The 132,859-nt window shown below is 47.0% G+C and overlaps 3 long non-coding RNA genes and 1 pseudogene across 5 annotated transcripts; 3 read left to right on the forward strand and 1 right to left on the reverse strand.

The window, feature by feature from the left end:
- Nucleotides 1-314: 314 nt before the first annotated feature.
- LOC140710271 (uncharacterized) lies at nucleotides 315-87,644 on the reverse strand. Of its 2 annotated transcripts, none has more exons than XR_012091242.1 (3): nucleotides 87,595-87,644; nucleotides 86,956-87,070; nucleotides 315-419 (listed from the first exon to the last, which is right to left on the reverse strand). It is a non-coding gene; the product is annotated as an uncharacterized lncRNA (long non-coding RNA). The 2 variants fall into 2 exon arrangements; XR_012091243.1 differs by lacking the exon at nucleotides 315-419 and adding an exon at nucleotides 80,032-80,117.
- Nucleotides 13,148-16,751, forward strand: LOC103246334 (uncharacterized). Of its 2 annotated transcripts, none has more exons than XR_012091238.1 (4): nucleotides 13,148-13,377; nucleotides 13,570-13,705; nucleotides 13,944-14,193; nucleotides 16,320-16,751. It is a non-coding gene; the product is annotated as an uncharacterized lncRNA (long non-coding RNA). The 2 variants fall into 2 exon arrangements; XR_005234961.2 differs by having other exon boundaries at nucleotides 13,217-13,377; nucleotides 14,068-14,193.
- LOC140710269 (uncharacterized) lies at nucleotides 58,858-62,645 on the forward strand. Its single transcript, XR_012091239.1, has 3 exons — nucleotides 58,858-59,146; nucleotides 59,775-59,884; nucleotides 62,504-62,645. It is a non-coding gene; the product is annotated as an uncharacterized lncRNA (long non-coding RNA).
- On the forward strand, nucleotides 77,581-78,852 carry LOC119618432 (glutaredoxin-1 pseudogene; annotated as a pseudogene).
- Nucleotides 87,645-132,859: the final 45,215 nt, after the last annotated feature.

The raw sequence follows: 132,859 nt of genomic DNA on the forward strand, positions 1-132,859 counted from the left end.
CAACCTCCACCTCCCGGGTTCAAGTGATTATTCTGCCTCAGCCTCCTGAGTAGCTAGGATTACAGGAGTGCACCACCATGCCCGGCTAATTTTGTATTTTTAGTAGAGATGGGGTTTCACCATGTTGGCCAGGCTGGTCTCGAACTTCTGACCTCAGGTGATCTGCCCGCCTCGGCCTCCCAAAGTGCTGGCATTACAGGCATGAGCCACCGTGCCTGGCCCTGTGGCCTTTTTATCACATGATAGTGGAGAGAGGTCAGGCTTTAGAGCAACTAGACCCAGGTTCAAATCCCAGGTCTTCCACTTACTTCATGGGGAACTTGGATATGTCGTTTCTCCTCTTCAAGCTTTGGTTTCCTCCTCTGCAAAAGTCTACATTCTTTTTAGGGCAGTTTGGAGAATCAAGGTAGACACTGTGTCTGGGATTATTGTCAAGGGAGGGAGGGAAGGAAGAAGAAAGGAAAGAAATGATCAGGTTGTCCCAGAAAAAAGTCAACTCTCCGCAAAAAAAAAAAAAAAAAAAAACAAAGCAAAAGTCACTCCAAGGTGCTGACCAGACAGCCCCCTCACTCTGAAGTTCCCCTCCCCCGGGTTCTCCCAAGAAAGTCATTTTTCATCCCCAAAGTCATTTGGCTTAGAGAAAGGGGAGAGAGGCAGTGGCAGGGTCTATACTGTGCCTGCCCTGCCACCATCCATCACCCAGCCGACAGAAACTCACCTCCCACAAATAAAGTTATGACAAGCGTCCCCAACCCATTCTTTCAGCCGTCGCCTCCCTGTTTCCATCATCTCTGACATTATAAGCCATCAGTCAAGCTGTTTGTCACGCCTCTGACAGGGCCTTGGCAATGCAGGCAGGAGGGCTGTGCTGAGGTATGGCTGGACTCCAGGGTGCATGTCCCACCCCCGCCCGACATTGGTGATCTTGAACTATGTCACAGGTGCTCCCAAAAAGGGTTTCTCCCCTGTGGGGCAGGAGTCCAGAGGTGGAGCAGAACTGGAAGGGAACATTCGTTCATTGATTCATTCAGCAAACATTAGTGAACACCCCTACTGTGCCTGAACCTGTGCGAGGCACAGCTGCAGCCACAAAGAGAGGACGAACACAGACTTTGCCCTTGTGGAGTGCCCAGTCCAGTAGGGAAGTACAGAGCAAGCCATGTCAACAGACAGTGCCAGCATGATTGGCGCAGGTGGTCCAGGAAACTGGGAGCACAGAGAAGGGTAGGAACCCAGGGAAGGCTTCTTGGAGGAGGTGCCATTTGAACTGAGAGTTACAGGACAAGGAGGAGGCAGTAAGAGCAATGCCTTGAAAAGGTCTCCTTTCTTCTCTGCAGATTTGTCCACTTATAAGCCCCAAAGGGCAAGTTGAGAAAACGTTTGGGAAAGAGAAAAGGATCGTGTTCCAGGCAATGGAACAACATACACTAAGCCTCTGGACTCATTTGCCAGGGCTGCCGTCACAAATTACCACAAACTTGGGGACCAAAGACAACAGTCGTGTATTCTCTCACAGTTCTACAGGCCAGAAGTCTAAAATCAAGAGATCAGCAGATACATCTTTCCCATCTCAGCCTCTGCTCTCCGTATTCACATGACCTTTGTCTGCATCTGTGTCCCAATTCTCTTTCTCCTTTCTCTTATAAGAACACCTGTCATTGGATTGCGAGCTTATCCTAAATCCAGAATGATTACAATTCGAGATTCTCCACTTCATTACATCATTAAAGACCCCATTTCCAAATAAGATCACATTCACAAGTACCTGGGATTAGGACTTTGACCATTCTCTCTCTCTCTCTCTCTCTGTCACCCAGGCTGGAGTGCAGTGGTACAGTCTTGGCTTACTACGGCCTCCCCAGGTTCAAGCAATCCTTCCACATCAGAACCCCCCATAGCTGGGACCACAGGCATGTGCCACCACACCTGGCTAATTTTTGTGTTTTTTATATAGACAGGGTTTTGCCATGGTACGCAGGCTAGTCTCAAACTCCTGAGCTCAAGGAATCCACCTGCCTTGGCCTCCCAAAGCACTGGGATTACATACATGAGCTACTGTACCTGGCCTAAAAGTTCTTAAGGGAAATTAAAAGTGCCACTCCAGTGAACACAAGAATGATAAGAAAGTGAAACAGGATTATTGCTAATATAAAAAAAGTTTGAGTGGTCTGGATGGGAAATCAAACCAGCCACAACATTCCCTGAAGCCAAAGCCTAATCTAGAGCAAGGCCTAACTGTCTTCAGTTCTGTGAAGGCTGTGAGGAAGCTGCAGAAGAAAGCTTAGGAACAGGCCGAGGTTGGTTCATGAGGTTTAAGGAAAGAAGCCATGTCTATAACGTGAAAGTGCAAAGCTGAAGCAGCGAGTGTGATGGAGAAGCTGCAGCAAGTGATCCCGATGATCTAGCTAAGATCATTGATGAAGGTGGCGTCACCAAACAACAGATTTTCAGTGTAGATGAAACAAAACAGAGTTTCGACGTACACTAAACGACAGATTTTCCTTATTCTGGAAGAAGATGCCATCTGGGACTCTCATAACTAGAGAGGAGAAGTCAACGTCTGGCTTCTGATCTTTAAAGATCAGGTTGATTCTTTTGTTAGGGACTACTGCAGCTGGTGACTATGTTGAAGCCAGTGCTTATTTACCATTTTGAAAACCCAAGGGCTCTTGTAAATAACTAGAAGATTAGCACAGGATGAATCTACTCTGCCTGTGTTCTATAAATGGAATAACAAAGCCAGGATGATAACACTTATTTTTTCACCATTGTTTAATATTTTAAGCCCACTGTTGAGAACTACTGCTCAAAAAAAAAAAAAAAAAGATTCCTCTCAAAATATTACTGCTCATTGACAATGCACCTGGTCACCCAAGAGTTTTCACGGCAACTTACAAGGAGATAGAGATTAAAGCTGTTTACATGCCTGATAATACAACATCCATTCTGCAGCCCATGGATCAAGGAGTAATTTCAGCTTTCAAGACACATTCATAAGGCTATAGCTGCCATAGATAGTGATTCCTCTTATGGATCTGGGCAAAGTAAATTGAAAATCTTCCAGGAAGGACTTACTATTCTAGATGTCTTTAAAAACATTCATGTTTCATGAGTGGAGGTCAAAATAACATTAACAGGAGTTTAGAAGTTGATTCCAGTCCTCATAGATGACTTTGAGGGGTTCAAGCCTTCAGTGGAGGAAGTAATAGCAGATGTGGTGGAAATAACAAGAAGCTTAGAATCAGAAGTGGAACCTGAAAACGTGACTGAATTGCTGCAATCTCATGATCAAACTTGAACAGATGAAGAGTTACTTCTTACGGAGAAGCAAAGAAAGTGGTTTGTTGAGACAGACTCTACTCTGTTGAAGATGCTGTGGACATGGGTGAACTGACAAAAAAGGAGTTAGAATATTACATGAACTTAGATGATAAAGGAGCAGCAGGGTTTTAGAGAATTGACTCCAATTCTGAAATAAGTTCTACTATGGGTAAAATGCTATGAAACGGCATCGCATGCTACAGAGAAATCTTTGGTGAAAGGAGGAATCAATGGATGGGGCAAACGTCATTGCTGTCTTATCCTAAGAAACTGCGGGCCAGGTGTGGTGGTTTGTGCCTATAATCCCAGCATTTTGGGAGGCCGAGGCAGGCAGATCACCTGAAGTCAGGAATTCAAGACCAGCCTGACCAACATGATGAAACCTCATCTCTACGAAAAATACAAACTTAGCCAGGCGTGGTGGTGCATGACTGTAATTCCAGCTACTCAGGAGGCTGAGGCACGAGAATCACTTGAACCCAGGAGGCAGAGGTTGCCGTGAGCTGAGATTGTGCCATTGCACTCCAGCCTGGGCAACAAAGCAAGACTGTCTCAAAAAAGAAAAGAAAGAAAAGAAAAAAAGAAAAGAAAAGAAATTGCCACAGCCACTCCAATCTTCAGCAACTACCACCCTGATCAGTCAGCAGCCAACAACATGGAGGCAAGACCCTCCATCCACCAGCAAAAAGAGTGCAGCTTGCTGAAGGCTCAAATGATTGCTAGCTTGTTTAAGCAATAAAGTACTTTAAAATTAAGGTATACACACTATGGTCTTAGACATAATGCTACTGCACAATTCATAGACTACAATATAGTGCAAACAGAACTTTTATAAGCACTGGGAAACCATAAAGTTCGTGTGACTTGCCTTATTGTTATATTTGCTCTATTGTGGTGGTCTGGAACTGAACCCTCACTATCTCTGAGGTATGCCAATGTGAAGTACCCCTTCTACACTGAATACTGGGCTTAGTCATGTGACTTACTTTGGTTAATAGGTTATTAGCATATGTGAGGCAGGAGAGACTGCATAAGCACTGGTATATTTGTGCTTGATGTCTTGGAGTGCTCCTTCTTGGAACCCTGCTGCCATACTGTAAAGAACTCTGGGCTGCTGGGGACAGGGGCTCACATGTGTAATCCCAACACTTTAGGAGGCCAAGGCTGGAGGATCACTTGAGTCCAGGAGTTTGAGACTACCCTGGGCAACATAGTGAGACCCCCATCTCTACAAAAAATTTTTAAAACTTAGCAGGGTGTGGTGTCACATGCCTGTAGTCCTGGCTACTTCAGAGGCTGAGGTGGGAGGATTGTTTGAGCCCAGGATGTCAAGGCCGCAGTGAGCCATGATCATGCCACTGTAATCAGCCTGAACGACAGACTGAGACACTGTCTCAAAAGGCTACCTTGCTGAAGAGAGAGATCATGTGGAGGGGCCCAGAAGATGAGATGCCATATGGGAAAAAGGTTACACAGAGGAGAACAAAGATACCCCAGATGACGGTCACCACAAAGGGTCTAGACCTTGGGAGAGGCCTTCGTAATAAAGGAGGGTGGTGGTCTGCCCTAAGAGGGCTGGAGTGTTTTATCACTAACATGGTTGAGAATTTCCAGCACCCAGTAAGGATAAAAAACAGATTGATTTTTAGTCAATGTTATGATTTTTAAGCTCTCTGCAAAATATGTACCTCTTGTTGCCTGCACCTGGGATGGACCAGTCTCACTGCTTTCCACCCACTGCCCCCCCATATGCCCCCTGCCGCCAAACACACACACTCACGCATACACAGGCAGTATTGACTCCTGGCCCTTCCGGTCCTGCCACAGCTGAATGGAGCCACCTGAATGACCTCAGCCCACAACATATGGAGCAGAAGCCCTGCCCTGTTAACTCAAAGAATCATAAGAAATAATGAATTATTGTTGTTTTAAGTCGCTATGTTTTGGGAGTGGTTTGTTATGCTACAATCAATAACTCAAACATATGAGGAGCTCCAATTCTGATTGCTGATGGTTCAAGTACATGTAGAAAGAGCAAGACTTTTCTGGCAGCTCCTGCAAACGTCCTGGAATTCATTCTGATTTGCTCCCCTAGGGTCATGTGCCACCTAAGAGCCAATTACAGGGTCAGGGGAGCATGATACACTGATTGGCTTAGCTTGGGTCACATGCTTTACCCTGAAGCAGGAAGTGGAGTCTCCCTGGGACCACATGGACTGAGGGTACAGGAGGGATATATTTCTAAAGGAAAGCAGGGCAAAAGGGGTGAGATGCAAAGGACATTTTGTGGGGGTGAAGCTCAGGGAAAATTATCCTTGATGTTCTCCATCCAGTGACAATTTACACCTAAAAGAAAGGGACAAAAATGGATCCCAATTCTAAGGAACACTATGGTAAGGAAAGGAAAGAGACCATTATACTTTGGCGTGGGCTCAAGTTGTGGATTGAACTCTAACTTCCTTTTTGGAAGCTGCTTTGGACAAACTACCTAACCTCTGTGTACTCATCCATAAAATGGGTTTGTTAATTCCTATGCGGATGGGTTGTGGTGGGAGTTAAATCAGATTATGGTTGTTGTAGAAAACAAAGATAGAGGCTGCCCAGACACTCCTTTAAGGAAGGGCTTGCTGTCTGATGTGAGGAGGGCAGTCAACCTCAGCCACAGAAAGCCACCTGGCCAGAGGTCACACCCTTCCCAGGGCAGCCTGCACCCAGTGACCAAGCAAATAAGGATGTAAAGGTTTGGCTGTTTCATCCTGATGCAGAACAACTCCTCCAAGCAATGCCCATTCCTGGGCTCCCTGCCCGGTTGGCAGAGACTTTGTAGAGCCTGCATCACCATTGTCTTCTCCCTGTATCCAATCCTGCTTCTCCCCTTCCTATCACTGGCATTGATCCCTAATAAATATCTTACACCCCAAACTCTGCTTATGAGATCCCAATCTGTGATAGATGCCAAATGCTTAACCCAGCACTTGGCATGCAGGATGAAGTGGTGAAAGTTTACTAAGTGAAAATTAGCTCCTTGCGTGAGGAAAGGAAAAAAGAAAAGAGGGGCAGATGAGGGAAGTTGGTGTGAGGATGGCAGGCGCTAAGCAACTGTTGTCATGGAAAGGACCTGCAGGCTGGCACAGCAGCTCCTTTCTCGGAGGGGAGAGGATGGTCTCTCTGGGGGCATCTCTCCACCTCCACACACCTGCAGCCCCCTGCTTCCCAAGCAACTGAATCTGTTCTGCGTGAGGCTTCATCCACCGCAGTAGACCTGAAGACAGGCTGATTTTAGTTTTCCTCCAGGTTGGTTCCCAACCCACGGTGTCTGTGGTCCTGAGGCCAGGTGGCCCCTGGAGAGGCAGCAGAGACAGCTCAAGTCCTGAAGCAGAGGCTCTCTCCCCTGTTTATAGAACCTCAGAGTTCTAGAATCTTGGAAGTGAGAATCAGCATTCCAGGACCAGCCATGAATACAAAGCTGCGAACAACTCAAGAGTCTTGGAACAAGGGAGTCTCTGGTTTAAAGGATCTCAGTGTTTTCAGGCTAGAAAGGGCCAGGCAGGCTCTTCATCTGAGCTTCTGTCTCCCTGAACTCTGACCTGAACTATGTGGCCTGGATGCAATGATCATTTTCCTCTAGACAGGGCAGACAAACCCACTGGCTGCCAGGTCCCAGGCGTGGAGTCACCAGCACACAGGAAGAATCCAAGAGGACTTTGGAGGCGAGGTTTCCTGGGCAGGAGAAATGGCAGGAACACAGGTGTCACAGATGGAAAGAGCAGTGTGTGTGTAGGAATGGGATAAGGAGCAGTAGTTATGGTGGGAGGAACTGTATTAAAGTAAGTAAGGGCTTCAAATGAAATAATACACACATGAAGCACCTGACAGGTGCGTTGCAGATACTCAATAAATGCTACTTCCCTTCCCCTTCTCTTCTGCTCACAAATCTCTATTTCCTGTTTTTCTGCATTATCCACATTTATACTGAGGAGTTCTGAGAAATGAAAAGATCTTCTGGAAGAGAGACACAGGACCAATTTCCCCCACCCAGAAACAATCACCTATCACAATGGGTAGGGGCTGTGTCCTCAATATAGACCAAGACTCTCTGCAGGGAGGATGGCTGACTGATTGCTGAGAGAAGCCCAGGAATGGGATATTTGAACTGGGTTTTGAGAGTAGAAGAGGAGTTTCCCTAGCAGAGAAGGTGGTGTTGAGAAGAAAAGAATTCTATGCACTTTCTGGTACTGTTAAATGAATGAATTGCTAAGATCTCTGGACTTCCTAGTTTATACTTTATAAATAATTCAGGCAACTACCCAACTTTGCAAATGGAAAAACTGATGGACATGGGCATATACATGCAATTTCACACTTTATCTCCCATTACCAAATTCCCCAAGCCAAGAAAACAAAGGGAATAACAGTGTGTCCTGAGCCCTCAAGGTAGACCTTGAGATGGAGAGAAGTTTCCAAGAGTTTGGGTACAAAATGAAGAAAAGAAGAGGGTTTTTAATAAAGCTAAATTTATTTCACTTAAAAGACTGTCTTTATTCTGAGGTCATGTTCTTCCTACTTTGGGAGTGTTTTCAATGTCTTTTCATTTATGAAATCATGGAGATAGTAAATGGCCATTCGTAGTTGAATTGTTTTTTGTTTATATTTGGCAAAATAGTTAGTAACCCTATATTAGTTCTCAAAAAATTTTTTTTATATTGTACAGTCCCTGAAACCTCACATTTTCAGAACCACGGATTCAGAAGCCATTGGTGGCAGAAGAAGTGTATATTCTTTCTCAACAGTTGGGCTGTGCTCAGGGGTCACCTAGCCAGAGTGACCCTCCCTGATGGCCCTGCCTAAAGTAGGTCCCCTCCTTTTCCCTATGTTTTCTTTCTATTCCATCTCCCTTGTATTAGTCCACTGTCATGTTGCTAATAAAGATATATTCGAGGCTGGTTGCGGTGGCTCACGCCTGTATTCCCAGCACTTTGGGAGGCCGAGGCGGGAGGATCATGAGGTCAGGAGTTCGAGACCAGCCTGACCAACATGGTGAACCTCTGTCTCTACTAAAAATACGAAAATTAGCTGGGCATGGTGGCACGTGCCTGTAATGCCAGCTACTCAGAGGCTGAGGCAGGAGAATCGCTGGAACCCGGGAGGCGGAGGTTGCAGTGAGCCGAGATTGCACCATTGCACTCCAGCCTGGGTGACAGAGCGAAACTCGGTCTCAGACAAAAATAAAAGCAAAAGATGTATTCTAGACTGAGTTAATTGATAAAGGAAAGATGTTTGACTCACAGTGTGGCATGGCTGGGGAGGTCTCAGGAAACTTACAATCATGGCGGAAGGGGAAGCAAATATGTCCTTCTTCACATGGTGGCAGGAAGGAGAAAATGAGAGCAAGCAAGGAGAATGCCAGACGTTTATAAAACCATCAGATCTCACGAGATTCACTCATTATGAGAAGGGCATGGGGGCAACCATCCCCATGATTCAGTTACCTCCACCTGGTCCCGTCCTTGACAAGTGGGGATTATTACAATTCAAGGTGAGATTTGGGTGGGGACACAGAGCCAAACCGTATCACCCCTGTTTCTTCCTTTTAGAACACTTATCACTCTCGGAAGGCATCTTACTAATTTGCACGTACACTTATTTATTTCTGGCTTCTAAATTTGAATATAAGCAGCGTATGGTCAGGGGCCATGTTTGTCTTGCTCACACACTCTTCCCAGCACCTAGCACGGTTCTTGGCACAGAGTGGGTGCTCGGGAAGTGTTTGTTGAGTGAATGAAGGAAGGAAGGAATGGCCATGGAGCTTGAGGACTCAGGCTGTGTGCAGCAGGGCTAGTAGAGTGTGGTAGATGCTGCGAGTGTCACTGTGCTGCAGGCTTGTGCCCCTCCTCTGGCCTCAGCTGCAGCTGGGCTGCACAGCTGTCATGCACACTGGCAGATTCTGACCTCAAGTGCCTGCCTAGTCTCTCAGCTTTGCAGCCTCAAGGCTGTCTTGGAAGTAGTGGTCCCTTGTTCTGTGACCCAAAGGCACAGCCCAGAGGTGTGGAAAGTTAATGACCTACCTGGGGTAATGCTTATCCCTTGGGGGAATAGGAGTTAGAGGATAAATGCCCCAGCTTTCTATCCTGTGGGTGAACAATTCCGAGATGCCTTCTGCATAATACTCAGAGGCTATTCGCAGAATCGAATCCCAATTATCCACTGCGGCAACCAGTTCCTTCCCTGTCTTGCTCTCTTGGTTCCCTCGCTTCTACTTCCTATGAGCATCTCCCAAATAAAATATGTACCCAAGCATGTACTCAAGTCTTTGTTTTAGTCCCTGCCTTTTAGGGAACCCAACCTAAGACAGGCTGCGCCAGTTTCTTGCATCTCTAAAATTCCCTTTCACTCATTCTTCTCACAATCCACCCACCCTGCTGTTGCCATTTGACTTCTAGAGAAATGCCCCTCCCACAGCCCTCTGAACTTCTCTGGCAGACAGGCTGGCAGGCCTTCACTGTCTTCCAACCCAGCCTCAGTTCTGGGAAATTTTAATGAAGGGACTTGGCTGGGCACTTGAGGGTCCAGGTGCTTTGGAGGCAGGAAGGGAGGGAAGGGGCCTCTCTAAATGAGTCTGTAATGACTAAATCATCTGCTGTCCCCTGCGCTCCTCTCTGCCTTTTGTTCTTGGGCTGAAACATGGCCCCCAATCCATTATCTTCTCTTTTATCTCTTGGCCTCCCACTCTGCAGCCACCTCAGCAGAAACACTGACACGGGCTGAAACAGAAAAATCCAAAGTGGGTGCTGAATTTTACAGTCTACAAAGAAGCTTACAGGCTTAGCATTATTTAGAAAGCATTTTCTTATTTACAAATCATTTCTTTAGTATTATTATTATTGATGTTGTTTCTTTTCTTTCTTTTTTGAGGGGGAGTCTTGCTGTGTCACCCAGGCTAGAGTGCAATGGCACGATCTTGGCGCCAACCTCCGCCTCCCAGGTTCAAGCTATTCTTTCACCTCAGCCTCCCTGGGACTACAGGTGCGTGCCATCACACCTGGCTAATTTTTGTATTTTTAGTAGAGATGGGGGTGTCACCATATTGGTCAGGCTGGTCTCGAACTCCTGACCTCGTGATCCGCCTGCCTCGGCCTCCCAAAGGGCTGGGATTACAGGCGTGAGCCACCGTGCCTGGCCTGATGTTGTTTTCATACCAACATTTGTTAACCCCAGGGAGCAATTCATTCCCTTATGTCTCTTTTGCTAAACAAGGGTAGAATCTGGCTAGACAAGCCATGTAATCAAAAGACATGTATTCATTCATTCATTCATTTACCTTTGGGTAGCTTCTCTGTGTCCAAACCCTGGGGATACAAGGCAGGGCCCTTCCCATCAGGAAGCTTGTCTCCTGGTAGGGAAGTGTATGGGTCAGTGTCTAACCAGGAAACACTTGAGTATTTACAAAAGAGAAACTTTAATCCAGGGCATGGAAGGTGGCAGAAGGTCTGAGAAGACAACTGGACATGGCAAAGCAGCCCAAAGACGAGTAATAGCAAGAGGCTGCCACCACCCCAGCCCAGGAGGAGGGTCACTTGGTGGAATATGGGACCATGGTGGGGCTCCAGGAGAGCTAGAGACATGGAGGAGACACAGCCACTGCTGGAGATGCTGCCCGAGATGGAGAGGAGAAATACCTGGACTTCTCCCTTCCTTCTGCCCTGTAGCCCCCAACCAGCGCCTCCCATTGGCCAAACCCAGCCCCCTGAAATACAGAGCAGAGGGGCAGAAGGGTGAGAACCAGAGATAAATGGGTAAGCAGATGATACTACATGAGAAGTCTGAGGACTGGGTAGGAGCACAGTGCTGGAGAGCATAAGGAAAGAATTGTGACTTTGCCAAGAGATGTCAGAATATTGGACAATCGGGTCATTTGGAGCTGGGCTTTGAAGGATAAGTAGGAGTTTGCTGAGCATCAAGGTAGAAGGGTGTAGTCCAAGTAGTAGAGATAACATACACAAAGGTGTATCCATGGAGGACGTTTTGGCTGTAACAGAAAATCCCCACTGCCAGGCCTATACCTTTGCTGGTTCCTCTTCGTAGGATGCTCCACCCCCTCACTCTGGCCCAAATTCTTCTTCTTGCCCCAAATGCCACCCCTTCAGTCACCTGTTCCTAAACCTCAGAGCTGGAAGCCACAGTTCCAATGTTCCTTCACAGCCGTGGCATTTGCCGATGTGCCAGTGAGGGCCTTCCTGACTCACTTTTTCTATCAGCTGGGGGCTCCCCGTCCGAGGGAGCTGTGCTTTCTGCACCTCTCTGCTCCCTGTCAGAGCCTAGCACTGGGGCAGGCACCTGGTAGGGGCTAATGAATGCATGCTGAATGCATAACTAAATACATTAGCAAGTGAATCAATAGATAAGTACATTCATGCTATTCCCTCTGCCTGGACTCACATCTGCCATAACAGTAGCCCTTTTCATTAAGTTCATGTATCAGCTTCCATGCTAAATTGCACGAGGGACCTTGTTGAATCTTCCCTAGCAATCCAGTAGGCGGCTGCCAATATTATTTTCATTTTACAGTGGAGGAAACTGAGGCTCAGAAAAGTTAAGCAACTTGCTAAGGTCATCCAACGCTTAAAAGGATAAGCAGGATGGAGGCTTGACCTTACTAGCTGTGTGAACTTGGGAAAGGCATTTCAAGACTCTGAATCTCAGAGTCTCAAGACTGAGAAGAGCTCCCTCCAAGCCCAGCCTCCTCTGGGTCTACCAGGCCTCGCACAGTTAACTTGTCTGTGCTCCGCCACCATCAGAAATAACAGTAATAATAATAGCATCTTATGTGAACCAGGTGTTTATCATGTGTCAGGGACTAAGCTCAACACCTTACACTGACATCCTCTGCATCCTCTTTACACAGAAAACACTGAGTCTCCACAGCAATCCTACAAGATGAATGTTCTTAGCTTCATTTTACAGATAAGGAAACAGAGGCTTGAGAATCAGGAGTCAATAGTAGAATCAGTCAAGAAGTCAACAAATATTGTTGAGCATCTCTGTGCTGGGCATTGCTAGATGCTGGGGACACGTGACCAGGACAGCCATGGGACCTACTCCCACGGAACTGACTATTGAGAGAAACAGACTCTGAACAACTAATTAGAAACCATTGTGTGAACACCCACAGTGGGCAAGGTGCTATGATCAAGTCCATCCTGGTTGTAATAGAAGGTGTGTGTAATAAGAGAAGCTAACCTTGTCTGGGGACCAGGGAAGGCTTCTTGGAGGAGATGACAGTTAAGCGGGGGTTCGAGGATGAGCAGGTGTTATTTAGACCCCATGTCACAAACTCTCGCCTCCACGGGGGCCTGTGATCAAGGGTCTGTTCACACTGCATGTCCAGGTTGGGCCAATACCCCAGCATCTCCTGAACACACTAACTCTGGCTGGCTGTGCTCTTGGCTGGGACGGTGCAACTGGCCCACTGCTGGGCCTTGCGATAACTCCTAGGCTACTGTTGATGAGAGATTCCTGCCAGGGCCAGAGCATCTGGAACACATTCAGCCCCTCATGAGCCAGTTCCTTCAGGAGCTGCCCGGCGGGCACGGAGCCTTGTCCTCCAAGCCCTGCTGGCTGCCTGGAGCGTTGGCAAACAGTCAGGAAGAGGCGGCTGGGAGGGGAGGACGAAGAGAATTCGATTTTCATTTTGCTCTTGGTTCCCTGTTTCCAGTCCAGATGCCTCCAGATCTAATTCCGAATAAATAATTGTACTGAGTAACCCGGGTCCCTTGGTGATTAAGTAAACACGCTGAGGCGGGTGGAAATTGAATTAGTGCGGTGTGCTCAGCCATTATTACCCACCCCTTCTCATGAATATTAATGAGGGGTTATTAAGAAATGTAAATGCTGCCTCAGGAGGTTGGGAGATGGGGAGGGGGTCAGGGTTAGAGGACAGACCGTTCAGAAGACCGTTCAGAAGGCAGCGTGATTGAAGGCATTTTAAAAATTATGTCAGATCTTTCTCTTCTGCACCGTGGCAATGTTTCCGGATGCTTCATTTCTATTAAAACGAGGGTAAGGGAACAAATTTTAATTCGAGGAAAAAATTAGCATTTTCCAGGCAGCCTTGTCGGCGGCAAGGACATATTTTGCCAGAAAATGGACATTTGGGGCGGGGCGGTGCGAGGTTGGGGGAGCCTGGGCTGATGGACGAGTTCCCTTGGTTCATCTCCAGGCAAGGGAGTAAACAAATTAATCTCTGAGCAGGGAGCAGCCTGGAAGATGATGGAAGCCTGTAGGATCCAGAAGTGTCTTTGCTGGGAAGCCAGGGGGTGTCACCAAGACCTAGGATGGCCTTACTGCTGCTCAGAGAGGCTAAGCACTTGTCTGAGGTCACACAGAGGTGGGTGCTCCGGCTGGGTTTTGTGGGCAAGGTGAACTTTGAGAACGAGGCTGCTTCTCCCAGGCGGGCTCTAGGCAGAGATGCAGCCTGTGCTTCCCCATCTCTCTCACTTGACCTTTAGGCTCCCTGGATAGCTCACCTCTCTTGCTCCAGCTTCTGCCCTCACAGCTGCTTCCTAATCTCTGCTGCCAGGTTTACTTCCCCACTTTCACTACACCTTGTTTCTGCTCCACCGCAGGCTTGAGTGACTCGCTATTGCCCCTAGGCTAAAGATCAGACTCCCTCTGACATTCAAGTCCCCCCAGGATCTGACCACATCTTTCCCTGTGTAAACTCCTGCTGTTCTTTGCGGCTGCAACCAGATGTACCAAGGAAGGATGAGAAGAAAGTGAGAACAAGGGGAATAAAAGAAGGTGAGAAGACAGGGGAAAAGGAGGAAGGAAGAAAAGGAGGGAGAAAGGTAGGGAGAAAGGAAGAGGAAACAAATGGTAAGTACCAAAATATCCCAGATTTGCTCAGTCTTTTATAGCGTAATGATGATGGTGATGTGATAATGATGATAATGACAATTGCTGCCATCCACTGAGTGCTCAGCCTGTGTTAGCCACTGGCTCAGCGCTCCTTCATCCTCCCGCACTGTCCCTAGAAAGCAGGTGTTATCTCCACTTTACAGAGGAGTAAAATGATTTGCTCCAGGTCCTACACATTATAAATGACAGAACCAGCCTGTTGGACATCAAAACCTGTTTTTTGTTTTTGTTTTTGTTTTTGTTTTTTGGGGTTGGAGTCTTGCTCTGTCACCCAGGCTGGAGTGCAGTGGTTCAATGTCAGCTCACTGCAACCTCTGCCTCCCAGGTTCAAGCGATTCTCCTGCCTCAGCCTCCCGAGTAGATGGGTCTACAGGTGTGAGCCACCATGCCCAGCTAATTTTTGTATTTTTAGTAGAGACGGGGTTTTGCCATGTTGGCCAGGTTGGCCTCGAACTTCCGACCTCAGGTGATCTGCCTGCCTTGGTCTCCCAAAGTGCTGGGACTACAGACATGAGCCGCTGCTCTGGGCCCAAAACCTGAATTATTCACTACTGCACCTCCCACCTCATGTGGGCAGTTATTATTATCCCTGTTTTACAGATGAAGACAAAGAGGCTGGAAGAAATAAATAAGCACAAGCAAGAGGAATCAAAATTCTCTAAACCAGCCTTATTCCATCTTTATAAGCACCTCTTCCAGATAATGCAGGGAAAATTCACTGAACAACCTCATTCCTGCTTCCTGCAGTGGATGGTGTCAGACAGCCCAAGAGAAACTTACAGGATCTCGGAGACCCAGCCCCAAGTAGTGTCCACCAGATGAAGCCTGCACGTTGCTGCTGCTGGTTCCCATAGGCCTTCTCGCCCCAGGCCATGAGCCCCAGGCCTGCCAAATGAAGCTCAGATATGGGACCCAGGGACTTAGCCCCCTATGCTCTGGACAGGAAAGAGTGAATATGATCAAATTCATGCATTTTAATGACTTCTTCAGCACGCCTCGCTCCACCCGCTCTAGCTCGCAGGAATAAAGGCTGACAGGTGCAGCTGAGTTAATCACGGTGGATAATAGAGGGAAAGACAGGAATCACTGGCCAAATTGCAGCAGAGAAAAATGGGGGCAAAATAGGCCGGGTGCAGTGGCTTATACCTGTAATCCCAGCACTTTGGGAGGCCGAGGTGGGTGGATCATGAGGTCAAGAGATCAAGACCAGCTTGGCCAATATGGTGAAACCCCATCTCTACTAAAAATACAAAAATTAACTGGGTGTGGTGGCAGGCACCTGTAGTCCCAGCTACTCCAGAGGCTGAGGCAAGAGAATCGCTTGAACCCGGGAGGCAGAGGTTGCAGTGAGCCGAGATCATGCCACTGCACTCCAGTCTGGTGACACAGCGAGACTCTGCCTCAAAAAAAAAAAAAAAAAAAGGTTGGGGGACAAAATTATGAGATGCAAGTCAAAAGTGTCCAATTAAAGTGTGGTGGTGTTTAAAGATGGTGCACGCCTGTAATCCCACCTACTTGAGAGGCTAGGGCAGGATAATTGCTTGAACCCAGGAGGCAGAGGTTGCAGTAAGCTGAGATCACACCACTGCACTTCAGCCTGGGTGACAGAGCGAGACTCCGCGTAAAAAAAAAAAAAAAATATATATATATATATATATATATATATATATATATATATAGAGAGAGAGAGAGAGAGAGAGAGAGAGAGAGAGAAAGAGAATCTAACACGTGTGGTTTGATGTATATTATTGCCTAGAATTAGTCTAAATTTTACCCAAAGATGGGATTTAGTTGCTAGTTAATTAAAATAAAAATATATTTTTAATTGTATAGATGAAAGAAGAATATGGCAAAAAAATACGAAATTGGCTCTTATGTGACTGAAGCTTAGGAAACTATATTCTGGTTCCTTGTTACTCAAAGTGGGGTCCATAGACCAGCAGCATTAACATTACCCAAGAGCTTGTGAGAGATGCAGAGTCTAGATCTATGGAATGAGCATCTGCATGTAAGAGTCCCTGGTGATTCATACACATGTTCACATGTGCATTGTTTTAAAAGCACTGATCTCTCTTATTTATCAGCAGGACATTGAAGACCCTTTCAGACTTGATCCCAGGGAAAGAGCCCTGGACTGGGAATACATGCTAGCTATAAAACTCTATAAATTGAGAACAGCTTGTGAGAACAGAAAGAAAAAAGAGACTGTAATTTTGAAGAGTTTACAATCTCGTAATTACAGAAGAGGAGACTGAAGTCCAGAGAATACAAATTCAAAACTGCACCATGCGATTGTGTTACGGGTTCAGGTTCACTCCAGGTCTTCTAACATATCGGCCAGTGCAGGAGGGAACTGCAGATAACAAATAAAATTGCCGTCAACAGCATGATGTGTTCACAGCCAAAGAAATGAAATGAAATAAAATTTCCAAAAATAAAGAAAATTAATTGTAAAAAAAAAGAGTATGATGTAGCTTTATGAAAATGATGATTAAAGACATTGCAAGGAAAGAAAACTACAGACTAATTTCTTTATTGAAATAAAGATGGAATATATATGGAAAACTCCTCAACAAAGTACTAGAAACACAAATCAAGCAACATACAAAAAGGATAAGACACTATAACAAAGTGAGATTTATTCCAGGAATGCAAAGTTGGCTTAAGGTATGAAAATCAATTAATGTAATACATCATATCAATAGGATAAAGGATGAAAAACCATGATCATCCCAATAAATGCAGGAAAAGCATTTGACAAAATTTAATACCGTTCATGATAAAAAAAAATTCAATAAACTAGGAACAGAAGGGAACTTCAGGCCGAGTGCGGTGGCTCACGCCTGTTATCCCAGCACTTTGGGAGGCCAAGGTGGGCATATCACTTGAGGTCTGGAGTTTAATAACAGCCTGGCCAACATGGTGAAATACTTTCTCTACTAAAAAAAAAAAAAAAAAAAAAAAATCAGCCAGGTGTGGTGGTGCGCACCTGTAATCCCAGCTATTCAGGAGGCTGAGGCAGGAAAACCATTTGAATCCATTGGGCAGAGGTGCAGTGAGACGAGATCATGTCACTGCACTCCAACCTGGGTAACAGAGCCAGACTCTGTCTCAAATTTAAAAAAGAAGGGCACTTACTCTATCTCATAAAGGCTATCTCAAAAAAAACAACCCACACCTGACATATCTAATGTGACTAAAGGCATTTTTCTCCTAAGATCAGGAACAAGACAAGTATGTTTCTCTCATCACTTCTATTTAAGACTGTATGGGAGGTCCTAGCCATAGCAATCAAGAAAAAGAAATAAAGGCATCTGGACTGGAAAGGAAGAAGTAAAACTCTCTCTATTTGCAGATGACATGATCTTGTATATAGAAAATCCTAAGAAATCTAAAAACAAACAAAAACAAAAGCCTATTAGAACTAATACGTGGACCAAGGGATGGTGGCTCACACCTGTAATCTCAGCACTTTGGGAGGCCAAGGCAGGAGGATCACTCAAGGCCAGGAGTTTGAGATCAGCATCATAGCAAGACCTCATCCCTACAAAAAATAGAAAATAGAACTAATAAATAAATTCAGCAAGGTTGCAGGATACAAAATCAATATAAAAAATCAATTGTATTTCTGTACTCTAGCTATGAACAGTACAAAATGAAATTTTTTAAAAACCCATTTATGATAGCATCAGAAAGAATAAAATCCTTAGGAATAACTTTAACGAAAGAACTACAAAACTTGTAGTCTTGCTTAACAAAAAGAACAACAAAACTTTTTAAAAATCCATTTATGATAGCATCAGAAAGAATAAAATTCTTAGGAATAACTTTAACGAAAGAACTACAAAACTTGTAGAACTACAAAACTTATATTTCAGCAATATAAAATATTGTCAAAAAAATTAAATAAGACCTGTATAAATGGAAACATCCCATGTTCATGGATCAAAAGACTTAATATTGTTAAGATGGTAATATTCTCTAAATGAATCTACAGATTCAATAAAATTTCTATCAAAATTCCAGCTGGATTTTTTTTCCAGAAAATGACAAGTTGATCCTAAAATTCATATGGAATTGCAAATTGTCCCAAATCACCAAAAGAATTTTGAAAAAGAAGAACAAAATTGGAGAAGTCACACCTGATTTCAAACAAACAAAAAAAAAGATCAACAGAACAGAATCAATAGTCCAAAAATAAACTCTTACTTTTATGATCAATTGATTTTCAACAAAAGCGCCAGTGAAGAAATAATCACCTTTTTCACAAAGGCTGCTGGAACAACTGGATATACACATCCAAAGAATGAAATTGGACCCCTAACTCATACCGTATGCAAAATTAACTCAAAATGAACCATATGGTTTGGCTGTGTCCCCACCCAAATCTCATCTTGAATTCCCATGTGTTGTGGGAGTGACCTGATAGGAGATAATTGAATCATGGGGCAAGTCTTTCCCGTGCTGTTCTCGTGATAGTGAATAACTCTCATGAGATCTGATGGTTTTATAAAGAGGAGTTCCACTGCGTAAGTTCTCTCTCTTTGCCTGCTGCCATCCATGTAAGATGTCACTTGCTCCTCCTTGCCTTCCACCATGATTGTGCGGCCTCCCCAGCCATGTGAAACCATTAAACTTCTTTCTTTAGGAAATTGCCCAGTTTCAGGTATGTCTTTATCAGCAGCATGAAAATGGACTAACACAATGGATCATAGCCATAAGTGTAAAAGCTAAAACTATAAAAACTCTTAGAAAAAAAATCACAGGAGTGAATCTTTATCACCTTGGGTTAAGCAGTGGTCCCATAGATACCTAAAAGCACAAATGACAAAAGAAAAAATGGATACATTCAACTTCATCAAAACTAGAAAACATTTGTGACACAAATTACATTATCAAGAAACTGAAAAAGTCCAGGCATGGTGGCTTATGCCTGTAATCCCAGTACTTTGGGAGGCCGAGGCAAGCGGATCACCTAAGTTCAGGAGTTCAAGACCAGCCTGGCCAACATAGTGAAACCCTGTCTCTACTAAAAAATACAAAAATTAACCGGGCATGGTGGCAGGCACCTGTAATCCCAGCTACTCGAGAGGCTGAGGCAGGGAGAATTGCTTGAACCTGGGAGGTTGAGCTGAGATGCACCACTGCATTCCAGCCTGGGCGACAGAGCACAACTCCGCCCCCCCCCCCAAAAAAAAAGAAAGAAAAGAAAAGAAAGTGAAAAAGTGAAAAGACAACCCACAGAATGGGGGAAAATATTGGCAATTCATACATCTGATAAGGAACTTGTATCTTTCAGAAGCGTGTGAACCAGAGCAACTCCATCTTAAACAGGAGCTGGGTAAAATGAGGCTGAAACCTACTGGGCTGCATTCCCAGATGGTTAAGGCATTCTAAGTCACAGGATGAGATAGGAAGTCAGCACAAAATACAGATCATAAAGACCTTGCTGTTGAAACAGGTTTCAGTAAGGGAGCTGGCCAAAACCCTCCAAAACCAAAATGTCCGTGAGAGTGACCTCTGGTCATCCTCGCTGCTACACCCCCACCAGCACCCTGACAGTTTACGAATGCCATGGCAACATCAGGAAGTTACTTTATATGGTCTGAAAAGGGAGGGATGAATAACCCACCCCTTGTTTAGCATATCCGCAAGAAATAACTATAAAAACGGGCAAGCAGCAGCCCTCGAGTCTGCTCTATGGAGTAGCCATTCTTTTATTCCTTTACTTTCTTAATAAACTTGCTTTCACTTTGCACTGCGGACTCAACCTCGATTCTTTCTTGTGTGAAATCCAAGGACCCTCTCTTGGGATCTGGATCGGGACCCCTTTCCTGTAACATATCCAGAATACATGAAGAATTCTTACAACTCAATAATAAAATAACCAACTCAGTTTTTTAAATGGGTAAGGAATCTGAATAGGCAGTTCTCCAAAGAAAATATACAAATGACTAAGCACATGAAAAGACGCTCAACTTCCTTAATCATGAGGGAAATGCAAATCGACACCACGAGATACTACTTCACACCCGCTAGGATGGTTATAAGTAAAAAAATAAAAAATAAATAAATAAAAACAGATAGCAAGTGTTGACATGGTTTGAAGAAATTGGATCCCTCATACGCTGCTGGTGGAAATGTAAAATTGTGCATCCGCTTTAAAAATAGTGTAGTGGTTCCTCAAAATATTAAACATAACATTACCATATGACCCAGCAATTCCAGTCCTAGGTGTACACCTAAGAGAAATGAAAACAGGAAGGGTGTGGTGGCTCACACCTGTAATCCAAGCACTTTGGGAAGCTGAGGCAGGTGGATCACCTGAGGTCAGGAGTTCGAGACCAGCCTGGCCAACACGGTGAAACCCCATCTCTACTAAAAATGCAAAAATTAGCCAGGTATGGTGGCAGGAGCCTGTAATTCCAGCTACTCGGGAGGCTGAGGCAGGAGAATCACTTGAATCTGGGAGGCAGAGGGTGCAGTGAACCGAGATTGTGCCACTGCCCTCCAGCCTAGGCAACAAGAGCGAAACTTCATCTCAAAAAAAAAAGAAAGGAAAGAAAGAAAAAGAAATGAAAACATACACTCACACAAAAATTTGTACACAAATGTTTATAGGAGTATTATTCACAGTAGTCAAAAAGTGGGAACAACCCATATGTCTATCAATGACGAATGGGTAAATAAAATGTGGTATGTGCATACAGTGGAATATTATTGGCAATAAAAAGGGATACGGTGCTGATACATGATACAACATTATGCTAGGTGAAAGAAGCCAGTCACAAAGAACTGCATATTGTGTGATTCCATTCATATGAAATGCCTGGGATAGGCAAGTCTATGAGGTAGAAAGTAGATTAGCAGCTGCCTAAGGCTGGGGGAGGTGGGAGGAAATGGGAGAACTGCTCATCGCTGCACGTCTCTTTTCCAGGTGATGAAAATGTTCTAAACCTGATTATGGTGGTTGCCGTCAACCCTGTGAATATACTAAAAATCATTGAATTGTACATTTTACATGAACGAATTGTGTGATGTGGTAGACAGAATAATGGCCCCTTAAAGATGTCTATGTCCTAAACTTCCGAGCCTGTGAATATGTTAGGATACATGGCAAAGAATAATTAAGTTTGCAGATGAAATTAATTCAGTTGCTAATTAGCTGACTTTAAGACAGGAAGGTTAGCCTGGATTACCCAGCTAAGCTCAAGGTAATCACAAACGACCTTAAAAGTAGAAGATGGAATATGAAGAGAGAACCAGAGAGGCAGCATCTTGAGAAAAACTCAGCCCAGTGTTGCTGGCCTTGAAGATGGAGGAAGGGAGCGATGAGCCAAGGAGGGCAGGTGGCCTCTAGAAGCTGGAAAGGGCAAAGGAAACCCATTCTCCCCTAGTGCCTTCAGAAAGAAACTCAGCCCTGCCAATGCCTTGATCTTTGTCCAGTGAGATTTGTGTCACACTTCTGATCCATGGAACAGATAGTAAATTTGTGTTACTTTAAGCCGCTAAGTGTGTGGTAATTTGTTGCAGCATCAGTAGAAAACTAATATATATGGTAAGTGAGTTATATGTAAATAAAGCTATTTTTTAAAATGATTGTTTTCTTAGGTGGCATAAATAGAAGTATGACATGTGGAAGGGTGGAGGTGATATCTCTTTGCAATCTGAGTGAGGCAGACTCCATCTGGAGCTCAGCTCTGAATGCCACACTATAAGAGGAATGAGAAAAAAAAACAGGGCAGGTCCCAAGAAAGGTCACCGTGATAGATGGTAAACAGATTGGAAATGATGTTGGGTGAGAACCCATCAGAGAACCTGGGGGTGGTCAGCTTGGAGAAAGGAAGGCCTGTAGGTTGCTATCTGCCTGATCTTAATGGCTATGGTGGGACACTGAAGTGGGGATGAGATTTTTGGGGACACAAGAGGGCAGACCTAGGGGCAATAGGGAGTGTTACCTGCAGAGAGGATACAGCCTGGGATAAAGACGAGCTTTATCCTTTGTTTTGAAAAATATTTTCCCCAAAATGCGTGTTCATAAAAAATTAGGAAATATACAGAAGCAAAAAGAAAAAACAAGTCAAGCGCAGTGGCTCACGCCTGTAATCCGAGCATTTTGAGAGGCCAAGGCGGGTGGATCACTTGAGGTCAGGGGTTTAAGACCAGCCTGACCAACATGGTGAAACCTCGTCCCTACTAAAAATACAAAAATTAGCTGGGCGCGTGGGTGGGCACCTGTAATCCCAGCTACTCAGGAGGCTGAGGCAGAAAAATCTCTTGAACCGGGGAGGCAGAGGTTGTAGTGAGCCAAAATCACATCACTGCACTCCAGCCTGAGCGACAGAGAAAGACTCCGTCTCAAAAAAACAAAACAAGAGGAAAAAACAAATAATGACACACCGCTTTGTTGCAAGTTATTCATGTTTCTAGCTGCCCTGCTCTGGGAAGGTAAAAACCATGTCTCTCTTTTTCATTGTTATATTCTCAGAGTCTGGTTCACGGTGGGTGATCATGGAATGCTTGTTGAATGAATATGCAATGCACACACACACAGTGACATTTTTAATTTACGAAAATGGGATTCTACTGTATGTATTGATTGATAACTCGCTTCCCCCACCCCCATTACTAATATATTATGAGCCTCTTTCCAGTTCCATAAATATACATTTACATCAGGGATGTAACAGACACTGCCAGACTGCAAATAGAATTCCGGGGGTCTGTGAACTTGAACAGGAAAAAATTATACCCTTATTTTCACTAACTTGTAACTGAGATTTCTCATTTCCTTCCATTTGAATATAAGCAACAAGCTGCAGTAGCATTAACAGTATCTGTGACTTCACTACCATAGTGATCGTAGATATTTTCGTACCAAATTATCGTTGTTGCAGCTATTTTGAAATACTGTTTACGCTCATCACTGCTTTGAAATTACAGTGGTTATTACACCTGCCACCGCATCTTGTTAATGAATATCTTAATAAAGAAGCATGTGTATTTCTATATAAGAAATTTTAAAATATTTTGATAACTGTATTTTAAGATAATTGGTCTTCTTGGAAATCTTAAACATGTAATTTTATATGTTTAAAACCATTATTCCAAGAAAAGGTTCATGGGTTTCACCCAAAAGACCATGGCACAGCAAAGGTTAAGAAGTCCTGATCTATACCGTCATCTTTACTTTAAACTTTTTATTTTGAAATAATTTTAAATTTATAGAAAAGCTACAGCCAGGTGCTTTGGCTTACGCCTATAATCCCAGCACTTTGGCAGGCCAGGGTGGGCAGACTACCTGAAGTCAGGAGTTCAAGACTAGCCTGGCCAACATGGTGAATGCTCATCTCTACTCAAAATACAAAAATTAACTGGGCGTTGTGGTGAACGCCTGTAATCCCAGCTCCTCGGGAGGCTGAGGCAGAAAATTCACTTGAACCCGGGAGGCAGAGGTTGCAGAACCCGGAAGGCAGAGGTTGCAGTGAGCTGTGATCACGCCATTGCACAGCAGGCTGGGCGACAAGAATGAAACTTTGTTGGAAAAAAAAAAACCATAAATAAATAAATACAGAGAGCTCCCATGTATTCCTCACTCAGCTTCCCCTAATGTCAACATGTTATATAACCATAGAATAGTCATCAAAGCCAGAAAACTAACATTGGTACAATATCATTAAGCAATCTTCAGGTCTAATTGGAATTTTGCTTGTTTTTCCACAACTGTTCTTTTTCTGTTCCAGGAGCCAGTCCAGGATCCTACGCTGTGTTTCGTTGTCACGTCTCTGTGCTCTCCTCTAATCTGTGATAATTCCTCAGACTTTCCTTGTCTTTCATGACCTTGACACTTTTGATAAGTACTGGTCAGTTAATTTGTAGAGTGTCCATCAATTTGAGTTTGCCTGATTTTCTCACAATTAGATTGAGCTTATGCCTTTTTGGCAAGCATAACCCAAGAGCGACATTGTTTCCATCTCAGGGTGTCATATTAGGGACACATGATGTTAATACATCTTATTCCTGTCCATAATGGCTACAGAATATCCATTGTATATTTAATAGGATGTAACATGTAATTTACTTCATCAGTCCTCTTCCAGTGGACTTTTAGCTTCTTTTCTTTTCTTTTTTAATTTTGAGATGGAGTCTCACTCTGTCACCCAGGCTGGAGTGCAGTGGCATGATCTCAGCTCACTATAACCTCCACCTGCCCGGTTCAAGCGATTCTCCCACCTCAGCTTCCCAAGTAGCTGGGATTACAGGTGTGTGCAATCACACCCGGCTAATTTTTGTATTTTTAGTAGAGATGGGGTTTCACCATGTTGGCCAGGCTGGTCTCGAACTCCTGACCTCAAGTGATCCACCTGTCTTGGCCTCTCGAAATGGTGGGATTATAGGTGTGAGCCACCGTGCCCAGTCTTTTAGCTTATTTTCACCTTAGGACTGTTACAAACAGCACTACATTGAACAGGATATTGTGTGATGGGTAGAGCTGCCTGGAGAAGAAAACAGCAACCAGGAGTGATGGTGCCCCATTTGAGGCATACATCAGCAGGGTGGTACCAGATGCTGCTCCCATTTCCCCACTGAAGAGCATCTGGTGACCCGAAACACGAACACAGTACACATGGGCAGTAGTAAAGGTTGCTCTCCTCCTCTAGCTCTCCACTCAGCCTCTCCATCTGCAAGGCAGGGCTTCAGCCCAGGCGGGGGGAAAAAAACGCTCTCCCAGCTAGGCCAGATCTGGTTAGTATTCTGAGCTCCTTGCTCTACTGAGGGCTAATTGCCCCTAAGAGCTGAGATCATTGGAGGGGAAAATGCAAAGTGACCTAACCTCTGCTGGGCTCAGCAAGCCAGCCAGCCTCTCAGCAGAAAGGGTTGGACTCCTCTCACCGGCCCCCTTCTCCCTGCTATGATTGCTAATGGAGCAGGGTGGCTCAGCGTCCCAACACCTGGTGGAAGTGTGGCCATGGTGACTTCAATCTCGGCAAGGCTGGAGCTGCAGGGAAGTCAGCACTGAACCTTCTGGCTGCTGGTTCCTAGAATGAAGTACAACCATTTAGGAAAACTGTTTGGCAGTGTTTAGGAAAGCTAACCACATGCCCACTGAAAGACCCAACCACTTCAGTCCTGGATATATGCCCAAGAGAAATACGTGCGTATGTCTACCAAAAGAATGTTCACAGAAGCTTTATTGATAATTGCTGAAACCTGGAAACAGCTCCAAAGGCCCATCAACAGAAGGGATATAAACAAATTGTGATATATTCATACACTGGAATACTATGTAGCATTGAAAAAACAAGCTTCTGGTCCATGCAGCAACATCATGACTCTCCAGATTTTGTGTTGAGTGAGAGAAGCCAGACACAAGAGGTCATACCGAACGAGTCCATGAATATGAAGTTCAAAACCAGCTCCATTATGAGGGACCCCTTCTAAGATGCTAGAAAGGTTCTACATCCTAATCTAGGCAGGTGTTCTGGGAGTGTATACCTAAGCAAAAATCCACCAAACTGTGCACTTGAGATTTTATGGTACTTAAGTTCTACCCTAATTTAACAATGACCACCACAGAATGATGCATGAGAGCCACAGGCAGGCTCTGCTGGCATCAAGAGGTGGAAAGGGGGAAGGAAGGGAGTGATAGGTTCCAGCTCAGCCATGATTGGTATGTGACCTGAGCAACCAGATCAACTTCTCCTTCTCCACGTTCCTTTTTTTTTCTCCTGAGATGGAGTTTCACTCTTGTCACTCAGGCTGGAGTTAACTGTCAATGGCATGATCTCCGTTCACTGCAACCTATGCCTCCTGGGTTCAAGCAATTCTCCTGCATCAGCCTTCTGAGTAGCTGGGATTACAGGTATGTCCTACCATGCCCAGTTACTTTTGTATTTTTAGTAGAGACGGGGTTTCACCGTGTTGGCCAGGCTGGTCTTGAACTCCTGACCTCAGGTGATCCGCCCGCCTCAGCCTTCCAAAGTGTTGGGATTATAGGTACGAGCCACCATGCCTGGCCAACTTCTCCAAGTTCTTCTGCTGAGGAGAGAACTGATGACACCTTGCTCCTTTGCTGATATTGTGAGGAGCAAATGAGAAGGTGCACGAGAAGCCACATTCTGAATTGATGGTGATTTTCTTTTTTTTTTTTTTTTTTTTTTTTTGAGACGGAGTCTCACTCTGTCGCCCAGGCTGGAGTGCAGTGGCGCAATCTCAGCTCACTGCAAGCTCCGCCTCCCGTGTTCACGCCATTCTCCTGCCTCAGCCTCCCGAGTAGCTGGGACTATAGGCGCCCGCCACTGCGCCCGGCTAATTTTTTTCTATTTTTTAGTTGAGACGGGGTTTCACCATGGTCTCGATCTCCTGACCTTGTGATCCGCCCGCCTCGGCCTCCCAAAGTGCTGGGATTTCAGGCATGAGCCACCACGCCCGGCCGATGGTGATTTTCATGTATTGATTCAGCCAACACATGTTAAGCACATGCATGTGCCTAGCACTGGACTGGGCACCTAGGTCATACAGACAGGTTAGACCCAGCCTTGTCTAACTCTCAACCTCAGCAGGGAGAAAGACAATTGACCCACAAACAAAGGAGCAATTGTGAACCATGATGAGGGTTACAGAGGAACCAACAGGTGCAGAGATGGAAGTAGAGTGGAAGTCAGGAACCCATTGGGGTGGGGTTTGGGGAAGGCCACTCAGCAGAGACCCAAAGGACAGGGAGAAATCTGGCCCACAGAAGGACATTGCACATAGAAGAATCAGCAAAGGTGAGGACCTCACAGCTGGAAAGAGCTGGGTGCACTCAAAGAACTGGAGGAAGCTCTGTGTGGCTGGAGAGGACTCCAGGGCAGCTGGTCCATGGTGTGGGCAGGACATGCATAGTTTGGCAGGCAGGGAAAGTGCTTGGGATTCTACTTAAAGGTTACTGAGAAGACATTGGAAGGCTCTTAATTAAGACATGACACGATATGATTTGTGTTTTCAGAAGATGACTTCGATACCTCACCAACAGCCAAACACAAACAACTACATTCAGGATGACTCTATTCATAGGAGATCCAAAATCTCACAAAACTAGCCTGTGGTGAGAGATGTCAAAATATTGGTTAACTTTGAGGGTTGTGGCCTTGGAGGGGGAGTGAGGGAGTAAGAGGGCCTGGAAATGTTTCATGCATTGATCTGCATGGGATGTACAAACCTGTAAAAAGTCTTCAAGATGTAGACACAAGATTCGGGCTCTTTATGGTGTAGTGTACTATTTGTACACCATACCTCAATTTAAAAAGTAAAATAAAATTTAAAATTAGGTTGTGCACAGTGGCTTATGTCTGTAATCCCAGCACTTTGGGATGCCAAGGTTGGCAGATTCCTTGAGTCCAGGAGTTCGAGACTAGCCTGATGATGTGACAAAAAAGAAAAAACATTTTCTGAGGAGAAATTCAAGCAGCCTGCAGAAACTTGCATAAATAATGAAGAGCCAAATGTTAATTACCAAGACAATGGGGAAAATGTCTCCAGGACATGTCAGAGATCTTCACAGCAACCCCTCCCATCACAGGCCCAGAGGATTAGGAGCTAAAAATGGTTTCTTGGATGAGGCCCAGGGCCTTGCTGCTTTGTGCAGTCTCAGGACTTGGTGCCCAACATCCCAGCCATGGCTAAAAGGGGGCAATGTACAGCTCAGTCCATTGCTTCAGAGAGTGCAAGCCCCAAGCCTTGGTGGCTTACACATGGTATTGGGACTGTGGATACACAGAAGTCAAGAACTGAGATTCGGAATCTCTGCCTAGATTTCAAAGGATGTATGGAAATACCTGGATGTCCAGGAAGAGGTTTGCTGCAGGGATGGAGCTCTCATGGAGAACCTCTGCTAGGGCACTGTGGAGGGGAAATGTGGAGTCAGAGCCCCCACATAGAGTCCCCACTGGTGCACTACCTAGTGGAGCTGTGAGAAGAGGGCCACTGTCCTCCAGACCCCAGAATGGTAGATCCACTGACAGCTGGCATCGTGCACCTGGAAAAGCCACAGACACTCAATACCAGCCCATGAAAGCAGCTGGGAGCATGGCTGTACCCTGCAAAGCCACAGGATGGAGTTGCCAAAGGCTGCAGGAGCCCATCTTTTGCATCAATATGACCTGGATGTGAGATATGGAATCAAAGGAGATCATTTTGGAGCTTTAACATTTGTCTGCCCCACTGGATTTCAGACTTGCATGGGCCTGTAGCCCCTTTGTTTTGGCCAATTTCTCCCATTTGGAATGGGTGTATTTACCCAATGCCTGTATCCCCATTTTATCTAGGAAGTAACTAACTTGCTTTTGATTTTACTCATAGGCAATAAACTTTGGACTTGGGCTTTTGGGTTAATGCTGGAATAAATTAAGACTTTGGGGGACTGTTGGGAAGGCATGACTGGTTTTGAAATGTGAAAGGAACATGAGTTTGGGAGGAGGCAGGGGCAGAATGACATGGTTAGGCTTTGTGTCCCCCACCCAAATCTCATCTTGAATTGTAATCCCTGTAATCCCCACATGTCAAGGGAAAGACCAGGTAGACGTAATTGAACCAGGGGGGTGGTTTCCCCCATGCTGTTCTTGCTATAATGAGTGAGTTCTCACGTGAGCTGATGGTTTTATAAGGGGCTCTTTCCCCTTCACTTGGCACTTCTCCTTCTGCCACCCTGATGAAGAAGGTGGCTTGCTTCCTCTTCATCTTCTGCAATGATTGTAAGTTTCCTGAGGCCAATCCTGCCATGCTGAACTGTGAGCCAATTAAACCTCTTTCCTTTATAAATTACCCAGTCTTGGGCAGTTCTTTACAGCAGTATGAAAATGGACTAATAACACCTGTCTAAAAAAAATTAAAATTAACTGACAGTTTTACTGGCTAGCATTATGTTTTAAAGTGAGGTTTACTGGGATATAATTTCCATACAATAAGATTCATCCTTTTAAAGTGTGCACTTGGGTGAGTTTTGAAAGACAAGTTCACCAGTATACTCACCACCACAATCAAGATATTGAATATTTGGCTGGGTGCAGAGGCTCACACCTGTAATCCCAGCTACTCGGGAGGCTGAGGCAGGAGAATAGCTTGAACCCAGAAGCGAATGTTGTGGTGAGCTGAGATCGTGCCACTGCACTCCTGCCTGCACTTGAGCCCAGGAGCTCGAGACCAGCCTCGGCAACATGGCGAGACCCCCATCTCTAAAAACAACAACAACAACAACAACAACAACAAGATATTGAACATTTCTGTAGCCCCAGAAAGTTGCCTGTGCCCCTTTGCAGTGGATCCCCTCACCCTTCCCTAGCCCCTGGCAACCACTGATTTCATTTCTGTGCCTACAGTTTGGCTTTTTCCAGGTTGTCATTAAACAGGATCACCTGGTATTTAACCATTAGAGTCTGCTTCTTTCACTTCACAGAATGCTTTTGAAATTAATTCGTGTCATTGTGGACATCAGTCGTAGGTTTCTTTTCCCTGTACCTGGTATTCCAACATATGGATGAACTGCAATTTATTGATCTATTCACCAGTTGATGGACCTTTGGGTTGTTTCTAGTTCAGGGCAATTATGAATAAAGCTGTTATGGCCAGGCGCGGTGGCTCACACCTGTAATCCTAGCACTTTGGGAGGCTGAGGCAGGCAGATCACAATGTCAGGAGTTCAAGACCAGCCTGGCCAACATGGAGAAACCCCGTCTCTACTAAAAATACAAAAATTAGCCTGTTGGGGTTGCATATGCCTATAATCCCAGCTACTCGGGAGGCTGAGGCAGGAGAATCGCTTGAACCCAGAAGGCAGAGGTTGCAGTGAGCCAAGATCATACCACTGCACCCCAGCCTGGGTGACAGAGTGAAACTCTATCCCCCCAAAAAAAAAAGAAGGATAAAGCTGTTGCAAACATTTGCATACAGGTCTTCGGTAGACATGTGTTTTTATTTCTCTTGACTAAATGGTAAGTACACATTTAAGGTTAGAAGAAACTGCTACCATGTTTTTCAAAGTGTTTGCCAGGCACTAAATACATTATCTCATTTTATTCTCAGAATAGAGGAGGTAAGTGAGGCTAAGAGAACCTAAGCAAATTTCCCACGGCCCCCTGGTTAGTAAGAGGATCCCAGAATCCTGCAGGTAAACCCTCACTACCAAGCTCCTCCAGAGACCATGCACATGAGCAGGGCCAGGCTTAGACAAGCCCTAGATGAAAAATTCGGACCATGATGGAGGAGACAGTGGTAGGTAGGCCACATTACCCTTCCAAGTAAGATCAAATGAAAGAAGAAGAAGAAGAGCCAGGTGACATGAAAGTGGAGAAAATTGCCAGTTACAAGCAAAGCATTAATTCACTGGAAGCCAGCCATTCTCCTCTGCTCCCCAAATCCCTCGGTCCCATGGCAAGTTTTCAAATTAAAGTGCCGAAGGCCCCCGTCTCCTCTTCCCCCCAGGTGGCAGGGCTGGATGCTGCGGCCTGAATATTGTCTGAAACCAGCAAACCAGTAGCCCCACCCAACCCCAGCCCCAGACAGCCCTGGACCCTGGCCCACTGGGAGGTGGCACCCCCATCCTGAGACAGGCCTGACCCCTGCAGGGCCACCAGAAAAATGGAGGTTAATGAGATTTTGATGAACCCGCAGTTTCCATTTTGCAAGGGAAAAGGCTCCAAGCCCTGCTCATTAAAGGGAACTGACCTGTAAAATGAGCCTGGGGATGGATGGCGGGACAGCAAGGCCAGCCAAGAGAGGAAGGGGGAGAGGTGGGACCCCAGCAGACTCGTTGAAGCATTCTAGCTGGGTGGAGAGAGCAGGCCCAGAGAATGGAAGAGATTTTTGCCCAAGGACACACAGCAAATCAGATTAGACCTGGGACCTGGAAGGGGTAAGGGAATTGGAGGGGAAAACCTGATAAACAGGGACATGGGTAAAGAGACAGACAGAGACAGAGGGAAATCCACTGATTGTGTGTTACATAATAATGTCGACCATTCACTGAAGGCCTACTCCATGCCAGGTACCGGGCTCAGTATCGCCATCTGTCATCCCATTGTCTCATTTGATCTTCACAATTCCAGGAGCTAGGGATTGTTACCCCCATATGGAGAAACAGGTTCAGAGAAGTTAAGTGACTTGCCCAAGGGCACTAAGCCATCCAGGTCTACCTGATTCCATGCTGTTGATCACCTACCCCAGGCTTGGGGTGACCCTGGGTTCCATTTGACACATGCTATCCTGGAAGAGTGCCACTTTCACTGTCCAAAGTGATTCAGTTCAGCAAAAGTATTGTATGACTGCCCTACCTAGGCTTCGTCTTAGAAATTTCGTCCTGTGTGGCATGTGTGACCCAGTATGCAACACATAGCCTGTGCTCAACAGATAGTCAAACCTAGATAAGATGCCATTTCTGTCACATCTCGGAATTGAGGCAGTAGAGCACAGTGACAAGAGACTTGGGCTCTGGAGGTAGCCAACCTGGGCTCAGCCCCAGCTGTGTGACCTTGGACTAGTCACTTGGCCTCTCTGGGCCTCAGTGTGCTCATCTGTAAAGTGAGGATAAGCAAGGATTCTTCCCAAGGTTACAGGGATGCCATGAAGAGAGGGGTAGAAGGTACCAACGCAGGTTTGCTATCACTACCCGGCAGATACAGGATTTTAGCCTCCATTTTTTCTGGGGCACAGCATGGATTTCCACCGGGTGTACCCAGTCTGTTTGCCCTGAGCTAAAGCCTGTTCCTTTGTTGCCTTCAATGACTCACTTTGCAGTTCCCTGCCCTAGTGCCTTTGCACGTGCTGGGGCTTTTTGTTTGCTTGCTTAGCTAAACAGCCTGTCCAGGCACCATTGTAGCATATTATGTATGTAAACCCACTTAATCCTCACAATAATCCTGTGTTTACAAATGAGAAAATTAAGGCACAGAGAGGTTAGTTAACTTGTTCCAGGATCACTCAGCTGGCTAGTGACAAAACTGGAATTTGAACCCGATCAGTCTTGCTTAAGAGTCTAGCCTCTCCAGCACCTCCCTCTGTCCTGGGAGTGCCATCCCACGCCCACCACTGACCCCACCTCTGCCTTTGCCTGGATAACTCCTACCCACCTTTGTGCCTTTGCTGAAATACCGCTTCCTCCAGGAGACCCTCCCTGAGTGCTCAGCCTAAATCACAATTCCCATCCGTGCCTATAGAATAATTGCTCACCCTACTCTCCCCGTTTCTTGGGAGCTAAATTCAGTGTGTTTTTCTCTATTTATCTGATCATTCGCCTTCCCTGCTAGACAGTGCATTCCAGGAGGGCAGGGGCTATTTGTATATTCTGGAACAGTAGCAGACACATTTCAGATGCTCAATAAATATTGGCTGAAGGAGGGAAGGAATGAATGAAAGAGGAAGAGGAGGCAGGGAGGAACTAGAAACCCCTCGTTCCTAGCCCTGCATCTGATGGTGTTTCATTGTCCTGGGAGCCCGGCCGAGGGTCTGCGAGGTGTATGGTGTGACCATCGTACTTATAACTGACAGCATCAGCAGCCCGGCAGACCCCGCCCCCCAGGCCCTGGGGCTCAGGGAGGCCCAATGGGGCAAGGCCCGGTGGCAGGCCCTGGGCAGGTAGGGACCAAGCCCTCGATAGCCACGACCTTTCCTCTCTGGCTAAATCCTCCATCCCCCAACCCAAGCCCTCCCTTCTCCCTTCTTCTTTTCCTTTCTGAGATGAAGCAGTGAAATGATTTTTCTACTTGAACAGTTTTCAATTAAGATTAAGAAAAATGTGGTCTGCAGTCACTCGGCAAGAGGCCCTGGCAGCCTGTCCCTTCAGGGACTGGGGTTTTCTAAGCCGTTGACAGAGCTGATTCTGGAATGAGGGGAGTTTGGAAGAGACTTATCACACCCTCTGCCTTCCCCCCACCCAACCCTCAGCCTCATGACTTGGCCTCCTCCTGTCTTCCTGGGTAAGGGCCCAGGATCTGGAATCAGACAGATCTGGGTGGGTTCAGGCTCTATCCCGTGCAAACTGGGTAACCTTAGGCAGGTCCTCTACCTCTCTGAGCCTTCTTTATTCACCTATAAAGTAGGTCAATGGCAAACCCTCTCAACTGGTCCTGCTTCCCACCCAGAACAAAGGGTCCCCTCCTGGTCTCCCAGACTGTGGAAGAATAAACAGCAAGGGTGATACAAGGATGTTTAGCTAGGGTAGGACAAGGTGGGCCGAGCCTCCGAAACCCCAGGGCCAGGGCAGAAAAGAGGAGACAGAGGCTGAGAGTGAGGGAGGCTTGACTGGTACAAGAATACAACAATAGATGGAAGTGGGCTGGGCGCCGTGGCTGACACCTGTAATCCCAGCACTCCATCCTGGGAGACAGACAAGACTCCATCTCAAGAAGGAGAAGGAGAAGGAGAAGGAGAAGGAGAAGGAGAAGGAAGAGATGCAAATGTCCAGGGTGACTCTCAAGGGCTTGTCCCAGAGGTCAATCAAGGCCAAAGACAAGGGCAGGGCATCTATGTGTGTCATTGGGCAGAGGAGGAAGGAGACAGAACTCTGAGGTCACTTAATTCCCTTCTAATTCCAAAATCTTTATGCCTGTGGTAGATTATGCTGTTTGAGAATGTTGCTTTTCAAAATGGAAGTGGCATTTTTTTTTTTTTTTATGAAAGGCATGTGCCAGTTGTAGTTAATCCTGAGGTCAGGCATACGCAGGTCTCTTTTCCTGCACCTCCCGTCAGTAGTTTTGTGATCCTGGGCAAGTTACTCAACTTGTCTGAGCCTCTCCAAAATAATGTATAATTTTCATACTTGTGTAAAAAATTATCTTGAAATCGACTTTATTGGAGTGTAATTTACATATGGTAAAACTCATCCATTTAAAGTGTACATTTCAGTGAGTTTTGAAATTTATACAACCATGTAACTGCCACGATGATCAAGAAAATAAACTTTTTGAAAATTTTTTTGAGATGGAGTCTCGCTCTATCACCCAGGCTGGAGTGCAGTGGTGCAATCTCAGCTCACTGCAAACTCTGCCTCCCGGGTTCAAGCAATTCTCCTGCCTCAGCCTCCCCCGTAGCTGGGATTACAGGCGCCTGCCACCATGCCCAGCTAATTTTTGTGTTTTTAGTAGAGATGAGGTTTCGCCTTTTTGGCCAGGCTGGTCTTGAACTCCTGACTTCAAGCGATCCACCCACCTTGGCCTCCCAAAGTGCTGGGATTACGGGCATGAGCCACCGCGCCCAGCCTAAGAAAGTGAACATTTTAATCATCCTAAAACATGCTCTTGTGCCCCTTCCCAGTCCTTCTGTTTCTTTTAATATAAAAACAGTAAGTTCTGCAGCCCCCGTGACAACAAATTTCGGCAACAAATAAGCATCCAGGAAGGTGTGCAGTGTGTACTGTGACTTTGCCTATCTACTGCCTGCCCCCTGCTCACACAGAGACACTGTTATTTAGACCCAGTGACACAACTGTCCCTTGTTAGGAAGCATAGCATGTGATGGTTCCCTCAACACCAACTGCCCATGGTGAGCCACTAGACAGCCTGTCTCTCCCCACAGGGACAACAGCAGCTGGCACCGGGCTCCCTAGATCACTCACTGGGTGTCTTCCCACCCCAACACCTCCATGAGACTGTGAGCCTCTCCAGGGAGGACCTGTGTCTGCCTCGTATCATTCACTATTGTCTCCTCAGTGCCCAACAGGTGCCTAGCACACAGTAGGTGCTCAATAAGGGGATATGGAATGAAAGAATGAGAAGGGGGCTGCCAGCCAAAGGACCCTGATGAAGTGTGAGGAACATCAAATGCCTCATGGGAGGTGTAAGTCCCACTTGCAGCTGGCTTCTGTTGTTTAATATTCTTTAAATTAGCTCAGCTAGTTTTTATTCTCTCTACCTTTGCCTCACCTTAAGAAATCAGATCCGTCTGCAACCCTAGCACTTTGGGAGGCTGAGGCAGACAGATCACCTGAGGCCAGGTGTTCCAGAAAAGACTGGCCAACATGACAAAACCACGTCTGTCTAAAAATACAAAAATTAGCCGGGCATGGTGGCACATGCTTGGAATCTCAGCTACTCTGGAAGTTGAGGCAGGAGAATCAATTGCACCCAGGAGGTGGAGGTTGCAGTGAGTCGAGATCACGCCACTGCCCTCCAGCCTGGGTGACAGAGCAAGATTCCATCTCAAAAAAAAAAAAAAAAAAAAAGAAAAGAAATCAGATCCATGACATCATGGTTAGATACGAAATATATATATGGAACTTAACTTATTTTATTTCTTGGGGATTTTTTTTCTCCATTATCATTACCCACAAGGAACCTTTTATTTTAAAATGATTTCAAACTTTACAAGAAAGTTGCAAAGAACGTCCATATACTCCTTTACCCAGGCCTGCCAATTGTATGCATTCTGCTACATTTGTTTTATCATTCTCTCTCTCTTGCTCTCTCTATATATGTATACTGTATATATGGACAGTCATTTTCTTTTTTTGAGACAGCGTCTCACTCTGTTGCCCAGGCTGGAGCACAGTGGCAAAATCTCAGCTCACTACAACCTCTGCCTCCCATGTTCAAGTGATTCTCCTGCCTCAGCCTCCCAAGTAGCTGGAACTTCAGGTGTCCACCACCACACCCAGCTAACTTTTGTATTTTTAGTAGAGATGGGGTTTCACCATGTTGGCCAGGCTGGTCTCAAACTTCTGGACTCAAATGATTCTCCTGCCTTAGCCTCCCAAAGTTCTGGAATTTCAGGCGTGAGCCACCATGCCCCTTAGTTAGACAGAGTCTCACTCTGTTGCCCAGGCTGGAGTGCAGTGGCTCTACCTCATCTCACTGCAACCTCTGCCTCCCAGGTTCAAGCGATCCTCATGTCTCAACCTCCCAAGTAGCTGGGATTACAGGTGTGCACCACCACACCCAGTTAATTTTTGCATTTTTAGTAGAGACAGGGGTTTCTCCACGTTGACAAGGCTGGTCTCAAATTCCTGACCTCAGGTAATCCACCCGCCTCAGCCTCCCAAAGTTCTGGGATTATAGGCTTGAGTCACCACGTCCGGCCTAGTTTTCTAATATATGTGAAAATCAGTACTGCACTAGATTGTATTATTATTCAACAATACTCATGGCCCCTCCTTACCAGGTCCCTCCCTGCAAAGGTGTATGCTTCCCAACCTCATCACCATCAGATCTGGCCATGTGACTTGCTTTGGCCAATGAAATGTGAGCAGAACTGTTGGATGCCACCTCTGAATGGAAGCTTTAAGAGTCATTGTGGGGTTCTGCTGTTGATCCTTCTGCTGCCATGTTACTAGCATGTTCTAGGCAGGGCCGCCCCTTCAAATTGGTTCCCAGAATGACAACGTGGAGCAGAATCAAGGCAGACCCAAAGCTACCTGATGGCCAAGTAGCATATGCAAAAAATAAATCCTTATTGTTGAAAATCATTGAGATTTGAGGGAAGGTCGTTTGATACCCGGCATAAGTTTATTTAAGTTGATGGATAAAAAACATTTCACTCTTAAAATGAAAATTTTATGTACCACCTGCAAATACACAGCAAATTTGAGAAACATGACATTAGCCATGATGACCCAACACTGTATGGTTGAGTATCCCCATTTAATAGAGGAGTAACCTGAGGCTTATAATGGTTAAGTAGTTTGCCCAAAGCCTCTCTGCTAGACAAGGCAGCAGAGATGATTCAGGGTACCATTCTCTAGGGGTCTCAGTCTAGTGGACAGGCAATGGAATTTTCCTTTGGCAAAATAGCTCTGTCAGAGATGTCTCTCCTGGACAATCTTTTTTTCTCTCATAGCCCCCTTGTGCTCCAAGACCACCAAGAGCCCCCCCTGGCCCCATTCCTGAAAGTTCTCTCAGATGAATGCCAGGTGATTCCCGTTATGGAGTTAGCTGCTAACTAAAGGTGTTAACTGCTAATGAAAGTGCCAGCACTAAGATATTAGCTAATAAGGATTAACACCTTTCAGAGTGTTGGTATATTAATAAGGGACCTGGGAAGACCAAAACGATTTCAAGAGACAGAGGAACAGAGCCCAAAAGGTGGCAGAAGAATTTGGTTCAACAATTCTTTCTGCCCCTACTGCGAACCGGGTCTTGAGCCAAGACATGCAGCCAATGTGTTGCATATACATAGAGCTTTGCAGTGTACAGCACTCAGCAGCTTACAGAGCACTTCCTCATCCATCGCCTCCCCTGCTCTTCACATCAGCCCAGTGAGGTAATCTCTGCCAGCCCCAATTCACTGATGAGAAGGCTGAGGCTTATAGAGAGGGAGTGAGTTACTCAAGGTCACATGGTAGTGGATAAGAGACACTGGACTTGCTCCCCTGGCTGCTTGACTCCCAGCCCAGTGCTCCTTTCATGACCCCTCAAGCCCCCAACACAAGTAGAGAAGAAACCAATGGGGGTCAGACCATCTTCTCCCTTCTTGGACCTAAAATTGACTCTGACCCCAAGGAGTCAGGGCCAAGAACAGTGAACACACTTACCTATAGAGCTCCCTTTCCAGTCTAAACTTCCATTCACCTTTTTAGACTCAACTCAGAGAGCGCCTCTTCCTGGAAGCCCTCCCAGATGGTCATAGGCAGCCTCTTGCAGGGCTGCCACAATATACGGGGCATATCTTGATCCTACACATTGCTTTAGAATCACTGTGTCCCCAGTGCCATGCAGGCAGCACAGAATGACAGAACGTGCCGTGAATGGTTGTTGAGTGGATCAATTAATTAATGACTCCTTATTTTTCAGAACAAACTCATCAAAGTGAATTCCACTTACTACACTCCAAGACAAGATTTATACAAACTGTGGTCATTTTAAAATGAAACAAGAGATGAGCTATTCCCATTTCTTCGAAGTCCTATTAATATTTCATTAGCTATCAGAAGTAGTTGATATTTGTGTCTTTGTGTGTCTCTGTGTATAAGTGTGTGTATAGACCACATCTGCTCATCTAGCATTTCTAAAATATGTTCTTTGGACCAGTGGGTGCTGCAGCATAGGAATAGGATACTATGGGGGGAAAAGAGGCAGATTTCTTGGCCACATATGTTTGGAAAGTCCTGGATTTAAGATGTATCCATTGCAGGACTTCTCAGAGCCTTTAAAGGTAGCATCTATTGGGCATTTACTATATTCCAGGCAGTGTGCTAAGCACTTTATATTCATTACCTCGTTAACTTATATCCCTCTAGAACGTAAGCTTCTTGAGGACTGACACTATGTCTGTCTTGCTCACCAGCGTACTCCTGGAGACTGACACACTGTATCTACTCAATTAAGGAATAAGTTAACACATGAATGAATGGCCCTGTAAAGTACATATTGTTACTATTCCCATTTGATAGAGGAGGGAACTGAGTCTGACTACAGAGCCTAGGCTTTTTAACTACGATTGCAGCTCGTCTTCACTGTAGTAACACGCCTGGCAGACCTGCGGGACAGAGTTCTTGCCTACAGCATTTCCAAGCCTGATTTGCCTAAGAACCTTTTTCTAAAGAAATGTCTTGCAGAATAGGATCGTGAGGAACATACCCTACAAAATGATCCTCTGGGCTCTGCAAGCTGGAAGGGCAGGCTTCCTTGTGTTTGATTTGTCTCCCTAGATAATAGCGTGTAGAGACTGCAGGGCAGGAGGGAGGGAGAAGCAGGGTATTTTTCTGGTCCCTCTACTCAGGGCAAGGTCTCCACTAGCTGCATCTCCTCCCTGGTTTCTAGTCTTTGGAAAGGCAGCCTCTCCCTCTGTGCTTCCAGCTCCTTCTAGGCAGCCCCAACTCCTGGATTCTTTCTTGTAACATTGCTTCCTCTTTTGGCCAGTTATGGAGGCTCACGCTTGTCATCCCAGCACTTTGGGAGGCCAAGGTAGGAGGATTGCTTGAGCCCAGGAGTTCGAGACCAGCCTGGGCATATGGAGAAACCCCATCTCTACGAAAAATTCACAAAACTAGCAGGGCATGGTGGTGCATGGTGCATACCTATAACCCCAGCTGCTCAGGAGGCTGAGGTGAGAGGATCGCTTGAACCTGGAGGTGGAGGCAGCAATGAACTATGATCATGCCACTGCATTCCAGCCTGGGTGACACAGGGAGACCTGTCTTGAAAAAAAAATCACTCCTGTCTTTGTTCCTCCAGTCTTGGGGTTCTTTCCCTCACAGCATCCTGTTTACTTGTGCAGCACTCACTAGTCCAAAGAGGATGCCTTCGACAAATGGTGAATATGGTCCATAGCATTTTTTCTGCTATGGATAATCTCCAGCCACGCACTTTCAACTCTTCCAAACCACCATCACGATTTCCCTGGATTCATGCTCTCCACTGAGCTGCCTGATGCAACCCTGACTAATATAGCCACCTAAAACAGCAATAGCAATAATTTCACACTCACTCACTCAGCATCATGAATGTGTTCGCTCATTTGATCCTTGTAACAATCCCATGAGAGGTATTCTAATTGCCATCCCCACACTATGGATGAGTAAACTGAGTCCTTGGGAGGTGAAGTAACCTGTTCCAGGTCATACAGTTCATGAATGGGAAGCTGGGATGGGAGCCAGATACACTGGGTCCGGAGCACTGTTCCTACCGTCCCCACCCCCAAGATAACAGTAATGGACGGTTCCTGGGGGTCAGGAAGATCAAACAGAGCCCTTTGTGCCTTTCAGTTCCTGGAGCACAGTAGAGTTCTAGAGGTCTTTCTCCTTGTCTGGTAGTGAGCTTTTCAGCCCTGGAGGTGTGCAAGAAGGGATTGCAGCATTTCTTCACATGATATTTAAAGGTAACCTCCTTTCATTTGGTCCCCTTCTCTAAACCAAAATGAAAAATATTTTAAAATTCAAAAAAAAAAAAAACAAACAGAAGTAAACCTCCTCGCAGCGGTCATCCAGGTGGACCAGATGGTGTTTAAGGCTCCCCAGACTTCTCCTCTTCCTGGTCCCCTGAAAGATGAAGACACTTGCAATGTCATCAAGACAGAGTCTTTCGAGATCCTGATGAAATACCACCTCTGCTATGAAGCCGCCCCAGGACCCCCAGCAGAAAGGAGAATTCCCTTTCTGTCACTCAGCGTGGCTTTTTATCTCTGCTGAATAGAGCCAAGCTCGCGTTGTCTGGTTTGCATTTGGGTCTTCTCTGGCCTACTGGACTAGAAGCTCAGGGAAGAGAGAAACTGACGCCAATGCATAGACCTCCTTTTATAGCCCAATCCAGCACCTTGTATTCAATAGATACTCAGTAAGTGAATAAGTGTTGGGTGAATAGATGACAGATAGATGGATGGATGAGAAAATTTTAAAAAGGAAGAAAGAAGGAAGGAGAAAGAGAGAAACGGGTGGATAGATGGATGGAAGGGAGGGAGGAGCAAATATGGATGAATGGACGGACAGATGGATGATGAAAGTATGGATCAGTGGGTGGATGAAAAAATGGATAGATAGGAAAATGTATGTATGTATGGATGGATGGATGGATGCATGGATGCATGGACGGAAGTATGGATGGATGGAAGGATGGGAAATGCATATAGATGGCTAGACAGCAGGTTGATTGATAGATGTGAGAATGCAATGGATGGAATGAGTGGATAGATGGATGGATGGGAGGATGGATAGATGAGGGGATGCATGGATGGATGGATGGATGGATGGATGGATGGATGGATGCATGGATGGATGGATGCATGGATGGATGGATGGATGGATGGATGGATGCATGGATGGATGGATGGATGGATGCATGGATGGATGGATGGATGGATGGATGCATGGATGGATGGATGGATGGATGCATGGATGGATGGATGGATGGATGGATGGATGGATGGATGGATGCATGGATGGATGGATGGATGGATGGATGGATGGATGGATGGACCGGGTGGATAGTTAGATAAATGTATTTACAGAGACTGTGAGGTGCTGTGCAGTAGATTCTCTAGAATTTCTACGTGGGGGCCACAATCTGGCTAGAAGGTGGGCTTGCCACCATATTTGCAGAACATTTTACATAAGATTGAGAAACTAGCTATTGCCCATGTGAAAGAAATGAGAAAGATGTAACAGAGATTATGGAAGGTTAAAGCCCCAGCAGCCACCACTGCAGGTGTGACTATAATCGCCTAAAATAGTAAGATTCTGAAAATCTGTGGTCCTAAGAAGATTCAAAGGTTTTGAAGTTCTGTGTCTCTAAGACTTAGACTTGAAGATTCTGTGTCTTTAAGAACTCTGTATCTACCACTATGAGCAATATGCTCTGTGCCGGGCATTGTTCTAAGCACTTTAGATACAAAGATTAGCTCCTACAATCCCCACAGCCACCCGTGGTCTAGACACTATTACCACCCTCATAATGAGGCACAGAGATGCTGAGGTGTTTGCCTTAGATAACACAGCTAATAAGTGGCAGAACTGGGATCTGAACTCAAGCAGGCTAGGCGGGATCCAGAGTCCCTGCTTTTAACCACCACTCAATGCTGCCTCAAGGAATGGAGGATTGTACACATCTAAGTTTCAAAGATTCAGCGACCAAGACTTGAAAAGTTCTGAGGCTCTAAGCGTCTTCACCGTCTCCACACCCAGGACTCTTCAGACGCTGAGGGAGAGAAAAGGAGGGAGAGTCTGGCTGGCTCCTGCGAACATCAGCCCTGCTGATGTCAGACGCCTGGCCGTCGCTCTTCCTGTTAACCTTGGGGGAAAAACACATTTGTGGCAGATAACAGGCATGAGGGTGTGCCGGCCCTCTGCTCACTCCCAGGCCTGATGGATGGGCTACATGGGCCCCCCGTGACCTGTGTGTGTACTGTTATCTGCTCAGCCAAGGGAAGCTGTTCATCACGCCGACAGCTTGGCGAGGCACACCTGCGGGGACTGCGTCAGCCGGAGCCACCAGCATCCTGGGAGGAAAGAGGGGAGGTGATGGGAAGGGTAGGGCAGGGGAGACACAGAGAGAAGGGCCAAGGTCTCAGTATCAGTACCATCCCCAGGCCCAAGATTGGCCCAGAGGGTGGCACTAAATTCTGGGTACCATGGATGTGCTGTGTGATCACAGACTAGTCACTTAACCTCTCTGAGCTGTAAAATAAGATTAAGCTTTGCCAGAAACCTGGAGGCCGTGCTTTCCTCCTTCTCATGCTCCACATCCAATCCAATCACAAGGTTCTGTCCCTTCTACCTCCCAGTATATCATGATCCTACCCATTTCTTACCAACAACTCTACCGCAACCACCCTGGTCCAGGCCACCAGCATCTCTGCCTGGATGATGCTACAGCCTTCTCCCTGGGCTCCCTCCTTCCTGCCCACTATATTCCATTCTTCACATTTTACAGTTCAGAGAGGTTAAGTGACTAGCTTCTGGTCACACAGCACATTCGTGATACTGCCAGGAACGGAAGTCTGGCACCACGCCCAGAAGTCAACGCCACGGCAGCCAGAGGATCTCTGTTACAAAATGAGATCACTGCACTCTCCTGCTTAAAACCCTCTAATAACTCCCTGTCACACTTATAAATAAGTCCAAACTCCTTGCCAGGGCCCTGCAAAATCTGGCCTCTCCCGCCCTGTCCATCCTCATGTCACACCTGCCAGCCCCCTTGCGTACCAAGTTTCAACCACGCCACCCATCCCTTTTCCACCTCTTGGCCTTTGCACATGCTGTTCCCTCGGATGTGAACACTCTTCCCCAGCCCTGTACGTGGCTAGCCAGCTACCTCTCATCTGCCGCTCTCAGCTCAATTGCCACCCGCTCAGAAAGGTCTTGCCAGCCTGAAGTACTACTCCAGCTCCCAATCTCACTCTGTCACGGCCCCCAGCGTATTCCCTTTCTGGGACTGATTGCAACCTGAAATTGTGTTGTTTCTTTGTGTGTATATTGTCTGTCTCTCCCACTAGAATGGAAGCTCCAAACGTTATGGTTGTTGTCTTACTCACTGCTGTGTCCCTGAGTGCTTCCTCAGTACAAAGCCACACATTCTCTTCCGCCCCAGGGCCTTTGTGTCAGCTGTCTCTCTGCCTGGAACTCTCTTCTCTGCCTGTTTAATCCCTACTCACCCTTCAGATCTACGGAAGGGCATATTTTGCAAAGATAGTCACAACAGCATGTTTTATCCTATATGTTCTTTATAAAATATGACCTTGAGACTCGCCCTGGGGAGACGTGGGGCCCAGGTTCCCTGCCCTTGATTTGGGGCAGGCTACCACTTGTTTGTGGCCAATAGGATGTCATGTAAGTGACACTGGGACACTTCTGGAAGGAAGTCAAGGACATTGGCTCTGGAGCCCTAAGCTACATGTAAGCAGCATGACTGTCCTGACGATGCCATGCTACAAGGAAGCCCAAGCCAGCCTCTGCAGAAAGACCACATGGAGAATCCCTGAGATCCTACAGAGAGGGAAAGGGATGTCCAGCAGCTTCCAGCTGCTCCGGCTCCAGCGATCATCTAACTGAAACCTCATGAGAGACCCTGAGTCAGAGCTGCACAGCAGAACCCTTCTGAACCCCTGATCCACAGAAACCACAAGCATCAACAAAAATTATAGTTTTAAGCTACTAGGTTCATTTGTTATACAGCAAATAAATAACCAGAACAAGATCTCAGCTTATGTGCCACCTCCCCAGGAAGCCCTCCATAACTAACTAGGTCAGGACCCTGTATTTCCATTTCATTTCATTTTATTTTATTTTACTTTATTTAGATACAAGGTCCTACTCTATTTCCCAGGCTGGAGTGCAGTGGCATGATCGCAGCTCGCTGCAGCCTCCATCTCCCCAACTTAAGCAATCCGCCCACCTCAGCCTCCCGCGTAACTGGGACTACAGGTGTGAACCACCATAGCCAGCTAATTTTTTAGTTTTTGTAAAGACGGGGTCTCCGCATGTTGCCCACGCTGGTCTAGCACTCCTGGGCTCACACTCCTGGGTTCAAGCGATTCTCCCACCTTGGCCTCCCAAAGTGCTGGAATTACAGGTGTGAGCCATCATGCCTAGCCTACTTTTTCTTTACATGTTATCATATATATATATGTACAGTTGGTAATTATATAGTTATTTTTGTGATGGCTGATTTTTTTTTTTCTCTCTCTCTCTCACTTAAATATAAGCTCTGGGAAGGGGGAGAAGAATCCTTATCTTGTTCACCATTGTATCTCCAGCAGTGAATAGTCCCTGGCACATAGTAAGTGTTCAGTGAATACCACTGATCAATAATTTCACTAAGTTACTATAACCATCCTGTAATGCTGGCTTTATTATCTCTATTTTTCAGACAAGGAAACTGAGATTCAGAGATGTTCTGTTCTTGCCCAAGGCCACACAGCAGAGCAGGATCCTAGCCTGATTCTCTCTGACTTGAAATCCAGAGCCCGCTTCCTGACAGGTGGAGGGATGGGGTACTAGCCTGAGGTCCTCTAAGTTGTAGCTGAGTAGGGCCACAGATGTCCTTTTATTTAACCTTTTGTCTTAACCCTTGCAGAAAAAGAGGCCCAGAGAGGGGAAGGGACTGACCCAAGGTCACACAGCTCATCAATGTTCAAGTTGGGACAAGACCCGGGCCCCATATTCTCGACCCAGAGCTCCTCTCACTGTACCTGCAAACCTGCCTTCAATACCTGTCATGCACGGAGCCCAGGACTAGACTCCAGGAGGGACAGACACAAGAAAATCAGTGGTCCCTTTGGGGAGAGGAGAACTCAAATGTCTACATAGTAAAGGGGACAAGAAGAACAATTATTTATGAAAATCAGCTGTGTTCCAGACAAGCCTAAAAGACACTTCTCATGACAAGCCTGTAAGATACCCTCACAAGATATCCTTTCACAAGAGGAAACTGAGGCTCAGAGAGATTCAAGGACTAACCCAAGGTCACCAGACTTACAACTGCCAGCTCAGAATTTGAATCCAGAGTTTTCTGTCTCCAGGACGCCCTCCAGTGTGCCAGGCTGTCTCACCAGAGCTAAGGGAGCCTCAAGGCCATGCGGAATGGGCGGGGTATGGTGGCTCATGCCTGTAGTCCCAGCACCTTATGAGGCCAAGGCGGGTGGATTGCTTGAGCTTAGGAGTTGGAGACCAACCTGGGCGACCTGATGAAACTCAGCTCTAGTAAAAATACAAAACTTTGCCAGGCATAGTGTTATGTGCCTGTAGTCCCAGTTACTTGGGAGGCTGAAGTGGAAGGATCACCTGAGCCTAGAAGGTAGAGGCTGCAGTGAGCTGTGATTGCATCACTGCACTCCAGCCTGAGTGATAGAGGCCTCATTTCAAAATAAAATTTAAAAATAAGGATTGGGGGCCAGGCACGGTGGCTCACGCCTATAATCCTGGCACTTTGGAGGCTGAGGTGGGTGGATCACAAGGTCAGGAGATCGAGACCATCCTGTCTAACAGGGTGAAACCCTGTCTCTACTAAAAATACAAAAAAAAAAAAATAGCTGGGCGTGGTGATGTGTGCCTGTAGTCCCAGCTGCTGGGGAGGGTGAAGCAGAAGAATGGCATGAACCCGGGAGGTGGAGCTTGCAGTGAGCTGAGATTGCACCACTGCACTCCAGCCTGGGCGACAGAGTGAGACTCCATCTCAAAATAAAAATAAAAATAAAATAAAATAAAATAAAAATAAGGATTGGAAATTAAGGAAAGCTGCATGGAGAACTCAGCACCAAGGAGCAACCTGAGTTAGTCCTTGAAAGAAGTAGTGTGGTTTCCCAAGACTGAGCTGGGGAGAGCGTGTTCCAGGCAGTAGCAGGGCGTGTAGGCAGAAGTCTAGAGGTGGACAGGGCTGACAGGTCCGGTGGCCCAAGCAGGAGGCATGCGAGTTGAGGCTTGGAGGGGTGGACTGTGCTATTCCTGCCCCTCACTGCCTCTGCAGCCCCCAGTCACCTTCCCTGGCAGCCCCCCCATCCGCCATCCACCAGAGCAAGGACTGGAAAATGAATGAGTCTGTTTATGAAGCCCATAATGTTGCCAGCAAAACAAGGCACTCAGCGGAGCTGCTCGGCGCCTCTAATGGGATATTATTTATGTCATTTTCCTCCCGGCGCTGGAGCCATTACCGCCCAGAATGGTACTCTGTCACCCTCCACTCCCCCAGTGATGTGCCAATGTCATGCTGAAGGATGCGCGCTGCAGTTGTCATGGGCAGCACCCTGCTGCCAGCCTCCAGACCTGGGCTTTGGAGAAGTGGCAGGGCAGGGGGGTGATGGGCAGCCCCCACACCCTGCCAATATGAGATCGTGGGGCCCACGCTTGCCAGTGGGATCTAGCTTCTCCTGGGTTGCCCTTGGTGCCAGCCATGCTGCCAGGTGCTGAGAATCCTCCCATGGCTCCTCATTGCCCTGCAGACAGAGCCCCATACCTCCATCTGTCAATAAGCCCTCTGGACTGTGGTCCCTGCCCACCTGCCCAGCCTTAGCTCTGGCCTCTTGTGTGTAAGTTCTGGAATCAGACAGGCCTGGTCTCGTGTATCTTCCCAGATTGACTTGATCCACCTGTCCCCTCTTGCTCAATGATGAACCCGGCCGCTGTCTTTGGCTCTTCTTCTAGTCCAGCTGCCTCAGTTTTCCCCAGGTGAGGACTAGCCTTCTGCAGACACCGCATCAAGCCAGTCAAGCTGCAGCAGCTGACCCCCTGGGTCCAACTTGATCTGAGGGAGGCTCTTTCCACCACTTTCACATTCAGACAAAGCACCGTGCTTAGGACAAGGGATCAGGCTTCCCCAGTGGCTTCCTGGAGGGGCCAATAACAGCAGTCCTTGCAGCAAATCGGGAACATTGACAGTCATGAGCCAGGAAGGAGCCACAGACAAATGGACCATTCCAAAAATGGGAGGTTCCACATGGCTTGTGTATCTGCCACCCCAAGTGACCCAGCACCCAGGTGCATTGACTCAAAAAGATGTTTCTACGGCCAGCTCAGAAACATAGCACTTTGTGTCTACTTCCTATTCTTCTCTATCTGCCACCCTGTCCCCCTCATTCTTGCTGCCCAAGAATTGCACCTCCCATAAAGTATGTACACTTTGCTCCAGACTTTGTGTTTTAGGAAACCCAGGCTAAGCCACCTGGTTCAATCCCAACTTCATCACTTATTTGCTGAAAGATCTGAGACAAGTTAATGAACCTTTCTGAGCCTCAATGTCCTCAGCTATAAAATGGAGATAATCTTCATCCTCACCTCACAAGCTTGTTGGAAGTACTCACTAAAATCCGGAATGCTTGCATTTCCTCCACTTTGACACAACTTCCCTTGCATCAGACACTGGCATGTACTATTTTCTTGGTCAAGAACGCTCTCACAATAACCTTGTTCATCCTCATATTTACCTTACACACCTCCTTCTTGGGGACAGGACATGGAAGAGGGTCCTGCCTTCAGGTAACTCACAGGACTGGGGAGGTGGCGAGGCTGGAGGGGAAACTCTTTGGGCTTGGATGCAAGAGTCCTGGGTTCAAACCCTACGTGATCTTAGGAGAGTTGCTTAACTTCTCTAAACTTCAGGTTCCTCATCCATACAATGGAACCCAACATTCCTCTAAGACGGAGCTTCCAGTAAGATAACAGAGTTGAAGGTGCTGCACAAACTGTGAAGTCCTGTTCATAAGATGTTGCTCTCATTGGCCAGATATTCCAGAGTATCATTGAAAACAGAGCAGGCTCCCTTGAAGTGCTAAGAGAAAAAGGCGGGAGGATGTCGACTGAACCCCCTCTGGGTATCAGGCTCCTTCTGGAGGTTTCACTTAAAATTATTCTGCCTGTGAGTGGCAGGGTTTGATACAGAATAGGGCCTCAGGGGTTCTCATCTTAGCCTTTTCCATGTTTTACGTAAAGGAGCCTGCCCAGAAAGGTGAAGTGACTTGCCCAAGGTCACACCATTGGGTGGTAGAGGAGCTGGGATTTTCACCCATCAGGATAGGTAGGTGGCTGGGGGATCTGAGGGTCAGAGATATTTCAGGAGGGGCCAGGGACATAGGCCCTGAGTTTTCTTCCCCCTCCTCTTCCCTGGAACGCTCTTGGGGACCAGGCGTGGGCATGAGGGTGAGCAAGGCAGGCGGCCTCTGCCCATCAGCAGGGAGTGTGGGTCTGAGTGCCATGGTCAGCACCCAGTTCCCTCCTTGACATTCTGTATAAGCTTCAGCATCTCCCACCTGGAATATCAGCTCCCTTTTGGCTACCCTTTCTGCCTCCTGTCCCCACATCCAAGCCACCTCGGACAGATGTGTTAAATCCCATTGGGCCATGCCCCACCCCTGCTCAAAATTATTTAGTGACTCGCACACCTCTGGGACAGGGTTCAAATTCCTCCCTCCAACATTTAAGGATCCCCTGATCTCACCCCCTCCATCTCCTCTCCCTCCTCATCTCCCACCCTATACACACACACACACACACAAGGATCCTGCAGCTCCTCCCACACCTCGTGCCTTTGCTTCTGCCATTTCCACCACCAAGAACGCTGGAGCTCCAGGATGCCCAGCTCCTGCGCTGCTGCTTCTGAGACTGTCCTTGGCCTTCCACGTCAGGATCACTTCTTCCTTTCCTGCAGACCCTCAGCACGTGGTTTCTTTCACCATTAGAGCCCTTGCTTTCATTCCGGGCTGCGGATAGTAGCGATCGCAGGTCCATGGCCACCGTCCATGGAGCTCCCCCGGTCACCGGTGCTGTGCTAAAGCACATTTGAATGCAGGCTCTCCTCGCCTCCTTGCAACCCCTTTGACCATCCCCACTTGACAGATTGAGAAACAGAGGCTTAGAGGTATAGAAAGTTCTCCCAGGGTCATACACCAAGTAAAAACCCAGGCATCCTGACTCCAGTCAGTAATCGTAATTCCGCGATTGCACCACTTCACTGCGGATCCCCCTGCTTCAAAGGGGAGGCTGTGTGGTTCATTTAGATTCCACCAGCACTTAACCCCATGCCCAGAACAGGTAGGTTCATTTATTCACATCAATGTGTTTTGAATGAAATATTAGATAATAAGAATGGATGGGTAGATAACCACATTCTGTACTTTATTGAGCACCTACTATGTGCTGGGCACTGTTTCAGGTGCTAGGAATAGAGCAGTAAACAAAACAGGCCCTCAGAGAGTCTAGTGCAGAGAATCAGTCTGCTGGGGAGAAATAGACAACAAAAAAAAAGGACGTAAATCAATTTTCAAGCATGTCAGAAGGTGACAAGGGCTCTGGAGAGAAATAGAGTGGGGACTGAAGTGAGGGCAGGAATGTGAGCCTGGGGCGGAGTCCACAGTAGAGGGCAAAGGTCCTATCCTGGTGTCCTCAGGTGGAGTCCACAGTAGAGGGGGAAGGTCCTATCCTGGGGTCCTCGGGTGGAGTCCACAGTAGAGGGCAAAGGTCCTATCCTGGGGTCCTCAGGCGGAGTCCACAGTAGAGGGCGAAGGTCCTATCCTGGGTTCCTCGGATGCAGTCCACAGTAGAGGGTGAAGGTCCTGTCCTGGGGTCCTCGGGTGCAGTCCACAGTACAGGGCGAAGGTCCTATTCTGGGGTCCTCGGGCAGAGTCCGCAGCAGAGGGCAAAGGTCCCATCCTGGGGTCCTCGGGTGCAGTCCACAGTAGAGGGTGAAGGTCCTATCCTGAGTTCCACTGGGGAAGCTGATCAAAGAGGAGGCGCCCTCCAGCCGGTGGGTGAAAGGGCAGAGTCGCAGAGTGGCGGGGTGGAGGGTGGGTGAGGCCAGGGTGAAGTCCCACTCCCTCTTCCCCTACTCACCCTTGACCTCACTCTCCTTACCTCCCTGCCTGGTGTCTAACAGGCTCAGAAAAAATGGCCCAGGGGAGGAGCCATCCAACCTCCCTTGCCTTGGCACTAAAAGTAGCAGCGTGATGGGAAATGGTGGTGCCGCGGAATTACCGCTTTCTCGTTGGCCTTGTTTGTGGTCCTCACTGCCTTCACTCCTGCCCGCCAGCCCAGGGCCGGAAGGGAGGGAGAGGGGGCTGCTCTCTGCCTGCCTGGCACATGATGACCTTGGGGACAGCATCCCCGAGAAGAGGGGTGGGCTTTGGGACCTGGGTCACTGGTTTTCATCTGGCAGCCCCAGTGCTAAGATCACTTCCTCTAGGAAGTTTCAAATGTCCCAGTTTTACTCAAGTGGAGTGGGGGTAGGAGAGGGGACTAACCTTTATCGAGACCTCTGTGCCAGGCCTTTCATGCATCTCATTTCTTTCAATGCTCACAAACATCCTATTGCTCCACTTTAGAAATAAGGAAACTGAGGCTCAGAGAGGTTAATTAATGGACCCAAGGTCACACAGCAAGTTAAAGAGATCAAGATCTGAACTCAGGTCACTGTGATTCGAAGGTCTTCACTTTTCCCTCTGGACCTCTGAGCTCCCAGGTCACTTTTTCTCTCTCTTACATCTCTTAGCAAAGTCCAGCACAAATCATCAGTAGCTGCAGATGGGGTAGAGTAGTGGTTAGTAGCCTGGGCTATGAGACCAACCATCCTTAAGTTATACTTGTGGTTGTGCCTCATCATAGGTCTCAGACCTCACGCAAGTCTCCTTCCCTTTCTGGGCCTCAGTTTCCCCAGCTGAAAGGTGGACTAATAATAACCTTCTTGTTGTTAAGGGTGGATGAGATTCCAGGCAAGAATGTCTTTGGAGAAGGCCCTGTTTAAAGACAGTGTAGTTGTGGCATGATCAAAATCCAGGAGAGGGTTAAGAAGAAAGAAGCTTTTACTGTTCCAGCAGCAGCAATGTCTTTGCAGCAAACTTCACCTGTTTACAGTCCATTAGAAGCCATTATTGCTGTGTCTGGGGCACATGCACACCCCTGACCTTGACGCGTGTCTGACAGCTCCAGGCAGCAATCTAGGGAGCAGAGTCATTTTGGCAGCGTTTAAAGGGCCACAAGGGGCTGAGGGCCTCTTCCAGAGCCCTTCTCCCTCCCAACTCCTGGGCCACAGCTTCTGCCAGCCAGAAGACTGAGGAAGGTGCCCAGCCTGGATTCCAGGTGCTCAGACATCCGCCAGCTCTCCTGGGGGTCTCCAAATCACCACCTTGAGTTTGCAACCTTAATAGGTTGACTGCGGTGAGGAAAAAACACATAGACAGCTAGGGCTGCAGGGACCTCAGAGGAGCAAATCCAATCCTGCCCCTGCATCCAGAGAAATGAAGGAACACGCCCAAGGTCAGAAGACAGCCAGAATGAGAATGGAGCTCCTAGGACCCCCAGCCTAGGCTTTGAGGTGCTAATGATGGGAATTTCAGGCAATGAACAGTGGCTGTTGGCAGTAGGGTTGGGCAGAGAGAGAGTAGGGCTGGGCACTTAGATCATGTTGCATAGGCAGCTGCTACCTCTGACTTCAAAAAAGGCAGAGGCTGGACGTGGCTGGCTCCAAGCCAAACTTCTTCCCACCAGCTCCAAGGTTTGTGAGAGACAGGGAGAGAGGCCCTGACAGAGGGAGGAGCGACGGCTGCAAGATTCAAAATCAGCAAGTTTGCCTAAAAGCCCTTTTCTCCCCAACTCCTATTTTGGGCCATTTTATGGTTTTCTCCAAAGCGTTCAGTGCCCCTCAGGCTTTTTTCTTCATTCCCCTTCAACAAACTATTTGCAGGGAAAAAAAAAAACCTAAAATGTTATTTATACTCAAGGGTAAATGACCGACAACAGCTCTGAGGCAGTGCTCCCTGCCTTGGAGATGCTCTCTCACATTTTTTAGCAGGACTTCCAAAAGCAAGCAGGAAGAGAGCCACACATCTCCCCTTCCCCTCCTAATTATCACCCCTTCTTTCACCAGTGAACTCTTACCTTCGTACCTTCACTCAAAAGTCTCCTCCTCCGGGAAGCCCTCCTAAACATCCTAGGCTGAACTGAGTCCCTCCGTTATACACCTCACAGAACTGAGTTCCTTCTCTTCAGAAACCTTTGTCTTTGAAGACAGATCATTTGATGAATATCTGTCACCCTTACTAGACTATGAGTTCCCTAAAGATGCCATTTTTTTTTTTTTTTTTTTTTTTTGCTCTTCAGTATCTGCAGGGCCTACTAAAGTCTCTGGAACAGGGTAGATGTTCAATGAAAATCTTTTGAATGAATACATGAATTACTGCCTGAATGAAAATGGAGATATCTATAAAGTCTGGACTCTGCCTCCATTACATACAAAACAACCTCTCAGTCTCCTTAAAGCAGTAACTCTCTCTCATGACTGTAGTGGATTCTGTTGACACCGCATTCAGACCCCCTCCCACTGGCAGGCACACCTGTGCCCCCGTTGCTGTAGGCTTCAATGCCCCCTCAACAGCTGCTCCTTTCTTTGTAGCATCACTCTCAGCTGATGAGGGTCACCTCTTCTGGGAGGTTACACCCTTGTTCACCCACCCTGCATCAGCCCATAGCCAGCGATGGCTGACAAGGGGGTACAGAAGGCAACTCCCTTGTTTCTAGGTAGGGACAACTCTGCAGTGTAACTTATGCTCCAGACCCCCTTTGGACTAGGCCAAGGACAGACTTTACCCTAAAAAACATCCTTATTTGTCCCCTTCCCTCTCCTGCTTCCCTCTCTCCCTTCCTTAAGAGCACTTTCTCAATTAACCCTGTACACAGAATTCCTCCAAGGCTCTGCTTCTAGGACCCTGACCTGAGATAGGGACTTCCCAAGTCTTCCATGGGCTCTAGACGAACAACTTTTCTCTACTGGGAAATTAATATTTATTAAGCTCCTACTGTGTCCCAGGATACACACTGGATGCTTTACATCTATCATTTAGTGATGAGATAGATATTACTATTATCTCCAGGCTACAGAAGAAGAAACTGAGGGCCAGAGAGAGTCCTGTGACTTGCTCAAGGTCATACTGCTGAAAAATAATGGAACAGGGATTTGAACCCAATTCTAGCAAGTGAAGGAATGATGGCAACCTATCACTGTAATACAGGATGACTATCATTGTAACAGCACACAAGAAAGTGAAATTGATGTTGTCGGGAGGGGGAAAGATGGTAATAAAGACTCCTCAAAGGACAAATGATTTGAGTCTTGAATCTTGAAGAATGAATGCCTTTCAGGTAGACAGAGGAGCGGAAGGACCTGCAAGACAGAAGCAACTGCATGTGTCAAGGCAAGGAGGCAAAAATAAGCATATGTTTCAGGTGCTTTTGGTAAAGATCATGAGTAACATTGAGGGATACACTGAAACCAGACCCTGAAATATTTTGATGCTGTGGTAAGAAAAATGGACTTTGTCCTACAGGACATTGAATGCCTACAGGATGTTGGGTTTTAAGCAGAGGAGTGACATGATATATTTCCATTTAGGAAAATTATTCTGATGACAAGGATGAAAGATGAATTGGAGAAAAGAGCTGGATCCCAGGTGGCTATTTAGGGGAAGTGGGTGAGGTTGTATTTTAATGCTATAGGGCTAAAAAAAGTAGGTGAATTTAAGAGAGAGTGGTTTGGGATATAAAGAGAGCAGGTTTGAGATGCTGGACTTGGGAGATGAGGGGGAAGGAGGAGTCTTGGATAATGCCCAGGTGTTGGCCTTGAGTGGTGTCACTTGCCATAGTGAGGAAAAGGGGCTTGCTTGGATATTATAACCTAGATTAGTTTTGGACATGCAGAGTCTGAGGTTTTCTCCAGGGGATGCTGTTCAGAAGATGGTAGATAAATGGTCCATCTCTCCTGGAGCTCAGGAAGAGGTTGGAGTTGAGGCCCTGTATCAAAAACTCTGATTGGCTCTTTGTGACATCATAGAAATGGGGAGTAGGGTGGTAAAAGAAGCCTTTGACCATAAAAATATGGAAGGTAACTTGTCCAAACCAGTTTTTCATGTTGAACTTGCTGTCCCAGGTGAGCTTGCTAGAATTGAATTCTTTCAAACTAAGCTCTTTGGACTTTTAAAAAAATTCTTTAGGATCATGAGCTTCATGTTGCCAGTCCCCATCAACCCTTTATTCGCACCCCCACCACACACACACATTGCCTTTCCAAAAAAAGGAAGAAAGGGGGGAAAAAACGGTGGAATGGATGATTTGGGAGCTGAAAACCTCCAAATGGGGAGGTTATATTCTCGAGACAGCAGCATCAATCACCACATTTTCATTATTAAGTAACATCGCGGTATGCTGGGCTGATTCTGCACCTTATCTGAACCTAGCAGCTGTGCCCTACATTCCAGCCGTGGCGCCTGTCTGCAGGAATTCAGTTGCCTGTGTTTAGAATGAGTGTTAACATCTATCATTTCCCCACACCAAATGGTTTTGTGTCAGTGGTTGGCAGTGCTAATCTGTCACCAGGGTACTCCACTGCCCGGCTCGATACCCTCTTCGTCACTGTTGTGGGGAGAGGGACAGGAGGCCCCCAGGATGGGGGAAATGTCACTGTGAGGACAATTGCAACATTTGGGACTCTTTTACAGAAAAGGCAGGGGGAGAGGAAAAGCCATCTGTGTCTGTTGCAGATTCTGATTTCCTATCCCACTGATTTTGGACACTCAGAGGTCTTGCATCATTCATTCTTTGGGTCAGTGTAGTAGTTGATGGGACTTTTCTGCACAAGTCGTTGGAGCGTGGCTCAGTCCGTGGTGCTGAATGGCTTTGGTGCTGTCTGTGGTCCTTTCGCTCTATAGGGTGCAGAATCACAGCATGTGTGTACTGAAGAGGACCTTAGACCATCTGGTCCGGTTATATCTCAGCCTCTTTGGGAAGTCATAAGCCTTTTAGGATGTAAACATTCTCATGAGCTTTTTACCAAGAAAAATACTTAAAACTCAAAATTTTGCTCATAAATACCAAAATTAGCCTGCTATTTCATGGGGTTCATGGATCCCTGGTTAAGAATCTCAGGTATAATTTAATCTCCTTCTTTTACAGATGGAGAGTCTGAGCCTCAGGGAGGGGGGTTATTTGTCAAAATCTTGAGAGCAATAGGTGGAATTTGGGTAGGGGGGAAGGGGTGAAGATACCAAAGGATGAGGTGTAGTTTAACAAGGAAGGAAATGAGAGTCAGGAAGACATGGGTTTGAATTAGCTCCACAACTAGTACTTAACAGTTGTGTGGCTTGGGGCAAGTTGATACACTCCAAAATTCAGTTTTTGACTGTGATAATAATATCTAGCTTGTAGGATTGCAATAAGGATTAGTGTTAATGTGAGTAGCATGCTATGATGGGAACTGCAATGTACACCTAGATCCGCCTTCATAATAGAAGGGTTTATTCCACCAGCTACTGGGAGTGTCACTGGCAGGAGGCCATCAGCTGTCAGTCCCCTACAGGAGTTGCCTCAGCTGAAGGGAGTTGCTTCATTCAAGGAAACACCTCTTCCTGTGGCAGCCTGTATTCAATAATTGATTGATATGGCAATGTAAAGGCCTGCTCCAACTCTGGAAAACTCTGAGGTATCCCAGCTTCAGAACCATCTATAGGGATGGTTAAGGTCTCTGTTGAGCTTGTATCACACCTCTATTTATCCTTTTGCTCAGTCCCACTTCCTTCCCTCTTATCCACAGGTAATGCCACTAAGAGTATGCCCTAATAAGCACCCTACATTCTAGTCTCCATCTCCAAGACCACCTCACAGGAAATCCAATGTGTGCTATATGACTAGAGTAGTCCCTGCTGGTTAGAAGGCTCTGGGGTCTCTTCCTGGTGTTCTTGTTTTACATTGATTTGAGTTTAGAATCCAGGACTTCTGACTCCCAATCAAGGGTTTTCCCAGGACAAAAAGCTATTCCTTCCAGTCTTTCTGTTGTCCTAGGTCTCTCCCCTCTATCTACTGGCTTAGTCCCTCTCAGAAGGAGATGATACTTGGGCTATCAGAATTTTTTCAGTCCAATACTCTGCCTCTAGGTAGAAGAATACTTCAAACTAACAAGGTAGAAATTCCTAGGCTACTTGACAAAGTGTTATTCAGGTAATCTCCCCCACCCCCCAATTTCTGCTCCACCCTGGAGATGCCCCCTCCCCTTCAATATCCACTCAGTCCTCAAGAGGTGCATGTGCAGTAACAGCAATACTGCACACGCAATACTTGCAGCTAGGAAACTCACATATTCAATATTCATCCAATGATTGGTGAGCAATATTGTATTGCTCATTGGAGAGCAAGGCTCTGTGTTCTGGGGGAAATGATACCTAGTCTTGTCTTAGGGGGTTCCAGGAATAGAAACCCTCACTTATTAAGTCAGTCACTCAACTAATACCTATGGACCCAGACCCTCTATTGTGCCCTGTGGAGATAATGGTAACCGAGAAAGATGTGATCTCTGCCCTAAAAAGATCACAGCCTAGTGCCTCCCATTCTGGTTTTCCCCAGTGTTTTGTTCCCCCTCAGTTTTCCCCAGTGTTTTGTTCCCCCTCAGTTGTCAAGGAGATCTTCCTTCTACTAATCAAATCCCTCTGGCTTTGATTTAAATTCATCATATGGTTGTTTTCCCATTCAAGGTGGCTCTTATCTCACCTTTAAAATGCCTTCTACTTCCCTGGACTTACATGTTTCTCAGCTTCTCCTTTTTTCAAACCAGAATCATTTTCTTAAGACAACTTTAGGTTGAATTAGATGGACAGTAAAGAGGCCAAGATCAGAAGGCCATTCAGTCCATTGGTTCATTGGCATCACTTGGTGACCAGATGGTGCCTGCTCCTAATCTTTTCCATCCTCCAGGCCCAAACCTAGATGGTGGGCGAGACTGCCCAGCTCTGGTTAGAAGCATAATCTTATTTTATGAGGTCCTGCTATGCTTCATACCACTCTGTAAAAAGTAATTGTACTTCCTATGTAAGATAGGAAAACAGAAGCACAATGCTGGGAAATGACTTGACCAAGGTCATACTACTCACCCGCAGTTGCAATTCTGCCACTGAAATAAAAGTGACAGATTGACACATACACACATGCAGACAGGAAGAGCGAGTGGCAGATAAGAGAGGCAAAGACAGGGATAGAAAGAAATATTGGTGGGGACAGAATGAGAGAGAGAGGAAATGAAAGAGAGAGAAAAAAATTCAGCCTAAATGATGACTTCTTTGCTTTCCTGAGGCATTTGTCTTTCATTTGACCTTAGAAGAGTCTATTTATGTAGAGATTTTAAATTGAGAATTTTTTTTCTTTTTAAAAAACATCCCTGTGCAGTTAGCACAGTTTTATATTAATTTCTATTCATGCCAGTGGCTTCAGTATTTATTCTCCTCCAAAATCACTGAGTTGGAAGGGACAGAGTGAAAGTCATTTGGCTTTTTGTGTTTGTTTGGATTCAGAGCCTGAGGCCCAAGGGGAAGGGTGGGGGCTGGGGTCAGCGCATCGGGCTGAAAACTGGGGAGATGAGGGATGGCCAACAGTGTTGTCAAGCATCTGACTTCTGTCCAAACCACACTGCATCTTGGGTTGTCAGCTCTGAAGTCCTTGGGGGGGCGGGTGTTGGACAGGCCAGAGCCATGAATCCCCTGGCTCCCCAGAGCCATGAATTAGCGATTCAGCATCCTGGAGTTGGTGCCCAAACTGGATCTTGAAGTTTATGGTAAATTGAAAGTCACTGTGGCCAAGAGGTCGAGTTTGGGTCTGGGCATCTATCTGATTGCCTGGGTATGTGTCCCAACTTCACCACTTACTGGTTTCATGGTGTTATACCAGTCCCTTTGCCTCTCTGGGCCTCAGTTGTTCTCAACTGCAAAATGGGATCAGTAAGAATCATGGCCTCCTAGGGTTGGTATGGGGATTAAGGAAGTCATTGCTCATGAAGAGCTTGGCATAGTGCCTGGCACTCAAGAAAATCTCTGTTAGTTGAATGAATATAGTTCTTGCACTTGCATGATAATTCTGCAAGAAGCATCATGGAGAGGTGACTCCACAGGACATAGGCTCTGGAAACAGATAGACCTAGGTTCAAATCTGTTGTAGATGCCTGAATTTGTATGCTGGCTTCACAACTTGCTAGCTGTGTAACCTTGGATTAGTCAGTTTACTTTTCTGTTTATTGAAAACAGAGATGATAATAATACCGATCTCATAGAGTTGCCAGGAAGACTAAACTAGAACACAGGGCTTAGCAAGGTGCCTGGCATAGTGTAAGAGCTCAATGAATGTTAGGAAATGAAAGTTAGTTAAAAACAAGCCACATCCCATGCATAAGAATTCACAAAACAGAGAAATGCAGTGGCAGGCTTTGCAAACAGAGGGAATAGCAGGTGCGAAGCCTCAGAGGCATGAACGGGCACAGTATGATGAGAAGACTGGAGTCAATAAGGCATGGCTGAAGCAAAAAGCGAGTGGTAGGAGCTGTACAGCAGATGTGGACAGGAGGAAAGTCATGCAGAGCCTTGAATGCAGTCTAGGGAGCTTCAGCTTCTCTCTGAGAGCGATGGAGAGCCACTGAGTGTTTTAAGTAAGGGAGGGACATAGTTATATTTGGACAACCTGAGCTCTTAGTCCCTATGAGGGCCTTGGCAATCAGGGCCAGATGTTTCATTAAATGGATGGTAAACCTGAGACCCCATATGGAGAAGGGCTTTCCTGGTGCCTAGGGTGAGGCTTCAGCAGGTCCAAGGTCAGAATCCTGGGCTTGGCCCAACCATCTCTCTTCTGGTATTCCTGGGCTTGGGTGAAGGCAGAAAAGACCCAGCATCCATGGACCCCGCTGGAGCAAGGAACTGAGTGCTGCACACAGAACAGCCAGAAAAATCCCCCTGGTAAACAGCAAACAGCATTTAATTAACTTGCAAGTCTGGGTCAGCTGGGTTGTCTTGGCTGGGGTAGCTCAGCTCTGCCAACTCCTCCTCCCAGGACCAGCAGGCTATGCTAGGCATGTTCTTGTGGCAGTAGCTGAGGCGCAAGCAGGCAAGCTCAACCACAGAAGCCCTTATCAAGCCCCTGCCTGATGCACTGCTGCTCTCATCACATTGGCCAGAGCAAGTCCTATGGCTGAGCAATGTCCACTCAAGTCACAGTGGGAGGGCACTGCAAGGTAATACGGTAAAGAGTGGGAACGTACAATTGGGGCATGCTGGGGAGGAAGTAAGGCGTTAGATTCATCGTCATAGCTACAATAGGTGCTCTTTAGAGACTTCCCAGGCCTCCAAGCCCCCTTTCTGCCCTCAGACATCCATTTGTCACCCTAGCCATGGCCCCCAGGAAGGGGTGGGAAGAAAGGCCACCAGCATTTCCTGAGCACACACACCAAGCACCGTGCTACGTGCTCTGCAAGCCCATGTTCCTGAATGCACATGTCTTCCCAGCCTCTCCTGCCATGCCTCTCTCCCCCTTGCCCACCCCTCGCTGGCTGCACTGCTAACACCAACATTCAAAGCTCCCCTGTGCTTCCCTCCTCAGGACCTTTGCTCATGCTGTGCCCTCTGACTGACACATTCCCCTCTGTCTTCACTCCCTCCAAGGCAGACTGCTTCGCATCTCCTCTGAAATGCCTTCCCTGGCCACCCTGTCTCGGTATCTGTTTATTCTCCACCACGGAAGCTCTTGTTTGTTGTCTTCATAGCTCTCATCACTGTCTGCAGTGGTGCATTCATGTATTTGGTTGATTCATGTCTGTCCCTCTCAAGACTGTAAGTACCATAAGGGAGCATATCTCTCGGACCTTGTGCAGGGCCTTCCACACTGTAGACATTTAGTAAATATTTTTCAGAAAGAAGGAAGAGAAAGAGAGGGAGTGAAGAAGGAAGAAAGGGAAGGAGGGAGGGAAGGAGAGATGATGAGGTAAGAATTCTTCATGCCCATTTTACAGATCAAAAGAGGTTCAAATGCATGAAGTCCCTCATCCATAGGCCCACAGTGACACCATTAGGAAGCTGCAATGTAAACTCAAGCCTAAGAGACCCCTCTCTACTCTCCCCTCTATTCATCCCTCTAGACCACGAATTATAAAAAATGATGTTAACCATACAAAATATAGTCCACCAGCCAGGTGTGGTGGCTCTCGCCTATAATCAACACTTTGGGAGGCCAAGGTAGACAGATCACAAGGTCAGGAGTTCGAGACCAGCCTGATCAACATGGTGAAATCCCATCTCCACTAAAAATGCAAAAATTAACCAGGCATGGTGGTGCTTGCCTGTAATCCCAGCTACTCAGGAGGCTGAGGCAGGAGAGTCATTTGAAACCCCAGAGGCAGAGGTTGCAGCGAGCCAAGATCGCGCCACTGCACTCCAGCCTGGATGACAGACCATCTCAAAAACAAAACAAAACAAAAAATATTTATATAGAAAGTCAATCAGGCCAGGCACAGTGGCTCATGCCTGTAATCCCAGCACTTTGGGAGGCCGAAGGAGACAGGAGTCCAGCAGTTTCAGAGCAGCCTGGGCAACATAGTGAGACCTCATCTTATTAGTTAGGCATGGTGGCATGCACCTGTGGTACTAGCTACTCAGGATGCTGAGGTGGGAGGATTGCTTGAGCCTGGAAGGAAAAGGTTGCAATGAGCCTGCCTGCGTGACAGAGAGACTCTATCTAAGAACAAGAAAATAGAGTTAATCACATAACAAATGCTCATCTGCCCAGCACACAGCTTAAGCACTAGAACATTATGAGGAACTCTGAGAGCTCCTGACCTCCATTCCTGGACCTCTTCCCTCCTTGCCTGCCTCCATAGAGGTGGCCATCATCTAAAATGGGCTGTTCCGCATTTTCTGTGACCCTCAGCATGCCCCAAGCTTATTCTCACCTCAGGGCCTTTGTTCATGCTGCCTGGTGTACCCTCCCTTCCCTTCCTCAAATCCTTCCCATCATTCAAGACCCAGCTCCAGTCCTGCCTCCTCCATGACACCTTCTCTGCTTGATCCAGTCTGAGGTCATTTCTCCTGGGCAGTTCATTCTCATGTGCTCCTTGAGGCAAGTAAAAATTAGGCTTGTTTAAATGCTTGCCGCTGTAAGTTGAGGCTGATGTCGCTGCCTTAGTCTCAACTGTGATCTGCACAACCAACAGCTTGCTCGAATGTTCCGTGTGGACATTTTGCAGCAAGCCTCAAACCAAATGCCCCATCAGCCCTCAAAGCCTGTTGCTCTCCCTGTTTTCCGGGCTCTTGGGGATCAGCCCCACTACCCACCCTGCTACTAAGCCCAAAGTCTAACTCCTCAACGCACCCTCCCCACCAGTCAAGACACCGTTCATCCCACTCATCCCAGCACTTCTGTCTCCTGCTTCCTCTCCACCACCATGTCCGATGCCCTAGTCCAGCTACCATCCTGTCTCTCTTACACGACAAAAGCTACCTCTCTGGTCTCCTCGCTTCCACTCTCACACTCTTACAATCCATTTTCCAGACATCAGCCAGACTCTTTTAAGAATACAAACATTATGTTAAATGAAATAAGCCAGAAACAGAAAATTAAACACCACATGTTATCACTTATATGTGGAAGCTAAAAAATGCTAATCTCATAGGAGTAAAAAGTAGATCACACGCTAGCAGAGGCTGGGAAGGGTTAAAGGGGTGGGGACAGGGAGAGTTTTGCTGGAGGATACAAAATTGCAGCTAGATACCAAGAATAAGTTCTAGTGTTCTATACCAGTATAGGATGACTAGAGTTAACAATAATATATTAGTTTCAAATAACTACAAGAAGGATATTGAATGTTCCCAACACAAAGAAATGATAAATATTTGAGATGATGGATATGCTAATTACTCTGATCTGACTGCCATACATTATATGTATCAAAACATCATTAATGCCCCATAAATATGCACAATTACTATGTGTCAATTTAAAAATTGTTTAAAGATTATGAACCAGATAATGTTGCACCTCGTTAAACCCCTATGCTGGCTTCCCAGTGCTCTTAGAAAGAAACCAAACTCCTTATCACGGCCTATGAGGTCCTGCATGGTCTGGGCTCTGCTCATCCTTTGGCCTTATGTATTGATTTATTTTTGTAGAGACAGGGTCTTGTTGTGTCGCCCAGACTGGTCTCAAACTCCCGGCCTCAAGCAATCCTCCTGTCTCGGCCTCCCAAGTAGCTGGGAGTACAGGCGTGAGCCGCTACACCCAGCACATGGCCTCATCTTCTTCACCACTCCTCCTCCCTAATTTTGCCCTGCTCACATGTCCCGTGAACCCCCAACCCCCAAGCCCAATAGACCTTGGCCACCTGTGTCCCCTGCCTGGACCACTCTCTCTGGCTTTTTGCCTAATTACCTCCTACCACTTCCACCACTAGGTCTCCACTCAAAAGTTATCTTCTCAAGTCAATGCAAGTCAAACTCCCATTATTATGTGCTAAAAGCCCTAGGAGCCTCTTCTGTAAGGCACCTATCATTGTTGAAATCTAACATTTCTTTGCGTGATTCTTGGATTAATGTCTATCTTTTCCTCTAGAATGTGAGTCCCATGAGGGCAGGGACTGTGTGTGGTTCACTGCTATATCCTAAGATCTCCATCCAGCAGCCAGTAGCAGGCTCAAAACTATTTGTGAAATCAATGAATGAATAGAACTGCAGTAACTATGTGTGTAGAGGCACACTGCATGAAGATCACAAGATTATGGAGGGGCAATTGGCAGGACTGGAGTACTGATTAGATGGGTAGGGGGAGCTGGCTCCCATTACCCTCAGTGTTTGCTCAGTCTCCTGTATGCAAACAATACCCCAATCATGATGACTGTGACCATGGCCCCCTACATCCATGGTCTCCAGCCAGGCTGCCGCCTTCTTGGTCCTGCTGCCTCCTCAGTGCCTGGTAATGCTGGCACCTCCAAGAGAGGGGACAGAAAGGGAAAGGAGAAAGGGGGAGGAGAGGGGAGAAGAGGATGAGAGGAAGAAGAAAAAGAAGAGGAAGAAGAAAAAGAAGAGGAAGAATCTTCCATTCTCTCTGTTTTTTATTATTTTGAGATGGGGTCTCACTCTGGTGTCCAGGCTGGAGTGCAGTGACACAATCTCAGCTCACTGCAACCTCCAACTCCCGGGCTCCCTCCTACCTCAGCATCCTTAGTAGCTGGGAGTACAGGCACGCACCACCATACCTGGCTAATTTTTGTATTTTCTGTAGAGACGGGATTTTACCATGTCATCCATGCTGGTCTCAAACTCCTGGACTCAAGCGATCTGCCTGCCGGGGCCTCCATTCTCTCTTGAGCCCACTCCAGTCAGGCTTAATCCCCCACCACCTCTCAAAAACTGCCTTGGCCAAAGTCACTAATGACCTTTAGGCTGCTCGTCCAATGGTGAGTCCTCTGTTTTCATCTTACTGGCCCCTAAAGCAGTAATAGATACAATGGATCATGCTCTTCTTCCGGAAACACTTTCTCCACTTGCCTTTGCCTGGTGCTCCTCCTACCTCACCAGCAGCTGCTTCTCTGTACCCTTCCTTGTCTACCCCTTAACTTCCCACCTCTTCAGTCTGGGGCCCCAGGGCTCAGTCCTTGGTACTCCTCTCCTCTTCATCTACTTTCACTGCTTTGGTGATCTTATCCAATCTATGACTTTAAATATTAATGTCAGGCTGGGTGTGGTGGCTCATACCTGTAATCCCAACACTTTGGGAGGCCGAGGTGGGTGGATCACTTGAGGTCAGGAGTTCAAGACCAGCTGCCCAATATGGTGAAACCATGTCTCTACTAAAAATACAGCAAATTAGCTGAGTGCGGTGGTGCGTGCTTGTAATCCCAGCTACTTGGAAGGCTGAGGCAGGCGAATTGCTTGAACCCGGGAGGAGGAGGTTGCAGTGAGCCGAGATTGTGCCACTGCACTCCAGCCTGTGTGACACAGCACAACTCTGTCTCAAGAAAAGTAAAAAGTTTAAAAATATATTAATATCATCTGTGCCCTGATGTCCCGTAAGTCATAGCCCCACCCAGAACCCCTCCTCCAGACCTCTAGATCTGTCCTAGCAGATCCCAGCAACCCTTGACATCCCTAGGCTTGATGTTTCCCTCCAGTCTTCACCTCCATCTTCACATGGTGTTAGTGTCTTCACAGCATCTTCCCTCTGTGTATTCTCTATGCCCAAATTTCCCTCTTCTTATAAGGACACCAGTCATTGGATTAGGACCCACCCTAATCCCATCTGACCTCATGTTAACTTCATTATATCTGCAAAAACCTTAGTTCCAAATAAGGTCACGTTCATAGGTTCTGGGTAAACACAAATTTTAGAGGGACACTATTTAACCAGTAGAGCATCCCATGCCACATCTCCCTGTGGAATGCCTCATAACATTTCAAACTTAAAATGCCCAAACCTGAACCCCTGAGTTTCCCCTTTCTTCCCCACTAATCTACTCTTCTTTACTCTTCTTTATCTCAGTAAATGACTCCTTCATCCTTCCAGCTATTCAGGCCCAAAACCTCAGAGTCAGCTTTGACACCTCTTTCTTTCACACCCCACGTTTAATCCAACAGGAAGTGCTGCTTGTTCTACCTGTAAAATGTGTCTAGAACCTGACTTCTTCTCACCACCGCCTTGCTCCAAATCTCCATTATCTCTTACCTGGATGATTTGTAATGACCCCTTCATGGGGCCTCTAGCTTCCACCATAACACCCCTCAGACTGTGTACCACACACTGGCCAGAGAGATCCACTTGAAATGCAAGTCATACCATGTCACTCCTCTGCTCAAGACCCTCCCATGTTGGTTCGTCAGATAAAATACAAGATGCCCAGTTAAATTTGAAGTTCAGATAAACAGCACATAATTTTTATTATAAGCATATCCCATGCGACACTGGGGACATACTTATATGAAAATATTTTTATGTGCTTTATCTGAAGTTAAAATTTAACTGGGCAGCCTTTTATGGATTTTGTTTTTTTCGGATTAGGTCTCACATCATTGCCCAGGCTGGAGTACAGTGGTGCAATCAAGGCTCACTGCAGCCTCAACTTCCCGGGCTCAGGTGATTCTCTCACCACAGCCTCCTGAGAAGCTGGGACTACAGGCACATGCCACCATATTCATATTTTTTGTAGGGGTGGGGTTTTGCCATGTTGCTAAAGCTGATCTCAGACTCCGGGGCTCAGGCAATCTGCCCACCTCAGCCTCCCAAAGTTCTGGGATTACAGGCATTAGCCACCTCGCCTAACCATCATCCTGTATTTTTATTTGGCAAATTCAACACTCATACTCCTGTGGCTCCCATCTCACTCAGAGAAATACCCAGAGTTTTTACAATGGCCTACTTCATGTCATTCTGTTTTCCTCCTTTCTAACACAGCAGCAGCTGTGCTGGCCTCCTTCCAAACCTGAAATACACCAAGCTTACACCTACTGCAGGACCTTTGTCTGGTATGCACAACTCCTGAATAGTCACATGACTTCCTCCTTACTTCTTGCTGGTCTTTGCTCAAATGCCCCTCCCTAAGGCCTTTTCTGACTACTCCATGTATCTACTCCCCCTGGGTCCCTTTCAATCTTTTTTTCTGCTTTATTTTTCTCCATAGCCCTTGTCATTTTCTAACATACCATATATTTTACTTATTTCTCTTCTTTATCATCTATCCCTTGATTAGAATGTCATGAGGGCAGGGATTTCCATCTGTCTTGCTCACTGCTATCTATCAGACCCTACAACAGTACCTGGCTTATAAGAGGAGCTCAACAAATACTTGTTGAATGAATAGCTTTCAGTTTCTTCATCTTTAACGTAGAAATACCTCTCCAATCATGGAGTTATTATGAGGATCTTGTGAGTTAACAAAAGTAGGGAGGTGCTTAATAAATGCTCCCTCCTAAACTAGGTTCCCTGCCAACTCATAGATTTGATAGATTTATAGTTAAGTCTACCCTGAGTCGTCTACCTTTGAAGTTGCTGCTGTCCTCCTAGTGGCAACTGCTGGAATTACAGGCATAGTGCCCCTGGAATTATTAACCTGTTATTAGGGACCAAGCCTAGAAAATCCCCTTTAAAGGCTGGCAAACGTAAGCCCAGGACTCCTGAACAGAACTCCCAGGAACAAAGCAGCCACCAACTGTCTCAAAGACCCCCCACATATTCCCAGGCCCACAGCTGCCTGCTGCAGGCTTCCATATTTCCCAGAACCTGCCTCACTCCTGAGTCTGGCTTTCAATTCCGTCTCACTGCCTTTGCCTTCATTATCCTCTGCCTGCCATGGAGGGGTTAGTTAAAGTGTCAGGAGCGATGTCATTTACAGCCTCCTGTTGCTAAGCAACAGACCCAGGTGAGCCCCTGAACTTCTTTCTCCACAGCTGAAATGTATCTAGTGGAGTGATGGGGGCCCTGACTGAACTAGTTCATCACTCAGGACAAGCTGCCAGCCTGGTGGCCCTGTCCCTCTTGGGACCCAGACAGGACTGATCCAGGGCTCTAGGCTCCACTGTTTTCAGATTTCCCTAATTAATCAGTGCTGCCCGGAGCCTCCTGGGTGTCCAGCCCCAGGGAGTACATTCAGGGCGGAGATGAACCAGACCTGGACCTCCCTGTCTCAGCGTGGAGAAAGATTCCCAAACAGGTTATTATAATCTGGGATGGGGTGTCACATGAGGGAGACAGACTTGCTCTGCCTGCCAGGGATGCTCCCCAGAGAAAGTGACTGTTTACACTGAGTTTTGAAGGATGAATGGGAGTTGGCCTGGGACAATTGAGGGGAAAGGGCTTTCCAGGTGGGGACACAGGACATGCAAATATCTGGAAGCAGGAAAAGCCCTGGCTCCTTCTTTCGGCAAGGGCTCCTGCCTTGGAATGGTGGGAACAGTGGAGGGGTCTAGACTCTAGCACCCACCCTGTGGCCAACTCTCTCTGTGACTTCAGTTCTATCCTTGTTCCTCTCTGGACCTGAGTTTACAATGGGATGCAGGGAGCAAGGACAGGATGAGATCAATGTTTAACTAAGTACAACATGCGTGCTGCTGGGGATATGCCCTAGGTTTGGAGGCGTTCTGGGATCCAACTTCTTTGTTTGAATACTTTGAATTTACTTTAAGTAGCGCTAGAAAAAAATATATATAACTAGGCTGGGAGCGGTGGCTCACGCCTGTAATTCCAGCACTTTGGAGGCTGAGGTGAGCAGATTACTTGAGGTCAGGAGTTCAAGACCAGCCTGGCCAACATGAAGAAATCCTGTCTCTACTAAAAATACAAAAATTAGCCAGGCATGGTGGCATGCGCCTGTAGTCCCAGCTAGTTGGCAGGCTGAGGCAGGAGAATCACTTGGACCTGGGAGGTGGAGGTTACAGTGAGCCAAGATCACATCACTGCACTCCAGCCTGGGCAACAGAGCAAGATCCATCTTAAAAAAAAATGTGTGTGTGTGTGTGTGTGTGCGCGCGCGTGTGTATATATATATATAGTACATCATAACATGTAATGTTTCATATTCCTTTAAAATATTTTTATTTAAGTTATTTTAAACAAATGTATTAAGTAACTAATAGTACAGGTGGTAGCTAAGGGGTAATCCGGGAATGCCCAAGATTCCAGACACACTAAAATCAGTCTTCGAAGACTCTTTCTGCTCTGCTAGCCATACAAGGACTAACACTGCCCACTGCTCTCTGTCACTTAGCCACAGCGCCCGGGGCACCCCAGGCGAGATTATCACCTTTGTTTCACTGATGGGTCACCGAGGCCCAGGGGAGTCACTCAGCAAGTCTGTGGCTTGGGGAGCTGGGCTTTGAGCCTCTGCTCATTCCCCTTGCCACACAGACATCACTCGTCTCCCCTAACCCCTACTCCCAGCATGGGTGTAAGCTGAATTTTCACTGAAAGCATCCAGGAGCATATCTGCAAGGTCAGTCGTGCTGGAGACAGTCTGCCATGAGACTTTGGACAAGGGGCTTCCATCTCGGGGCCTTGGTTTTGCCATCTGTACAGTGGGAGAGTGCCCAGTGAGATTGGGTGAGAATCAGGGTCTTCTCCAGCTATGCGTTCTTGGAGTCAGAGTTTCTGAGAGCCCCTGAATGCCCAAGAAGCTGGAGGGACAGACAGGTGGAGGAGGAGGCAGAAACAGCCTCCCAGGCTTCTTGCTGTACAAATTGCTCCAAACTTCAAAGGGCCCAAAGACCTAGAAAGATGCTTCTCAGCATTGTCTTGGGCAAGATTCTTCCATCTTTCTGAGATATCTGGCTTTGTTCAGGCCTGATTTATGGGATCTTCTGAGAATACTGCTTCCTCCCTGCTTCCCGGTATAGGTGTCTGACTGAGAAGATAGTTGTATTAATCCGTTCTCACATTGCTATAAAGAAATAACTGAGACTGGGTAACTTATAAAGAAAGGAAATTTAATTGGCTCACAGTTCTGAAGGTTGAACAGGAAGCATGATGCTGGTATCTGCTCAGCTTCTTGGGAGACCTCAGGAAATTTACAATCTTGGCAGAAGGTGAAGGGGAACCACCTCCTTACATGGTGGGAGGAGAAGCAAAAGAGTGAGGGAAGAGGTACTACACACTTTTAAACAACCAGATCTCACAAGAACTCACTCACTATCACAAGGACAGTACCAAGAGGGATGGCGCTCAACCATTCATGAGAAATATGCCCCCATGATCCAATCACCTCCCATCAGGCCCCACCTCCAACATTGGGGATTACAGCTCACTATGAGATTTGGAAAGGGACACACATCCAAACGACATAGGTAACCAGCCATCAGATTTGCCTAGGACCAACAGCTTCCTGGGATGTAAGACTTTAAGTTGGTTTTTTGTTTGTTTGTTGAGATAGGGTCTCATTCTGTCAACCAGGCTGGAGTGCTGTAGTGAGATCTTGGCTCACTGCACCCTTGACCTCCCAGGCCCAAGTGATCCTCACACCTCAGCCTTCTGAGCGGCTGGGACTACAGGCATGCACCATCATACCCAGCTAATATTTTAATAATTTGCAGAGATGAGGTGTCACTATGTTGCCCAGGTTGGTCTTGAACTCCCGGACACAGGTGATCCTCCCGCCTCAGCCTTCCAAAGTGCTGGGGTTACAGGCACAAGCTACACAACTGGCCAAGAGTTTAAGTTTTAAAACTGGGATTGTCCCAGTCTAACTGGGATGAGTTATGACCTACTACCTCATGCAAGGCCTTGCTAAGAGATTTACTCTCATCTCCTCCTGGAGTCCTCACAACAACCCAGAAGGTAGGGCTCATTGTCCCATTTTCCAGATGAAAAAAGCAGAGACTTAGATGAGAAATGACTTGCCAGGGCCACAGCTGCCAAGTGGTGGAGCTGATTTTCAAATCCACGTCTGGGAGTATGGGAGGTACGAGCACTTGATACAAAACCTTCAGTGGTCCAGGATTCTCAGCATTTGGATAGGATAGGGTGGAAGCAGAGAGGAGGTGGGTGACTCTGACTCAGTATCAAGGCCCTTCTCTCTGGGGTTCTCTGTGTCAAAAATAATATTGTCCTTTTTTTCCATGAAGGTTTGAGACTTGGGTTATGGTGTCAGCCCCACCCCTAACTTGTTGGGTAACCTTGAACAAATCACTTGCTTCTCTGGGCCTCAGTTTTTCCTAACTAGAAAATGAGAAAGTTATCTTAGATCCCCTTTAAGACTACATTGCTATGAAGGAGGCTTAGAGAGAAAAGGTTGAAATGACTCTTTGCTTTACAGATGAGGGAAATTGAGGTCCAGAGGGAGAGGACTAAGTCTTGCATTTGCACCTGACTATGATAGAGGAGAATGAGATCAAAACTGGAAGAGAAACAGAGCCAACATGAAAAAAGATACAGAGAGGCAAAGAGATATACACAGAGAGAAGGAAGATGGGTGAGAAACATTGACTTTGTTTGGTTTCTGGATCCAGCCATGCCTGAAGTCTACTTGGACTTCCTAGTAGTTAAGTCAATACGTTTCTTCTTTTGCTTAAGTTAGCTTGAGTTGGGTTTCTGTCACTTACAATCCTTAGAATTTATACCAGTTCCTATGTCCTTCCATTGAGGGATCTAGGGATACGTGTATTAAGTAATTAATTAATTCATCCATTCAACAAATATTTATTAGCATGCACTCTGTAGTAGATAATGCACTAAGGGCACAGTGTGGATATAGCGATAAACAAGATACATTAGGGCCTCAAAGGACTCACAATCCAGTTGGGGAGGCAGATAGGAAAATAAATGAGTGCGATGGAGTGAGATAGAAGTCTGCAGAGAGAAAGAGAGACAGAGAAATCATGTATCAGAGAACGAGAGGGTGAGACACCCTGAGGGTGGCCAAGCAGGCCAGCAAAATGATGGAAACGGTGGTGTGCCTCTTGGAAATGATGTAAAATGGTTGGGCGGTGATGTGGGAAGGGGTGAGGGGGCAAAAGGAGGAGGAAAGATCTGTGGTTGGGGCCACAGAGGATTCAAAGGTGGATTAGCACCTGCTGTGTGTTTAGTCCAGGTGGACTTGGGTATTTCCATAGTGAAGAAGACACGAGAGCAAGTTCTCCAAGAGTAGGACCTCCCAGGTTGGTAGATGGTGCCCAAAGCCCACAAGTAAGGGCACTGGGATATGATGGGGACTGGGGAGAAGTCTGTCTGTTGAGATCCTAAGGGAGTGGTCAATTCTAAGTGGGAAAAAGGATGTCAGAGAAATTTTCTTATGAGTATCTATGTAAGGCTGGGTGCGGTCACTCACGCCTGTAATCCCAGCACTCTGGGAGGCCAAGGCAGGTGGATCACATGAGGTCAGGAGTTTGAGACCAGCCTGGCCAACATGGCGAAACCCTATCTCTACTAAAAAAAAAAAAAAAAGTATTGTAATCCCAGCTACTCTGAAGGCTGAAATAGGAGAATCACTTGAACCCGGGAGGCAGAGGTTGCAGTGAGCCAAGATCGTGCCACTGCACTCCAGCCTGGGCAACAGAGCAAGACTCCATCCCCAAAAAACACAAAAATCTATGTAAGTAGGGTCTTTTAAACAGAGGAGGGTGGGCAGAGATGGGTGGGTTTGGAGCAAGATGGACAGGAGCACGAAGCCATTGGTATGGCCAGTCATGTCTGGATGTCTGGGCAGCAGAGTGGCCCCAGGCAGGCAGACTGGGTGCAAATTCCTCTCTGCTGTTGCTTCCTATTGGTTTTCCCCAAAACAGATCCTGAGACAAGGATTTGGGTGCACATGGTCTATCTGGGAGGTGGTCCTAGCATGTTGAAAGAGTGGGGATGTGAGGCTGGGAAGGGAAAGAGGTCAATACGGTGTGTTCGTGAGCAAGCAACAGGAGGTCATCCTGCTGAGGACTCAGAGAAAGTGCATGCAGCATTGTCCCTGCGAGGGACAAGGAAGCGAGACTCCTCCCCGTTGACTGAGGGCTGCTCCTGAGGTTTGAACTCTGTGACTTCTGAACTGCCCCTGCTGGCTAAACAGCCTTCAGGAGGCCAAAGAATGCCCTTGGGCGAGGCATGTCCAAGAGCCGTCTACTGGTGACCCCCAGGGAAGATGAAAGAGGCAGCAGAGCACCAAGAGCAGCTGCCTTAGCTTCTTGTGGGCTGTGTACACTTAGCTTCTCTGTGCCTTGGTTTTCTTGCCTGTAAAATGGGGCTGAAAATGGTACCCCCACCACAGCAACCATGAGGATGTAAAATGCTTAGCACAGGGCCTGAGACATGGCTCTGAAAATGGCAGCGAGTATGGTTTCTAGAGAACTACGAGTAGCTCTGTGTGGCTGGAATAGATAGTGGGGGTAGCAGGGGCAGCAAGAGTGAGGGGGAAGGGAGAGCAGCAGTGGCATGGGGGAGCCTTGATTGTCAGCACAGGTGATGAGGTCTCAACCAGAGCATGGTTGACATGGTTTGGATTTGTGTCCCTGTCCAAATCACATTTCACATTGGGAGAGGGGCCTGGTGGGAAGTGACTGTATCAAGGGGGCGGATTTCCCCCTTGGTGGGAAGTGACTGTATCAAGGGGGCGGATTTCCCCCTTGCTGTTCTCATGATAGTGAGTGAGTTATCGCAAGATGTGATGGTTTAAAAATGTGTGGCAGTTCCCTCTTTGCTCTTTCTCTCTCCGGCCACCATGTGAAGAACGTCCTTGCTTCCCCTTCACCTTCCGCCATGACTGTAAGTTTCCTGAGGCCTCCCAATCATGCCTCCTGTGAAGCCTGCAGAGCGGTGAGTCAATTAAACCTCTTTTTCTCATAAATTGCCCAGTCTCAGGTAGCTCTTTATAGCAGTGTGAAAACAGACTAATGCAGTGGTCGGGGGATGTTAGGGAGGTGGATGAGGGAGGAGGGCCGCTGGGTGTGGGGCAGACAGAGAGTAGGGAGTTCAGGATGGCTGCCATCTGGCCCACCAGGATATCCATGAGTCTGGGTGTTCATTCACACAGTGTCTCCACGACTTCTCTATACCAACCACCCTCCGGGGAGGTGGATCTCAGCCTGCAAAGAGCTCTTTGTGCAGGCAGGGAGATAATACTTGAGCAGAAATAATGATAAGTTGGGTAAAACCCATCAGAAAGCCATCAGAAGGAGGCACAGAGGGTGAAGGGAGCTCGAGGGGAGGGAAGCATCACTTCTAGATGGAGAGGTCAGGAGATGCTCTGAAGGACGGGTATTTAGGATCTGGGCCTTATGGGAAGGATGACAAGATAGGCAGGTGAAGTGAGGGTGAGGCCCACCCTAAGCAAAGTCAGAAAGGTGGGAATGTACAGGAAGTGCTGCAGGTGGGTCAGTGGCAGTGAGTCAGTGACTGCAGCCCCAAAACCCAGACCTCCCCGTGGAACTCTCTTTGGGATTAAAGTTATTTTGGCTTGTCCTGTTTGAGGCTATATTTGTGTGTAAAACTTTAATGTGCATGGTGTAGGTGAAACCATGGGGAAAATAGCTCCTCCCCATCCAAATACCAACAATGTATATTAGCACAAGCCTATAGGGGTGTGTTGAGTTGGGTTCCCCAGAAGCAGACAAGGATATCTTTGCAAGTGGTGTATTAATAAAGTGCTCCGTAATCCCAGCACTTTGGGAGGCCAAGGTGGGCGGATCACGAGATCAGAAGTTCGAGACCAGCCTGGCCAAGAAACCCCGTCTCTACTAAAAAAAATGCAAAATATTAGCTGGGCATGGTGGCAGGCGCCTGTAATTCCAGCTACTCAGGAGGCTGAGGCAGGAGAATCACTTGAACCTGGGAGGCGGAGGTTGCAGTGACCCAAGATCGCCCCATTGCACTCCAGCCTGGGCGACAAGAGTGAAACTCCATCTCAAAAAAAAAAAAAAAAAAAAAAGAGTGCTCCCAGGGAAGACTGGGGAGGAAGTGCAGGAGGCAGGACAGGAAAGGGAAGGAAGCCCAGCAAGATGCATTGGTTATTTATTGCTGCATAACACATTAGCCCAGACCTAGCATCTGAAACAACAAGCAGTGATCATCTCAGTTTCTGTGGTCAGGAACCCAGGAGTGGCTTCATTGAATGGTTGTGTCTCAGGGTCTCTCGGGGGGCAGGCAGTCAAAATGTTGGCTGGGGCTCGCTCAATCACCTCAAGGCTCAACTGGAAGGCTGGGCGGGCATGGTGATTCACACCTGTAATCTCAGCACTTTGGGAGGCCAAGGCAGGCAGATCACTTGAGGTCAGGAGCTGAAAACCAGCCTGGCCAACATGGTAAAACCCAATCTCTACTAATAATACAAAAATTAGCCATGTGTGTTGGTACATGCCTGTAATCCCTGCTACTCGGGAGGCTAAGGCATGAGGATCGCTTGAACCCATGAGGTGAAGGTTTCAGTGAGCCAAGATTTTACCACTGCACTCCAGCCTGGGCAACAGAGCAAGACTCTGTCTTAAAAAATCAAAGGCTCAACTTGGGGAAGATCCACTTCTAAACTCACTCTTGTGAGTGTGGACAGGCCTCCGGTCCTCCCTGGCTGTTGGCCAGAGACATCAGTTCCCTACCACTTCAGATGACTGAAGTATCATGGCATATCATATCATGTTATATCATATCATATCCTATCATATCATATCATATCATATCATATATTATATCATATCATGGCAGCTTGCTTGCCCTAGAGAGAGACAGTCCTGAAAGGGAGAGAGAGAAATAGAGGACCACCCCAAGACAGAAGCCATAGTCTTTTTTTTCTCCTTTTTTGAGATGGAGTCTTGTTCTTGTCACCCAGGCTAGAGTGCAGTGGCATGATCTTGGCTCACTGCAAACTCCGCCTCCTGGGTTTAAGCAATTCTCTGCCTCAGCCTCCCAGATAGCTGGGATTACAGGTGCCCACCACCACACCCAGCTAATTTTTGTATTTTTAGTAGAAATGGGGTTTCACCATGTTGGCCAGGCTGGTCTTGAACTCCTGACCTCGTGATCTGCCCGCCTCGGCCTCCCAAAGTGCTGGGATTACAGGCATGAGCCACCACGCCCAGCCCACCATGGACTTTTTATCACTTCATCTTAGAAGTGACATCACATCACAGCCTACACTCAAAGGGAAGGGATCATACAAGGGTGTGCGTGCCAGCAGGCAAGCCCCTTAGGGCCATCTTAGAGTGCACGCCTACCCCAGTGAGACTCTCAGCAAAGTCCCAGCCTCAGCCGTGTCCCACAGGGAGCTATGGAGTGTAAAACAGTCTCCAGGCAAGGAAACTGGGCTTTCACACTCCTGTCCCAGTCTGTTGTTGATAAGTCCCCCAAGGTGGAGTTTAACAGCAGGCATTTCAGGTTCGTTCCATGGACAAGGCAGCTCCAGTAGCTGAAGAACAGGCCTCCAACGAAGGTCATGGGCATAAACTCTTCTCTTACAGTAACTCATGGTCAGATGCAGTGGCTCACACCTGTAATCCCAGCACTTTGGGAGGCCGAGGCAGGCAGATCACTCGAGGCCAGGGGTTTGAGACCAGTTTGGCCATTATGGGGAAACCCCACCTCTACTGAAAATACAAAAATTAGCGGGGTGTGGTGGTCTACACCAGTGGTCCCAGCTACTCAAGAGGCTGAGGCACAAGAAACACTTGAATCCAGGAGGTGGAGGTTGCAATGAGCCAAAGTCGTGCCACCACACTGCAGCCTGGGCAACAGAGCGAGACTCTGTCTCAAAAAAAAAAATAAAAAAAAGCACGCAGAGGTTAGGGGAAGCACCCCAAACCTGTAAAAGATCCAATGGGCTCTAGAGAGAGCATCAATAGTATCCCCTTAAACGTGAGTCATTTGGAAACATTTACCAACATCAAGAATGCCTGTATCCTTTAATCATCAACCTCACTTCTAGAAATTTATCTTACAAACTCACTGAAGAAACAGCCTGAATATCCATTAGTAGGGTCTGGTTAAATAAATTATGGTCTATTCATATACTGGATTATTATACAGCTGCTAAAAGAACTAATATAGGCCAGGCATGGTGGCTCATAACTGTAGTCCCAACACTTTGGGAGGCCGAGGTGGGTGGATCACTTGAGGCCAGGCGTTCAAAACCAGCCTGAACAACATAGGGAAACCCTGTCTCTATTAGAAATGCAAAAATTAGCCACGTGGGGTATCGCACACCTGTAATTCTAGCTACTCAGGAGGCCGCAACAGGAGAATCACTTGAACCCAGGAGGCAGAGACTGCAGTGAGCCAAGATCATGCCACTGCACTCCAGCCTGGGCAACAGAGCGAGACTCTGTCTCAAAAACAAACAAACAAACAAACCCTAATATGAAAGATGTCCTAGACACATCATTAAGTGAAAAAAGCAGAGTGTAAAATATTAACTGTATTGGAAACAAAGGAATTATCTGTGTGTATCTGGACTTGCAAAGGGATGGGAATTTTCAGGTGAGATAAACAATACATTATTATTGGTGAAAGGGACACTGAGAGCCTGGGCTGGGAGGGAGATTTTTCATCTTATGTCTTTAGCAATAATTGAATATTTAATTGTGTGCAGTGGCACAATCATAGCTCACTGCAGCCTTGACCTCCTGGGCTCAAGTGATCCTCCCAGCTCAGCCTCCTGAATAGCTGGGACTAAGGTACACATCCCCATACCTGGCTAATTTTTAAACTTTTTGTAGAGATGAGGTCTTGCTGTTGCCTAGGCAGGCCTCGAACTCCTAGACTCATGTGATTCTCCCACCTCAGCCTCTCAAAATGCCGGGATTACAGGCGTGAGCCACCGCACCCGGCATTGCAATAATTTTTAAATAGATTTTTAAACAAAAGAGAGGGTGAATCTGGAAACTCAAGTCCCTAGAAGCCACACATATGTTTGTGACTCTTCCTGTCACCTGGTTCTGTGCTATGGGGGCCCAGCAGAAGTGGTTTCTGACCCAGCCCAGAGTTGTCCCCGGGAAAACTGGTTTGCTTCAATGAGATTGTATTGCCTGTCTAATTTGTTTCTGCTTTGTGTTTTATAATTTGCTCTGAAGATTAAATTGTATTTTTTATTTTACTCTAAATTTTTTACAATAGCCATTGGCCAAAAGCATTAATGATCTGATTTTGAGAGCTGTGTAAATTACCAGCCTGCACCAGCCCATTTCTGTCTTGCCCTGTCTGGGTTGTCCTCCCCAGAGTCCCCTCTGGAGATCTGAGGAGCAAATCCAACCCCATGACTCCCACCCCTGCTGAAAGCTGCCATGACTCCCCGCTGCTCTCAGCATAAGCAATAACAATAAGAGCACCCACTCATTGAGTGCTGACTACGGCCCCAGCCCTGAGGCTCATGCTTTACATGGGTTATTGCCTGGAGATTTCACAAAAGCCCTGGGAGGCAGAAATCATCTAAACCAGCAGTCCCCAACTTTTTTGGCACCAGGGACAAGTTTCAAGGAAAACAATTTTCCCACAGAATGGTAGTGGGGTGGGGGAATGATTTTGAGATGAAACCGTTCCACCTTAGATCATCAGGCATTAGATTCTCATAAAGAGTGCATAACCTAGATCCTTCACGTGCACAGTTCCCAATATGGTTCGTGCTCCTATGAGAATCTAATGCTGCTGCTGATCTGGCAGGAGGCGGAGCTCAGGCAGAGAAATGCTCACCTCCTGCTATGCGGCCCAGTTCCTAACAGGCCATGGACCCGTGCCAGTCTGTGTCCCCACGGTTGGGGACCCCTGATCTAAACAATTTTAAAGATGAGAAAACTGAGTCACAGAGAGGTGGAATTATTTTCCAAGTTTACACAGCCAGGATCTGGCTGAGCCCAAATCTGAAATCCTACTTGGCTCAAAGGGTTGGATCTGGGTTGAGAGAACGCATAAATAGGGCTGGAGAGTTCAGTAGGAGCAGATCTCGAAGCACCTGGTTACTGAGGATAATGGGATCCAGAGGAAACGAGGACCCTGAGTCCTCTGGTCTCTGTTTGGAATGATCTCGGGTGCCCCTTTCAAGACCTGCATGGTCATTTCCCTCCAAAAAGTGTTTCCTGCTTTTCTAGTCCATGGTTATTCATTCATTCGTTCATTCATTCAATAAATTCACGTGCCGGATGCTGTTAAGCCTAGGGACACAGACCCAAATCAGACATGGTCCCACCCTCCAGGAGCTCTAAACTCTATATTTCAGGAGTATAAACCGACAGTGACAATTCAGAGATCCATGTTTAGGTTAGAGGAAGCTTGGGGAGCCGGGGAGTTGTAGGAGTATAAAGGAAATATCCAAACAGTCTGGGGAGAGGGGTTGGGGTCCAGAAAGACTCCCTAAGCAGGTGTTGCCTCAGCTCAGCTCTGAAGATGGCAGATACCAAGGTGAAAGGAGGAAAAGGGACAGGAAACGGGTCAGAAAGAACATTCCGAACAAAGGGAACAGCAAGTACAAAGGCCTGGAGGAGAGATTCTTGAAAGAAGAGACTTTGCCCAAATTGTCTTCTGCCAATTCCCCAGTGCCTAGAACAGGGTCAGGCACACAGTGGATGCTTAATAAGTATCAGTTGAGTAAATAGAGCATGGCAAGTTCAGGAGGCTGTAGGTGATTCAGGGCAGCTAGATGATAACCTGCAAAGCAAGGAGAGATCATGCATGCAGAGGCTGGGGAGTTCCATAGGGGCCAGGTTAGGAAAGATCTGGAATAGCAATAGCAAGTTTATAATTTTGAGCACCAGAAAGCTGTTGATGGGTCTTGATTTGGGATGGGGGTTGGCAGGGAGGGTGCTTCATTGGAATGGTTTTGAAAGACCCTCTGGTTCATCATGTGGAAAATGACCTGGGAGGGGCCAGGTGCGATGGCTCATACCTGTAATCCCAACACTTTGGGAGGCCGAGACAAGATTGCTTGAGCCCAGGAGTTCGAGACCAGCCCGGGCAACATGGCAAGACCCTGTCTCTACAAAAAATACAAAAATTGGCCAGGCATAGTGGCTCATGCCTGTAGTCCTAGCTACTCAGGAGGCTGAGGTGAGAGGATTGCTTGAGCCCAGAAGTTTGAGGCTGCAGGCAGTTAGCTGTGATTGCATCACTGCACTCCAGCCTGGGTAACAGAGTGAGACAAAAGAAAGAAAGAAGCAAAGAAGGAAGGAAGGAAGGAAATAAATGAGCTCAATACCCCAAGCAATGCCTGCATCTAAGGATTCCTCCCAGGGAGACCACAGCCCATCGGCATGGCTCAAGAGTTTGTGAACTGCAAAATCCAGCCTGGGAAGGTGGTTGTGTTCAACAACCCCACTTTCCTACAACCCCCACTAGTAGCTGTTGATATCGCAGCTACTAACCATACCAACGAGATTCAAGATTATTTGAAACAGCTCACGGGAGCAAGAACGGTGCCTTGAGTCTTTATTGGTAAAGATGGTATAGGCAGATGCAGTGATCTAGTCACTATGCAACACAGCGGGGGACTGCTGACATGGTTAAAGCAGATTGGAGCTCTACAGTAACCACAGAGCAGGCCCCACACTGATGTCCCTCCTCAAGAGCTGGATGCCATTGCAAATGATGGCATCACTTCTTGGTGGATGAATTTGGGGGCACAGACAGCTTTTTTTCTTCTTTTGGCTCAGTATTTAAAAGTGGATCAACTTGTTCTTAACCACAGGGCCAAGAAGGTTGACGGACCATCTTGGTTTTCTTCTGGATATGCTCTTTGGTTTTCAGAAGACTGTGACAAGTTCTGGCCCAGGATTCGCTCACTGACCCTCACTATTTGTCTTTGGCACACGTTTCCTACTGTTCTCCATGTGTCAACATGCCTCTACCTCTAAGCCAGTGTTTTTCAACTATATCTATCCAGACTCCTTCTGCACAATGATGAATCCATAGTTTGTTTTCTGCTACTGCCCATTAGCTGAAATCATTTCACTGCTTGACTTTATGGAGTTGGTGTTATGAAATCAGTGGGTATTTTGAATGTGTTCTTTCAAACTACATGCATCTCTCCACTCAACCCTACCCCATCCCATCTCACCTTGAGAATCACTGCTCTGAACCAGTGTTCTCCACCTTGTCCTCTCACAGATCTCATAGAAAATGTTCAACAATTCTGTGAAAGGTCTCAGGACCCAATTGGAGAAATCATATGAAAAGTTAAGCATAGTTGATCTTGGTGTCACTTGGATCAGAGGCTATGGTCATGTGGGACACACTGTTATTTAAGATGGCCATCCAGATAATCCTGAACACTGTGTATTTATTTGATTTAGAGTACCAACAAGAATTAAAGCACAAAATGTAAAATATCTGAGGAAAACTTACACCCCCACCCCAAGAATGTATCTGTGAAAGAGCACCCCACACTTTGAAAACTGAGAATCCCTTATCATGAAGTTTGCGTGTTCTAGAATTATAAGATCGTTAATTTCCTTCTTCAGTCTCTAGTGAGAACGCTTAATTTATTTTCTAACAACAACAACAACAAAAACCTATAGATTGAAAAAAACAAAAAGAAAATGACCTGGAAGAGACAAGGTTGGAGGCAGGGTGACCAGTGAGGAGGCTGGTTCCATAATTCAGATAAGAAAAGATGATTTAGAATCTCACCTTCTATCTTAGTACATTTTCTTTAGATTATAATGGAATACCTGAAACTGAGTAATTCATCAAGAAAATGAATTTATTTCTTACAGTTATGCAGGCTAGAGGTCCAAGATCGAGGGGCCACATCTGGTGAGGGCCTTCTTGCTGATAGGGACACTTCGCAGGGACCCTAGGTGACACAGAATATCACAGGGAGAAGGGGCTGAGCGTGCTAGCTCAGATCTCCTTCTTATAAAGCCTTCTTATAAATGGAAGGTTCTAGCAAGAGACAAAACTTAGCAGCAGTAGCAATAGACAATTTCAGTTGACCACAGACAAGTGTGGGTTCCAGCAGGGTCAGTGATTCCAGTGGTGACCATAGAGTGGCTCCTGCTCAATGGCAGTGGCAGTCCCTCTCCCATGATAACCCATTAATCCATTAGCCCATCAATCCATTAATCCATAAATGGATTAATCCATTTATGAAGGCAGAGCCCTCATGATCCAATCACCTCTTAAAGGCCCCACCTCTCAATACTGCCACATTGGGAATTAAATTTAAATTTCAACATGGGTTTTAAGGGGGCAAATATTTAAAACAGCACCTTCTAACCAGCTACCACACTGCTCACCTGCCCACTCAGGATTACTGAGAACCCCAGAATCTTGTCCAGCCCAGTACTGTCCTCCATGTTGACTCTCATCAGCATAGAGGAAATCCAAATATCACCTAGGTCTCCTGGTACTACACTCCTAGTAATGCTGCCAAAGATGGCACTTATGTCAAGGTGAGCATGCAGGTTTTTTGTACCTTTCCAATTATCCAAGGTATATAGGCATATCAGTCATTGTCCCATTGGAGAAATAGAAGGCCCTTTAGATATTTCAAGCAGAGAGGGACTGAATGCATAAAATTTATTACAAAATTGTTGGCCAGGAGAAGCAGAAGAGCAAACAGGAATAGAAGGTGGCACCCAATTATCAAGGAGCTGGTACACTCCAGGCTTGGCCCACAGGCCAGCACTCACTGCTGAGCTGCTGCAGGTGCTGCCACTGCCATTGAGCAGGAGCCACTCTATGGTCACCACTGGAACCACTGACCCTTCTGGAACCCACACTTGTCTGTGGTCAACTGAAATTGCCTATTGCTACTGCTGCTGAGTTTTGTCTCTTGCTAGAAGCTCCCATTAGCAGAACCTACTTGCCCCAGCTGATGAGATCATCTGACAAGTGTAGTTTGCGGACTTCTAGCCCCCACAATAACCACAGAGGATGGAAGCCATGAGAGCTATCAGCAAATAATTGGCCCATAAGGTGTCCAGTGTCAACAAAGCAAACACTTGAAGAAACCCTTTGAAACCATAAAACAGAAGTGGATGAATTTCTGTCCCTGTAGCACCAACATGGGTGCCAGAACAAATCTTTGAGATGGATGAGCCTGTAGGACCAAGCTTTTCTGAAGTTTAAGGAGCAGCAAAACTCTCCCCAGAAGTGGCAGCCACATATGTCCCAGAGAACAGCTCTCGTGAGGCCAGGAAGGGGACCTGTGGCACGCACATCCAAATCCTTCAGGGCAGCCGATTCCTCCTCTCCACAGTCCTCTTGACAGCCCTTAAAGGCATACACAAAACCGTCTGAGAAACCAATGTCTGCCCAGATCTTAATTTATGAAGTTGACTGAGTAATGACACAGACAGGCTAATACCATTGAAATCATTAATTCCTTACAGTTCCCAAGACAAGGGGGCATGCCACACCATAGAGCCACATGGGAATCACCAGGATTGGTCAGCAGCAGGAGCAAGAGCAGCTACAGCCTACAGGTTTCCTTGAGAAAGGCAAAGCAGGGTAAATGGCTTGAGGATAGTTTGAATAATTCGGGGGGGTGGGAGGCATAAGGGATTTCTGTAGTTGTCTCGTGCCTGGCCCTGGGTTGATTCAGGACAGTGAAAATGATGCCTTGGTGCAATAGAGTTGGATTTTATTTTATTTAATTTTTTTGAGATACAGTGTCAATTTGTTGCCCAGGCTAGAATGCAGTGGCGCAATCACAGCTCATTGCGGCCTCGACCTCTCAGACTCAAGCAATCCTCTTGCCTCAGCCTCCTGAGTAGTTGGGACCACAGGTACGTGCCACCACACCTAGCCCATTTTTAAACTATTTGTAGTGACTGGATCTCCCTATGTTGGCTAAGCTGGTCTGAAACTCCTCGGCCCAAGTAATCCTCCTGCCTCAACCTCCCAAAGTGCTGCGATTACAGGCATGAGCCACTGCACCTGTCCTGACAGTTAAATTTTTTAAAGTGGTTCAGAGTACGGGCTCTGGATCACAGGAGAAATGTTGGCCTTGTGATTAATGGATGCCAAAGAGACAAGCACAGAATCTAAGAAAACACAGACAGGAAACCACTTTGAAATGACTAACCTTATCTTATTCTCACGCATACACCCATTTTACAAATGGGAAAGGGAAAACGACCTCCCCAAAGTTTTACACTGAGTCTGAGTTGAGATGAGGACTCAGGCTACCTCTTGTCTTCCAACCCAAGCCCCTTTCCCTGGCTCCTTCAGGCTGGTAAGTGTTGGGGAGTATCTGCAAGGCTACATAAATCTTTCCCTGTACCCTTTTTGCTCTGTTCTCCCCATGCTAGCTGTCTGCAATGAACCTGTAGTCCCTGTCAGCTTTCTTGCCCCCGCCCACTACATGAGCCAAATCCTCTAAACACCCTCTCTGCAGTAGCGGTTTCAGAAACCATTCTGGAACTGCTGTTTGCCTAAGAACCAGCTGCGCATGGTAGAAAAAGCAAAGGTAAAATGAACGTACTAGAGCTACATGTACCAACGTGTCTTCATCTCAGGATTACGTAAGTCCAAACAAGCAAGTTGCAGAATGACAGGTCCATCCAAGACCCTTGCTCATCAGGACTTTTCTGTCCCTCGTCTTAGAGAAGAGATTCCCCCTGCCCCCATCACTCACACACTGCCCATTCCCAGTGTGTTCTGTCCCTCAATTCTCAGCCGTAACGTCCCTTCCTTAGGGAGGCCTTCCCTGACCACCCCATTTGAGTTGCCTCCCTGCAGATAATGTCTCTCCACAGCATCTGTTTGCAATAGCAACTATTAGCTCGTTTATCTCCCCACTGTCTGTTAGCTTCCTGAGGGCGGAACCATGTCTGTCTTTATTTCAACTTTATTTCCAGTGCTTCAAACACATAAGGAACTCAGTAAGTGAGTGTTGAATGAATGAGAGTAAGCTCAAAGAGGAGGAATTACTCACGCCAAGGCTTCCCCGCCCCGACCCGTGGGCTCTTTCCCAGGCCACACCCTCCCCAGGAGTTCAGGCTCCAAGATGGGTTCAACCTGCCTTGGAGGGCTCCCTGGCCCTCTCTTTCCCTCTGTCTGAAGTTTCCCATGCCCCTGAAATGGAAGGGCCCAGGAGACCTCCCCAGAATACCTGGACACCTGCCGCTGGAGAACGTCCTCCCCAGGGAAAAGGGACGGGGGGGCGGGGGGGCCTCGCTTGCCGGGGAAGGGAGCGCGCGCAGCCCCCGCGCCCACCGCCTCCGTGAAGCAGCCACTGCAATCTGCAGCCTGACCTCAATTAGCCCAGTGCCTACGCGCGCCAATTACCGCGTCAATCACTGCGCCGGCTGCTGCAGAGGGGAGGTGGGGGAAGGAGGAGGGGAGAGGGCCTGGCTAAGAGCAGCCCTGGCCGCCCTGGACTGGCTGAAACCGGTCTAGACCTGGGGACGCCACTGCTGAGACCCCCTTTCTCTCCTCTAGCCCACCTCAGAGCTCAAGGGATCCCTCTCATCCGTCTCATCAATACTCCGGACTCATTCCAGATGGCCTCCCCCGCCGAACACCCACCCACCTCCCCGTGCTCCACACTGTTCTGCGCAACTGTGCGTGCCTCAGTTTCCCTATCCACTAGATTGTAAACTCCTGGTGAAAGAATTGATATCTTTTCTCTTGCACACTCTAAACACTTAATAGTAAAAATAAGATAAATAAAATAGCAAACCTATTATATGGGAATCAAAGTTAGAACCCAGAAGAGAGGAATCTCCAGCGCCTGAAACACGTGAGGCTAAAGTAAGATGTCCAGGGAATTACGGAGGATTGGCACACAGCGAGTGCATCATAAATGCTGTTATCACCTCCCTCCATTTATTCAAACATCTGATGACACTGATGCAGGACAGGCAAGCCCCCAAATTGGGGCTTAGCCCAGAAGGATTCTTGGCTTCACCCAGGAAAGAATTCAAGGGCGAGCTGGTTGTGTTAGCAACTTCTATTGAAGCGGCAATGTACACAGCCACAGAGCCAGTACTGATCCTTGCAGAGCAGGGCTACCCCATAGGCAGCGTGCCCAGAGTAGCAGGTTAGAGCCAGCTCTACACTCGTATTTATACCCATTTTTAATTATGTGCAAATTAAGGAGCAGTTGATGCAAAAATGTCTAGGATGAGGATGATCACTTCTGGTTTGTCCAGTGGTTGCCATAAACAGGGTCAGTAACTTCCAGCTGTTGCCACGGCAGTGGTAAACTGACCTGGCACACTGGTGAGCATATCTTCCAGGAGGATGCTTTGTTTGGGGAGGGGCTTCCATGCCAGACCTGTTTTAGCTAGTCCTCAATTCGGCCCAGTGTCCAAGCCTGGCCTCTGGAGTCTAGTGCTGCCCCCTACCACAACACTATCTCTGTGCCAGGCTCTGGGCTGGATGCCATGCCAGGGACCCAACCAGGAGGCTGGGTTGGTGCACACAGGAGGTCATGGTCTGCTAGTTTTGACTAGATTGTTGAGGTTTGTCTTCTCCACATCCTCATTTTTCAAGCCCTGAAGCTTTTTTGACCTTGTAAAATATGAGATGGAGGCACGAAGATGGGACCAAAGATTGAGACACTTGGGTTGGAGCTCACTAAGGAGACAAAAGTCCCAGCTCCTATCCTTAGGAATGTCCTGTCCTGCAGAGCAGTCAATTTTTTTTTTTTTTTTTTTTTTTTTGAGACAGGGTCTTACTCTGTCACCCAGGCTGGAGTGCAGTGGTGCAATCATAGCTCACTGCAACCTCCACCTCCCTGGCTCAAGCGATCCTCTGGCCTCAGCCCCCTGAGTAGCTAGGTCCACAGGTGCATGCCACCACGGCCAATTAATTTTTATTTTTATTTTTTGTTGTAGAGATGGGGCATGGGGTGGGGAGTGTCTCTCTAAGTTGCTCAGGCTGGTCGCAAACCTTGGCCTTCCAAAGTGCTGGAATTACAGGTGTGAGCCACCATGCCTAGCCAGACAACATCCTGCTGACTGTGCAGGACAAAGCTGCCCTAGTTAGGTCTCCCCAACACTCTTTCTGTGTTCCTTCTCTGGCGCCTTTGGAAGACCTCCCCTCGCCAACTCCCTGCCTGTGGTGCAGCTGTAATCAGGACGCTGCCCCACCACGACTCCAGCTAACCAATTAGAGTCCTCCATCAGCCTAGCCAAGTGATTGGCCCGAGGATGGGCATGTGACCCCAGCAAATCCAATCAGAGTTTGCCCTGGGATTGCTATAGAGAAAGATGCTCTTAGGGTTGCTGAAGTGCGGAGATTGAGTCAGGGGTTGCTGGCGGCCACTACTGGCCATAGACAGAGCCCGTCTGCATAAATGAAGCCAAGCCTGGGAAAGATGGAGAGAGAGACAGAGACATTGTTTGAGCCCCTGGTTCTCTCAGTTACTTGACACGACCAATTGAATCTTGCTCAAACCAGTGGAAGTCAGGTTTGTGTCAGTTGCAACCAAGAGTCTTTTGTCTGTTTTGAGACAAGGAAACAGGCTAGAGTGCAGTGGTGCGATCTCCACTCCCTGCAACCTCTGCCTCCCAGGTTCAAGTGATCCTCCCACCTCAGCCTGCCAAATAGCTGGGACTACAGACACATACCACGGTGCCCAGCTAATGTTTCTATTTTTTGTAGAGACGAGGTTTGCAATGTTGCTCAGGGTGGTCTCAAACTCCTGAGCTAAAGCAATCTGCCCACCTCCGCCTCCCAAAGTGCTGGGATTACAGGCGTGAGCCACCACGCCCAGCCCAAGAGTCTTTTACTTTCCAGAATTTCTACACTGGGCACATCAAATGATTATTACCAAACACATAGAGAGAGATGCTCTTAGAAGCGCTCAGGTACAAAGGTGATGTCCACCATTCTCTGTTCATTTGTGCTTTTATATCATTTCTACAGTAAGTATTACTTTCGTGATACCAAACAAATAGCAATTATTTTAAAACATACTTTACCTATGATTTTGGGACATAATGATGAGTCTCAGAAGTTGGTGCTGTATGTTTCTGTTTATGCAAGGTTCACAACCAGGCAAACTGTGTCTACGGTACCAGAGGTCAGAAGGGTAGTTACCTCTGGGGGGATGTGGAATGGGAAGGGTGTAAGGGAGCCTTCAGGGTTGATAGAAGCATTATCTTTACCTGGGTAAAAGTCACACACGTGTATGCATACATAAGAGTCATTGGCTGGGTGTAGGGGCTCACGCCTGTAATCCCAACACTTTGGGAGGCCAAGGCGGATCACTTGAGGTCAGGAGTTCAAGACCAGCCTGGCCAGACATGGGGTGAAACCCCATCTCTACCAAAACAAAAAAAAGCAAAATATTAGCTGGGCGTGGTGGCACGCACCTGTAATCCCAACTACTCAGGAGGCTGAGGTAAGAGAACTGCTTGAACCCCGGAGGCAGAGGTTGCAATGAGCCGAGATCACACCACTGCACTCCAGCCTGGGTGACAGAGCAAGACTCCATCTCAGAAAAAAAGAAAAAAAAAGTTATTAAGCTGTATTTAAAGATGTGTATATTTTACTGAGTATGTACTATACCTCAATAAAATTTTGGAATAGAATAACATGTATTCATATCTCTGGGTACCTTATAGCTCCACAAAGCTCCTTCACTTAGCCCACTATCCCACTCACATTTCACATGAAAAATAAGAAATTTTTTCTTTATTAGGGTTCTGGTATACAGTAACAATAAAACAACTTACATTGCCGAGCATGATGGTATAGGCCTGTAATTCCAGCTATCCAGAGGCTGAGGCAGGAAGACTGCTTGAGCCTGGGAGTTCAAAATCAGCCTGAGCAACACAGCAAGACACCTGTCTGAAAATAAAGGTATACATAAATATTTTTTAAATAAGTAAATAAAGCAACTTACGACCAGGTGCAGTGGCTCACACCTGTAATCCCAGCACCTTGGGAGACCGAGGCAGGTGGATGACCTGAGGTCAGGAGTTCAAGACCAGCCTGGCCAACCTGGTGAAACCCCATCTCTACTAAAAATGCAAAACTTAGCTGGGTGGGATGGTGTGCACCTGTAATCCCAGCTACTCAGGAGGCTGAGGCAGGAGAATTGCTTGAACCCAGGAGGTTGAGGGTTGCAGTGAGCTGAGATCACGCCACTGCACTCTAGCCTGGGCAACAGAGCGAGATTCTGTCTCAAAAAAAAGAAAAAAAAAAACTTAAGTAAAAAATTAAAATAATGATAGACAAGATCATGGGAGCCACAACCCTCTCCCGTCACCACCTCTGGGAAGCCTTTCTTCTCTGAGAGACCCTGCAGGGATTGTCGCTGCCCCCGCGATACTATGACTATGGCAGAGTAGACGTGAATCAGTCTGGCAAACCTGACAGAGCTGCATCCTCCTCAAACAGCCTGGCATTTGGAACAGAAAAGCCCACTTTCCCAGCAAAAGTGATTTCTAGTATTAATGGGTGGAACCTTCTCCAGGATTGATCCCCCTTTTCACAGGACTAATTATAGATTTATTAATATTTATGGGCCTCTAGTCACAGCCGATAGTTCTTATTTGAGGACATTAAGCCTTATCTCACTACCTCCAGGAAGGGACACTTGAAACCAGCTCTAATTGGGTGACCTGCAATCAAGATAGAAGGGAAAAAATGACAATAGCTCGCCTGTTGCCATATATTAAAATACGGTCCGCCCAGCTTAATGATTATCTTTAGAATTAATAATCTTGCTAGTTCAGGTTTGGCCCTAATAGCAGGAAATCGTATTAAATACTTTGCTAAGAGCAATCAGCTTTTTGATAAGGCTAATGGCCCTGCCCCCGGCTGTTTCTTATCCCTGAGCTCTCTGTTTTCTTTCCCCAGCAAAAGGCCAGTTTGTTCATATCTCTTGTCATCTAAAGTCAGCATCACCTGGTGCTGTCTCCTGATGGGGCTCCTGCTGCCTCTCTCATCCCCATCCCACCCATCTTAGGTGCTGCGACGTGGTTCATCTTTGGAAGTTGCAGCTCCGGCCTCGCCATGCCCCTACTCCACAATCTTCAGGGGCTCCCCATTGTCTACTGTATGAATGGACATCTAGCCCTTCGAAATTCAGTCCCAGCTGCTCCATACTTTGTTCTCTGCAAGGACCCTAGCTTTTAGCCACACTGGACAGTTCCTTTCTGTTTCCAGAACACACCCACGGTATCAGAAATAACATGGGCTTGGGAATTGGAGCGCCTGGAGTCAGAGCCCACTGCCTGTTGTTTAACCTTGTACAAAATGCTCAACTGCTTTGAACCTGTTTCCTCATCTGCAAGATGGAGATGATAATATTGTCTACCTCATATGGCTTGTTGTAAGGATTGTATGTGATCAAGCAAGCAAAATGTCCCAGCCAGGTCTGGTATACCCTGGTGAACAGTTAACACTTGTGCCCACCCTCCCCTATTTCTGCAATTTTACATCCCTCTTCCTGGAGTGCCGAAGAGTGAGGGGCTTCAGAGCTCAGGTAGCTGAAAATTCAAACTCAGGCGTGGGTGATCTTGGGCAGGAGTCTGAATCTCTTTAAGTCTCACTTTCTTCTTCCATGAAATGGGTGTGATAGTCCCTATTACCTATTGCTGTTACAAGCTTTAAAGAAGACCATGCAGGTGAAACACCTACAGTGCCTGGCACACAGTGAATTCTCAGTAAATATTAGTTACATTGTTGTTACATTCCCAGCTATCAAAGCAGCAGTCAAAAACCTTCTCTTCCAGGAAGCCCTCCTGCACCTCTTTTTCTGACTCTGCCTTGTGATGTTTTATACTTTCCATGAGGCAGTTGGGCGCTTCCATCCTCCCCCTCGGCCACCCCCAACTGGCCTTAGAGTACCCAGGGATCAAGTTGTGCCTCTGTCTTGATGTCTTGGGTGCCTGGCATGAAGTTTGGCGCAGAGCAAGTGTTCAAATGTTGTCTCAATGACAGTAACCGCTGCTGAACACTGAATGCCCACTATGTGCCAGGCACTGTGGTGGGCACTTTCAAGAAATTAACTCACATAGCAATGGATTTTTAACATTCATAGCAATTAACAAGCAATTATTTCATTCCCTATAGCAATTAATAGCAATCCATTCTTACAAACAACCCCATAAGGTGGGTTCTATTAGTGTCTCCAGTTTGTGGGGCAGGAAACTGAGGTGTGGAGAGGTGAAATGACTTGATAAAAGTCACACAGAACATAAAGGATTCAAGGGTCAAGTGCAGCCTGGGGCTGCCAAGAGCCTTCACCCCCAGCAATAAGGAACCGGAGTTGGCAATGTTTCCCTAAGCTTGTCTCAGGCAGCCCCAGTGGCTGCAGCTGTGACTTTCTTTCCCCAAGGTGGAGATCAGTGCTTGCTGTGTGCCCACATCTGGGCTAGGCCCTCCCCAACATTATCTCCCTAAATTGAGCACTGTTACCTCATGTTGCACTGATGGCAACCAAGGCTCAGATAGGTGAAGTGACTTGCCCAAGGTCACACAGCAAATAAGTGGAGGATTGGGGATTTGAACCTAGGTCCAGGGACCTCCAGTCTCCTTCAAGACTGGTGAGCTCAATCAGAAGGCTGAAGCTTGAGTTCCAGTTCTTGCTAGACTGCAGAACAGTCCTGACCTCTGTGCCCCTTTCCTAGAACCTTGGCCCTCTGCCCTGTGGTCAGCAGCCTGTCCTCTTGGAGTGAAGGAGGGTTCTGGGCCCTTCTCTGTGTCCTCCAGGTCTCTCTCCTCATCACCAGCTGGGGTCTTATTTTAAGAACAACAGAATTACCTTCCTGGGATCCAGACCTTACCCTGCCCAACTCTGACCCTTGTTCCCTTGGGTTGAGGTCACCTAACTCCACCTGGTCGGCCTCCTTGAGACTCAAACATTGTGACTGGGAGCCAGAGGCAGGCATTCACCTGAACTCTCCTTCCTGGCAACCAATATGCGTAATGGAAGAGAAATGTGCCAAGAGCTATGTGGGTTTGGGGAGGAAGGCTCTGCCTGGGCACAGCATGACAGGCTGTCTGAAAAAGGGAATTGGAAGCTGGCCCTGGAAAGGGGAAATTCACCAGACAGAGGTGGGAAACCAAAGTCTTTGAGGCAGAGGGGCCAGGAAACACAGGGAGGCATGGCATCACACGCTGTCATAGGAAAACAGCTGGAGTGGAGGCGTGTGGGTGGCATCAGCCAGAGTCAAGACCAGTGAGGAAATCCGCGGGAGGTGACGTGGGGAGGAGGTCTGCAATTCCAGAAGATGAACAGGAACTGGGGCTCACCTTTCCATGTAGAGGGGTCAAGGAGCAGTGCAGCAAAGAGCCTCCCAGACCCCAAGAACGACTGCCTCCTGTCACCTTCCCACTCGCAGCAGCCATCACTGGAACAGTGTTAAGGTGCTGCTGACAGGTGCCACCGCAGGCACCACTATTGCCAGGGGGACCTGACAGCCGCTCCAGCTGTCTCCCATCAGAGAGAACACACATCTGAGACCAGACTTGATGAGGTTGTCTCCAGACAGGTGTCTGCAGAGAAAGAGAGGGTGTGCAACAGGCCACTATTACAATGCATTCCCCACCCATCTCCCCAGCGGCACCACCCAACAAGAGGCTCCTAAGCACCAGAGACCCTCTGAGGGTCTTTCTCAGGCTCCCTCGACCTTTCTGGCTCCTGCAGGTACGCAAACACGCCCTTAAACAGGTCTGAGAGCCCCTCTATGTGCAATATGACAAATATATAATGTACATGGACACTGGCACACACGAGCACTCAATAGATGCATCTGCACTGGAGTATAAGCACACACAAAGGCTGGTGTGGTGGCACACGCCTGTAATCCCAGCACTTTGAGAGGCCAAAGCGGGAGGATCACTTGGACCCAGAAGTTCTAGACCAGCCTGGGCAACATGGTGAAACCCCATCTCTACAAAAAAATCAAAAAAATTTAGCTGGATGGGGTGACAGGCACCTGTAGTCCCAGCTACTCGGGAGGCTGAGGCGGGAGGATCCTTGGAGCCCAGGAGTTTGAGCCTACAGTGAGCCGTATTCACACCACGGCACTCCAGCCTGGGTGACAGAGCAAGACCCCTGTCTCAAAAAAAAAAAAAAAAAAAAAAATTCATGCATGAACATGCACACGTGTACATACAAATTCATGCCAATTTCCAAACAGAAATGCTTCCACAGACACACATAGACATGGGTATACACATGTATTCATACTTTGATTCCTACATACTCATGAACATGGATGTGCACACCACATTCACAGTCATATACACAGTGTTTAAATCTGGGTTCTCTCAAAGGAAAAGTCTAAGACTGGGATTTGGGTGCACGTAGTTTATGTGGGATCCCAGGAATCTCAGCAAGGATGACAGGAGACAAATGTGTATTCTGAGTGAGTTACCACCTGGGGTCTCTGGGGCTCCGTCCTGCTAGACATCCTCTGAGAGACCATGTGAGACGCACTTCAGAATTGTCTCTGAAGGGCAAGGAGGTTGTTGGTGCTTCCCTAAAATTCCTGGTTGGTTTTCTGTTGTTGTTGTTGTTGTTGTTGTTGTTTTGAGATGGAGTCTCACTCTGTCACCCAGGCCAGAGTGCAGTGTCAAGATCTTGGCTCACTGCAACCTCCACCTCCCGGGTTCAAGTGATTCTCCTGCCTCAGCCTCCCAAGTAGTTGGGATTACAGGCACATGCCACCACGCCTGGCTGATTTTCTTTTCCTTTCTTTCCTTTTTTTTTTTTTTTTTTTTTTTTCCGCCATGTTGGCCAGGCTGGTCTCAAACTCCTGACCTCAAGTGATCTGCTCGCCTTGGCTCCCAAAGTGCTGGGATTACAGGCATGAGCCCCCCCACACCTGGCTTTCTCTACAACTCCTGTTCCTTGCTGGCTGAGGGATGATCCTGGGCACTAATTCTGCATTTCTGGGCTAAGCACATCCAGGAAGAACCCTTAGATAGAGACACAGAAAGCCACTACTGTGTGCAGGAGCTGTCCAGAAGGGACCTGTGAGGTCCACTGAAAGTATCCACCACATCCAGGATATATCCTGATGCATGAGCTCTCCAAAACACGTGATCAATGTTTGCACTGATTCCAAGAGCCACATGTTAAACATGTTAACATCCCTGAAATTGAGATATGCCTTACAATTAAAATCAAGTACTGTTTTCTTCCTTTTTAGTACATAAAATACTGTTTTCATTAATAGAATCTCAAACTTAGTGAAATATTTATTATAGGCTGGGCACAGTGGCTCACGCCTCTACTCCCAGCACTTTGGGAGGCTGAGGCGGGCAGACGACTTAAGGTCAGGGGTTCGAGACCAGCTTGGCCAACATGGTGAAACCCCACCTCTACTAAAAATACAAAATTAGCTGGGTGTTGTGGCGCATGCCTGTAATCCCAGCTACTCTGGAGGCTGAGGTGGGAGAATCACTCGAACCCAGGAGGAGGAGATTGCAGTGAGCTGAGATCGCACCACTGCACTCCAGCTGGGGTGAGAGAGCGAGACTCCATCTCAACAAAACAAAAACAAACAAAAAACCCAGAAATATTTATTATATACATATGTATGCTACCATGTGCCTAGAGTATCTCTGGAAAGATACACAAGAAACTAAGAAAATTGCATGAGAGAACATTGGCTTTTATGACTGTTTTATTGAGATATAATTCATATGCCATAAAATTTATCCTTTTAAAGTGTGCATTCAGTGTCTTTAGTATATTCACAAAGTTGTACAATCACTGTTTAATTCCAGAACATTTCCATCACCTCAAAAAGAAATCCCATACCCATTAGCACTTAGACCTCACTTCTCCCTGCTCCCAGCCCCAGGCAACCATCAATCTACTTACTGTCTCCATGGAGCTCCTTATTTTAGATCTCTCATATAAATGGACTCATACAATGTGTGGCCTTTTGTGTCTTCTTTCACTTAGCATAATGTTTTCAAGGATCATCTATGTGGTAGCACCTTTCTTTTCATGGCTTAATAATACCCTGTTGTGTGGATATACCACATTTTGTTTACACATTCATCAGCTAATGGATACTTGAGTTGCTTACACCTTTTGGCTACTATAAATAATGTTGCTGTGAACATACATTAATAAATTTTTGTGTGCAAATGGTTTATTTGACTTGGATGTATACCTGAAATTGCTGGGTCATATAGTAACTCTATCCAACTTTTTGAGAAACTGACATAATGTTTCCATTTTATATTCCCATCAGTAATGTACGAGGGTTTCGATTTCTCCAAATCCCTGCCAAGTCATACCTGTTATTGTCCTTTTTTCATTGTTATACCCATCCTACTAGGTATAAAGTGGTACATTCATTTATTTCCTCTTTAATTTTTATTATGTAACTGTCTCTGCTTACTTTGGATTTAGTTTGCCCCTCTTTTTCTAATTTCTTTGTGGAGGAAGTTTAGGTGACTGATTTGAGATCTTTCTTTATTTTAATATAGGTGGTTGTAACTGTAAACTGTCCTCTAAGTACTGCCTAAGCAGCATCCCATAAGTTGTGGTATGCTGTGTTTTCATTTTCATTCATCTCAAAATATTTTCTAGTTTTCCTTGTTATTTCTTTTTTGACTAATTGGCTAGTTAGTAGTGTGTTGTTTATATTTCCACATTTTTTGGAAAGTAAGTACTTTCCCAAAGTTGTTTCATTATGTTTTTATAATTAATTTCATTTTATGTGGTCAGAAAACATATTTTGTATGATTTAAATTCTTTTAAATGCATGAGGCTAGTTCTGTGACCTAACATATTACCTGTTTTAGAAAATGATCTGTGTGCCCTTGGGAAAAATGCTGTTGTTGAGAGGAATATTCCATAGATGTCTGTTAGGTCAAGTTAGTTTTTAATATTGTTCAGGTCTTTCATTTCCTTGTTGATCTTCTGCATAGGTATTATATTCATTATTAAAAGTAGAAGATTAAAGTTTCCATCTATTATTGTTGAATTGTCTATTTCTGCCTTCAATTCTGTCAGTTTTTGCTTCATATATTTTGGGGCTTTATTATTCATGTCTACCATTTTACTTTGCCATGTGTATATCTTGTGTCTTTTTGTTCCTCTATTCCTCCAATACTACCTTCTTTTGTGTTAAACAGATAATTTCTAGCATGCCTTTTTTTTTGAGACAGAATCTCGCTCTGTTGCCCAGGCTGGAGTGCAACGGCATGATCTTGGATCACTGCAACCTCCACCTCCCGGGTTCAAGTGATTCTCATGCCTCAGCCTCCTGAGTAGCTGGGACTACAGGCCCCCGCCACCATGTCTGGCTAATTTTTGTATTTTTAGTAGAGCTGGGGTTTCACCATGTTGGCCAGGCTGGTCTTGAATGCCTGACCTCAAGTGATCCACCCACCTCGGCTTCCCAAAGCACTGGGATTACAGATGTGAGCCACCATGCCTGGCTACTAGTATACCATTTTGATATCTTGTTTTGTTTCTTTTCTTTTTTGGGTTATTTTCTTTTCCCTAGAGATTACAATCAATATATTAACTTAAAATAATCTAATTTGGTTCAATACCAATATAATTTCCATAGTATACTAAAATATTGCTCCAATATACTTGTATTTCCTCCCTCCTCTTTTATACTATTGTTGTCATACAAATTATATCTCTGTACATTACAAACCCATCAGCATAGCTTTATAATTATTGCTTTGTGTAGTTATCTTTTAAATAAGATAGAAGAAAAAAGTTATAAACAAAATTACATTTATGTGCCTTATATCTGCCTGTGTAGTTATTGTTCCTCCTTACTTCTGTACTTTACTTCTGTAACCTTTGTTTCTTCACACAGATTCCAGTTGCTGTTCATTCATTTCAACCTAAAGGCCTCCCTTTGGTATTTCTTGTAAGGCAAGTCTTCAAGTAATAGATTCTCCAATGTTTTAAATCTAGGAATGTCTTAATTCCCCCTTTTGAAGAATAATTTACTGGATGAAGAATTCTTCGTTAGTAGTCTTTCTTTCAGCACTTTGAATATTCATCCCACTGCTTTCTGGTCTTCATGGTTTCTCACATAAAGTCAGTTGTTAGTCTTGAGGACTGCTTGCACCTGGTGAATCAATTTTGACTTGAGGCTTTCAAGATTCTCTCTGCTTTGGGCTTTCAACAGTTTGACAATGAAGTGCCTAGATAGAGACCTTTTTAAGTTTATCTTTCTTGGAGTTTGTTGCACTCCTTGGATGTGCAGATTAATGTTTTTTGACTAAATCTGTGGAGGTTTTGGTCATTATTTCTTCAAATATTCTTTTTTCCTCATCTCTCTCTCCCATCTTTCTGAGACTCCCATTTTGCACATGTTGGTACACTTGGTGGTATCCTACAGGTCTCTGAGGCTCTAGAGTTCACTTTTTTCATTCTGTTTCTCAGACTGGTCCAGTGACCAGATCCCATCCTGAAGCTGTCTAGGGCCCCCCACCTACCTCGTGCCATCAGTCATGTCATTAGCACACAAAAGACACTAATTACTCTGGAGATTCCAAAAATTTTAGGAGCTATATCCCAAGAAACAGGTAGAAATCCAAATAACACAGTTTTCAAAAATATCACAGAGATAGGGAGAGAGAAATGGGATTAAGGCAGGTTAAAACATCACGGTGGTGGATGCCTGTGGTACCAGCTACTCAGGAGACTGGGAGGTGGGAGGACTGCTTGAGCCCAAGAGGTTATGGCTGCTGTGCCACAATCATCCCACTGCACTCCAGCCTGGGTGACAGAGCAACACCCTGTCTTAGAAAAACAAAAACAAAACATCATAAAGCTCATGGTCTTACCAAGATTCAGCTATTTTAAAATAAACACTCCTCAGATTGTTGTAAGCTTTTAATTTCCAGCATTTCAAAAAAGTATATTGGAGAGTTTCTCCAGTATTTTCATTGCTTTTATGAAGGAGCAGATTTTTGGAAGTCCTTCCTCCACCATTCAAAAAGAGACTGGGACATGGACTTTTCTTATGTATCTTTTTTAATTGTGTGAAGCTTTTATCATGTCCAGGTATTACCAAATCAAAAAATAAAATAAATATAAAAATGAAATAGGGTACATACAAATCTCCATGTGCACACACAGGATCCAGGAGCCCACATGCATCAGCATAGAAGTGCCTGTAACACACATTCATTCATCCATGCTGTGTAGTGGCAGGGTCAGCTCTGGGTTTCAGGAGTCTCCCCAACCCCTGGTTGCTATGGGGAGCTTAGAGGGGGTGAGATGGAAGGCAGAGAAGTCAAGAATAGGCTGGGGAGTCATCTGGCAGCAGTGATGGTGTGGCATGGACTTGATCCAGGGGGAGCTACACGCATGTCCACAGCTACTAACTCCTCAGGACCCCATGTGCACACCGATTTAGGCATGTGCACACCGGTCTAGGCATGTGCATATGTAGATACAGGGTCCATGCATTCAGGCATGCATGCATCCAGCAGCATGCTATTCAAGTTAAAGAGAAATGTAGTACAGATGTCCCAGAAGGGCTGGGGGATTGGATTATAAACCATAAGGGGACTTGGTGAATAAGACAAGATTCTGGAGTGGAGGGGATAAGGAAGATTCAGTTTTCTGGCCTGATGCCCTGGGCCCACCAGCTTCGCTCTATCAGGCCAACCCATGCACCACATTTTGCTCTGGGACACCCTTTTCCAGCTGTGCTGGCTCATCCTGGTCCCTCCGGAAGCCAATCTCTAAGATAGGGCACAGTTTGTCAGTCCCTCGTAGAGTTGGCAGGGGGGTGTCATCCTTGGTCACCCTGATTTGTTATCAGCCCCTTCTGTGTCATTCTAGGTCACTTCTCTTCCTTATGAGCAATATCTGCAGATAAGAGTAATGTTTGTATCTTGACCTACCCCACCCCTGGAGTTAATCTTATCATGCACTCTGGATCACTCCACTGCAGAGAGTACACAGACAAAGGCTGGAAGCTTGCTGGGTAAGCTCCTGGATGTCACAGGCATGACTAGCTCATCCCCATCCCCTTCTGACACCAAAGATTACAGGCCTTCTAAGTCCAAGATGCTACAGTTCAGGATTTTTCAAAACACAATTTCTTTTTGTTACGAATTACTTCAGACATTCAAAGAATAAATTAAAGACTGATGTGCCCATGATCCAGTTTTAACTTATATTAAAATTAGGCCTGACTTGCTTGAGTTCTTACCTTTTATTTATTTTTTAAAATGTATTTTGTCAGCAAACAAGGGTATTCGTTCCTTCTCCGGTTGATGAGCATCTGGGTCGTTTCCAGGTTTTTGTTACTGTGGGCAGAATCGTTATAAGCATTCTTGTCATGTCTACTGCTGCTGTGTGTGCAAGAGTTTCTCTTGGGTATTTACCTAGGAGTGGAATTGCTGAATATTCACCTGCATGAGATACTGCCAAACTGTTTTCCAATGTAGTTGCATCAGTTTGCACTCCTCCAACAGTGTCAGGGAGGTCTTTGGGATTTGCACCCTCCGATATTCTCACACAATGGAATGCTATCCAGCAGTCAAAATGGATGAACAACAGCCACAAGCAACAACAAATGTGAATCGTAGCAATGCAATAGGAAAGGAGAGAACTCAGCTTCAGAAGGATACGGAGGCCATGCTTCTCTTTTAAAAACTTATAAACAACTTACATACACAAGCACATGCGTGTATATGTATTTTATATGTAATTTATAATAACTAATAAAATATATAAATAAAAAGTTACAGATATAGTTGAATACCCCTGTATATACCCCTCACCAACCCAATTCCTTTCTCTTTCTTCTCCCAATCCCTGAAAAGAAAATGCTTGGCTGGGAGTGGTGGCTCACGCCTGTAATCTCAGCACTTTGGGAGGCCAAGGCAGGCAGACTGCTTGAGGTCAGGAATTCAACACCAGCCTGGTCAACATGGTGAAACTCCATCTCTACTAAAAATACAAACCAAAAAAAAATAGCCAGAAGTGGTGGCACACACCTGTAATCCCAGCTATTCAGGAGGCTGAGATGAGAGAATTGCTTGAACCCAGGAGGCAGAGGTTGCGGTGAGCCAAGATTGCACCACTGCACTCCAGCCTGGGTGACAGAGCAAGACTCCATCTCAAAAAAAAAAAGCAAATGCTCTCAGGGAATAGGGTGTGTATATAAAAATAAACCCATCATGTTTATTTTTATTTTTATCATTTTGGGAGTAACTCTAGAGAGTAACAGCGATTCTTCACTTGACCAAACTTTAGTCAGGCTCCCGAAACTCTGCTAAGCCCATCTGCGTACTTCCTTACAAAATCCACTTTTAGCAAGAACCCTACGTCAGTTTAGCAAGAACCACCCCCCTCAATATCTGATCATCCTCCATATCTAACCAGGCTGTTCACTCTCCACCACGCCCCAGATTATGCCTGATCCCCCTAGCCTGTCTTCAGCAAGAATCCTATTAGATCAGTTGAGTCAGATTCTCCCTCACCCCTGATGCTTCCTCTCAGTCATTTTCCATCCTGACCCCTGCACTGCTCCTTAACCATAAACTCCCACTTGCCCATGCTATATTTGGAGTTTAGCCCATTCTCTCTCCCCCGCTGCAAATCCCATCGCAATGGTCCCTATTGCCATAGTCCTGAATAAAAAGTCTGCCTTACCATTCTTCAACAAGTTTCTGGTTTTCTTGCTTTTTTTTTTTTTTTTTTCTTCAGATAGCTCTGTCTTCCAGGCTGCAATGCAGTGGCACAGTCTCAGCTCACTGCAACCTCCGCCTCCCAGGTTCAAGTGATTCTCCAGCCTCAGCCTCCCAAGTAACTGGGATTACAGGCATGTGCCACCATGCACAGCTAATTTTTAGTAGAGACAGGGTTTTGCCATGTTGACCAGGTGGGAATAACTTTTTCTCTAACAGATGTGACCCAGCTCCCGATCACCCCTAGGATCCCCAGTGCAGTCCCCTCAGCTGGGTTTCAGGAGAGGAGTCAAAGGGAAACCTGGGGCCCTCGAGCCTGCAAGCCTCTGAGAAAGGGGTCCTACCCCATCTCCAGGCCTGAGGGCGAGGCCAGAATCCACAGCCACATCTGGAGGATTGAGAGCAATGGTGGCCTGTGCCCCACTCCAGGCTGAACCCCAGTCTGGGTCCACAGGTCTGACATGGCCCAGCAGAGGCCCCTGTGCCCAGCATGTTGTGGGAGCATCAGAGAGACTCAAAAGACCAGAGTGACCTTGTGGACAGCGGCACGCCATGGTGACCAGCCACTGAGGGTCAGAAGGGGCAGCACGTCTTGATGGGCAGACAACTGAGGAGTCACCTGTCCTCTCCCATGATCTATGGCAGTCCCCCCAGTATCATCCAGCCCCCTGAAAGAGGGAAGCCCAGTCCGCCTGGGTTTCTTCCATCCTGGCAGAACAGAGCTTGAAATGCAATTTCGATGCATTCTTTAAAATCAAAGGAAGCTCCATTTCTTGTACACCTGGGGTGTGGGTGGAGAGTTACACTGGTTGCATTCAGAGCTGAGGAATCTGATTTTCTAGGAAAACAAGCTTTCCTGATTCTAAGATTCTAAGCTCCCCAAACCTCTAGGTTCAAGGACAATTTGGAAGCAGGAAATGTGCAGCTTTGGGGCTCCTGAGGCTTCTGCCAGAGATACATCCATTTTCCTGACTCTCCCAGGCGCTACGAGACAGCTAAAGATAAGAGATCCAGGAAGAAGCCCCCCTACATCCCTCCCCAAGATTCTCTTGGCCTTGACAACTCACTGTACCAGAGGGGAAACTGAGGCCCACAGAGGGCCTGACTTTGCCTTGGTCACACAGTCAGCACAGACCCAGGCCACCTCACACATACCCTCCTCCCATGCCCCCTCAATGCTCCTACCCCAAGTCTGGGCTGCCCCCTTGCCTCTGCCCAGGACAATAGACTCAGGTGGGAGCCAGGGGCCCACAGGGAATGGTTGCCTGTGATCCCCAATTCCAGGCAGGCATGGCCAGCTCCCTACGCCCCAGGTCTCTTGCTGCCAGAGGTTACCATCCATTTTCTGTCCACCACATTTGTCTGCAAACCATGAAGAAAAATCACTCCCATCTGTGTGCCTCAGCTGCCACTGTGATATATGACTTCCATCAGAGACCCCTCCTCCCCAGATAGCACCCTCTTTCTTCCCCAAACTCCCCAAGGCCAGGGGTGGGGGCAGGGGGAAATGGAGTGATACTGAAGCGGCTAATGGTGGCGTGCTTTCAGAGACCCTTTAGGAGATGATGCCCCATCTTGACTTTGTGGAGGGAAGAGGGTGTAGACACTGCGGATCATTGCTGTGCAGCCTGTCACCTCTGCATATGATGACACCTCCCCACCTCCTGAACCCAAAGCCACACAAGGTCTGTTTACAACTTGGTTTTTTGTTTGTTTGTTGTTTGTTTGAGACAGGGTCTCGCCCAGGCTGAGTGCAGTGGCGCAATCTCAGCTCACCACAGCCTCAACCTCCTGGGCTCAAGTGATCCTCCCACCTCAGTCTCCTGAGTAGCTGGGACTATGGGAACATGCCACGATACCCGGTTAAGTTTTTATTTTTTGTAGAGGGAGGGGGTCTCACTATGTTGCCCAAGCAGGTCTCCTGGGCTCAGTGATCCTCCCACTTCGACCCCCCAAAGTGCTGGGATCATAGGCATGAGCCCCTGCACCCAGCCTGTTTACTGTTCTTACTTCATTCGCTCCTTCTGTCATCTCAGAGGGGCTCCTCATGAGACCAATCTTAGTTACATTTACCCTTTGTGCCGAGCCCTGTGCTGGGGCACTGGGAACCCACAGCCACAGTCCTTGACCAGCCTCAGCATCTTATGACAGAGCCAGACATGCAGGAATAAAGGCAGTGTGGAAATGCAATCACCACAAACTTCCTGGGTCTGTGGGAGCCCCAGATGAGGAGGGAAGTCTCTCTGCTGAGAACAGGAGTGAGGTGGGATGGAGGAGGCTGGCGTTTGTGTGGTTGGGAGAGTTCTGAGGAGATGGGCTCTGAGCTGGTTCTGAGGCTCTGAGGTTAGGAGCATGGGCTCTGGAGTTGCACTGCCTGCACTGCCATCCTACTGTGTGATCCAGGGCAAGTTGCTTGACTTCTCTGAGCCTCTGCTGACTTCAGGAGATCTGCAAATGGGAATTTCTCTTAGAGGGGCTGTGAGTGCCAATTGAATAAGGCATATAAAGTGCTAAGTGTAACACCTGGTGCAGAGGGCTAGCTGGTGTCCTCACCATTTGCAGAGAGTGTCTAGGAGTTTGCCTAGAGGACAATGTGGCAAATGGTTTGGGCAAAGGGAACAGCCTCTGCCAAGGTATGAACATGGGGAAATAGGAGCCACTGAGAGATGCTGGAGCTTAGGAAGAACTGAGAGAGGAGGCTGGTGTGGATAGGGCTTGGAAGGCCAGGAATTTGTACCCAAGCCTGAGGGCAGTGGGGAGCAATGGAAGAGTCTTGAGCAGGAGAGTGGTCAGGTCAAATTGTCTATGAGAAAGACCCCACCAGGTTGGGCTCAGTGGCTCACACCTGTAATCTCAGCACTTTGGGAGGCCAAGGTGTCACCTGAAGTCAGGAGTTTGAGAGCAACCTGGCCAACATGGCCAAACCTTGTCTCTACTAAAAATACAAAAATTAGCCGGATGTGGAGGTGTGTGCCTGTAGTACCAGCTACTTGGGAGGCTGAGGCAGGAGAATCGCTTGAACCCAGAAGGCAGAGGTTGCAGTGAGCCAAGATCACGCCACTGCACTCCAGCCTGGGCGACAGAGTGAGACTCCATCTCAAAACAGAACAAAACAAAATAAAACAAAACCCACTAAAGGTGAGTGAAGAAGAGAGGTTGGCAGGACCAAGTTGGGACTCAAATCCTGCTCTCCATGCCCAAATGCTCCTGCACAGCCCTGCAGGATTTCAAATCCTTTGTGAAACCCAATGCCTGCCCTGTCTGCAGGCCCCAGGTACTGGCTGAGTTCCCAGTGGCCATCTCACCAGCTGAGATATGTGTGTTGGACAGGGGGAGTGGAGGAGCCAGCTTCGGGGTGGGAAGTCCATCTGGCAGATTCTGGCTAGCGTAGGGGGCGGTGGCAGGGCAATCTCCTGCTCATCAGCCCTTCCACTGTGGAGTCAGTCAAGCGTTCTTCCCTCCAAGAAGCGGTGGCTGTCAGGCATGTCCAAATTGCACTCCTGGCTGCCTCAATTTTGCATCCCCTAGGTAGCGCAGACACCATGAATGGACCGGAAATTGAATGCAAAATCAAAATGCAGCAAATAAATGGATGCAAAAGTCATTTGGAGCCAATAACAAGAACCACCTCCAGACTCAGAAGCAGGGAAAGTTGCACAGAGGCTGAACTGGCCTGGCCGCTGGTGGAGAAGGGATGTTAGTCTGGGCACCCCTTTCCCGGCTTCACTGGCCCCAGCACTCCTCTCACTGATCCACGTTGCTGGATGGTCTCCAAAGTCACTCGGTACAGAAAGGGAAAATGAGACTGGGGGCCAGGCACGATGGCTCATGCCTGTAATCCCAATACTTTGGGAGGCCAAGGCAGATGGATCACCTGAGGTCAGGAGTTTGAGACCAGCCTGGCCAACATGGTGAAACCCCGTCTCTACTAAAAATACAAAACTTAGTCAGGCATGGTGACACACGCCTGTGGTCTCAGCTACTTGGGAGACTGAGGCAAGAGAATCGCTTGAACCTGGAAGACGAAAGTTGCAGTGAGCCGAGCTGGTGCCACTACACTCCAGCCTGGGCAACAGAGCGAGACTCCATCTCAAAAAAAAAAAAAAAAAAAAAAAGAGAGAGACTTGCAAATAGAGGATAGATACAACCCAAAGGTACCCAAAGAATTAGGGCCTTAAACTTAAACAGATCCGAGTTTTGATTCAGCTCTTCCACTTTCCAGCACACGTGACCTTGAGTGAGTCACCTAATCTACAACTGCTCTCGTCACTTTGGTTGGGCAGGATGGAGGTAAAATACTGGAGCGTGGAAGGGCACCAAGCACTGAATAGGGATGGAGCAGTGAATATGCACTTGTGAGGGCAGGTGTCATTCACTTCTCCATCCCAGGGCCTCCACGGTGCCCAGCACACAGTAGGTACTCAATGCATATCTGTTGAAGTCATGGATGGTGGAATGACTGCATTCGGAACTAGGAGCAGAGTTCTAATTTGTTTGCTGATATAGCCCTAGAGGCCTGAACAGTGCCTGGCACATAGTAGGTGCTCAGTAACAGTGGTCCCCAGCTCTTGTGGCATGAGGGACAGGTTTCACAGAAGACAATTTTTCCACGGACCGGTGTGGGGGTGGGGGGAGGATGGTTTCAGGAAGATTCCCGGATGATTCGAGCACATTACATTTATCATGCACTTTATTTCTATCACATTGTAATATATAATGAAATAATTATGCAACTCATTGTAATGTAGAATCAGTGGGACCCTGAGCTTGTTTTCCTGCAACTAGATGAACCCATCTGGGGGTGATGGGAGACAGTGACAGATCATCAGGCATTAGATTCTCATAAGGAGCTCGCAACCTAGATCCCTCACATGCGCAGTTCACGATAGGGTCACCCTCCTGTGAGAATCTAATGCCGCCGCTGAGCTGACAGGAGGTGGAGCTCAGGCAGTAATGTGAGCTCACTTGCTTGCCCCCGCTCACCTCCTGCTATGTGGCCTGGGGGTTGAGGACCCCTGCTCAATGATACACACATTAATGAATTTGGTTTTAAACACCAACTTCATCTTTCCCCTAGTTGCCCTCACTGAAGAGCCCCAGCACCCCAAGGCCCCCAGCCTGGGCTCCTGGGGGCTGCAAATTGAATTTCATTTGCCTTAGTGCCCAGAGAGGGAAGGAAAACGTTGTACTAATATCTGGCAGTCACAAGTACAAGCAAGGCACTTCATGGGTTACAAAGCAGGTTCCCATGGAATGTCTGTGCTGATCTCCAGTCAGTTTCACAGATGGAGAAAGAGAAACTCAAAAGATGAGGTGACTTGCGCAGGGTCACAAAGTATGTCAAGCAGAGATGGCTGGGATTGGAATGGCAAATTCCTTTCTCTTTGTATCATTCATTCCTCTCACCAGTTATAACAAGTACCTCCCAGCGGGGTCAGGATGGGGCTCAGACAGGCACTGGTCCCCACTATGGAAGCAGCGAGGGTCCTGGGTCAGCAGGCTGAGGGCCAAGGCCCACCCTGGGCTACCAAGAGCTGTGGAGACAGGGAAGTGAAGAGCAGGATGAGAGACAAGTGGAGAAGCCTCTGGCAGCCAGGACAAAGCAGAGAGAATAGAAGGGGCAGAGAGAAAGGCAATTACACCAGGAACATCTATTAAGCACTCACTGTATGCCAGGCACTGAGGATACAGCAGTGAGCAAGGCAAACAAGGAACTCACATGCCAGTGGGGAGACCGACTCTGGTTTGTAATTACTCATTACAAGTAGAAGTGGGGGCTCTGAAGGCAAGGAGCATGGTTTCCAGGAGGACATGGGGACATAAATTAGGCCTAGAGGGTCAGGGAGGGCTTCTTGGAAAAGGCAGTGCTTGGGCAGAGATCTGGAGGATGATAAGAGAAGGAGGGAGGGAGAGACAGAGACAAGGAGTGGGAAAGATGATAGTAGGGGGAAGAAACTGACAAAGTCAGAGAAAGAGAGTCTGAGGACCCATGCAGTGGCTCATGCCTGTAATCCTAGCACTCTGAGAGGCCGAGGCAGGTGGATCAACTGAGGCCAAGAGTTTGAGACCAGCCTCACCAATATGGCAAAACCACATCTCTACTAAAAGTACAAAAATTAGCCAGGCATGGTGGTGCACACCTGTGGTCCCCACTATTCTGGAGGCTGAGGCACGAGAATCACTTGAACCCAGGAGGCAGGGGCTGCAGTGAGCTGAGACTGCACCACTGCACTCCAGTCTGGGTGACAGAACAAGGCTCTGTCTCAAAAAAAAAAAAAAAAAAAAGAGAGAGAGAGAGAGAGAGTTTGAGGAAAGATGATGAGCAAAGAGAAGGATCCAGAAAGGAGATGGTCAACTGGAGTGCGAGGTAGAGGAGAAATGGGAGCCAGACACTGCCACCTGGGGGCTAACAGTGAGACCAAGAGCAAGGAGGAAGGGAGGGTGAGAGGAAAGAGAGACACACAAATCCCTCCAAGCTCCCCACCCACTCTAGCTCAGACTTTCATCTCTGACACAAAAGAGGAACTTAAGCTCCCCTCCAGGGAAGCACGGGGCATTCAGCCTGAGATTTCACAACCCAGCTGTGGTTTCCTCTTTCCCTCTGTAAGCCAGGGTTCCTGAGCAGAGCGCAGCTGCAGCCAGCAGGGGTGTGGGGCAGGAGGGGAAGCTGCAGGTGGAGGGCGCTGCTGCATGGAGGTAGCACTGTGGGGCTGGCAGGCCAGGACTAGGGACAGAGCCAGAGGCTGAGCTTCCTCCCTCTCCCAACACCCTCAGTGAGTGCCTCATCCTAATCTTCTGCCAAAGACCAGCTGTCAGCTAAAGGGCTTGTTGTGAAGTAGGGTGCTAACTGTTAATGAAGGTGTTAAATGTTAACTAGGATGTGTTCACTGTTAACTAACATGTTCACTGTCAACCAAAGTGTTTGTTAAGTAGCATGTCCACAGTTTACTAGGGTGTTAACTGTTAAGAACAATGTTTGCTGTTAATTAGAGTGTTCACTGTTAACTATACTACAGTGTTCAACAAGTAAGGCTTTTGTTAAGTAGGGTGTTTGCAGTTAACTAGGGTGTTAACAGTTAATGAAGATGCTGGCTATTAACTTCAATGAAGGTGTCTGTTAGTAAGGTGTTTGTGGCCAGGCATGGTGGCTCACACCTGTAATCCCAGCACTTTGGGAGGCCAAGGCGGGTGGATTACCTGAGGTTAGGGGTTCCAGACCAGCCTGGTCAACATGGTAAAGCCCCGTTTCTACTAAAAAAATACAAAAATTAGCTGGCGTGGTGGCAGACACCTGTAATCCCAGCTTTTTGGGAGGCTGAGGCAGGACAATCACTTGAACCGGGGAGGTGGACATTGCATTGAGCCAAGATTGTGCCACTGCACCCAGCCTGGGCAAAAAGAGCAAACTTTCGTCTCAAATAATAACAACAATAACAATAATAAAGTGTTTGCTTTGGTCCTAGCTTTTGTGCCTCGGTTTACATACTCCACCCTCCTCCCTCTCTCCATCTTACTGGCGGGTGGGGCTGGCATTTCTCCCAAAGCAGGGCTCTTCAGTGCAAGTACAAGGTGTAACTTGCAAGTAGTAGCTTGACCTCAGGACCTCTCCCCCAGTAAACTGGCCCCACAGAGAGTCCAACACAACTCCCTGCTCCCAATCTTAATTGACAACCAAGGCGGAAAGTAAAATACTTTCTGAAACTACTTACATTTTAAAAAAGAGATGTTTGAAAGATTTACATAGCCAAATGACTGACTCCTTAATGGTGTATGATAGGCAGAAAAGCTATTCCTTGGCCTTGAAATCCTGCAGAACGGACAGGCTGTGAGCTCTGATGGCGGGATTCCCATGTTGTTTCGAGCTTTGAAGTCATGCCTGGGCATCTACCAGAACACAAGGGGACAGAATCTATCAGTCCTGTCCTCCAGGCTGAAGTATTGTTCAGGGTGCTGGCTGCAGAAGGGAGGCCCAGTGCTGGTGTTCCAGAAACCCTGCCAGGGCCCTGACTCAGATGGCCATAGGAAGCCGGGGTCTGCCCTCCAACAAGTCACTGGTTTGCTGGGCAACACTCATCAAGTTATTGCCCAGTTTGGGCCTCTGTGTGAGGTGAGGCTCAAGCCAGGGGACGTTGGTGGATCTGCCCAGCTGTACCTTTGGGGGCCACTCTTCAAGGTCCACTTCACAGATACAGAAACAGAGGTCCATGGAGGTGGCCCTCTCCTAGGTCTGCACCCAGCCTTCGCCCACCCCACTCCCTTCTTAGTCCTGACTCCTCCAGCCTGCCCCAGGTCCTAAGAGCCCTCCCCCATTGCCAGGGCCATGGCAGTCCTTCCAGATACAGGACGGACTCGGTGCCACCAGCCCTCCTCCTTGGTCTGGGAGTCAGCTCCTGTGAGAGAGGGGTGGAAGGGGTTCCAAAGCTGCCCATCAGGCCACTGCCAGGCCTTCAGGCCCTCTGCCACCCCACTCTACCAGGCTTGGGCCAGACACACACCCGCACACATTTGCAAACATGCTCAAGTATGGTAGGCACACCAGCACAATGCACGCCCTCAACTTCACTCCCAGGTAGACATGCACCATTACACAGACACACAGATGCCCCTACAGACACTCACAACACACAACCAGACCACACACATGTGCCCATGCAGGCCCATGCACAGGGCACACTATGCTACACATCCACAAGCCATGTATGTCAGCCACTGTGCCAGCCCAGCTCACCACCCTCCACCCACCTGGGCGTTAGCATCACCCAACCTCAACCATCTCCCTACCCCGTCATCTCTCTGCTGACCCTCTGGCCCCAGCACACACCCCACACTGCAGTCATGACATTCCCAGCTGAAAGCACACTGATGGCTCCCCTCAGCCTCTTGAGGGCAAATCCACTGCCCCACCTCACCTCACCCCAGCCCTCTTCCCCAGCATACATTCAGCCCTAGTGCAGCCCCTTGTCCCCCAGGCCAGAGACTCAGCTCACATCTGACACCCCAGCTGGTGCCTCTTGGCCAAGCAGAGGGAACAGCTGTGGCTGTCAGTCCTCACAGTGGGCCACCCGGAACATGCACTTGACAAGCACTTTCTAATTTAATTCTCTAACAGCACCATGAGGGAACAGGTACCTCTATTCACCCCATTTTACAGAGAAAAAGACTAAGGCTCAGAGGGCTGGGCTAGGATGTTTGGCAGTGGGGGTGGTGAAGAGGGCACTGTGTGAGCCCCTTCTTCATACCCCCACCTTCCTACTCTTTCTCTCTCATTCGCCTTTCTCTGTCCAAACTGGTCTCTCTTTTTTTGAGACAGAGTCTCACTCTGTCGCCCAGGCTGGAGTGCAGTGGTGCGATCTGAGCTCACTGCAACCTCTGCATCTTGGGTTCAAGAGATTCTTCTGCCTCAGCCTCCCAAGTAGCTGGAATTACAGGTGTCTACCACCACGCCCTGCTAATTTTTGTATTTTTAGTAGAGACGGGGTTTCGCCATGTTAGCCAGGCTGGTCTCAAACTCCTGACCTCAAGTGATCCTCCTGCCTCAGCCTCCCAAAGTGCTGAGATTACAGGCATGAGCCACCGCACCCAGCCCAAACAGGTCTCTTTATTTATTTATTTATTTATTTATTTATTTTTTTGAGGCAGAGTCTCGCTCTGTCACCCAGGCTGGAGTGCAGTGGCTTGATCTCAGCTCACTGCAAGCTCCGCCTCCCAGGTTCACGCCATTCTCCTGGCTCAGCCTCCCGAGTAGCTGGGACTACAGGCAGGCGACTGCCACCACGCCGGACTAATTTTTTGTATTTTTAGTAGAGATGGGGTGTCACTGTGTTAGCCAGGGTGGTCTCGATCTCCTGACCTCATGATCCGCCCACCTCGGCCTCCCAAAGTGCTGGGATTACAGGCTTGAGCCACCGCGCCTGGCCCCAAACAGGTCTCTTAAAGCCTCTCCGCTCTTTCCCCTTTCTTCTCACAGTTGCTGTCCCTGGTCCTGACAGCTTCCCCTGCCTCTGGCCATCTTCTCTTGCTCCTCCAGTCACCAACTTCCCTTCCTCCCAGAAGAAAACAACGGGAACTGGGTACAGGCCTCAGTTTGGCCTGGGCTTCGCCCAGCTCTGACAGTCACTAGCCGTGTGATGCTGGGCAGGTGGCTCCATCTCTCTGTTCCTCATTTTCCCCATCTACAAAGTGGGGGTGATAATAATACCACTTAGTATTGCTGGGAGGAATAATTGAGTTAATACAAGCGAGTGGACACTGTTGATGCCCAACTCTGATGTGTTTGGATACTAATAAGAAATCCTTATTCAGGCCAGGCACGGTGGCTCACATCTGTAATCTCAGCACTTTGGGAAGCCGAGATGGGTGAATCACTTGAGGTCAGCCTGGCCAACAGGGTGAAACCCCATCTCTATTAATAATACAAAAATTGGCAGGGTGTGGTGGCATGCACCTGTAATCCCAGCTACTCGGGAGGCTGAGGCAGGAGAATCGTTTGAACCTGGGAGGCAGAAGTTGCAGTGAGCTGAGATTGCACCACTGCACTCCAAGCTGGGTGACAGAGTGAAACTGTGGAAAGAAAGAACGAAAGAACGAGAGAGAGAGAGAGAGAGAGAGAAAGAGAGAAGGAAAGAAAGAAGGAAAGAAAGAAAGAAAGAAAGAAAGAAAGAAAGAAAGAAAGAAAGAAAGAAAGAAAGAAAGAAAGAGAGAAAGAAAGACAGAGAGAGAGAGAAAGGAAGGAAGGGAGGGAAGGAGAGAGAGAGGAGAGGAGAGGAGAGGGGAGGGGAAGGGAGGAGAGGAGAGGAGAGGAGAGGGGAGGAGAGGGGAGGAGAAGAGAGAATAGAAATCCTTATTCAGATGCTTGACCTGGGACCTGTGCCTGAGGGGCCTGGGAGTCAATGTGCCCCCAGAATGGTGCCCAGTCAATGACTAACAGAAGAATATGAAAGCCCGGATCTTTTGCTTCCAGCTGGGACAAATTCTGGGGTGCTCCAAACCCACACCCCAGTAGCCTCAGACTAGAACATTGCCTGAACTCACACCGTTGCTCGGCTTCCTCCCCTTCCCTGTTCTGCAGTCCTCTCCCCCTTACCTGGGTACACCTTTGTAATAAATCTCTTGCACAGGGAACTTTGTCTCAGGATCTGCTTCCAGGGACGCTGACCTAAGCGACCAGTCAAGCCATTTAGCATAGACCTGGCTCAGAGTAAAAGCTCAATCTATTTGAGCTACTATCATTTTATTTCCTGGCAACTATGTGACTGGAAACAAATACCTTTTCCTGTCTGGGTCTTAATTTTCTCATCAGCAAAGTGAGCATAATGATCTCTGCTCTGCACACATTTTCATGGAATCACTGCGTGAGGGGATGGGGTGTGATGGCTCAAGCCTGTAATCCCAGCACATTGGGAGCCCAAGGCAGATGGATCACCTGATGTCAGGAATTCCAGCCTGGCCAACATGGTGAAACCCTGTCTCTACTAAAGAAATACAAAAAATAGCCAGGTGCAGTGGCACACACCTGTAATCCCAGCTACTTGGGAGGCTGAGGCAGGAGAATTATGTGAACCCGGGAGGCGGAGGTTGCAGTGAGTCGTGATTGCACCACTGCACTCCAGCCTGGGCGACAGAGGGAGATTCTGTCTCAAAAAAAAGAAAAAGACGGTGTGAGGAAATAGGCAAATGCCCACCTCCACCGAAGCGTGGGCTGGGTGAACGGACAGTTGCTGCCCTTCCTAATCAGCCCCACCACCTAGCTGCCCTCCCAGTCTCCATAGCTGGGAGCCCCCACCTCTGCCATTCCATGCATCCCTGACCCAGAAGAGGAAAAATAGCCCTCTGCTTCCCTCCTCCAGAAGCAGGAAACCTTCCCATCAGGATCCTGATGTCATCTTGAGATCTGCGTGACCTTCTTCTCACTTGAACAATTGCCCTCAAAGCCACAACCCCTCTGACTCTTCCAGGTCCAATTGCAGAAGCCTAGCCAGACAGCTTTTGCTAGGTCATAAGAGGGCAATTGCAAGATTTTCAAGAACTATGAGAACCAATTGTTAAACTGCTGGCAATTTGAAATCAATTGCGGTGGAAGTATTTACACCATGAAAATTGGCAAACACCACAGACCCCAGCATTCTTTGGAGAGGAGGTTTCCCAGCATGCAACAGACTCCATTCCTTTATCAAACTCCCACCTGAGCTCTAGTCCTGTTCACAGAGAAAATATTTTCTATTTTTCTAAGTTAAACAAGTGAAATCATTTTGCTTTTTGCTGATGGTCTTTTTATAGATTTATTTTCTGTGGGTAGGTGGTTCACACCTTGAAAAAAAGAAAAAAAGTTTCACATTTATTCCTTAGAACCTCCACCCCTAACATACATTCCCCATAGAAAGTCTTATCTTGAACTACCTCTTAAAGATTTCTTGACTCATAGAGTCTTAGAAATATTGACTTTCAGAAACTTCAAGTTGTAGAAACTTTAGATTCTGGAATCCTGAAACCTTAAGACTCCTGGATCTTAGACTTGGAGCATCCCTATTAGGGAAGTCACATCTTATTCAGGGATTTGGTTTTACAGTTAATGGATGAGCAAATATCCCAGTCTAGTGTAGTCAAAATCCCCCTTGCCAGTACATATATGCAAAGGAATATTATTCTGCCATAAAAAAGAATAAAATCCTGTCATTTGCAACAACATGGATAGAACTGATGGACATTATGTTAAGTGAAATAAGCCAGGCACAGAAAAGACAAACTTTGCATGTTCTCGCTCATATATGGGAGCTAAAAAAGAAAACAATCGAACTAACAGAGACAGAGAGAAGAGTGACAGTTACCAGAGGCTGGGAAGGGTTTCATGGAGGCAGGGGAAGTGAAGACGGTTAATGGGTACAAAAAACATAGGTAGGAGAAATAATGGGAAGCTAAGGAAGGAGAATTGCTTGAACCCAGGAGGTGAAGGTTGCAGTGAGCCAAGATCACACCACTGCACTCCAGCCTGAGTGACAGAGAGGGACTCTGTCTCAAATAAGATCTAGTAGCACAGTAGGATGACTATAGTCAAAAATAATTTATTGTATATTTTTAAACAACTAAAAAAGTAGAAATGGAATATTCCTTACACAAAGAAATAATAAATGCTTGAGGTGACAAACACCTCGATAACATTGATGTGATTATTACACATTGTATGCCTGCATCAAAACATCGCATGCACCCCATAAATATATTACACCGATTATGTACCCAGAATAATTAAAAATAATTTTTAAAAAAGACAAAATTTCCCTTGCAAATCCTTTAGAGACATCCCATGCTGGAAACCATTCAGCTCTCAGTGAGTCCAGCCCAGTAAGCTTTTCCTCCAGGGAAGAAGCAAATCCGGCCAGGCGTGGTGGCTCACACCTGTAAATCTAGCACTATGGGAAGCCAAGGCAGGCAGATTGCTTGAGCCCAGGAGATCGAGACCAGCCTGGGCAACATGGCAAAATCCCATCTCTACAAAAAATACAAAATTTGCCAGGCATGGTGGCGTGCACCTGTGGTCCCAGCTACTCAGGAGGCTGAAGTGGAAGGATCACCTGAGACTGAGAAGTCGAGACCGTAGTGAGCTGTGATTGCACCACTGCACTCCAGCCTCGGTGACATGAGACCTTATCTCAAAAAGAAAAGGAAAAGAAAAGAAAAGAAAAGAAAAGGGAAGGGAAGGGAAGGGAAGGGAAGGGAAGGGAAGGGAAGGGAAGGGAAGGGAAGGGAAGGGAAGGGAAGGGAGGGGAGGGGAGGGGAGGGGAGGGGAGGGGAGGGGAAGGGAAGGGAAGGGAAGGGAAGGGAAGGGAAGGGAAGGGAAGGGAAGGGACAAATCCCTGGAGTTGAGCAGATGGTCAAAAGTGTTTGGTGTGAGTTTAGGAGCTACGGAATAGTAAAATATGTGTATTTAAATCCTGGAATCACTCCACACAACCATGAGAGGTACCTGGAAGGCAAAGCCACATGCCTGCCACTTTACACTCTGGTAGAATATACAGAAACCCCAAACTGCTCTCCCACCTCCTCTCCTCAGTCATAGTTGAAGTTCTATGTAGTCTTCAATCATAATGAATTAAAATTATCTGCCCACCAACAGTAGACTGGATAAAGAAAATGTGGTACATGTACACCATGGAATACTATGCAACCATAAAAAAGAATGAGATCATGTCCTTTGCAGGAACATGGATGGAGCTGGAGGTCATTATCCTGAGCAAACTAACACAGGAACAGAAAACCAAATACCCCATGTTCTCGGTTATAAGTGGGAGCTAAATGATGAGAACACATGGACACATAGAAGGGAGTAACAGAACTGGTGCTTATCAGAGGGCAGAGGTTGGGAGGAGGGAGAGGATCAGGAGAAATAACTAGTGGGCACTAGGCTTAATACCTGGGTGATGAAATAATCAGTACAACAAACCCCTGTGACACAAGTTTACCTATATAACAAACCATGTAACATGCAACCCTGAACTTAAAAGTTTTAAAAAATTAAAATTATAAGAAATTTGGGGTCAGAAGGGATCTCACAGCCAAACCCTGTCAAATGCTTAAGAATCCCTTACGGCATCCCCAAAAAGAGTTCATTCAGCCTCTGTTCGAATTCTTTCCGTGGCAGGGAGCTCACCACCTTACAAGATCACCCATGCCACTTCTGGTCACCTTTAATTATAGTGTTGGAACAAGGTGTACCTTCCCATATCTCTGATCACTAACAAACATTTACAAAGTTCCTCTCTGCAGGAACCGGGATGCAGAGGAAATCAGGCCCTACCCGGAGACCTAAAATACCAGCGTTGAGATGGAAATCATGGCCTGAACACTCAGAGCGGGGCCAGTCACTCCAGCGAGACTGTGACTCTCTTGACCTCACCCCAATTTTGCATGTAATTTTTGAGGATTCATAGACTCCTCAAGTCTCACGATCAAGTTTAAATATCTTACAGTATAGATGAGGTTATTGCAGCCTGAGCTGGGGAATGATTTCCCCAAGGTCAAGTTCACACAGCGCCTAAGCAGCAGAGTCAGGATCCAAACCCCTGTCTTCTACATCAAACCCAGCAGACACCCCCCAGCCCCACTCCCACATCAGATCCCTTTTCCCAGTCGAGCCTAGACAAGGCCAGAATCTAATATCAGAAGCGGAGCCTCCCCCTCTAACCTCCCAGCCTCTGCCACATCCCCAGGGTTGAGGGGTTAGAACTGCATGGCACCCCCGGCTCAGCCATTCTGAGCCACAGGAGACCCTGGCAAGAACCTGGGCCACTGAAGGGGGCGGACAGCTGGGCCGGGTGATGGGTGGTTTTAATATTTAAACACAGTTTGCTGCTGCACAGCCAAAGGCAAGAGCAGCTGCCTCCTTTTTCTTCTCCTTCGTCTCCTTCCTTCCTTCCCTTTTTTTAAATCTTTAATGTCTCCCGCCAGCCGCCAGTGGGGGAGGCGTTGTTTGAGTGTCATATTTCAAAGGGTTGCCACAGCTGGAGGGATATTCAGAGCATTTTGAGCCAATCCATTGTGTATAAATATATAGATATATATATATAGGTTTCATTATCCCCTTCAGGGCTGCCAGAGAATATATTCTTTTAATATGTATAATATATTTGAGCTGCTACATGGCTTGTAGGAGGAGGGGGAGGTGGGGGTGGCTCACAATTGACATTTCAGAGGCATTTCCAGGGACAGAGAAACAGCTGACTTTGAGGAAGGGGAGGGCTCTGTTCAGCGAAGGTTGGCCCCTGGGGGCCCTGTCGCCAAGTGGATGTGGCGCCCAAAATATAATCCCTACCTCATACCTGGGCCCAGCACTGATATTTATTTGGTCCTTTGAGAGGCTTCGTCTGATCCTTTTGGGTAGCCATAGTTTTCTGTTGTTACGTGGTGTTCAGCTACAACAAAGGACTTGGGGGCAATGTTTTCTGTGTCTGTGGCAGCCACAGAAGTTCCAGGCCGTGTGCAAGCTGTGTGACCTTGGGCAAAGTGCTTAAACTCTCTGAACCTTAGTGCCTTCATCTGTAAAAGGAGACAGCAGGTCTGCCTTGCTGGATGAAAGTACATCATGCATTGAACATGCCCGTGGGTGGAAAGAGAAGGCCAAGTGGGTGTTCACACTGGGGATATGACCCAGTAATGGGGAGCGAGGGAGGCCTTCCCTGGAGAAGTGATGCTTGTGGGGAGACCTACAGGATGACCCCCAGGTGAAGAGGGCTGGTAAGAGAATGTTCCATGAACCTCCTAAGCCTGTCAAGGCAAGGGACACATTTTGGCCATTTGAGCCCCTCTTGTGGGATGGGTTCAGAATGAACTGGACTGCCAGCAGCTGCCTGACTTATCTTAGCATGATCCCAGGGGCCTGAGGGTCCCTCAGAGTCCCAGCCCTCCCCACCTTTGCCTCTGCAAGTATTCCGTGCAAGGGACTTCAGCCTCTGGGTCTGGTTTTGCTTGCCAGTTTCTCTTGGTGCTCCCCCCAGCCACTTCCCAGGAGGCAAATTAATATCTTCCTTGGTAACTGCAATCATTTAGAAATGAGGTCAAAATTAAAAGGTGGCTTGTTTTTCCCTGGCATTTCTCAGCATCTCTGACTCTCCAGCAGCCTCTGCTCATGTGTGTCTCTTGGGGCTCCCTCCAAACTCTCCCGCCATTGCCTCTTCCCTCACCTGGGTCTGGCCACCTAGAAGAGGAGGACAGGGGTCACCACAGTCCTAGTGGGAAAACTACTGGGCTCTGGGACAGGGACTCCCACATAGGCGCCACCTGAGAGCTTCTGCGTCAGAAGATGCGGGACCTGGGAATCATGTTGACCAAAACTCCCAGGCAATGCTGAGGCTGGGCCAAGTTTGGAAGCCTTAATCCTTGAGTTCAGAACCACAACCCACCTGCAAAGGCAGGGAATACGTAGGGAGGGCTGGACTCCGTCCTGGGACCCCTTACAGCCCATCCTGCATTTCACACACCTGCCCCCACCTTGGAAAAGGCCACTTCCAACTACCCAAGGCTTCAAGGCGATTTGATTTTATTTGATTTGATAAATAAATTAAAGAAACCCTATTTTTAATTTTTTTTTTTTTTTTTTGAAACACAGTTTCACTCTTGCCCAGGCTGGAGTACAGTGGCACGATCTTGGCTCACTGCAACCTCTGCCTCCTGGGTTCAAGCGATTCTCCTGCCTCAGCCTCCCGAGTAGCTGGGATTACAGATGTGCGCCACAACACCTGGCTAATTTTTGTGTTTTTAGTAGATACAGGGTTTTGCCATGTTGGCCATGCTGGTCTCGAATTCCTGACCTCAGCTGATCCACCCACCTCGGCCTCCCAAAGTGCTGGGATTACAGGCATGAGCCACGACGCCCAGCCAATCCTATTTTAAAATACATCCAGAATCCACCACCTCCATGGCCACCACCTTGGTCTGAGCCACCAGCACCTGTCCCCTGATTCATAGCAACAGCATCCTCTCTGACCTTCTGACTTCCCTTCACGCCCTGCCCCAGCCCACTCTCCACCTAGCAGCCGGAGGATCTTTTAAAAGGAAGAGTCTGATTGTTTTCCTTGCCCTAGTTCACCCTTTCCACTGGCCTCGCCTCTGCATGGCTGACTCCAACTCATCTTTCAGCTCCTGGTTTAAATGCTGCCTCATTAGAGGGACCTCCCCTGACAGCTCCAGCTGAGAGCCGCCTCCCCCTCCTCAGTCATCCTTTCTATCTGCCCTTTCTTGGTTTCCTTCACAGGACTTTCTAATTGTCTGTTGGCTTGTTGTTTGCTTGCTTGGCACGCTGCTTCCTCTCTGGATGGTGGAGTCTCTGGAGACAGAGCCTCACTTTCCTGTTTACTGCGATCTCCCCAGCACCCAGCACAAGGCCAGCATACAATGGGTGTCCGTATACATTTCTAGAAGAACAGGAGGGCAATAATTGATTGCTCCAATTCATCGTTTTGAGTCGGGCTGCTTCGGTAAGGATGCTGTAGGAGCGATGACCATCCCATGGTCCCGTAGGCAGGTCTGGGAATGAGCAGGGTCTGGAGGTGGTCGTGTCTGGAGAGCGCAAGGATGGGATTCCCAGGACGCTGGCCCAGCCTCCTCTTAAGCCTCTGACCTGAGCTAGGATGAAGCCGAAAGCAAGGGGGAGAACTGAACGTGCCTGTTCCCTACACGTCCATTTTACAGATGAATAAATGGGTCCTCAGCCTAGGGCTCACAGTAAGCAACTTCCAGAGGGCCAAGTCCCCCCAGCCCTGCCCTCCAGAGCTCATCCCTGAGCTGGCGGACTTCCCCGCAGCTGGCGAGGGTCTCTGAGGGGACTGAGAGGTCATTGAGTCCAATCCCCCACCTCTGAGCCAGCCTGTGCTGCCCAGGTAAAGAACAGCACTCCCACTGCATTTCCGAAGTCTAGAGACAGGCTTGGTGCTGTGGAATTTGGGACTGGAATGTAGGAGGTCTGAGTAGCCTCCCTTCTCCTTCCTGGGCCTCAGTTTCCCTTTCTTGGGGGCTCTGGGCGTCAGGTGGCCCGAGCGTGGTCTCTGGGGCCGCAGCCGCTCTCCGCGGAGCGCCCGCGCCCCCTGCGGGAGCGGGACGGGAAAAGCAGGCCGGGCTCTCGCCGCCGCCGCGATTTTCCTACCATCTTCTCCCAGGCGCCGGGAAGCCGCGGGCGCTGCCTGAAGGCGGAGGGCGGCCTCTTGGGGTCTGTGGCGCCACGAGGCCTGGAACCACAGACGCGACAGATTCACAGACACACAGAGACACAAACACCCACCGACCTCAAAGACTCCAGACCCCTAAACCACGCACACAGGTCCACCCACCCTTTACCCAGGTAACCCGGGCCCTTTCCCGCGGCCTCAAGAGCCCCGAAGAGCAAGGGGCAGCTGTTGACAGAAGGTGTGGACAGAGCTCGGACACACGGGCCGGGTGTCCACACGCGAGTGCGTCCTGGAGGCCGCTCAGAGGGTGGGAAGGAGAAAGGGAGAGGCTGGGCCTGCGTAAGCCCCCCATACAAGAGACAGCCTGGGTCCCCATGTAACCACTCCGTGGGATCACCTTGCCCGCTGCCCAAATACAGCCAGATTTCTCAGAGCTGGCTGGACACGGGAGTTTTATTTTTACTCAAATCGGCCTCCCTGAAGATTCTGAGGCTAGGGTTTTTCAAGGATAGTTTGGCGGGCCAGGAAATGGGTGCTGCTGTTTGGCTGGGGATGCAATCACAGGGGTGTGGAAAATTGTCCTGGGTTGCTGAGTCCGCTTCCGGGTGGGGCCACAGGACTGGGGCGCCACTCGCACCCCCATGCCCCAGCCATTGGTAGTAAGAAATGCCAAAAAACCTGAAAATTTATCTCAAAAACAATCTCAGACTCTACAAGAGTGATGTTATCTGCAGGAGTAACCGGAGAAGTTGCGAATCTTGTGACCTAGGGAATAGTGGCTGATAACCGGTTACAGCTCCACCTTAGCGGAATTTAGGCTCTTCTCATCCTCCTAATCTAGTGCTCTTTCATTAGCTTTACAAAGGCGGTTTAGTTTGGAAGATGGGCTATTATCATTTAAACTATAAACTAAAGGTCTCCCAAAATTAGCTTGGCCCAAGCCCCGGAATGCTTAAGGGCAGTTTAGAGGTGAAAGGCAAGATAAGGGTTGGTTAGATGGGTCTCTTTCACTGTCCTAATTTTCTCACTGTTACAACTTCTGCAAAGGCAGTTTCTTCAAAGTAGAAGAGTGGGGCCAGGGACACAGCTGCCCCATCTCAGCATCACAGGAAGCCCTAAGGGAAATTCCTGGTGTGGGATGGAGACCCCTGGCATGACCGTGGTGATGCCTCTCCTTTGTCAACCTTAATAGGGTTCACAAAAGCGTCCAGGCCCCCTCCCCCAGCTCTCCTCCCTTCCCAGACCCCACACCTGCCAGGAACTCCAGCAGGAGCCTGTGGATGGGGAGGAGGCAGAACAACAAATTCCTGGGTGTAGCGCTTATGTTTGGAAATCAGGCTGGCTGGCTTTTTCTTCATTCAGGCGGACTTGCAGCACTGGCTACATGCCATGTGCGTGCTGGGCACAATGTACATCCTGCCATGAGCAAAGTGCCTGTCCTCCCGGAGCTTACCTGTATAATACCTCGTATTATATGGGTAATATAATGCCAGTTGGTAATCCAGCAATTCCACTGTTAGGTATACCCAAGAGACATGAAAACATTCAGCTATGTCCCTATATGAGCAGTGTGTAAACCAGAGCAACTCCATCTTGAATGGGGCTAGGCAAAATGAGGCTGAGACCTACTGGTCTGCATTCCCAGATGGTTAAGGCACTCTAAGTCATAGGATCAGATAGAAGGTCAGCACAAGATTCAGGTCATAAAGACCTTGCTGATAATAGAGGTTGCAGTAAAGAAGCTGGTCAAAACCTACCAAAACCAAGATGGTGACAAGAGTGACCTCTAGTGGTCCTCACTGCTACACTACCACCAGCGCCATGACAGTTTACAAATGCCATGGCAATGTCAGGAAGTGACCCTACATGGTCTAAAAAGGGGAGGCATGAATAAACCACCACTTTGTTTAGCATATCAAGAAATAGCCATAAAAATGGGCAACCTGCAGCCCTCAAGGCTGTTCTGTCTATGGAGTAGTCATTCTTTTATTCCTTTACTTTCCTAATAAACTTGCTTTCACTTTACTCTGAGGACTTGCCCTGAATTCTTCCTTGGGCATGATCCAAGAACCTATGTTGGGGTCTGGATCGGGACCCCTTTCCTGGAACACCTATGTTTGCACAAAGACTTGCATGCAAGTGTTCATAGCTGCTTTCTTTCTTTCTTTTTTTTTTTTAGACAGAGTCTCACTCTGTCACCCAGGCTGGAGTGCAGTGGCGTGATCTCCGCTCACTGAAACCTCCACCTCCCGGGTTCAAGCAATTCTCCTGCTTCAGCCTCCCAAGTAGCTGGGATTACAGGTGCATGCCACCTTGCCCGGCTAATTTTTTGTATTTTTAGTAGAGACATGGTTTCACCATGCTGGCCAGGCTGGTCTCGAACTCCTGACTTCATGATCCACCCACCTCGGCCTCCCAAAGTGCTAGGATTACAGGCATGAGCCATCACGCCCTAAATGCTCCTTTATTTCTAATAGTGGAAAACTGGAAACAGCCCAACAGTCCATCATCAACAGGAGAGTGGATAAGCAACCCGGTGCATTTGTACGATGGGATACAGCTTGGCGATAAAACAGAATGAACCCCTGGTACACGCAACAACATGCATGAATCTCAAAAACACCATGCTGAGCAAAAGAAATCACACACAAAAGAGGACATGCCAAATTATTCCATGGGTGTGAAATTCTAAAAAAGTAAAGCTAAGCTATAGTGACCCAATGCAGAGCAGTGAGTGCCTGTGTTACAGGAAAGGGGTCCCGATCTAGACCCCAAGAGAGGATTTTGGGATCTTGTGCAAGAAAGAATTCAGGGCTAGTCCACAGTGCAAAGCAAAAATAAGTTTATTAAGAAAGTAAAGTGGTGACAGTACAGCTACCCCATAGACAGAGTAAGACGTTCCCGAAAGTAAGAGGAGGAAGCCAGGTGCGGCGGCTCACGCCTGTAATCCCAGTACTTTGGGAGGCTGAGGTGGGCGGATCATGAGGTAAAGAGATTGAGACCATCCTGGTAAACATGGTGAAATCCTGTCTGTACTAAAAATACAAAAATTAGCAGGGAATGGTGGCGCGTGCCTGTAATCCCAGCTACTCGGGAGGCTGAGGCAGGAGAATCACTTGAACCCGAGAGGCAGAGATTGCAGTGAGCCGAAACCATGCCACTGCACTCCAGCCTGGGTGACAGAGCAAGACTGTCTCAAAAAAAAAAACAAAACAAAAAAGTAAGTGTAAGAACGCATCCACCCTAGGTACAATGGTCATATATATGGGGAGATGTGCTCTGCTACAAGGGTTTATGATAAATAATTAATTTTCTTAATTACTATATTTCTCAATAATCAATATTATCTTTACAGCAAAATTAGAAATGCCTTTGTTCAGCTGGGCACGGTGCCTCACGCCTGTAAACCCAGCACTTTGGGAGGCCGAGGCAGGCAGATCACGAGGTCAGGAGATCGGGACCATCCTGGCTAACAGGGTGAAACCCTGTTTCTACTAAAAACACAAAAAATTAGGCAGGTATGGTGGTGGGCGCCTATAATCCCAGCTACTTGGAGGCTGAGAAGGGAGAATCACTGGAACCCAGGAGGTGGAGGTTGCAGTGAGCTGAGATCACGCCACTGCACTCCAGCCTGGGCGACAGAGCAAGACTCCACCTCAAAAAAAAAAAAAAAGAAAAGAAAAGAAAAAGAAAAGAGAAGAAAAAAGAAATGCCTTTGTTCTCCAGATATTGGGATATCTGGACACTCCCTATCTGGGTCTATTTAGTGAACATTATTAATTTGTTCCCTTAACCATAAACCTCTAGAGGCTAGGAATGCCTGACTTTCTGGGAATGCAGCCCAGCAAGTCTCAGCCTCATTTTCCCAGCCCTCACTCAACAGGGAGTCACTCCGGTTCAAACACCTCTGACACTGGGGCAGGGAGGGAGCCTTCTAACTGAACCTTTTGGGGTGATGGAAATGTTGATTGGATGCTGGTTACCAGGGCGTACGTATTTGTCAAAACTCCAAACTGTATACTTCAAGTGAATGTACTTTATTGTGTGCGAATTATTCCTCAATAAAGTTGATTTTTACAAAGATATACTGCCGGGAGCTATAACGACAATAGGATGAAAGAGAAAGGGGTATATTGAAGATGATGCGGTCAGAGAGGCCTCTCTGAGGAGATGCTATTTGAGCCCGAATGAAGTGAGGGATCTGGACTTAGGGCTATCTTAGGGGGAAACATTGCAGGCAGCAGAATCAGCAGTTGCAAAGGCCCTCAGGCAAGATAGCCTCTTCCTCCATGCCCCAAATAACTGAAACAAAGGTTATGCTGGTGTCCCCAGAAAGGGGCCCCAATCCAGACCCTAAAAAAAGGGTTCTTGGATCCTGAGGCGAATTCATAAAGTGAAAGCAAGTTTCTTAACAAAGTAAAGGGATAGGACAGACATGGTATGGTGGCTCACGCCTGTAATCCCAGCACTTTGGGAGGCCAAAGAGGGTGGATCATTTGAGGTCAGAAGTTTGAAACCAGCCTGGGCAGCATAGTGAAACCCTGTCTCTACCAAAAATACAAAAAATTAACCTGGCGTGGTGGAGCACATCTGTGGTCCCAGCTGCTCTGGAGGCTGAGGCAGGAGGATCACCTGAACCTGGGAGGTGGAGGTTGCAGTGAGCTGAGATTGCACCACTGCACTCCAGCCTGGGCGACAGAGCCAGACCCAAAAAAAACAAAGTAAAGGAGGCCGGGCGCAGCGGCTCAGGAGATTGAGACCATCCTGGCTAACACGGTGAAACCCCGTCTCTACTAAAAAATACAAAAAACTAGCCAGGCGAGGTGGCGGGCGCCTGTAGTCCCAGCTACTCGGGAGGCTGAGGCAGGAGAATGGCGTAAACCCGGGAGGCGGAGCTTGCAGTGAGCTGAGACCCGGCCACTGCACTCCAGCCTGGGCGACAGAGCGAGACTCCGTCTCAAAAAAAAAAAAAAAAAAAAAAACACACACACGAAGTAAAGGAATAAAAGAATGGTTACTCCATAGGCAGAACAGCCCTGAGAGCTACCTGGTGGTTACTTTTTGGTTATTTCTTCATCATATGCTAAACATGGATTATTCATGAGTTTTCCAGGACAGGGGTGCGCAGTTCCTGGCACTGAGAGTTCCTCCCCCTTTTAGACCATATAGGGTAACTTCTGGACATTGTCATGGCATTTGTAAACTATCATGGCCCTGGTGGGCATGTCGTTTAGCATGCTGATATATTATAATTAGTGTATAATGAGCAGTGAGGACAACCATAGGGCACTTTCATTGCCATCTTGGTTTTGGTGGATCTGGCCGCCTTCTTTACCGCATCCTGTTTTATCAGCAGGGTCTTTGTGACCTGTATCTTGTCTGACCTCCTGTCTCATCCTGTGTCTAAGACTGCCTAACCTCCCGGGAATGCAGCCCAGCAGGTCTCAGCCTCATTTCACCCAGCCCCTATTCAAGATGGAGTTGCTGTGGTTCGAACACCTCTGACTCTGGCATGTACCCAAGGGCTGCCAATTGTTGACTTAATTAAAACAGTTAAAAAGGGGGCCTGCTCCCGTCTCACCCCGATAGTGGGCCTCAGGTTGTGTCCACAAAGACGGCTGCATGTGGTGGGCTGTGAGGGCCCACATCAGCTGGAAAAATGACACCTGCAGCTCCAGAGGAGGCTGGGGAAGTAGGAGTCACCCTAACGTTTCTTGCTTGATTTGCTTTGAGATTCCCATGAAAGCAAACACTGTGGCAAAAATTTGAGTACAGGAGGTTTCTTTGGGAGGTGGTCCCAGGAAGCACAATTTGAGTCGCAAAGCCGTCCAGGGAAGGGAAGGAAGCCAGTAGAGGGTGATCATGAATGGGTTCCTGCTGTGGACAGCTGGAGCTCAGTTTGGCTGCGGTCCCTCTGGGAGACTGCAGGCCACACCTCAGAGCTGTGCGACTGAGAGGAGAGGCTGGGCCGTTTACCCAGCTCCCATCTTCTGCTGGACCATGGCGAGTCTAGGACGTGTGTAGGCTGAGCTGGCCCTGGCCAGAGAATGCCCTTGGACAGAGAGACACAGAAAGCTGTTGGTGAGCATGGTATTGTCTGCATGTCAATTCCAAGAAGGGTCAAGGGAAGGGTGTGGACAGGGTGCCAACCATGTCTGCTACAGCATTTGACTGGCGACACAGGAAGGAACACTTTTGTCACACAGAGGTCTGCACATTTTATTTCATTGCGGTGAATAAGAATCCAAGTCTTAGAAAAAGAGGTTCTGCAACATGCCCAACTGTGACACCTCCTGTTAGAAGCAGCCTGGTACCCTCGAGCCCCAAACCAGGGCTTCCCTCAACTGCTGGCCCACTTCATTCCCACACCAATCAGTCTCCCAGACCTGTGGGTTCTCCCTTCCTCCCGGTCCCACAGGCCCTGGCCTCATGCCTTCCAGCCTAGTGCATGTTCCCCAGTCCATCCAGTTGGACCTTCAACTCCAGCCCCACCACGCTCTTCCCTCACTCTGTCCTTGCTGTGGCTCCCACCATCTGCAGCAGCATTTGCCAAATGTCTGCCCCGGTTTCACCTGTATTTATTATTTACTTAATATATTTCTTCAAGTTGACCTGCCTTTTTGATTTATCTACATTTATCTTTAAAAGGAAACTGTTAAAATGATTTACTATTTTAAAATCCTTCCAAAATTATGAGTTCGGCTGAGCATAATGGCTCACACCTGTAATCCCAGCACTTCCGGAGGCCAAGTTAGGAAGATCACTTGAGCCCAAAAGTGTGAGATCAGCCTGGGCAACAGAGTGAGACCCTGTCTCAAAAGAAAAAAAGAAAAGAAAGAATGATGAGTTCCACATCGAATCACCCAGACAGGCACCACCTCCCCTCTCCAGTGAAACTGACTTCACACTAAGAAAACTGCTGGAAGTTAGAATCAGTCTTTAGCTGGGTGTTAAAAAATCTTTTATTTAATTTTATTTTTATTTATGTATTTATTTTTGAGACAGGGTATCACTCTGTTGCCCAGGCTGGAGTGCAGTGGCACAGTTGCAGCTCACTGCAACCTCAACCTCCCAGGCTCAAGTGATCCTCCTGCCTCAGCCTCCCAAGTAGCTGAGACTACAGGCGCCACCATGCTCAGCTGATTTTTCATTTTTTGGGTAGAGACGGTGTCTCGCCATGTTGCCCAGGCTGGTCTCAAACTCCTAGGCTCAAGTGATCTCCCTGCCTTGGCCTCCCAAAGTGCTGGGATTACAGGCATGAGCCACCATGCCTGGCCTTAAAAACCTTTGGTGTCCAGGGTTCCACCTGCATCTCCAGATTCACATCCTACCACCCTACACACATACACACACACACACATTCACACTCACGCACATATGCACACACACGCACTCACACAGCCAGATGCTATGGCTCTTATCTATTCCAAACTCTTCTCTGTGCTCTTACCTCTGCCTGAGATTCTCTTCCCATGTCCTTATGTATGCAGCGCTCTCCTATTCATCCTTCAAAACCCAATTCACATTGCACTTGCTCTCTGGATTTTCTTCCCTCTCTGAGCTCCCAGAATTAATTTCTGCCTCATTTAGCTTCCTGCACTCCTCTGCTCACCTGCCCATCATAGCACAGACCACCTGGTGCCACAGGTGCCTGCCTCAATGCCTCCCTCCCCGACTTAGGAGTGCTTGTTCAGGGGAGGAGGGCCAGGGGTGTCTATTCATAAAGCACCTGACAAGCATTTATTGAGCACCACCTATGTGCCAGGCACAGAGAAGGGTACGGTGGATACAGCCACGAGCAAAACAGACCTGGTCACTCTCTCCTAAATCTCACTGCCTGGTAGGGAAGACAGACACCAAATACTTAGAAAAACAAATGAGTACACACTTTCCGAATGGAGATAAGTGCTATTAAGAAAATATTCTGGGTGTTATGAGAGAGAATAATGGAGAACATTTTGGGACAGGGCAGGAAGAGAGGCCCTCTCTGAGAAGGTGACATTCGAGCTGAGTCCTGAAGGATGGGAGAGGAAGCGGGTGGGGACCGTGCTTCAGGGAGGAGAAACAGCCTGTGTGAGGGCCCCAGGGTGGGAAAGTGGTGTATTCCTCGAAAGAGATCCAAGGCCAGGAGGAGAAGAAGAGGGAAGATAGTGGTAGCCAGATGACACCAAGTGTGGCAGACACTGACAATGCCACAGACATCAGTGGCCACGCAGCCTGATGGCTTCTTGTGTCTTAGCCCAAGGGAGTCACCTGCCCACATTCCTGAGCTTGGATGGATACAGAGGGCAAGGCAGGAGAGTTAAACCCCAGAATCAGAATTTAGGGGATAAATACCCCCATCTTCCTCCAGGGCTAGGACTAGGGTATAGCAGGGAGGTACAAGGGCACAAAACATGAGGCTCTCACCCTCAGGCTCTGCAAGGGCAGAAGCAGCACCTGATGGTGGAGGCCCTCTTAAATGTTTGTTGTTGTTGTTGTGTTGGTTTGTTTGTTTTGAGATGAGTCTCACTCTGTCGCCCAGGCTAGAATGTAGTGGTGTGCTCTCGGCTCACTTCAACCTCTGCCTTCTGGGTTCGAGTGATTCTCCTGCCTCAGCCTCCCGAGTAGCTGGGATTACAGGTGTGCACCACCACACCTGGCTAATTTTTGTATTTTTAGTATAGACAGGGCTTTACCATGTTGGCCAGGATGGTCTTGAGCTCCTGACCTCAAGCGATCCACCCACCTCAGCCTCCCAAAGTGCTGGGATTACAGGCGTGAACCTCTATGCCCCACTTAAATGTTTTTATAATGACTTTATTGAGATATAATTCACATACCCCACAGTTCGCCCTTTAAAGTACACAATGCAGTGATTTTGAGTATATTCACAAAGTTTTGACTTTCTATATAAATTTTAGAACAAGCTTGTCTATGTCTACAAAAACCTTTCTGGGGTGTTTACATGAATTGCATTCAATATATAAATCAATTTAGGGAAAACTGACATCTTTACTATGTTAAGTGATCCAATCCATGAACACGATGTCTCTCTCTTTATTGATGTCTTCTTTGAATTTGTTCATCAGCATTTTGTAATTTTCAGCATACAGATCCTGTATGTGTTTTGTAAGTTTGTACCTTAGTATTTCATTTTATTTGAAGATGGTACTGTTAAAATGGTACTGTTGTAATTTGGGGCTTTCATTTTCCTTGAAGATACTTTAAATGGTACCATTGTAATTTCGGGCTTTCATGTGTTTGTTGTTAGTATATAGAAACAAAACAAAGTTACTTGATCTTAGAAAAATTTTAATATGAGATTCCATTTCTGCTTAGGATATAGAAAGCTGCAAGAGAAGGCCAGCCACGGTGGCTCACGCCTGTAATCCAGCACTTTGGGAGGCCGAGGTGGGCCAATCACTCGAGATCGGGAGCTCGAGACCAGCCTGGCCAGCATGGCAAAACCCCATCTGTACTAAATATACAAAAATTAGCCAGGCATGGTGGTGCGTGCCTGTAGTCCCAGCTAGTCGGGAGGCTGAGACAGGAGAATCGCTTGAACCCAGAAGGCAGAGGTTGCAGTGAGCCGAGATTGCACCACTGCACTCCAGCCTGGACAACAGAGCAAGAGACTGTCTCAAAAAAAAAAAAAAAAAAAAAAAAAAAAAAAGGCCTGCAAGAGAATGGTGCACTCATCCTAAAAAAGAGAAAAGGACAATTTTTTTATAAAATCATAACTTTTCTTGAGCTCATCAGAGAACTGAGGTCACAATGTGAGCAGTGGTGAATCTGTAGGGGTCTGGAGCAACCTCAATTCTTGCCTCCTCAGAGGAAAGAATTCAACTGAGGGCCATAAGAAGAGCAGGAGACCAACGCAAGTTTTAGAGCAGAAGTAAACGTTCATTAAAAAGCTTTAGAGCAGGAACGAAAGGAAGTAAACTACACTTGGAAGAGGGCCAAGCTGGCAACTTGAGAGTCAAGTGCGTGGTTTGACCTTTGACTTGGGGTCTTTATACGTTGGCATGCTTCTGGGGTGGCGTTACTTCTCCCCTGATTCTTCCCTTCGGGTGGGCTGTCTGCATGCACAGGGGCCTGCCCGCACTTGGGAGGGGCCGCATGCGCAGTGTGTTTACTGGAGTTGTACATTCGAGTGTTCCTAGAAGGCCACAAACCAGTTAAATGCCACCATTTTGCCTTTTAGTGCGCACGCTTGAGCCCAGTTGCCCAGCTCCTGAGATCTTATCGGGAAGCTGATCACCCATCAGGTGTTTTTATCTGTTGGGAGACTGCCTTTCCCTGGCGCCGGCTGCAACCAATTATTATTTTAAAGAGACAGTTTTAACAACTGTCTCACCATCACCTGATGGTTGCCTGACATTCCTGGGTTTGGGGGGCCTCTCCTGCCCTACTTATGTCTGAGTAGCTACCTACTTACCTGCTATAACAACAAGGTGACCAAATGAATTGAGTTCTAAAGACTAATAATCTCCTTGAGGAAGAGACAGGACCTGCTATAAAGCAGGTTCACTGTGCACTGGTTACCACCTCAGAACCTTGCGTCTTAGTCTGCGCTTTGTTGCATGCTCAAGACTATTGAGGCAGAATGCTCACACACACAAGTTACATGAAGATTTATTACTTACAGATAGCAGCAAGGAACAGTAGAAGCCTAGGATTCATGATGAGCTGGTCCTCCAAGGTTCAGGAGAGCTGCCCAAGGCGGGTGGAGTCTCATAGCCCAAGCCCAAAACATTTCATCCAACTACTGAAGAATATACATTCTACTCATCTGCACATGGAACATTCTTCAGGACAGGCCAATTTTAGACCACAAAACAAGTCTCAACCAATTTTTAAAAATTTGAATTATATCAAGTATCTTTTCTGACAATAATGGAATGACACTAGAAATAAATAACAAGAGGAACTTTTGAAATTGTACAAATACATGGAAATTAAACAACATGTCCAGGAATTTGTCCATTTCTTCTAGGTTTTCCAATTTGTTGGTATCCAGCTGTTCATAATACTCTCTAATGATCCTTTGAATTTCTGTGCTATCAGTTGTAAGGACTCCCTTTACATCTCTGATTTTATTTATGTAGGTCTTCTCTTTATTTTATCGGTTAGTCTAGATAAAGGTTGGTTAATTTTGTTTATATTTTCAATAAACCAACTTTTTGTTTCATTATCTTTTGTGTTTTTTTCATTTCAACTTCATTTATTTCTGTTTTTATCACTGTTATTTCTTTCCTTCTAGTAACATTGGGTTTGGTTCTTTCTTGCTTTCCTAGTTCTTTAAGGTATATCATTAGGTTGTTTATTTAAAGTCTTTCTACTCTTTTTCTTTTGAGACTGGATCTTGCTTTGTCACCTAGGCTTGAGTACAGTAGCACAATCACAGATCACTGCAACCCCAACTTCCTAGGTTCAAGGAACCCTCCCACCTCAGCCTCCCAAGTAACTAGGACCACAGGCACGGGCTACCATACCAAGCTGATTTATTTTTTATTTTTTGTAGAGACAAGGTCTCACTATGTTGCCCAGGCTAGTCTCAAACTCCTGGGCTCAAGTGATCCTCCTGCCTTGGCCTCCCAAAGTACTGGGATTATAGGTGTGAGACAGTGCACCTAGCCCTTTCTACTTTTTTGGATATAGGTGTTTATTGCTATAAACCTCCTTTTTATACACTATTTTGCTGTATCCCATGGGTTTGGGGATGTTGTGTTTCTATTTTCATTTGTTTCAAAACATTTTTAAGTTTTCTTCTTAATTTTTTTATTGACACATTGGTTGTTCAGGAGCAACCAATGTTTTATTGGTTTTATTAGTTAAAAAATTGGTTTTATTATTTTTTTAACTAATAAAAGAGAGAGAAGACTCACCTAAATAAAAGCAGAGATGAAAAAGGAGGCCTTACAACCCATACCACAGAAATTCAAAGGCTTATTACAGAGTATTATGAACAACTGTATACCAACAAATTGGAACACTTAGAAGAAACGGACAAATTCCTAGACGTGTACAATCTACCAATGTCGAACCATGAAGCAATACAAAACCGCAACAGTACAATAATAAATAGCAAAATCAAATCAGTAACAAAAAGTCTCCCATCAAACAAAAGCCTAGGAACTGACTGACTTCACTGCTGAATTCCACGAAACATTTAAAGAATACCACTTCTACTCAAACTATTCCAAAAAACTGAAGAGGAAATACTTCCAAACTTATTCTGTGAGGCCAGAATTACCTTGATACCAAAACTAGAGAAGGACAAAACAAGAAAATAAAACCACAGCCAATATCCCTATGAACACAGATGCAAAAATACTCAATGAAATACTAGCAATCAAATCCAACAACACATTAAAAGCATCACTCACCATTATCAAGTGGGATTCATTCCAGGGATACAAGGATGAGTCAACATATGCAAATCGAAAGACATGACACATCACATTAACAGATTCAAGAACAAAAGCCATGTGACCATTTTAATAGATGCTGAAAAAGCATTTGATAAAATTCAGCATCCCTTTACAACTAAAACTCTCAACAGTTTTTCTAGAAGGAACATACCTCAAAACAATAAAGGCTACATATGACAAACTCAAAGCTAACATCATACTGAACAGGGAAAATGTGAAAATATTTCCACTAAGATCTGGAACAAGGCAAATATTCTCACTTTAGGTCTCAGCCAGAGCAGTTAGGCAAGAGAAATAAATTAAGGGTATCCAAATTGGAAAGAAAGAAGTCAAATTTTCCTTGTTTGCAGACAACATGATCTTATATTTAGAAAATGTAAAGATACCAAAAAATTTTTAGAACTGATAAGGAAATTCAGTAAAGTTGCAGGACACAAAATCAACATACAAGAATCAGAAGCATTTATATATGCCAACAACAAATAATCTGAAAAAAAATCAAGAAAGTGATTCTATTTATAATAGCCACAAAAAATACCTAGGAATAAATTTAACCAAAGAAGTAAAAGAGTTTTACAATGAAAGCTATAAAACACTGATGAAACAAATTGAAGAGGAAGGGCTCGGTACAGTGCCTGTAATCCCAGCATTTAGGGAAGCCAAGGCAGGAGGATCACTGGAGCCCAGGAGATCAAAGTTAGCCTGGGCAACATAGGGAGACACCATCTCTACAAAAAATAAAAAATTAGCTGGGTGTGGTGGTGCATGCCTGTAATCCCAGCTACTCAGGAGGCTGAGGCAGGAGAATCACTTGAACCCAGAAGGCGGAGGTTGTGGTGAGCCAAGATTGTCCCATTGCACTCCAGCCTGGGCAACGAGAGCGAAACTCCGTTTCAGAAAAAAAAAAAAGTTCAAGGAACCACAAAAGACCCCGAATAACCAAAGAAATCCTGAGCAAATAAAACAGTTGGTAGTATCACACTACCGGACTTCAAAATATACTACGAAGTTAACAAAAACAGCATGGTACTGGCATAAAAACAGACACTTAGACCAATGGAACAGAATAGAGAACCCAGAAATAAATCCATGCCTTTACAGCCAACTCATTTTTGACAAAGGCACCAAAAGCATACATTGGAGAAATATTAATAACAGTCTCTTCATTAAATAGTGCTGGGAAAACTGAATATTCATATGCTGAAGAATGAAACTAGACAACTTTATATTTTTTACCATATATAAAAATCAAATTGAAATAGCTTAAAGGCTTAAATAAAAGACCTGAAACTATGAAACTACTAGAAGAAAACATTGGGGAAATTCTTCAGGACATTGGTCTGGGCAAAGACACTTTAAGTAAGACTTCAAAAGCACAGGCAACAAAAGTAAAAGTAGACAAGTGGGATTTCATCAAGCTAAAAAGCTTCTGCACAACAAAGGAACAAAGAATCAACAAAGTGAAGAGAAAACATACAGAATGAGAGAGAATATTTGCAAGCTATCCATCCAACAAGGGACTAATAACCAGAAATAAAAGGTATTCAAACAACTTAACAGCAAAAAAAAAAAAAAAAAAAATCAAATTATCAGTTTCAAAAATGGGTAAAATATCTGAATAGGCATTTCTATGTCTTCAAAAGAAGACAAATGAATGGCTAACAGGTATATGAAAAAATCCTTAACAGCACTAATCATCAGGGGAATCCAAATCAAAACCACAATGAGATATCATCTCACCCCAGTAAAAATGGCTATTACCAAAATGACAGAGTAACAGATGCTGGCAAAGAGGCAGAGAAAGGGGAATGCTCATACACTGTTAGTGGGAATTATAATTAGTACGGACACTATGGAAAACAGTATGGAGGCTTCTTTAAAAAAACTAAAAATAGGCCGGGTGTGGGGGCACGCCTGTAATCCCAGCACTTTGGGAGGCCAAGGCAGGCAGATCACGAGATCAGGAGTTCAAGACCAGCCTGGCCAGCATGGTGAAACCCCGTCTCCACTAAAAATACAAAAAAAAAAAAAAAAAAAAAAAGAAAAAAAGAAATTAGCAATTAGCTGGACATGGTGGCATGCACCTGTAGTCCCAGCTACTTGAGAGGCTGAGACAAGAGAATTGCTTGAACCTGGCAGGTGGAGGTTGCAGTGAGCCGAGATTGAGCCACTGCACTCCAGCTTGGGTGACAGAGCAAGATTCCATTTCAAAAAAAAAAAAAAGCCGGGCGCGGTGGCTCACGCCTGTAATCCCAGCACTTTGGGAGGCCAAGGCGGGTGGATCACGAGGTCAGGAGATCGAGACCATCCTGGCTAACACGGTGAAACCCCGTCTCTACTAAAAAATACAAAAAACTAGCCGGGCGAGGTGGTGGGCGCCTGTAGTCCCAGCTACTCGGGAGGCTGAGGCAGGAGAATGGTGTAAACCCGGGAGGCGGAGCTTGCAGTGAGCTGAGATCCGGCCACTGCACTCCAGCCTGGGCGGCAGAGCGAGACTCTGTCTCAAAAAAAAAAAAAAAACTAAAAATAGAACTACCATATCATTCAGCAATCCCACTATTGGGTAGCTATCCAAAGGAAAGAAGATCAATATATCAATGAGATACCTGCACTCTCATGTTTATTACAGCACTATTCACAACAGCTGAGATATGGAATCAACTTAAGTGTCCATCAACAGATGAATGGATAAAGAAAATGCAGCATATGCACACAATGAAATATTATTCAGCCATAAAAAAAATGAAATCCTGTCATTTGCAGCAACATGGATGGAACTGGAGGCCATTATGTTAAGTGAAATAAGCCAGGCACAGAAAGACAAATATCACATGTTCTCACTCATATGTGGGAGCTAAAAAAATAGACTTCATGGATGTAGTGAGTAGAATGTTGGTTACCAGAGGCTGGGAAGG

Source organism: Chlorocebus sabaeus, chromosome 2 (genome assembly GCF_047675955.1).
Source record: "Chlorocebus sabaeus isolate Y175 chromosome 2, mChlSab1.0.hap1, whole genome shotgun sequence".
NCBI lineage: Eukaryota > Metazoa > Chordata > Mammalia > Primates > Cercopithecidae > Chlorocebus > Chlorocebus sabaeus.